This window comes from Onychomys torridus, chromosome 20 (genome assembly GCF_903995425.1).
Source record: "Onychomys torridus chromosome 20, mOncTor1.1, whole genome shotgun sequence".
Lineage (NCBI taxonomy): Eukaryota > Metazoa > Chordata > Mammalia > Rodentia > Cricetidae > Onychomys > Onychomys torridus.
Window position 1 is genome coordinate 366,282 of NC_050462.1, and position 141,485 is coordinate 507,766.

Genomic DNA, 141,485 nt, shown 5'->3' on the forward strand with positions numbered 1-141,485 from the left:
CAGGACGTACTGCTTACAAAAGACATTATGTACGCATGATAGACACTTTCCTTTGCGGGAACAGCGTGAATTGTCTAGAATCAGAAAGGCTCTTACTCTAAGGCCCATCCAAGTGCTGAAGGCAGAGCCATTGCAACGTGTCAGCTCCGGGTCCATTTCTACAAGCGCTGATGCAATCCCAAGCCTGTGGTCTGGGCCAGCGCCCGGTTCTTACTCTACAGTTTAACAGCATTCCAGCGTGGCTGCTCCTGCAGCGCTGGGGGATGCTAGAAATCTGCTGCCACTGGGTGGGAAGCGCCAGGCAGTCCCTGCTTGCAGCGATGAGATGAGCTTGCCTGGTTCACAGTCACATCTGATAGACCTTGCAAGGCCAGTGCCTAGTGCTCACTCTAATTCACCGTCCGGATCCTATACCGCTCACGTCGAGGACGGGAACCTCTCGGTTGAAATGCAAAACAGAAGGAAACAGACGCTGGCTCCGGCTCCGGTCCCTTTACCCCTTGTCAGCCCCCCCCCGCCCCCCCGCCCCGGTCATCCCAGCCAGACCTGACACGTTCAATAACCTCGACTGCAACTCATTCCCTGCAGGAGACAAAGGCTCACTTGACATTTCTCATCTCGGAGACCGCAACAGCTTTCTCTGAAGTCGCCCAGTCTGAAAAATGCTGCGGTCCCTTCTAGCAAGGTCTGGTCGTCACTGCACCCCAGCCTTGCCGTCCCAGCAAGACCAGGACATGGATGCTCGCTTCGGATTGGACTTACCTGGCCGGTGGAGAAGTGCCGAAGCGCCTGGCAGCCCGACCACAGCATGATGGCGAGGAGCGTGCGATTGCCACGGGCTCGGAAGGCAGGCGCGAGGAGTGGGCACCAGGGCTGCAGAGTGCTCAATCCAAGCTTTGCTCACGACCCCGCCCCTCTGCTGGCAGGTCCCTCCCCTGGGCTGGCAGAGCTCCTGTCCCCGCCCCCCACCCCCGCACACGTGACCCGGACTGGCCTTGGGAACCAAGTGGTGTCCAACCCCAGGGGCATCTCTTGGAAGCTACCTGGATTCCGCCTCAGCTCCAAGGATAGCCTAAGCGTTCACTAGAGCTGGGGACCTTCCACCAGTTAGTTACTCAGACCCCTCGGAGTCAGGAAGAGAGATGAGAAGTGCCTTATAATGGTCCATCGAACACCCTGCCAGGGTTACTTTTCTTTATCAGCGTGGCACAAGGTAGAATGGCCTGGGAAAGGGATTGCCTAGATAGAATATTTCTTGGGCTAATTGACTGTGAGTGGCACCATTTCATGGGCTGGTGCAGTAAGTGTGCCCGCATTTATTCTCTCTCTCTCTCTCTCTCTCTCTCTCTCTCTCTCTCTCTCTCTTTCCCACACCCCCCCCCCCGCCTCATGTTCTTGCTTGTCCATGGCTTCTGGACTCCTTAGTTGAATAAGTCCTTAAGTAACAGTCTAAGAAAGCGACCTGTATGTCTGTATGCTTGTACAGGCTGAGCTGCGAAGAAGGTAAGGCTCTGGGCACCCTTGCTTCCGAAATAGCCTGATACCTCGATCATCAGAGGATGAGAGCATCGGTGAGACACTGCCCACTGGGCTTGTCGCACAGATCTGGTCTCCAGTAGATAATTCATACTTGTATTTGTTGCTTGCCTCTCTGAAAAAAACTCTTAACACATGCTGTAATTCAAACCTTGTCCCAAAATGACTTCTTAGCCCAGAGTTCGGGGCTGGCGTGCACTCTTGTTTCTTGATGTTCTTCTCTACATGTGATGGTTTTTCCCCAACTGTTTATTATGAGCTCATTAATTGAGCAGAGGAACCACTTTCTCTGCCATTTCCATACATATGCCTTGCTCTTTGGTGGACTCCACAGTCCATAATACCTTTAAACAACCAACCTGATTTACTTAGTCATGCCTGGACAACAAACAGCACTGGATGCTATAGAAGCTAGAAAAGCCAGATCTGAGAGAGATTCGGCCTTCTTCCCCTGCCTCTAATTTCATAAACACATTCTTTTTAACCCCAAGTTGTAACAAACAATGAAATGTGTTCATTCTCAAAAAAGTCTCTGAGAGGGTTGGCAGTGGCTCTGGTATTTTCTTTGTAATAATGTGAAACAAATGTTACTGAATTCTAGCCTAAATCCATTTCACTTCTGAGCACTCGGAGTTCATGCACATTGTTTAGGGAGCTTCTTTCCTTTTTAAAATTTGCCTCATTTTTAATTATGTGCAATGTGTTGTTTGTATGTGGATATCTGCAGGTGAGTGCTGACGCCCTCAGAGGGGAGTTAGAGGAGGTCACAAGTCACTTGAAGCAGGTGGTGGAAACTGAACTCTGGTCCTGTAAAAGAACAGTATGAGCTCTTAACTGTTGGGCTTTCTCTCCAGCCCCCATCCAGGGCATTGTCTATAATCCTACCAGTATCTCCAGACTAAATTTTTTGTTCCAGTTTTACTGATATGTATATCAGTAACTATGTATATCAGCTTGGAGAAATTGTATGGCCTGAGATGAATCTTCCTGGTAGGAATTGGTCACATGGATGTCCAGCCCAGATCACTTAAGAGTCTGCCTTCGGTATCTAAGGAATAAAATGGGTAAGTATTTTCTAAGCTGAAATATCTTTTTGTTTTGACATTCTCATGTGTTGTGGAATAGAATATTTGTTTAGCTATATAAAGATGTGTTGCATTTGTTTGTGTTGCAGAATAATTGTTTAACTATTTAAAGAAGTGTTGCATTTGTTGATGCTGCATTTGTTTAACTATGTAAAGATGTGTTGCTGTTTCACCTTGCCTGCCTAAGGCACCTGATTGGTCTAATAAAAAGCTGAACAGACAATAGCCAGGCAGAGGAGGGTGAGCAGAGAGAAAAGGGGAGCCAGCTAGTCAGACATGGAGGAAGCAGGAAAGCAAGATGGACAATACATAGATGAGGTAAACAGGCCTCAGGGCAGCACATAGTAGAAATGGGTTAATTTAAGTTTAAAAGAAACAAACCTAAGTAAGCTAAAGCCGAGCATTCATAATTAATAATAAGTCTCCATGTCATGATTTGGGGGCTGGCGGTCCAAGAAAGCTTGCCACACTCAATGCTTCGAAAATAAAAAGTAAATTTTAGTTCAAGTAGTAGAATGCTATCATTAAGAATGTGTAAAGATTGATACAATGCAATTATAGGAAAGATGCATTGAAAGTTTATAAACATTTAAACATTTCTCAAGATAATGTTCATAGCACTGTAATACAGAAGAGAAGTAAAGATCATAAAACGTAATCTGTCCCCACAGATTGTTTTATAATCTAGAGAAACTGACTTTCCCAGGCAATCAAAATCATTTAACAAATGATGTCTTGAAAGGAAGGAAATTGAGGAGGTGAGATGGGTTTAGGACAACAGGACCTCTGAGTTTCAACTTGAAACTCTAGCATGAAAAGTGATGGATGTGTCTGGGACTGAAGAGACAAAGAGATCTGAGGAGCCTGTAGCTGTGACATGTCCTTGGACTGATGGCAGAGTCCAGGGGAGTCACTCTGTCTCTAGTGAAATATGGAAAGTGTAAATAACCACACCTGGTATCTACTGATGGTAGCTCTGGTTGGTTGTAGGTCTCAACACCATTGAGAAGCAGGTAGGAAGGCTGTGAGATCCAGAAGTAGTGAGTGTCTACTTCAGTGTCAGCACATGTGAGCTCACAACTGTGCCTGTGTTCACAAGGTCTGCACAAGACCAAGCCAGCCCAAATCCCAGCATGGACATGGGAGTGAAGCCCCAGCTCTAGCTGAGAAGCTACTGGCAATTAGCTGCTGAGGAGGAAGAGTAAGTTCTCATCAGGCATGTAGCTCCTCAAAGGCTACCCATGCCGCAGTAAGGTGGTCCTATACCTATGTGCATACAGACCCACTAAGTGGATTCAGTGGGCTTTTGGGGGGGGGAGAGAAAGAGGGAAGAAGGGATAACACATGAAGTTGGTGGGAAAAGTGGCTGGAGTAGAAGGTAAATTGGAGGGGAGGGAATGGGGATGGATTTGATAGAAACACATGATATTCATGTATGAAATCCTCAAACAATGAAAAATAAAATGGACCAAGAATATATTTTTACCCTAATTCACAGAAACAGAATATTAAAATGATTATACTCTCTCATTTTTACCATTATTTATTCTTTTATTATTCACACTATCACTTATAATATCACTTCTATCGTGCAATTACTTTATTTCAATGTTTTGTTCTAAAAAATATTTATGTTAGGTGACTCTTAAATTTTCATGGATGGGGGCATGGTTTTTTGGTGAGACAGGGTTTCTCTGTGTAGCCTTAGCTGTTCTTGGCTGTCCTGGCCTTGAACTCACAGAGATCTGCCTGCCTCTGCCTCCTGAGTACCACCTGGCTCATGGGATCTTTTAAAATTCCAATTTGTCTTTGAAATAGAGGAGGCAGTATGAATTAAACACATCAGCTGAGGAATAGCAGGAAAAAAAGGTCTAAATGAAAGACACTCTTAGATATCAGACTCTGATCTCTAAGTCTGATATCTGGTCCCAGACACGAAGTCCCAGCACACCTGTGGTCTCAAACTGCCTGAACTCCAGGCTGTCCCATGTGCTAGCAGCGGGGATTTCCAAACCAAAAGACAAAAGTCAGTGGACAAAACTTCTCAATTCTCTCCTACTCATCTCTCTTAAGATGTCACCCCCTTGCATCCCTCTGCCCTCTATCTCTTTTCTTTTCCTCATTAATTCCACTCCTACATTTGTTGTTTTTCTCAGCTTAGCACAGGTAAATATTTTTTTAACTTTATTTTTATTTCATTTTATTTGGTCTGTGTGTGTGTGTGTGTGTGTGTGTGTGTGTGTGTGTGTGTGTGTAGGGCTGTGCCTGTCCATGCATACACCTAGAGACCAGAGAAGGACATCAGCTGTCCTGTATGCCAGGCCAGAGAAGGATGCCAGGTGACCTGCTTTATCATTCTCCTGAAACAGGTTCTTACATTGAACCTGGAGCTAGATCGGTGGCTGCCCAGCCCCAGCCATCCACCTGTCTACACCCTGTCTCTAGCACTGAGGTTACAGGTAGACAGCTTTTTACATGGCTACTGGGGATTCGAACTTGGGGTCTCAGGCCTGCACAGCAAATTCTTTACCCAGCCTAGACAAGTCTGGTTTTTGGCAGCTGATGAGATAATGTATACCTGTGATCCTAGTACTCCAGAGGCAGAGGCAGGAGGATGGCTGAAAATCTGAGGACAGCCAGCTGCAGCTTCACACCAAGGTGAGTGTGTGGGGGTCAGAGGTCAACCTGCAAGTGTTGGCTTTCCTTTCACCATGTGGGCTAGAAGGCTCCACCTCAGGTTGTCAGTCATGGTAGACATTTTTACTCACTGAGGCATCTTGAAGGTCCAATTACAAACTTTCTGAAGTGTAGAAAGTATTTACTCCCACAACAACTAGGGAGTTTAGAATAAAGTTCCAGGTGTCTCCACACTGTCCTCTCATGTGGTGGCTTCTTTTGACTGGGTGGCTTTTGGCCACTTTGCCTGTGTGGGAACACTGCTGTTTGTCTCTCTGTTTTTATAAATTACTATACCAAATACTCATTTTATTGTACATAAGAATGATGTAATCCTTAAATCTTGTTTTTTAAAATAATTAACTTATCTTTATTTTATGTGCATTGGTGCTTTGCCTGCACGTATGTCTGTGAAGTTGTTGGATCCCCTGGAACTGAAGTCACAGATAGTTGTGAGCTGTTGCCATGTGGGTGCTGGGAATTGAACCTGGGTCCTGTGGAAGATCAGCCAATGCCCTTAACCACTGAGTAATCTCTCTAGCCCCATGAATATCAATTTTATTAACTACTTTTTAACTTGTACTGTTATTACTGCTTAAAATTCCTCAGTAGAGAGTATGGGGGTTGAAGAAATAGCTCAGGCAGTTAAGAGCACTTGCTGCTCTTCCAGAGGACCCAGGTTCTATTTCCAGAACCCACAAGGTGGCTCACAACCATCTGTAACTCTAGTTTCAGGGGATCCAATGCCTTCTTCTGGCTTCTGTGGGCACCGGGCACACATGTGTTACACATAGATAGACACAGGTAAAAACCAACCAACAAACAAAAACGTGTAAGCATTAAATAACAAAATATTTAAAAAAGAAATAATGTCATGATTAAAAAAAAAAAACAGCACTAGAGAGCACCATCTAAGTACCTGTAAGATGGAGGACTGAAGTCTAATAAGCAAGTTTAATGATTAAAAATCAAAAGCTTGAAGCTGGGCATGGGTGCACTCCTATAATCCCAACCCTAAAGAGATAGAAATGGAGGGATCGAGAACTTCAGGCCAGTCTGGACTCCACAGTGAGTTCTGTCTTAAAAAACCGAGGTGAGACACTCTCCTAGCATTACCAGGCCCTGGGTTTGGCCCTGAAGGCAGAGAGAGAGAATGAAGCTTATGTTAATCAGATCATTCTATTGATTATTAATTATTAATACAACATGGAATTTACTCCCTATAAATAATAATTGGTTGTACTTGCTTTCTAAAAAATTTTGTTTTTTAAATTTTTGTGTGTGAGTGTGTGCGTGCGCGCGAGCACCTGTGTGTTCAGGTGCCTGTGGAGGCCAGAAGAGGGCATTGCATTTCTTGAGCTGGAGTTAGGCTTTTGTGAGCTGCTGGACATAGTGTTGGGAATCGAACCCTGGTCCTCTGGAAGAGCAACAGGCATTCTTAACCACAGGGTCATCTCTCTAGTCCTATAAATGTCCCTTTGCTATGATGTGTCGTCACAAAGTTCACAGAGAGACTTTGGCTGGCAAGGGGGCAGAGGTAGTAAGTACTTGAAAAGAGGCAGGGGTGAGTGGGGAGCAGTGAGATCCTGGAGTGAGTTGGGAGTCCTGCAATTGGATTGGCTTTGGATATGGCAGGATTTTAGAGAGCAAGGTTACTTTGTGTGCTTGGCCCTCCCTGCAGAAGAAAGGCTCCCTTCCTGTTCATTGGCCGTGTAGGGACATAGCTAAGAGAGTCCTCACAGATGTCAGTGCCATGCTGTTTGGATTCCCCAGACACTAGAGCTATGAGTCCAAATAACTCTATATGTCCCTCAGAGTCAAGTGTTCTGTTTACAGTGGCTCAGAATAGACCCAGGGACACTGTAAGGGTCAAAGTCATTCCACTTTGCCTGTTATTGATCTCACTGTATATATACATTTCTATAAAGGTCTCTTGGGACGAACTCACAGTGATCACCAGTGACCTAAAATGCATACCCCCATTTTCCTCTTCACTTTGACTAGCAGAGAAGCTATTGACCAGGTGTTTCTGTTGGCTCTTGATACCCTTGGTACAATGGCTCTCCCACAGTGTGGCCCACAGTGGCTGGAGACGGCACATTAGAGTATATCTACTGGCAGATTGCCAGCAGTAGGAAGTGTCACTGTGGCTTCAGCTGCTGCGTCCTGAACTTCTATCCAGGCACAGGAGTCTATGCCTCTCATGAACACTCCAGCCACAGAGTAGAAGAAAGACGAAGGTCTGCCATTCCTGGCACATGCCCATGGAGCTAAATATATTTCTTAAAAAATATATTACAAAGAACTCTGATGCCTTACTACTACTACTACTACTACTACTACTACTACTACTACTATTATTTAAATTTTAAAAGCAAGACTGTCTGTGCTTTTTGAATAAAGAATGGTTTTTGATCATTCCTGGCAGGCTCCAGGGCAATTCTAGGGAAGAGATGTCTCTGAGCACATTTTAAGCTAATCACTCCAACAGAGCTTTCAGTGAAGCTGGGGGCAGTATGCAGAGGGGAGAGATAGGGAGAGACTGCAGCCAGCCAGTCATAGGTCATGCTACATAGGTGATGGAAAGCCCTGAATCTTTTTCTGTCATTTACTGTTGAATATTATAAAATAATGAAATGGATAAAGACAGAAAAACAAGTCATTAATAATCCCACAACCCAAGGGTAACAACAATTTTGTCAAGCCAAATTAAAACCAAAATGAGAGATTTTTTTTCAAGAGTACTACTTTTGGGAATAGCCACACAGGAAAGTCATAGTAAACCCCAGCCATGTTCAAAGAGGCTGGGCAAAAGGAAGGTCTTAAAGGTAAAAATAAGGAAAGTTACATCAATTTTGTGAAACCATTTTTCTTTTTCTTTTTCTTTCTTTCTTTCTTTCTTTCTTTCTTTCTTTCTTTCTTTCTTTCTTTTCCAAGACAGGGTTTCTCTGTATAGTTTTGGTGCCTGCCTTGGATCTCGCTCTGTAGACCAGAGCCTATGAATTCATAGAGATCTGCTTGGCTCTGCCTCCTGGGTGCTGGGATTAAAGGTGTAAGCTACCACCTGGCCGAAACAATTTTTCTTGGCCACAGAGATTATCAGCTCATGACTGGACAGTCATCCATCAGGTTCTTCAGAAATTCTTTTCCTAGAAGGTTGCATAGCCCTCTCTTCAAACCTTGGAATATGGTTATTATTAGATAACCATGGGAATTGAACCCTTCCTTCATGACCTCCTGTCTTTATTCATTTTGCTTTTTGTAGGATTGTCACAAGACCTCATTTTAACATTTTATTTCTCTATGTACAACTCAGGGCATGCTTGGGGACATCAGTGGACAAACCTTCAGAAGTCAAGTCCCTCCTTTCAGCATATGGGTCCCAGAGGTTGGACTTGGGTTGTCAGGCTTGGTGGCAAGCACTTTCACCTGCTGGGCCATCTTACCTTCATGAGACTCCATTTTGATCCTGACACCTTTTGCATTTCGTTCACATTTAACAATAAGATTGGTAGAAACTGATTTAGAGCAAGAAGATGAGAAAGAGAAGGCATTGTCACAGCACCTAGCCTGGCCTAGGTGGGTCGTACAGCTATTTACTAAGTAAGCCACGGAGCTCACACAGGGTGGGAGGCAGGTTTCAGAGTGAAATACCCAGAATTCAGTTGTGGATTCAACGATGTTGATCAGATGTTCATGTAAAGTTTCTGTGGAAATGTCTAGCTGACATAGCATGAAATTATATTTACATTTAAACACCATATCAAACTTTGGTGATAAATGTTTTCTTAGACTCTTGGCTTTCCCCCAGACATTTCTGCCAAGACTTTTGCTTTTTACAGATCATCATGCTCTGGGTTATCCATTTTTCAACTTTCCTCCAGATTTTTATTTTTTTTTAATGAAGCCAGGCATGGTATTTTTTGAAAACCATCCTGCCGTAATAATTACTAACTCCAATACTGGCCCGTAGTCACCGTGAGATACTTGGCTGTGAAGACCAAGTGACTCAGTGGTGTAACCACTGTCACAGCTTCCCCCTGCTGTATACATCCTCTTCTTGTGGTAACATCACTGTTTCCATCTCCTCCACTCCCGGGCCAAGTGATTCCTGTAGAGTTGCTTCTTCCTGTGTCTATTGCATTCTTTCCGTTTCCAAGACTGGCTGAAGAGTGTGCTCAAGTACCAAGAAAGGCTCATCGCTACCGGCAAGACTTGATTCTGGGACTTTTATTCGAGCTATCAGTTAAGTGTGCTCTTTTTTTCTCCTCGGCTGGACTTAGCCTTGTGGTAATGTGAGCCTGAAGCTGCCAACAGCTACCATATGGAACGTAAAGAATGCTGACAGAACCATGCAAGCCACAGAAAAAGACCCCACATTCCAACACCCTCTTGTGTGTGACAGCTGTCACTGCAGCAAATTCTTGAGATCAGCATCTCACAAAGTGAAGATCTTCATTTTTGCCTCAGATCTTTGGAAGTTTCACTTCACGGCCCAGGAGCAACAGGGCCACTCAACTATAATAACGAGATCTTGTCTCAAAAATAAAACCATGTCCAAACCTCAACATCTCAGTATATGCTTTTTAATTTCTATATTGATTTTTGGTACTTTATAATGCAAATAACTTTAAAAACTCTACTTGCAAGAGATTCAGCTAATAGACACAAGAAAAAATTTAAGAACCACTTTGTATTTATCAGCACCTGCTCTTTCCCAAGTAAACCATTGTCTTGTTTAATGAGATTTGAATTCTTCCTATGTATTTGCAAACACATGAGCATATATGCATGTTTGCAGAGATTGTAGCCCTAAGTTTTTACATTTTTACTTTTTTGATGGATATTTAGACTGTTTCGTATCAGCACATACTAAAAACCGAGCTGATATATAGCTTTTTGTGTAAACTTTAGGATAAATGTAGAACTCAGGGTAACACAATTCCCACCCCACCTTCTGAAAGACAAGGGAAGAACAGTAGGTGTAAAGCAAGCCCCCAGTGAGGTTGTTTGGTAGCGTTCCTAAAGTCACTACTCTTTTACACACAGAGGTCTTTCCTCAAAAAACAAAGCAAAAGCAAAAACAATTGGGACAGGCCGTGCATGGGGCCGGGGGAACCGCGAGGTTTAGTGAGACAGGCTTCTTGTCCACTGGTCAGGGCAGCGTCCTAGTGAAGGACCCTGTCTTTGCGTTGGGCCCCACCCCCTTATTTCCACTCTTTCCACGTCAGACTGATAGAGTAACTCCCTTGGGTACTAAAAACAGCCCGGACGCAGCAAGGAGAAACTGAATGTAGCTTGAGAACAGACGCAAAGGGCAGCAAGGCCGGAGAAAGGATGCAGGATGCCAACAGCTACCGTCACTATGGAGGCCGCGCCCGGCGAAGGCGAAGGACTCGCTTTCCCAGCGGCGCCCGCGGTCCGCAGGGCCGAGAGTCCACTGGCTCCGGCGCGCGGGGGCGGGGCCGAGGCCGGAAGTCACGTGGCGCGACAGCGGCTAGGGTGAGGCCCGCGTCGCGGCGGTGGCTGCTCGGTACCGTGTCTGTGGGAGGCGCCGCGGCAATGGCCGTGGACACTCTGTCGCCGGACTGGGAGTTCGACCGTGTGGACGACGGCTCGCAGAGTAAGGCTGCGGTCGGGCGAGGCGGGCCGGGTGGCACGGCCCGGGGAGGACGGCGCGGCGCGGGGCTGCGCAGCCGCCCACCCGGGACCGTCCCGCGGGCTGGAACGGGCGCGCGGTGCTGCGTGACTGCCGGGGACGCGGCCGGCCACGCGCTCGTGCCCGGCGTCCCTCCCGGCAGCGGGGACCGGCCAGCGGGGACCGGTCCCTGGGGCCCGCTGCGAGAGGCCAGCCTCCCGGGTTGCCCATCCCATCCCAGGGCTTGCGCCAGAGGCTCTGAACCTTCAGTTCTGGAAGAGTCTGGGTTCCCGTTTCGGCTTCCTGTTTTTCTTTGCTTCTCAAACCAACTTTTGAAGTTGGGTTCACGTTCTTAGAACCATAGAAGAGCGAAAAACAGCTCTACGTGGCATTAAAACCAAAAACATCAATCAACGCGGGAATATCATCTTATCCCTTCTAGGCCTTGTATTGATTTTTTATGTGTTTTAAAAACCTGTAATTGTCATTGCAGCCGAAAAGTTTTTTTAAGTTTATTTTATTTTATTTTTTTAACCAGATCTGCTTTGCAGTTGTTTAATAAAATCGAGTCGTCCGATTTTATTTTTAAAATCAGAAGTCCAATTCTAAAAGCCTCACAGTTTCTTTCATCAAAATGTACAAGCCATTCTAGTTAAACTCTTGAGGTTGATTTTTTTTTTTTTATCTTCTGTGTGACAGAAGAGAAATTAGGGCAAGTTGTTTGAGAATTTTTTTAGATTCATATCTTTTCCTAGAGTAGGAATGCCATTAAAAAAAAACTACAGCCGAGTCGTGAACTATTTTAGAGATTATAACATATACAGATTTGTATGTACTTAGGTTTTATTTGCCTCTACATCCAGTTGGGCTACATCAGGGTGCTATGCAGACTTTTGAGTAAGCATTTCTTAAGGTATTAGGTCTTACCCAGAATGAAGAAAAATCTAGGTGGAAGGATAATAACCATTTTTCTTTTTTTGTATTTTTGGTTTTAAAGTGAACTGCATCTTGTCAGGTGGTTTTTTTTTTTGGGGGGGGGTTGTTTTTTGGGTTTTGTTTTGTTTTGTTTTTGCATCTGACCAAGGTTGGAATATTGGGTTTGAAAGTGTTTCAGCTTGCAGTAGAATGAATGATCAGTTCATTTATCATAATAATATGTGAGCATTTTATTAGACTCCAGAGGGTTGGGGAAAACAGGACGGGGAAAGAGCGTGGTGAGGACACAATATAAACACACGTGTGTGAAAATGCCATTAAGAAAAATAACGAAAAAGTGCAGGTTGTTGGGAGAAAAGTCTGGTTTACACTTTAACTTGTTCACTGCTATTCGATACCTTATCAGCAAGGTTTTCGGTTGTTTTTTACCTTGCTCTAACCAGGTGATCTATGAGCATGTTTTTCTAGTTCAGTCTTTTAAGAATCCATTTGCTGGTCAAATGATACTTTGGTCATTTAGTGTAATAGAGTAAGACATTAACATGGGGTTGTTAGCAGTAGGTAATAGATTTCTCTGTGCCTGGCTTTCATTAGTTTTTGGACTGTGAATCATATCTAGACTAATTGTTTTCCAAAATTAACTAAAGGAGTGTTATCATGAGACAGAAGTCTTAATGAACTGAATTAATGCCCCTGATTCAGAGCCTCAGCTTCAGATTAAAGGTCAGGTGTCTGTATTCCATATAGTGTGAGTCAGAAATAATATATTTCATAACAGATCCACACTTCAAATTTGAAGGCAAAAATTTTTTTTAGAAGACAAAGACTGAATAAAGTTATATATATCAGTAAAAGAAACTGAATTGGAGTTGAATTTTTTTGAGTAAGTAACATTCTTAAGTATAAGATGGAATGTTTATTAATTTTGGTGAATACGCTTCTGAAAAATCCAACTTATTCCAGTGGCTCTAAGCCTAAAGTCACCTACTAATGTATATAAATTCTGTGAATCCCAGCTGTCTTTTTAATTTTTATATTTTTTTCTTATTTTACATGTCTGTGCAGTACCTGCAGAGGCCAGAAATTGGTACTGGATCCCCTGGATCCAGAGTTACAGAACTGCCACATGGGTGCTGGGGACTGAACCTCAGTGTTCTAGAAGAGCAGCCAGAGATCTTAATGGATAAGCCATCTCTCCAGCCCTGCCTTAGCCAGTATGTTTTCTCTGGCCTTTGCATCTTGATTATAATAGCTAAATAATTGAACAAGTCTAAAGCATTTTTGTAAGCTGGGAATTACAGAAATAATATAATGTAGCAGGTCGAAAACCTCCATGTAAAAAAGGATTTGGATGTATTCTTAAACATTTTAATATGTATAGCTTTAGCCGACCTTTTAAAATTTGCTCTGTAACAACACAGAGTTTTGTACCTGCTTCCCATCAGGCAGTTGATAATCCTTTGCAACAGAGGTGTGTGTGACTAAAAAAATAGTATAGCTTCTGGACCCTTAGTTGTCTGAGGCATGACTCAGGCTGGTTACCCAGGTCCTAGGGTAAGGGGCTGCAGGTTTTCAAGTACTTTCACCTATTTGGAGAAAATTCAAAGTGGAATGACTCTTTTAACTTTGGAACTTTATTTCCAAGAAGTGAGGCACTACAAAGTAATAATTAACAGTGTTTTGCTGCAGTTTTTGAGATTTCTTGAAGCTAGTATTCTGCCATTCATTCTTTGTAATTGTAACATTCTGTTTCAAAATTTAGAAATTCATGCCGAAGTCCAACTTAAGAATTACGGGAAATTCCTTGAGGAGTATACATCTCAATTGAGAAGAATTGAGGACGCACTGGATGATTTGATTGGAGATGTTTGGGATTTCAATCTTGATCCTATAGCATTAAAGGTCTGAATTTATTTCATCAAAGTATCATAACACAAGGTCCAGTTGTTTGACCTAGCCTTGTTTTTTTATCTTCAAGAAAATGTAAAGAGCTAGATGGATACATTGGATTTGGTTTTTTTATTGTAGTTATTTTATATGTAGTCAAATATTCTGAATTTTAAAGATTTCTCATTGAATTTTGCTGAACAGAGAGCTCATCCACCTTATATTCTAAAGAAAGCATGAAACATTTCTGTCATTTCTCAGTACCCTTGAATGAAATTGGGGATCTTAATGTGGGAATGCTTTTTTAAAAATTATTTATTTATTATATGTGCATTGGTGTTTTGTATGCATGTATGTATGTGTGAGGATGCCTGATCAGACAGTTGTGAGCTGCCATGTGGTTGCTGGGAATTGAACCAGGTCCTTAGGAAGAGCAGCCAGTGCTTTTAAATGCTGAGCCATCTCTCCAGTCCTGGGGATGCTTTGTTAATGTATATAAATAAGATACTATTCTACTTTAAGGCAGTGGTCTGTCACCACTTAAGTGATAGATAACATGTGCTGAGCACTCCTTTGCCAACCACCCTCCTATATCATATATTAGCTTTTCTTTTGTGAGTTATAACTCATAGATAATACAACTCATCTGTTTTTGTGTGTTTTGGGACATGGTTTCACTATGTAGCCCTAGCTGGCCAGAGATTCACTGTGTGACCCAGTTAGCCTCAAACTCAGAATTACAGGCATGAGACTTGACTGTAGTTCATTTAAATTTTACGATTAGTGGTTTTAAAAAAGTATATTTGCAGATTTCTTTGTCCATTACCATCATCAGTTTTAGAACATTTTCACCATCTAAAAAGGAGATCTTAACTTAAGTCCCCCTCCACAACACACGCACACTCATCCACACGCATCCACTAGTCACAGGCCAAAAGACTGCATGTCTCTCTGGATTTGTCTTTTTTTTTGGAGCTGAGGACTGAACCCAGGGCCTTGTGCTTGCTAGGCAAGCGCTCTACCACTGAGCTAAATCCCCAACCCCACTGGATTTGTCTTTATTAGATGTTTCATATGAATGAGATCATGCAGTGTGTGAGCATTTGTACTTGCCATTTCACTTAACCATGTTTTGAAAGCTTGTCTGTGGTATAGCCAGTGTTAATACATATTTTTTAAGTTGATAAGTGATATGTTCCATTGTATGGAACCCTTATACTACATAGCTATTTATTCTTTAGTGGATAGACATTTAGGCTTTCTACTTTTGGCTGTTGGAAATAATGCTACTTATCTATCTTAAGTTTATATGTAGATATGTTTTCATGTCGTGCACACATATATTCTAGAAGTAGAATTACTGAGTTGTAATGGTAACTATACTTAATTTTCTGAGGATTTTATTTTACATATATTTGTGTGTGTTTGTGTGCATGAGCTGTGCCATAGTGTGTGTGGAGAGAGAGTACACCTTGAAGGATTAGGTTCTTTTCTTTCATATGGGTTCTGATAATCGAACTCAGATCACCTGGCTTGGTAGCAAGTGCCTTTATCTGTTGAGCCGTTTTGCTGACCCCTTTCTCGTCTTTTTCATGATGTAGCCACACTATTTTACATCCCTATCAGTAATATCAGTGTTTGAATTTGTTTGTATTATCTATCTTTTAAAATCACAGCTGTCCTAGTTGAATACGAAATGATACTTCATGGTTTTATGACAGGATGAATTGTCTCAGCTTTTAACTTCTATCAGTAGAAACTTTCCAACCTCCTTCTATGTTATCTTCTTGTGCAGCCCTTTCCCTCCCCACTTACCCTGGGACCTTTCTTTAGCCCTTTCATTGAGAAATTATTTGTTTCCTGCTCTGTGAGAGTCAGATCCCAGTAAGAGCTCTAGAAATAGAAATTATAAACTAAACGAGAGAAGTTATTTTTAATTTATGTATAGACTTTATTGTTTGTATGTAACTAAAAGAAAGGTCCAGTTTTCACTGAATAGAAAATTCATTTTAGATAACAATCAGAAAAGTTTTATGAGCCAGGTGGGCATGAAGCTGCATTAGATGATGAAAGTGCCTACTCTGTATTTTGTTTCTGAGCTTCTTCAGTGTTCTGTTCATTTGTTTTTAAACTTATTCATTTTTATTTTGTTGGTGTTTTGCCTGCATGTGTGTGTGAGGATACCAGATCCCATGGAACTGGAGTTACAGTTGTTAGCTGCCATGTGGGTACTGGGAGTTGAACCCGGGTCCTCTGGAAGAGCAGTCAGTGCTCTTAACCATTGAGCCATCTCTCCAGCCCCAGTGTTCTGTTTTTTATTTTTTATTAAGTGTATGCTTGCATAACACGTTCCAGAAGGCTAGAGCTCACTATTAGTGTTTTCTTACTGACTCCCACAATCAGCCACCCTCTGTCCTAGAGCACAGCTGGAACTAGTAGAGTACATTGTGTTGTGTGAGGCTGTTTCCCCCTAGTGTGTTGCACTTTGCTTCCTTTGTTGAGATTATCAGAAACATAATACTTGAGTTGTTGATGCTAATGCTGAAATGTAGGCTCTAACACAGGCTTAACTGTAATCCATTTAATCTCATTTTATATATTTACATTTGCAGTGATTTTTTTTTTTTCTTTCTCCAATTTAGTAATGTTCTTTTCCTTTGTTTCTGTAGCTTCTGCCATATGAACAATCCTCCCTTTTGGAACTCATAAAGACTGAAAACAAGGTATGTCATCATAAACCTAAAGTGCATCAAAAGTGCTCTCATTCGTTACAATTTACTTTTTTCTGTTTTATTTATGAAACCAGGTCTTAAACAAAGTCATCACTGTTTATGCTGCACTTTGTTGTGAGATCAAGAAATTAAAATATGAGGTAATTGTTTATATTCTTTAAAATCACTTAAAAGCATATTTGGGTTTATATCTGTGCAGTGTACAGTAAATACTGACCCACTTAAAATAACAGCAGTCCTGATAGTAAGGAGTACTTAATAACCCTAGCATTCATTGAGCACTTACTTACATTGTAATGCTTAGCATGGCAGCAGCAGGTAAGGAACAGGTGGAGAAGTTGGGGCTTACAGTGGGATCACTAATAGGAACAGTTTTAACCTAGGTTTGCACGCCTCCTGAGTAGCACACCTGTTGTGTGTGCTGGCTATCCAGAGGTTTCTAGCACACACACACACTCACTCTCCCGGTTTTTGGGCTTTCGAGAAAGGGTTTTTGTGTAGCCCTAGTTGTCCTGGAACTCACTCTGTAGACCAGGCTGGCCTCACACTCACAGAGATCGCCTGCCACTGCCTCCTGAGTGCTGGGATCACAGGCGTGTGCCACCACTGCCTAGCTTTTTTTTTTTTTTTTTTTTTTTTTTTTAAGTTTAAACTTTTTATATGGATTTGGAGCTACTGAACTTAGATAGACATTAGTGAACTTCATCATTTTCCTCTCCCCTTTTTTATAGTCTGTGACTGCTGACTGAGCTTGTGGGAAGATGTGTGATAATGAGGGTGGTCAGAAGACGAGGTAAAGGTTGAAAGGATCAGGCTTAGCTTTTAGTGACAGTAGTTATCCTCGTTACTTCAAAGAGAAGCTGAATTCATTGGAAAGCAGTTTTTGAAATTTATATGTAAGTGATGTAGTATCATGTCATTAGAGAATTAAGAGAGCATAGGATTTAAAAGCAACCTTTTAAATTATTTTAATTTTCTTTAAAACAGGCTGAAACTAAGTTTTACAATGGTCTTTTGTTCTATGGTGAAGGAGGTAAGTTAAAATTTTAGAATTGCATTTATTGCTACCTTTTATGAAGCTAAAGTGAGCAAAAAGCTAACAGACCATTCTTGAACTAACATGGTTATAGAACATGTAGAAAAACAAGCATTCAAATTTTTTAAATATTTATTTATTTTGTGTTGTGTGGGTTCCAGGAACCAAAGTTCGGTCCTCTGGAAGAGCAGCAAGTGCTCTTAACTGCTGAGCCAGCTCTCCAGCCCCTGGCATTCAATTCTTTCGTTGCTTCACTGGTTTGGTTAAACAAGTGAAAAATGGAGTCATGGCAGCAAATTCTCTAGGGTTGGTGTTTGTTATTTCATCAGTGAGAAAGTCCTGTGACTGGACCAGTTTCGGGGTTCACTTGGTGGTGAGGCATGGCTGTTTGAAGGTGTATATAGTTTATGACCATGTCGATTTCCCCTTCAGTGTAAAAGTCCAGTGTTTTTGGTCCTGTGCACTATTGAAAGAACTGTTTTGTCTCTGTGGCTGAATTTAAATAAACACTTGAACTAAAACTCACGCTACTCTTTAAAGCTGCAGACTCCAGCATGGTGGAAGGGGACTGCCAGATTCAGATGGGGAGATTCGTTTCCTTCTTACAGGTAACTATTTTTCCTTTCTCGTGAGCCATTGATTCATTTATTTGAGACAGGGTCTTTCTAGGTATCCTTGGCTGTTCTAGAGCTCACTATGTAGACTAGGCTGCCTCAAACTTATAAGAGATTCATCTGCCTCTGCCTCTTTACATTCTGAGATTCAAGGTGTGCATCACTATGTCTGGCTGTGTCTTCTCGTTATAATTTTGCATAAAAATTACACATGATTGGAAAGTTCTGAAAGATTCAATGCTGAGGACTTGTACTCAGAGTGAAACATTTACTTAGCATGGATTATAGTGTAGGAGATCCTAACTCTTGAATGGTTGCTAAAGGATTTTAGGGGACTTAAAGAGATGTGAACAGTTGTTGAAAATTGTTTTAATTGATTGTCTTTGTGGAATTTGTATGATTTCATTTATGGACAACTTAACTTTTTAAGTATAAAAATGTGTTTGGGGGACTGAAGAGATGCTTAGCCATGAAGAGCACTGGCTGCTCCTACCACAGGACTGGGGTTTGATTCCCAACACACGCCCACGTGGTGGCTCACAGCTGTTTATAACTCCATTTTTGAGGGACCCAGTTCTCTCTTCTGGCTTGGGCACCAGGCATTCTTGGTACACAGACATACATGTAGACAAGACCATACACATAAAAAGTAAGAAAAAAATTTTTTTTTGTGCTGGAGAGCTCATTTTGTTTCATTGGTTAAGATCATGTACTGTTTTTCCAGAGGACCCCAGTTCAATTCCTTATACTGATATCAGGGTCTTAAAACTACACGTAATTTCATCTCTAGGGATCCGATGCCTCTGGCCTCCATGTGCATACCTACACACCGGCATACACATACATACTTGAAAAAGAAACAATATTTTTAAAATATTTTTATTATAAACTCTTATACACACACACACATACACACACCAGGAGAACTAATGCAGAGGCTTGCTCCCACAGGAGCCTTGTTGCGTTTCATGCTAGCCATATTGGTTGTCCGAGAACACTCTGGTGTCTGTAAAACAGCTGAGTGAGCTAAAGATGCTTCTAAAGTATCTGAAGGAAGTGATAAATGGGTGTATTTGGATTTGCTTTTTTATACCACCTGACAATCTTTTAATTGATTTGTTCTACTTCTGTCTTAGGCAATCTTTCTATGTCTGCACTTATTTCTGCCTTTTTGCTGTGTCTGTGTTTTTTATTTTCCTGCTATCATTTAACCTTCAGAAATTTAACGAACCAATGTAAAATGAGCAGTTTGAAGTTAAAACCTGATATTTAACACATTGATAATGCCAGTATCATAGCACTCTAAGCACTGGGAAGGCTGAGTTAAGATACTGAGTTGAAGAGTAGTCTGGCCTATGTAGCAAAAACCTGTTTTTAAAAAAATTACACATTATTTTTACTTTCAAAGATTTCAGATTGTGTGTAGGTGTCTCACTAGTAACTGTGTAAAAAGTTCACTGTCCAGAGTTCATCTGATGTATTTGGTGAGCCGTGTGTGTGTGTGTGTGTGTGTGTGTGTGTGTGTGTGTGTGTATGTATGTATGTGTATATACATACACATGCATATGTGTGTTTTCTGTGCATGCATGTGTGAAACTGCTCTTGGTGCTAGGGGAGACTAGCACATAAAAGCCACGAAAACTCTTGCTCAAGGCTTACAGTTTAGAACAGATGGAGATTTCATAAGGTTTTAAGTATTTCAGGTGTGAGGTTAAAAGTTGAGAGCTCCGGTAAACAAATTTTCAGGTCTGGGCCCAGTAGATCTGAATTAATGATTATTGGCAAACGTCTTTGGGGTAAGTGCTATTGCACTTGATGTGTGCCAAGCTACCTTTGTGTGATTAAAGATAACAAATGAAGCAGTTTAGTGACTAGTGTAGATTGCTATCTTGGTTACCTTACAGGAAAGGGGTGAGTTGTCCCTTTGGTTTAGGAGCTGCATGAGTGACTCAAGCACTAGGCTTAGATGGGGGTCGTGAAAAGTAGGGTCCAGAGGTGTTCAGGAGATGAGAGTAGTGCTGAGTGCTTGAGAGTTTCTAGGTCTGCTGCTGGGCAGCTGGAGAGCTGACTGGGAACTGGTGGTTGTGTTAGAACATTCAGCCCTGTAATGTGCACTCACCTTGTCATTTCAGGAGCTGTCCTGTTTTGTGACCAGGTGCTATGAAGTGGTGATGAACGTCATCCATCAGTTGGCTGCTCTGTATATCAGCAACAAGTAATGCACTTTAGAGTTGTTTCGGCTTTCATAAAATAGCAGGAAAGACTTTTTGGAAAATAATTATTTGAAATAGCTTTTTATTTATTTACTCAGTATGTACACTTAGGATGTCTAGATACTGCTGGATGTGTATTCCTTTTTTTAAATGTGTGTATTTATATGCTAAGGAAATGCAGTTTTCACTGAGTTCATGAACCTGATTTCTGTCTGTGAGAATGTTGGCCCAAGAATTCTAAAGAAGTTTCATGATAGAAAAAAACTGATAGAAAAAAGTTCACAAGTAGTGGGGTTTTTTTCCTGCATACGTTTAGTGGTCATGTGACTTTTCTTAAACTATACAGTCTTGGTGATAGAGCCAGTGTAGGCAGTCTACACTGAAAAAGAACTTAAAATTCTTACGATCTTGCAGGTGAGATGCCCCCGAAATTAAGAAAACTGACCAAATTTTCATAGTGCCCTTGCTGTTCTTATCACCAGAAATTATATGTAACATTTGATCAGTTCTTTGTACTAATTTCTCTTCATCTACTGTACACTGCTGAGGAATATGAGTCACACTTTAATGAGAGCCAAGACCCAAAGGTGGCGTTCCCAAGATCTCATGGCAGCTTTGGTACTGTTCTTTGTGGTCACCAGTCCATTGTTCCTACTGTGCCATCTGTGTCACAGTCTATAAGTGTGTGGGGTACACGTTCCACTTCACTCGGATGTGCTTCTGATCAGCTGGTGTTTGTGTATTCTGGCTTTTTACCAAAGTGATCATATGTGAGGAGTAAGTGAGTGGTCGCCCCACATCCCCACACTCAGTGCAAATCAGTGGTCACCCTACACCCCCACACTCCACACAGCCTGCAAATGAGTGGTCATCCCACACTCTGGGTGGATTCCTAAGGACTCTCTTCCTTAGTCCTGCTATAGAAAGATAATATTTAAAGATTTTTTTTAGTTCAATTTTAAATGTGCATTCTGTATTCTGGAATACTTTATATGTAGTTTGATATATAAGTACTACATGTATTGAGGAAGTTGTAGGAAGTAAGTGTAGTCTAACCCTAGAAGCCTGATGCATTGCTTCTCAGCTGTACTAAGAATTTAATGAGTCTGACTTGTTCTTAAGGTCTTTTCCCAGATACCAGTGTTGACGGAGTAAAAAGACGATAGTTGGTAACTGAGAAATTGTAATGATTCATCAAGTTTGTTTCCTCTTACTTTTATGCCAAGGCACATCCTTTAGGTTTAAAAAACTCAGATCTCTGGCCAGTTGTCAGGGCTTGACTCATGAATGGAGCACAGCAGGGGTAGCCCAGACATGGATGGTATTGCCTGCTGCTTTAAGATAAATACATATTGCAATTCAGAGTTTCTACTCCTGTACTGACTCTGGAATTTAGAATGAACTGTGACCATAAAGGATTTTTTTTTTTTTTTTTTTTTGGTAACTTGGATATTATTTTATTATAGGATAGGACCCAAAATTATAGAGACAACTGGAGTTCATTTTCAGGTAAAAGTTAATTTTTTTATTTGACTTTGGAATTTGTATGATTAGGAAGTATCCCCTTTTCTGTTTTTTATTCTCTTCTGTCTGTGTAGTTGACGAGGCAGCTCTTACTATGAACTGGCACTTGTTTTTCCCAGTAGTGTTCCCCTGCAGATTTTCTGTTGTCAGTAAACAAATCTACAGTGTTGCAGTTAAGGAAGAAATATGTAGTAATATATACTCTGTTGGCTAGTACCATTTGAAGCTCAGATCTGTAGTTAGTAAACCCAACGATGCCTCCTTTCACTAATTTAATAATGAACCCAAATGTGTTGTGCTTTAAACGTTCACATGAGACTTCTAACTAGTGACTAAATGATAATCATTAAAGGTTTTTTGACAGACTATGTATGAGCACTTGGGAGAACTGCTAACAGTTCTGCTTACCCTGGATGAAATTATTGATAATCATGTGACACTGAAAGACCACTGGACCATGTACAAAAGGTACGCCAACTACTATTTTCAGTAGTCTGTATGGCTTGTGTGTGTTCTGGTAAAACTAAACAATGCAGATTAGCCATATTCTTAGCAAGACCTAGGGATCTGTGTTGAAAAGGAATTCGTGTCCAACATTTCTTTTTATTTGTGTGTATATGCTTGTGTCTGCCTGTCTTCATGTATGTCTGCACAAGGGTGTATGCTAGAGAGACCAGAAGAGGAAGTTGGATTCCCTGGAGCCAGAGTCACAGGCTGTTGTGAGCCACCTGATGTGAGTGCTGGGAACTGGACTCGGGTTCCCTGTGCAAGAGCAGCTCAACTCCTAATCACTGAAATAATTCTCCAGGCCTGTCATGTCCAGTAATTTCTTGAAGACAGTCAGCCCCGTTTTTAGATGAGTTTTTATAAGTGTGATATAAGTGAGCATTCTCAACATGTTATAGAATGGTTACATTTTTTCCCCATTGGGTTCTGTTCAAGTGGAAATTTTTGCCTTGCATTTCATTTCATCTTATTACATACCCTGGAACATTCTTTTAAATTCTTATTCAATTTACAAATAGTCACTAAATGCTTCGTTTATACACAGCAATAGGCAACCGAATATAAGGTAATATAAAAAAAAAAGCATAAAAATTTTATTGGCATTGCTCCATTCACATTTTCCAGTGTGGAGTGACAAGTAAGAATAATAAATACAAATTTTAGTTTCTTGAAATATGTTTAGCTTTTAAGAATTTATTAGATAGATGTAAGATCTTTCTTTAAATCTCCTACAAGGTTACTGAAATCTGTCCATCACAACCCTTCAAAATTTGGGATTCAGGAAGAAAAATTAAAGCCACTTGAAAAGTTCTTGCTGAAGCTGGAAGGGCAGTTACTTGATGGAATGATATTCCAGGTAAGTGGAGGTTGGTACAGCTCAGAATCAGTGGGACACTTTTGTAGAACACTTTTGAATTTCTTTTCTTTAGAAAGTGCTCTGGCTTATAAAAAAAAAATTCATTATTACTATATTAAAGTATAACTCAGTATCTAATAGCAAACAAAATGAAAAGTTACTTATAAAAAGGATTTTTAAATTAAACTATGCAAAAATATAAAACTGAGTCAGACATGGTGATGCACCCTTGTGATCCAAGCACACAGGAAGTTGTCTAAGACTCCAAGGCCAGCCTGGGTTACAGAATGAAGTCTAGGTCACCTTGAGTTACAGAATGAGACCCCATATCGAAAATAAAGACAAAAATATAAGACATTGTCATTTGCATTAAATACTATGTTTGTTACTAACTTCTCGATTTAGATTGAAGATTAAAAAGTCTTCTTTGCCATGTGGGTACTTCTTTGCCATGCTCAGGGTCCTAGATGTAATCCCCAGGCAAGGAACAAAGCAAAACAACACAACACCTTAGTCAGTTGCTCTACACTCAGTGAATATGCACAGATAACACCTTCTAAATTGAAATGAACTAACATCACTTAGAAACATGATACTTCTTACTTCCTCGATGTATTGACAACACAGAAGCAGTACCTTAGCAGTACTGATGGGTGGCATCCTGCTAGAAATGATACTGTGTTCTCTTGTCTGCTTCAGAGTTAGGCTTAGTTTTTCATTAGCACAGTTTGAACAGACTGGCTCCAAATGAGTTTATTAATCTCTTAGATGTAAAATGTTATTTTTGCTCCCTTCCCCCCCACATTTCTACTTACAGAGTATGCTAGGAGCTGGGCATTGTGGCTCGTGCCCATTATCTCCTAGCACTTGGGAAATTCAAGCAGGATTATCATAAATTTGAGGACAGCTTGAGCTACAAAGTGAGACCCTGCCCAAAAGGGGAGGGGGGAAGAAATGCTAAGAAAGTAATTATAATAAATAGATGGATGGATGGATGGATGGATGGATACTCCTAAAGGGTACTCTTTTAAAAAAAGATGTTGCAGCTGGAGAGATCCTAGAACCCATATGGTAGCTCACAACCATCAGTAACTCCAGCTGCAGGGTATTATTTGACACTCTCTTCTGCCCTCTGTAGGCGGTTCATGTATGTAGTACAGAGACATACATGTAGGCGTAACACTTGTACATATACTATTTTGAAAATGCTTTTAGCTGATGTGGTGGAACACACTGTTAATCCCAGCCTTTGGGAAGAAGAGCCAGGCAGATCCTTGGTGATATTTTATTTGTATGTTAATAAATAAAGTTTGCCTGGAGATCAGAGGACATAGACAAAGGTCAGGCAGTGGTAGCACACGCTTTTAATCTGATCACATGGCAAGCAGAGTCTCTGTGTGTTCAAGGACACATTGGGGAACAACCAAGCATGTTGACACATGCCTTTAATACCAGTACCAACCATAGAGACCTGGAGGTCTGTACAGATAGGCAGTGACAAGGAAGTGAGGTAGCTGAGCTAAGAGGCAGGGAGAAGGCAAAACAGCAAGGCATTAAAAGCCTGAGTAGACAGGAAGTAGCTCTCTCTTGGGAAGCTATGGCGACATGGTGAGCTAAGGTTAGCTGGTGACTCTATTTCCCTGATCTCTATGGCTTTCACCTCAACTGTTTAGAAATTCATCTACACAGATCTTTGAGTTTGAGGCCAACCTGGTCTACATAACAGGTTCTAGGACAGCCAGGGCTACATAGATCCTTTCTCCCTCCCACCTTCCACAAAAAAAGGGAAAGAAAAAAAATACTTTCTAGTACATGAGCAGTGATTTCTTCCATTTCTCTCTGAGCTTCACTTGGATCTCTTCAGTTGGGGTTTGAGTGCTGTTTGATGTTGCTCACTGTCAGCACATACACACACCCCATTACAGTGTTTACGTATTAAAGAGCATGAGACCTGGTTTTGTAGTTAAAATGAGTACAAAAGCAGTTCCCCTTACCTAGGTGTTTGGTAGTTTGTTACTGAGAGTCTGAATTTCTCTTCAAATGTTTCCTGTTTAGGCTTGTATTGAACAGCAGTTTGATTCTCTCAATGGAGGAATATCTGTGTCGAAAAATAGCACTTTTGCGGAAGAATTTGTACATAGCATTCGCTCAATTTTTGCAAATGTGGAAGCCAAACTTGGTAACATAAATTTCGTGTTTGAGTTGTTTATCAAGTTTGTATTTCCTTAAACGTATGATTCAACTAGTTTGTTGTATTTTTTATGTTGTTCCTTTATAAGGTGAACCTTCTGAAATTGACCAGAGAGACAAGTATGTTGGAATTTGTGGACTCTTTGTACTGCACTTTCATATTTTTCGAACTGTTGATAAAAAGTTTTATAAATCTTTATTGGACATTTGTAAGAAGGTAAGAACTTGAAACTTTTTATTTTCAATTTGTGATGTAAATTTTGATAAAGCTAGGTATCTAAAAAGAAGAAGACATTAATTTAAAAAGAACAAGTTACCTTTTATGAAATGTAACTGTTTGAAAAAAAAACAAAAAAACAGTAGAGCTGGGGAGGAGGCATCATGGCCCCATGGGTTAGTGTTTGCAGTACACTGTAAGGATTGGAGTTCAGGTTCCCAGAACTCACTGAATGTCATGTAAGCATGGCAGCCCACCTTCAGTCCAGCACTGGGAAGGCAGAGATGATGTCTTCTGAGCTAGGGATACAAACTAGCATGTAGAATTCGGGATGAATGAGGTGAACAGTGGAGGGAGACTCCTAGTGTAGACCATGGGCTTCAGTACACACACACACACACACACACACACACACACACACACACACACACGAAAAGGTGTACATGCATACCACACATACATGCAAAAATAAAAGCACTGATAGTGTTGTTTTAGAGTGCAAACATTCTTCAAATGAGCAATATGGTAAATGAAAATAACTGCATTTCATATGAATGTGTGTGTGTGTGTGTGTGTGTGTGTGTGTGCGCGCGCGCGCATTAACTTTCTGTTTGCTTTATTTTTGAGACAAGGTCTTGCTGTGTAGCACAGGTTGGCCTTCTGCCTCAGCCTCCTGAGTGCTGGCATTGCAGAAGTGCACCTTACTGTACACACGCCCTAGTCATATTGACATCCTGTTAGTACTTTTGAGATGACTCTGCCTTGGTCTTCCTTTTGTTTTCTCCTCTTGCCCTCTTTCTTGCCAGCAAAGTAGAAACATTTTACATTGTTTCTCTTCATTTGTGCTATTTCAATGATATGACTTGTCTTCAGAATTGAAACTTAGTTTGTGTGTAGTACTATCAAATAATAACAGACCATGAGGCCTTAGATGTCTTTAAGGTGTTTTTCTTCTAGTATTTTATTAATATGCTCTGGCAATAAAGTCATGAAGGGATGAATTTCATTTTGCTTTTTATATATTATTAATTACTGTAAAATCTGTATATGTGTTAATATTTAGTCAGAATAAAGTTATGCTTACTACCAACTATAGGAATTCTTTCATTCTTTCTACAATAAGACACTTGGGGAAAAGATACTTGACACTTAATATATTAAGATTTTGGTAGTTAAATTAACTACCAAAAGTAACAAAGTGTCTTGAACTTATTCGCAGTGTATTATAACACTACTAAGCACATTATTGTTGGACCTGCATTCTATGATTTTCTCTTTTCCCTTCATTTCAGGTGCCAGCCATTACTTTAACTGCCAATATTATTTGGTTTCCTGATAATTTTCTGATTCATAAAATGCCAGCAGCTGCCAAACTTCTAGACAGAAAAAGTCTTCAAGCCATTAAAATACACAGGGATATCTTCCTGCAGCAGAAAGCTCAGTCACTTACCAAGTAAGTTTTATAAAACAACTGTGAAGGACGTGTTTAGATACTTTGTATTAAAAGTATTTGTCACAAGATGAAGTGTGCATACTAAGAGACCACGTTGTACAGTCTCCAGATGAGTCTTGGTTTTTATACCTATTTATAATTTATTTAGAGTGTCTAGGTGTATATGTGTAAAAGACAGGACAGTTTGCAGGAGTTGCCTCTTCTCCCCTGTTGGTGGTGAGTGCTTGGATCCTGACTCTGGTTCTTAGGCTGGTGTGGCAAATGCCGTCAGTGAGCCGGCTCTCCAGCCCACAGGTTGACTTTCTAAGAACTTTGAATTTCCCTTTTCTTTTTAAAACTATTTGTTGTGTGTTTTCTCCGCCTGCTTGGATCCCTGTGTCAAGCTTAGAGTGTCAGGTTTGGTGGAGATGCCTTTACCTGTTGAGCCATCTCCCAGGCTAGAACTATTTTTAATTTATGCTTTATGAAAGTTAATGTGTACAGATAATCAAAAGTCCCAAAAGCTAAAATTTAAAAGTAATTTTCTCTAGCTCAAGTCTTTCCTGTAACTCAGTCCTGCTTCTAGAAAGAACTTTTTTTTTCTTTTGAGATTTACCTTTTTATTTACCTAATAATACCAGGTATTGAACCCAGGACCTCGTGCAAGTGTATCCCCATGCTGTATCGTCAGTCCTTTTATTTGTGTGTTTTTAATCTTTTACTGTGTACCTTTCTATAATGCATAAAACAGAAAATTATACAATGAGTGCCAATGTTTACCATCACTTAGCTTTAGTAATGAACTGTTATTCTAATTTGAGTACATTGCTAACATGTTAACCTGGATATAGTTTAATTGGAATGCTCTGGGACTCTTTCATTGGCCTTGGTTGGTCATGCATCTTATTACCGTCAACAGAAGTGGGTGATTGGTATAGGGCAGTGGTGGTGCACGCCTTTAATCCCAGCAGGAGGCAGAGGCAGGTGGAGTTCAAGGCCAGCCTGGTCTACAGAGTGAGTTCCAGGACAGCCCGGGTTACACAGAGAAACCCTGTCTTGAAACTCCCCAGCCCCACAAAAGAAAGAAAGTAATAGGTGATTTGGTAAAATTGGGCCTCTGCTGCACAAGGGAGAGGAAGACAGATGCCCAGCATTCCAGAGAGCCCTTAAGTTGTGTGAGGACTCTGTGTCCTGTGCTTAATCATAGGTCAGTGGATGAAGACAGCTGATTTATGCAGGTCTACTCAGGGCAGGTACCAGCAGTGCTGTGCCCTGAAACAGAATTGGGGAGACAATGTTTCCATTTAAAGACATGGATTTAAGCAGAAAGGCAGATACCAGGTTTTAATAGCAGTATGTTAAATAAAAAAAATGGTTGGAATTTTAATTCATAGAAGTGTGCCATTATTTTAGATTGATGGAGTTGTTTAAAATCCTAGTCCACACTTGGATGGTATTAACAAGTAATGCTCAGGTTACAGACTTAGCTCCACCAAGGAGTTGGTGCTTCCAGAATTTCCTTGAATTTCCCTTTTTCCCTTCAAGACAAGATCTTGCTGTCTGGCTTGGTATTTTCTGTGCAGCCCAGGCTGGCTTACAGTCTGGTACTCCTTTTGTCTCAGCCTCCTGGGCATTAGGGCTATAGGTGTGTGCCATTGTGCCCAGTGGCACTGACTTCTTTTTAGATTATAGCTAGTTAGCTAGTGTTTGGAGGGTGTGTGTGTGTGTGTGTGTCTCTGTCTGTCTGACTGTCTGTCTCTGTGTCTGATTGTCTCTGTCGTGTGTGTGTGTGTGTGTGTGTGTGTGTGTTGCTAGAGATGGAACTCAGGAGGTTTTAAAGTTTGAAGAGGGCTACAAGCTATAATATCTTGTAAGTGTAGAGCTGGATTGATGGTATTAGAGGGACTGGGAAACATGTCTTCTCTTTTTAAGCTATAAAGAGTCTTCAACCTTTTTAGAAATCTGAGGCAAAATGTGGTGTGTCTCTGAATGTGAAGAGGCCTTCAGCATCAGGATGGAGTGGATTTGAACCCTGGCTCCAGAAGGCTGAAGGGTACTCTGAAGGGAAGACAACAGATATAACTGTCACAGTTGCCAGCATTGTAGACCCTTGCACGCCATGGCAGGCATTACACAAAAGACTGAGAACACTGTGTCATGGAGCCCTGCTCCACCTTCATAGGTAGGAAGTAGTAAACTTAGTTTAAGGTGTGTTTACTGTAAGCCAGGAGTTTTCAGAAACTTGGCCTGTCTCATCCATATGGAATAATAAATAAGAAAACCCTGTGAAGTAGATGCTCCTGGTATTGCCATTTCATGAGAACCTGGAATACTGAGATTAGATTTGTTGACATTTTAATAGCAGATGGCAGAGCCACATAGTCCACCTCTTAAGTCTGAAGTGTCACATGCTTCTCTTGGGCTGTTCACCCCAACTCTTGTAGATGAGGGGAGTTGGGCTTAGAGAAGTGAACTTGGTGAGCTCGCACATCAGTGCTCTCTGTGTGGCTGTGTGGACAGTGTGGATGGCTGGGAGCCCAGCAGGCTGTGGAAAGGAAGTTTTTGTAGGTGGAGATTGAATATTTTCTTTTCCAAGACCCCTTACCTGGCAAAATTTTACCCTTCAGCTTTTTTATTTGATTAGTTCTTTCTTTTTTTAAGATAGTCTTTTTACCTAGCCCTGACTATTCTAGAATTCACCATGTAGAACAGGCTGGCCTTGAACTCACATACATCCACTTGCCTCTTGTCTCTCTAGTGCTAGGATTAAAGGAGTGTACCACTACTCCAGCTACCCCTAAGCTTTTTTGTTTCAACATATTTCTGTAAAATCAGTGTAAGAACTTCATGATCTAGAAGGATGGCCAATTTTTAGTTTTCCTTGCAGTTGTGCCAAAGAAGGCATAATGACGTGAAACGTGGGGGTGGGCTGGTCCTGTCACTTAAGAGAAATCTGCAATGTGACCGCTGTCTGAAGACAGTTCAAGGGAGCTGGGGAACCATTCTCTGCTTCCTGCTGTCAGTGCCCCTGATACCCCAGTCCAGAGTAAAAAACTAAAAACATTTTTACTATTTGTGGATCCATTTTGATACTGGGAAATAACTGCCTTTGACGGCTAGAGCAATGAGCCTTTGTGACCCCTTCAAGTTGATGTGTAGATATTGATACTACTTTTTACTGGGTAGGGGATTATTTTTTCTTTACTATTTCCCCATTTATACTTGAAAATGGAGCTAACAAATTGGTAAGACGCTTGCCCATTTATATTCTGTCAATTTAGTTTTCAAAATTTGAAGCAGCCAGGTATGGTGGTATATACCTTTAATTCCAGGACTGCAAATTTGAAGCCAATGTGGGCCACATAAAAAGTTCAAAGCCACCTTGGGCTGCACAGCCAGACCCTTCCCAAACAAAACTACCCCCATGCCCTCCCTCAACAACAAAATAAGCTAAAACTGGAAACAGTTTCAATTTTTTTATCCTGCAGAGACAGTGATGAGCTGCCATCTGGCTGTAAGACAGAATTGATAGAAACCTCTGCTTCATCCACAGTGTCTGACCTAAGGCTGACTGAGTACTTTATATATTACCGTGGTCAGAATTGTTGTTTCTTCTGTCTCAGTTTCCATGTGACATGCCTGCCAGACATTGGACAGTGAGTCCTGTCCTTTCCTGTTTCCTTACCGCCCTCCTCCTTCCTCTCCTCCCTCCCTCCTGTCCTGTCTTGCTACCTTTTGTTTGCTGCTGGGATTTATCCTAAGCAGTAGACAGGATCAGTGTTTGTTCTTGAGCCTTGTGATGGGAAAGGGGCCCAGATTGGGGCATAATCTTGACTCCACTGTTTACGAGTTGTCTGATGTGGGCATGCTACTTCGTGTGGCAGTTTCATCTTCTATAAAATCAAGAGCAGAGTCCCAACAGTTAGGTTTTAGGGAAAGAAGGGGAGAGACGCACAGGGTGGGCAGGAACAGAGAGGTAGGGCCACTGAATTGAAAGGTTCTTCAGGCAGGAGAATTATTAACATGCAGCCAGTACTGCAGGGGCCTGAAGTGTAAGAGGCTACAGTCCTATCAGACAGAGCACGGGATGTCTACTTTTAAAGGTTTCCCAGGAAGAGGAGGTATTGAATGGTGAGGAAGCACTTAGTTAACATGTGATCTGTACTGTGTGACTGCCACAGACAGGGGAGTGAGTGGAGCGCCTGTAACGTGGGTACATGACAAGGTACACACTTTATCTGGACGGGGTGGGGTGGGGTGAGGGGGAGTGGGGGGGGGGTCAAATGATAGTGGTAAGAATGCTTTCAGCCCCCAGTGACAGGCATGGGGCTTGGTGTATTTGTACCTTGCTTGAAGTCCTCTGCTGAGGGCCTGAGTGTAATGTGAGGTTTGAATGAACTAATTTGTGTCAAGCTTAGAACAGTGATTGGCATAGTGTGAGCATTCACATTAGCTTTTAAATTCAGATTCTGGCTACTTCTACTGTTTTTAATTTAAAAATGATTTAAAATAAAAAATTATATGTGTCTGACTGTGTGTGCCATATATGTGTATGTTCCCACTGACACCAGAAGAGGGTATCTGATCCCCTGGGGCTGGAGTTGTGAACTCCAGTTGTGAGCTGCCATGTGGGTGCTGAAAACTGAACTCGGGTCCTTTGCAAGAGTAGGAAGTGCTCTTAACTGCTGATCATCCCTCCAGCCCCTGCATCCACTGTTCTTACTCTCATTGAAGATGTCTCCCTTATTGCTACAGTTGTTCATAGGTGTTACCTCACCATGGCTTATTGTCACCATGTCGGCCAAAGTGATAGTGATCCTCTGCAAACCAGCTAGAGTCAGTGGCCATTCATGTCCAGTGGCGTCCCTTGAGGACTTGAAGTTCACACTTTCCACAAGGCCATCCCCAGACTTTTCCCCACTCTCTCACCCCCGCCCCACCTCCACTACCTCGACCTGCCCTACTCTTCTGCTCTCACCCTGTCTCAGCTGTCCTGGGTGTTATTACGTAAACAAGCTGGAGAGCTGGAGAGCTTTCCCAGAGTCTTGGGACGTTTGCACTTGTTACTCACATTCCTTAAATTCTCTTCTCTGACATGCTTGCACATCTCACTTACCAATCTGGTTCAGATCATGGCTCAAAACCACCCAGACTACGGGTCTACAGTGATCATCCTATTTAAAATTATACAACTACTCCAGGCTCTGGTCCATCTCCCACCCCCCAAAAAGTATGTATTACCAGACCTTTTAAAATGGCTTTGCCTTTAGTTATTGATGTGTTATACAACTCTCCTTTCTAGAGTATAAGCAGGAGTTTTGATCTGTTGTAGTCTCAGTGCTGGAAGGAGCGCCTGGCTTGAATGGGCAGGCACTCAGTAAATGTCTGTAGGTTTAGAAACTTACATATGCTTATAGGATTTCTTTTGAAGCCCAGGAACATACCATTCCTGCTGGAAGGAATGCTTTTACCTTTGTCAGGATGAAGAAATGGAAATTATTCTTGTTTGTGTTCTGAGTAACATCAATGTTTTCCTTCGCTAGAGATGTGCAGTCTTACTACGTCTTTGTGAGCTCATGGATGATGAAAATGGAGTCTATGTTATCTAAAGAGCAAAGGATGGATAAATTTGCTGAAGACCTCACCAGTAGATGTAATGTTTTTATACAGGTAGTTGCATTTTCTTACTTAGAATATTTTGGGTACAATTTCTTTGTGAATTTAATTTACAGAGGTTACACTTGGACACAGCTGTGAAAGGGAGGGATATGTTCTTATATTTCAATTAAATTGAGGGGCTGGAGAGATGGCTCAGTAGGTTAAGAGCACTGGCTGCTCTTGTAGAGGACCCAGATTCCCAGTCCCCCACATGGAGACTTACAACCACCTATATCTCCAGTGGTAGGGGATCTAATTCCTCTGCCCCTTAGGCAGCTGCATTTATGTTTGTTTAATCCACGCATACACACAGAGAGAGAAATAAAAATTTAAAAAAAAAAAAAAAAACATTTTAAGAACCACAAAAATTGATTTGCTTGAATTTGATCTTGACTACTTAGATATTTTTCATATATCCATTCAAAGCTTTCTATTTCCTTTTAAGAAGGACTTTTTAACTGTATCCTATAAGTTTTGTACTTTATCATTTTGGTTCAAAATATCTCAACATTTTTATTGTAACTAATTTTTGAATTTTAAGTTTTTTAAATTTGTGTATTACCAATGTGTGTGCATGTGGAAGTAGAGTGCTTCCTGTGAGAGTCGTTCTTCCCTTCGATCATGTGGGTCCTGAAGCTCAGACTCCAGCCATCAGGCCTGGTGGCAACTGCCCTTTAACTGCTCAGCCATTTTGACAGCACTCCTTTAAGCTGGGCAGTGGTGGTGCACTCAGGAGGCAGAGGCAGGCGGATCTCTTGTGAGTTTAACTAGCCTGGTCTACAGAGCAAGTTCCAGGACAGCCAGGGCTACATAGAGAAACCCTGTCTTGAAAAACAGCAACAATAAAAGATACTTCTTTCTTTCCAGATACATGAGGATTTTTTTTTTATCTTTAAATATTATTATTATTTTAATTAATTTAATTTCTTTTGGTTTTTCGAGACAGGGTTTCTCTGTGTAGTTTTGGTGCCTGTCCTGGATCTCGCTCTGTAGACCAGGCTGGCCTCGATCTCATAGTGATCTGCCTGGCTCTGCCTCACAAGTGCTGGGATTAACCGCATGCTCCACCACCGCCCAGCTATCTTTAATATTTTTAATTGCCTGTATTATTCTTGTGTGTGTGCGCATGTGTGCACATACACTAAAGGTGCCTCAGTACCAAGTAGAAATGAGGATAACTTGTGGAAGTTGGTTCTCCTCTACCACGTGGGTCCCAGGGATTGAACTCAGGTTGTCAGGCTTGGCAGCAAGAACCCTTCCCTGCTGAGCCATCTCGCCAGGCCTGCCTTCTTCATCTTTCTATTGTGGACTATAGCAGTTAAGGTGATTTCACTGTTGATAAATATCCCATATGCAGTGTAGAGTGGACTGTGTGCATTTGTCAGTTGGGACAGGACAAGGTTTTATTAATGGTTTGGTCTGTATTCCCTAGTTACTGAGAGTTTGGTGAGAATGTCCCACTATTTTGTGGGTTTGTCTACAAATAATATCTATAGTTCTACCAGGTTTTGTTTTCTCTTTTGTTAAGTGTATACTGTTTAGAATTGTCCCAGTGATGGGACTTTTTTTGTTTTTCATTAAGAATGTCTACTTGGGAACTGGGAATGTATTTCAGAGCTGGAGTGTGTGCTGAGCATATGGAAAACTTGGGGTTTACTTCTTGGAGCACCTTCCATACTAGGAAGCGGCTGTCCATGTTGATCTCTAGTTGATCTCTTTTGTGATGATATTAACACAGTTGCACAGTGTTTCTTTAGCTAATGTCTACATAGTGTGCCTTTACTGATCCTTATATGCAGCCTTTCCAGCTTCTTCAATGGAGTGTGTTATCTCCTGTAAGCAGTGTATATTTTCCCTCCATCTAGTTTTGCTTGAGAGAGAGTGTGTGTGTGTGTGTATACGTGTGTGTATACGTGTGTCCATGTGTGGGTTTGCTTGCTTCTGTGGGCGTGTGGAGGACAGAACTTGATATTAGATGTGTTCCTCACTTACTCTTCACCTTATTCTTTGATACAGTCTTTCACTGAACCTGGAGCTCACTGTTGGCAGCTGGACCAGCTGACTAGCAAGACCGCTGGGAGATGCCTGACTTTGGGCTAGATTGATAGACAAGTGCCACCTTGCCTGGCTTTTCTCATGGTGCTGGGATCTGAACTTGGGTCGTTGTGCTTGTCTAGTGAGCACTTTGCTCTGAGAGCCGTTTCCTTAGCCCCCACCTTTGTCTTTTCATTGAGCCATGAACCAGTGTCTGCCCTTGTTCCCTGTGTTTCCTGTTTTTAACAGAGGCCTCTGAGGCAGAGGCTCTGGAGAAGGAGCTCCAGGTATCAGGCTCACTGCTTTCTGTCTCTCTTCCCAGCTCTTGACCACTCGCTCCCTAGGGTCTTGCTAGCTAGCTCTTTGACGCCTTCCACAGAGTTTTGATGCATGTCACCTGGCTTTCTTAATGGTTCTTAATAGGAAAGTCATTCTAATATGTCATCATTCTGTCATTAACAGTAAAGATGAATGGGTTGACAGTGGCACTGGGAATATCACACTTCAAGGCTCCCACTGAAGGGGAGGGTTTCTCTTTCCTGCCTTAGATGCTTGTTGTTTCTTGTTCTTCTTTTAACTTTCCCCAGTGTGCACTAAAGTGATAGTCCTCTAGCTGACAAAGTAAGACATATGTATGCCCTAGCCTCAGTCTCATGCCACTTTCTCAGGACACTGTCCTCCATACATTTATTCCTTCTCTAAGCTGAGCACATCTCTTCAGCATGAAGCTGTGTGGTTTAGGAAAGCTTACTTTTGTCTCTGTGTGTGGAGCACCACTCTGGTAGTCAGCCATACTTATTCCTGGGATAGTGCTTTCTCACCTGTGGATAGGCAGAAGGCTGGCAGGCACTTAGCCAAATAAAATAAAAGACAGAAAGAGAGAATCCAAATCAATAAATTACACATGAGGCAGGATGGAGATTAGAAGAGACACTGAGGAAATTCAGAGAATCATAAGACATACTTTAAAAATCTGTATTTCACCAAATGGGAAAACCTAAAAGAAATGAGTGAATTTTGTGTTTGTTTTCTACAACCTACCAAAGTTCAGTCAAGATGAAATAAGGCATCTAAAAAGACTTTATAACCTCTAATGAAGTAGAAGCAGTCATTAAAAGTCTCCCAACCAAAAAAATCCCAAGACCAGACGGATTCAGCACAGAGTTCTACCAATCCTTCAAAGAAGTATCAACACCAGTACTCCTCAACTTATTCATAAAGTAAATCCCAGGAACTATGACTCTGATACATACAGAGGCCCAACAAGAAAAGAAAGTTGTATGCTAATATCCCTTATGAACATAGTTTCAAAAATTCTCAATAAAAAACTGAATCCAACAATACATCAAAAAGATTATCCATAATGATCAAGTAGGCCTCATCCTAGGGCTGCATAGATGGTTCAGTATGCATAAATCAATAAATGTAATCCACCATTGAACAGACTGAAAGACAAAAACCATATGATCATCTCATTAGATGTAGAAAAGGCCTTGACACTATTCAACACCTCTTCATGATAAGTCTGGAGAGACTAGGGCTAAAGGGTCATACCTCAACACAATAAAGGCAATGTGCAGCAAGCCCACAGCCAACACCAACCTAAATGGAGAGAAACTCAAAGCATTTACACTAAAACCAGGAATAAGGTAAGGATTTCTCTCCACATCTTTCAGTAGACTACTTGAAGTCTGAGCTAGAGCAGTAAAACAGCTGAAGGAGGCCAAGGGAATATAGATAACACAGGAGGAGTCAAAGTTAAGACCCTACAAACTCTACCTACAGCTGATAAACACTTTCAGCAAAGTAGCAGGATACGAAGTTGACCCACAGAAATCAGTACTCTTCCTATTTACAAATGATAAATATACTGAAAAATAAGAAAAACAGTACCTTTTACAGTAGCCTCAAAAAATATGTGTCTTGGGATAACTTTAACCAAACAAGTGAAAGATTTGTATAATAAAAACTTTAAGATACTGAGGAAAAGAAATTAAAGACCTGAGAAGATGGAAAGGCTACCCATGCTTACAGATCAGTAGGATTAACATTGTGAAAATGGCCGTTTCCTTAGATTCAGTGCAGTTCCCATCAAAATTCCAATGCAGTTCTTCACAGAATTTGAAAAGCAATCTTCACCTTCATATGGAAACACAAACAACTCGGGACAGTTAAAACAGTCCTGAGTAATAAAAACTGCCAGAGGTATCGCCATCCCAGATTTCAAGTCATATTACAGAGCTGTGATAATAAAAGTGGCATGGTATTGTCATAAAAACAGATTCATTGATCAGTGGAAACAAATTAAGACCCAGACATAATCACACTTGTGGCATCTCATTTTTGAACAAGAAGCCAGAAATTCATACTGGAAAGAACAGAGTATCTTCAGCAAATGGTGCTGGTCACAGGCTAGCTGTATGTAGAAGGAGGAGAATGGATTCATAGCAGTCATACTGCACAAAACTCAGCTACAGATGCATCAAGGACCTCAACATAAGACCAGCTATGCTTTGATATTTTATCTTACCCCATTCAGAATGTCCAAGATAATAAAACAAATGATAGCAAGGATGCTATCCTTTGTACTGCAAGGATGCTAGGTGGGAGTGCGAACTTGTACAGCCACTATGAAAATCACTGGTTCCTCAGAAAGCTGGGAATTAGTCTACCTCTAGATCCAGCTTATCCCACTGTTGGGAATAAGGACTTACTGCAGAGATGCTTGCTCTTTTATGTTCATTGCTGCATTATTCTTAATAGCCATAGATTGGAAATACCCTAGATGACCCTCAACAAAAATGGAAATGAAAATGTGCACATTTATACAATGGAATATTACTCAGCTGTTAAGAAAAATGAAATTTGTAGATAAATGATTGGTGCTAGGAAAAAAATTATCTGAGTTAACCCAGACTCCCAAAAGACAAATTGTGTATATTTTCTCTTATATTTGGATAGCTTTTAAACGTCCAGTATGTGTTCTACAATCTGAATAATCACAGAGGTCAGGTACAGGGGGTGGGGTAGTGGTGGGGGGTGGGAGAGGACCTCCCAAGGAAGAGGAAGTAGAATGTAGTGTTGTGGATTGGTAAAGAGGAAACTAGACTAGGAGAATTAACTTAGAGACTGGTGCCACGCATAAGACCTGTACAGTCCCCCTCAGAGGGAGCCCCTGCACTGAGATGGGAAAGTGGACACAGGATCCCACCCTAGCCAAGAAGCTGTTTGCTCTTGATACCTGCTGGCAAAAGGAAAGTCAGTTTGTCACCCACACTCCAGAGCAGGCCCCAGGCCAGTAGTTGGCCAACACAAAACAGACTCTGTGGTTGTGGTTGTTTGTTTTGTTTTTGCTGTGTGTGTGTGTCTAGGATATTTAGCTGCTTTTTTTTTTTTTTTTTTATTTGAAGGAGAGAGAACATAAAGTTGAGTGGAGAGGATCTGGGGAGAACTAGGGGAGTGTAGTGATATTTGTGGGAAAACATGATCAAAATATGGTATGAAATTTTGTTTTAATTTAAAAAGAAACTGAAGAAAAAAATTAATATGGGCTTTTAAAAACTTTGGAGGTTTAAATTAAAAATATATGATGGGCTGGAAAAAACGGCTCAGCAGTTAAAAGAGCTTGTTACTTTTCCAGAGGACCTGAGATATGAGATTCCACCAACCACATTGGCCACTCACAACCACCTGTGACTCCAGTTTTGGCAGGTCCACTGACCTCATCTGGCCTCGGTGGACACCTACACATAAATTTAAATATATATTTACTCATGTTTCTCTGAAACATTTAAAAAACACTTTAAAGCCTCAGGAGACTTACGTGCTCCATCATGAACAGAATGGAGGAGAGAATGTGATCTTGTTCTTGGGCTGGATGGAGAGAAGGCTGATTAGCAGACAGGTACAGACTGGGGATTGGTGTAGGCCAGTAGTTTCAACCTTCCCAGTGCTGCAGCCCTTTAACACTCATGTTCCTCATGTTGTGAGAACACCAGACATAACATTTTCATTGCTACTTCATAACTGCAATTTTACTGCTGTTACATATTGTAATGTAAATGTCTGATGTGCCACCGCTGTGTGACCCACAGGTTGAGAACCAGTGGTCCACGCAGAGAGGAAGGTGGGTGGTGGCTTGGTGCTCAGAAATTCCTTTGTGTGTCTGCATGAAGGAAGCAAGTCCCCTGAGTTTTCAGTTTCTGGCTCCTTAGTCCTTGGCTCCCTACTGAGTGTCAGCAGATGGATCTATTCTCTCCCCAGAAGTTAAGATGAGGGTGAGTTGTTAGCTATGTCCCTGACATGTGGACACCATTCTACTATTTAAGTGAAGACTTAAAAGCTGGTATTCACTGCATCAACAGAATTCAGGGGACTATTAAGGACTGCTTTGAAACTCAGTGTGGTATTTTATCTAAAGAGTATTTCTAACTCTTTAAGAAATTGACTTTAAAAGGGACTTTGAGTGGCTGGAGAGATGACTTAGAGGTTAAGAGCACTAGCTGCTCTCCCAGAGGACTCAGGTTTAATTCCAGCAGCTGCCTAGAACACTACTTCCAAGAACTCCAGCACCCACTCTAGCCTCTGCAGCCACTGTGTACATGCATTGCACAGACATACACAATCCCATATACATAAAATAATCAGAGAGACTTAAGAAATACTGGTTATTGGTACGCATACATACGTAAAGAACAAAGTCTGGATGAAATCTGTGTGCTTGCACTCAGTGTTTCTTTTCTTTTGTAGGGCTTCTTATATGCTTATAGTATTAGCACCATTATTAAAACCACAATGAATCTCTACATGTCCATGCAGAAGCCTATGACCAAAACCTCAGTGAAGGCTTTATGCAGGCTCATTGAACTTCTCAAGGTAAGTCCAATGTTTATTTTGCCACCATGACTGGGACAGTAGAATGCTCTAGGGAGGTTTTACTTCCTGATTACGTCAGAACACAAACAGGAGAAAGTGAACTTAAAATTGAAAGAAATCTCTGAGAAACGACCATATGAGTGACTAATCAGGCCCTTCTTTATACAGGGTGTGTGTTGATAGCCTCAGAACTCAGCTAGCTTACCTTAAATGTGCTCAGATTGGTACTCCCTAGCTCGCAGCCTAGTTTGTCATGAAGCCCTGGGTGTCCATGTGACTTCCTGAGTGCGCTCCCGGAAGTGAAAACTGGGTATGGACCTGTGTTTACATCAGTGTGGTGCTGAAAAGAGTTGAGGACTGTCTGTTTAAAAACTTGTTTGGCAAGAATAAATAAATTAAATAAATAAATAAAATTTGTTTGGCAGCTAATCTCAACAGATAGAAGGGAGAGTTAGCTTCAGGGTTATTAATAAGTCTTATTCATGGAAGTGTTAAAAGGCAAGTTGCATGAGTTGAAAAGTATTTGTGCTAAAATACCCATTATTTAAAAGTGTTCCTATGAAATGAGGTCAGTTTACATGGCACTATTAATTGTAGTCTAGAGCAAGCACTGTGATCTTGTTAGTAAGCAGGTACTAACAGATGTGATTAGATGACTTCAGAGTTGGTGCACTTAATGGAGTGTAAGATGTTTCTTAACATAAATCCTTGTAGGCAGAAGAGCCCAGATAAGAAATTAAGATTCAGTTTTCTTGGTAAGTTTCTAGTAATCAAAAAAAAGGGGGAGGGGGGAGATTTACTTAGGATTCTTTTTTTCTTTCTTTTTAAAAGCTGTGTTACCAAATATCTTTGTTTTTCTCCGAGACAGGGGTCTCACTATATATCAGTGTCTTAGGGTCACTGTTGCTGTGATGAAACACTATGGCCAAAAGCAACTGGAGAGGAGAGGGTTTGTTTCACTCACAGTTCCATGTTACAGTTCATCAAAAGTGATGAGGGCAGGAACCTGGAGGCAGGAGCTGATGCATGGTTTACTTACTCATCCTGATTTCTTATGGAACCCAGGACCACCAGCCCAGGATGACACCACCCACAATGGCTGGGTCCTCCCCACCAGTCACTAATTAAGAAAATGCCTACAGCTGGATCTTAGGGAGCCCTTTTCTCAGTTGAGGTTCCCTCCTTTCAGATGACTCTTGGCTTGAATTAAGGTGACATAAAATTAGCCAGCACATTCAGGTTACCTTTCAACTCATGGCAATTCTCCTGCCTCACCCTTCTGAAGGCAGAGATTTTAGGCCTGTCCCACCATACCTGGCATTAAGTCAGTTAGTGGGCACAAGTTGTTTTGACAATTTTTATTTTAACTTACTGTGTTTCTGTTTGGGAAAAAAAGAAAAACAACCCATACTTGCTTTTATTTTGGTTTTCTAATAATTATGTAAAAAAAAAAAAATCTTTGATTCATGTGGAATCTCAAGTGTTTATAGAAAAGGATCCTCATTTCATCTAGTAGATATCTCTCCCAAGCATGCATTATCTTTTTATTTTCTTTATGATTTTTGACAAATGCAGGTGCTTAATTTTATTGCAGTTGAATTTTCCAACATTATTCCCGTGGGGCGGGGCGGGGGGGGGGTATGTAGACGCACCTGTGGGTGGAGGCCTGCAGTCAACATCAGATGTTGGTTCTTTAAAGCTGTGTACTTTTTTTGGAGACAGGGTACTGGGGCTTACAGAGGAAGGAGGCTAGCAAGCTCTAGGGATCCTCCTGTCTGCTTTCTAAGCACTGGGGTTACAAGCTTGTCCCCATGCTTGGGCGGTTTTTACCTAGATGTGAGAAATCAGACTTTGAGGTGAACAAGCCCTTAAGACTGAACCACCTCTGTGCCCCAGGGGTGGGTGTTTGTGTTGTTGACGCTGCTGTGTGATATCTGCCCCACCCACCCCAGTCGCACTCACACATTCCTTCCTTTGCCTGGGGGCACAAAGGTGTTCTCTAATGATTTTGCAAAGTTCCTTTTGTCTCTTTCAGGCAATAGAGCACATGTTCTACAGGAGAAGCATGGTTGTGGCTGATTCAGTGTCACATATAACCCAGCACCTTCAGCATCAAGCTCTGAACTCTATTTCTGTGGCCAAGGTATGCAGATCACTATGTACTGTATACTCAGCGTAATTAAGCTATCTGTTTTTGTGTTTTGTCTGCATTTCCTGCATTCGCCTCTTTGTTCTGTGCCTGCAGGTGTGTTATTTCTATAGTGTTTTACCCATTGCATTTTGTTATCTTTATAGTTACCACAATTGTACCAGAGAATAGTTGTAGTCTCTGAGAAATGACCATGAGTGACTAATACAGGCATTTCTTTATACAGGGTGTGTGTTGATAGCCTCAGAACTCAGCTAGCTCACCTTAAATGTGCTCAGATTGGTACTCCCTGATGTAATCGATGCATTAGCTGACACTCAGAGAAAACCATCTAGCTCAGAGCCTAGTTTGTCATGAAGGTGTCCATGTAACTTCCTGAGTGCGCTCCTGAAAGTGAAAACTGGCTGTGGGCCTGCATTTACATCAGTGTGATGCAGGAAGAGTTGAGGACTGTCTGTTTAAAAACTTCATTGGCAGCTAATCTTGTGATCAGGAAGGGAAAGGTTTTGATCCCTCGTCTTTGGAAATTCTTTCTTGTTAGAGTGATGTGAATGTGTATAAGCCCACTGGGTTTGCTGTCCTGACAGTGCGGAGAGAGACAGTTACAGAACTAAGTTCAGAACATGGTTTCTTGTGCTCTCCTGAGCTGTGCCGGAGAGAACAGAATAGAGAATTTCTTTTCTTTTGGGACTTAACAGTGTTAGAATTGAAACTCATAATTTTTTGTTTGATCTTTAAGAAAAGAGTAATTTCAGACAAAAAATATAGTGAGCAGCGTCTTGATGTGCTGTCTGCGCTTGTCTTGGCTGAAAACGCCCTGAATGGACCAAGCACGAAGCAACGGCGACTTGTTGTTTCTTTGGCTTTAAGCGTTGGCACACAAATGGTAAGCTTATTGCTCTTGTTCATGCAGTAAACATGAGGTCCGCAGTTCACAGTTCACTTATTAGCCTAAGAAATTTGGCCTTATTGTGATCACACTTCCGTGTCTTCCCTTCTTGCTGATAGAAAACCTTTAAAGATGAAGAGCTCTTTCCTCTTCAAGTAGTCATGAAAAAGCTGGATCTCATCAGTGAACTTAGAGAGCGGTAAGTAGGACTGGGTGTGGGATGCCAGTCAGAAGCCATTCTCCCTCCTCATCCTCAACGCCCCCCACTGCCAGCCTTGTGAGATCACAGGGATGCCGCCACATTTGGCTCTTTCTCTCTTTGGCACAGCAAGAATAAGAATGAGATCCACAGCGAGTGTTAGTTCCTCCCCGTAACCTCTGTGGCTTCTCCATTGTCCTGACTTAGCTTTGCTTTCACAGGAAGCATGAATCCTCTGGAAGAATTCACACGAGACAAAACAGGGAACCTCAGAGTATTTGGCAGGTTCTAGTGTCCATTGGTATTACTTTATTGGTGCCACTACTGAACTTTCAAATTTGGTGCTTTCTAATAAAGCTTTATTCTTTTCGAGCCATTTGAAGACCATGACACACCATGTTGTGTAGTTTTATTTGGATATGAACGTTGATTTACTCTCTCCGAGGCTGATCATTGGGCTGGACTGACTTGGAGAAGGCTTGTTTTTGCAGGTGCTCATGACTGTTTTCATTAAGTGAGTGTAGATTTCCTGAAGGGACAGTGAGTGCTACACTTTTGACAGGGTTGAGCTGTTGTGTTACAGCACAATTTTCATTTAGTGTTCATAATTTTCTTTGCTGTTCTAAGAAGCTGATATTTTTGTAGTTAGTGGTATTTGATTTTCAGTCTTTGAGAGAAGTATGGCCCTTTACTGTGAGATACTTGGGGTAAATTTCTTTTCCTGTGAGGCTCTAAATAGTAATTTGGTAGCAAAGACAGTCTGTAGGCTCTATGTGACGGGTTTATTTGGTCATAGTGGCTTTAAAGGAAAAAAAAAGTACTCTGTAGTCCTCCTGGCTGGCCCAGGCTGCCTCCATTTCACAGAGGTCCTCCTCCCAAGAGCTGGGGCTTAATAGAGTTGAGTGCACAGTATTTGGAGAGCTGAAAAACAAAACAGTGAGGAATACCAAGGTCTTCCCTTTTAAAATTGTTTTTCGTTTTGGAGACAGGTAAGTTATACATGTAATGCAAGTATTATTTCAGGTAACACTGAAAATAAATTTATTTTAAACATCTATATAGTAGCCTGGCTTTTTCAACAGTCTTAAAACTAAAGCATGTACAGAATTTTGATAATGTAGGGTATTAAAATGTTTTATTGTCTTTGCTCAATTTGAAAAATACTTAGTCTTATGAGTTTGTGTAGTAATGTCGGGTGAAGTGATGCAGAGAATGTAAAGTGTGGAAGACAGACCTCTTCCCCTTAGAGTACATAAAGTCATTCTTTGTGTTGTTGAGGGATACTTGAATTTTGGTACCACTAATTACTTATTACCTTATATTGTAGAGTCCAAACACAGTGTGACTGTTGTTTTTTATACTGGCATCGAGCTGTCTTCCCAATTTATTTAGATGATGTATATGAAAATGCTGTTGATGCAGCTAGATTACATGTAAGTAAATAGTAATCTAAAAGAATAAACATCATTTCTAGTCACCTTTTACATTTCAAATAGGTCACCATCATAAAATTGACCTGTAATGATATTTTGAACAGTGTTATTATGTGCATATCCAATCAAGGTTTATATAGTCCATGATTAAATTATGTATCAGTACTAGTGAAGTTACTTTTACTGTGCTTAATTCCTCTCTATATACTTTAGCCATTCTGGGCTCACTTGATTTAGCGTGCCTCAGTAGTCTTGATGTTACTTGTTGGCAGGCTGTGTGTTACTCAGTTACTTAGGGAAGGGTCCTAGCCCGTAAGTGTTTGAGTGCACAGATAGTCAAAGACTGGTGAATGTCATCTTTTCTTCTTTGTGTGAGTGCTTACATTGTGTGTTTCAGGTTTTTAGGAAAATAAAGCAGTCATAGAGTAATATTTTTTTCCTTCAAGTCAGAGTTTTTGTCTTTGTGTGTAATTAGCCTTTACAGTCTTATTTAGAATTCTGGTTGTTGTTTTTTTTTAAACTCGGGTGTGTTTTAATTTTCTTGCTAGTACATGTTCAGTGCTTTACAAGACTGTGTACCTGCCATGATGTGTTCAAGGCATCTGGAGTCCTATGAGCTCCTTCTGGATTGCTATGACAAAGAAATCATGGAAATTTTAAATGAGGTAAGAGGTGTAAGATTGAAAGCTTACGAGCAATGCTTTGGAGATAGTGTGAAGCCTTCTTCACTGAATCAGAAGTTATTTAAACAAACCTGGGTGTTAATGAAGCACACTTGTAATTCCAGCACTGATTGAGGCAGGAGGATTATGAATTCCAGGCCGTGGCCCTTGTCTCAAGAAAGCCCAAACCAATTATTTATAAATTATAAATAATTTTTGTTTGGAAGATAAGATTAAAAATAAGCCGGGTGGTGGTGGCACACGCCTTTAATCCCAGCACTGGGGAGGCAGAGCCAGGCAGATCTCTGTGAGTTTGAGGCCAGCCTGGGCTAAAAGTGAGATCCAGGAAAGACGCAAAACTACACAGAACAAAAAAACCCTGTCTCGAAAAACCCAAAAAAAAAAAAAATTAAAAAATAAGCAAACCTCCCAATATCATATTCAGTGTGATGGAATTAGGAAAATTTTTTATGCTCTTACTTTTTTTGATTGTCCTCCTGGGTTATCAAACCTTGCAAGTGATCATAAATATTAATTAAAAATAAAATAAATAACTGGTGACATTTGGAACTCTGATAGACAAGAAAGATGATTGATTTAATTACATAATAGTGAATTTTGTGTGTGTGTGTGTGTTTTAATGTGTGTGTAGTTTGTATGTATTATTTCTCTGTGCACCTATGCTGTGGTGCAAGTGTCCCCACAGAGATCAACCTGAGGTGTTTGTCCTTGTTTTGAAATAGGACAGGCATTGCACAGACCAGGCTAACTGGCTCTAGAGTTGTGGGGAATTCTCTTGTTTACCATCTCATACTGAGATCTGGCTAGGATTACTGCATCTGACTTTAGGTTAGCATTGTTCTTGGGATTTGAACTCAGGTTCTCACACTTGATTATAAGTGCTTTTAATCTGCTGATTCATTTCCAAAGTCCTCATGATTTAAGAAATTTTTTAGATTTATTTTTTGTATACTTTTGTTGCCTAAAAGTATGTATGTGCACAATTTGTGTGCAGCTCCTGTAATTTTTAATGATAATTATAAGAAAATCTATTTTTCTTTATTGCATATTGCAAGATCCTTCACTGCTATTTTCCATAAATTTATTCTTTATATTACATATTCATGTTCCTTATAGTGAAGCCATTGGCTGTTTTTCATGAGAATTAAATTTAATTTTATGAATTAATTAAATTCATGAGAATGAAATCTTAGCTGCCCCCTGACTTAAAAAAAATTACTAGTTTAAAATAGAGTAACTTGCTTTTCAAACAAAAATACAACTTTGCCATCGAGGGTTTATCATCCTAAATCAAGACATTGGTTGGTCAGTGTCTCATCAGCAATCTATGAAGGTCAAGGCATGAACAAGTAGGACATTGAGTGGGAATGTCACCTTGAACAGTGCGCCATTCCTTTTGAGTAGCATTTGCTGGACAAGCTGTGCAAGGAAATCGAGAAAGACCTGCGGCTTTCTGTGCATACTCACCTGAAGCTGGACGACCGGAACCCCTTCCGAGTTGGCAGGAAAGACTTGGCTCTGTTTTTCTCTCTGAACCCGATTCGGTTCTTCAGTCGTTTCATTGACATTCGTGGTGAGTGCCTCCGTGTCCTTCTGACCTAAGTGGCAGGTGACCCTAAGGGTCTCTTATTTCCCAGCAGTGTTTCACTCTTACTGTGTAGCTCAGGGTACCCTAGGAACCTGGCTGTAGCCCAGGTAGACCTGAGACTCTCAGGTCTCCTGCTGTGGCCTCTGAGTAGTGAGGTTACAGGCATATCCCACCACACATAGTCCCTGCTGTTTTGTTGTTTGTTTTTTAAATTCTTTGAAGATAAGGTTTCACTCTGTAGCGGAGGCTAATTTTGCTCCTCCTGCCTCAGCCCTCTGAGTGTTGAGCCTAGCACCTTATTTTAAAGGAACAAATTTGACTGTAAAATTATGTGGTGTTCTTTTCCTTTCTAACTTCATTTCTCTTTTATTGTTCATGAATCAAACATGGCAATTTGTGGGTTTTGTTATATTTTGTTTTGTAGCTTATGTAACTCACTATCTAGACAAGACCTTCTACAATCTCACAACAGTAGCTCTTCATGATTGGGCCACGTACAGTGAAATGAGAAATTTGGCTACTCAGCGCTATGGGTTGGTTATGACAGAGGCACATCTTCCCAGCCAGACTCTGGAACAGGTATGTGTACAGTGTTTCTGATGTCGTCAGATGTATGGCAGTATTGATTCATAAAATCTGTTTTGTTCATTTTTTAACCCTAATCTATCTATCTATCTCTCTCTCTCTCTCTCTCTCTCTCTCTCTCTCTCTCTCTCTCACACACACACACACACACACACACACACACACACACACACATTTTCTTTTTTAGACTTACTTATTTTATGGGTATGAGTGTTTTGTCTGTATGTGTGTATCTGCACTATGTGAGTGCCTAGCAGCCACAGAGGTCAGAAGAGAGTGTCAGATTTCCTGGAACTGGAGTTCTTGTGGGATGGTACTGAGCCACCGTTTGGGTTCTGGGAACACAACCAGGTTCTCCATAAGAAAAGTGTTCTTAGCCACTGAGATAGCTCTGCATCCCTTAATGTAGTTCTTAAAGAAAAGTTTTGATAAATAAGCCTCATATTTGATAAGGATAAATATTAGATGCTACTTAATGAGCTTTACAAAAGAATTAATCATTGTCTCCAGGATATACTCAGTTCTGCCAAGCATGTGAAATAAATACAAACATAGATACACACACAGGCTTTCTAGGAATGTACTAAGATAGTGAGATGACTTCTTCAAAATTCTAAAAAGTGTAGACAAATCTGGATTTTAAATGGGTGTAGTATATTAAATTTAAGAAATTAGGAAAAACAGCTGTCTACATAGTTATATGCAAGTTGTAAAGGAGCATTTGTTTTGCTAATTCAATTAGCTGATTTATAATATATCATTATTTCATAAATGTAGCAATTCAGGCTGTCAGTTATTTTGTGTGCAGTTCTTTTTAAAATAGCCATGTTAATATTTATCTAAAAAACATTCTGTTCCAAAACTTGAGGATCATAGGTTTTCTCTTTTTTTTTTTTTTTTTTTTTTGGTTTTTCGAGACAGGGTTTCTTTGTGTAGCTTTGTGCCTTTCCTGGAACTCACTCTGTAGCCCAGGCTGGCCTCAAACTCACAGAGATCTGCCTGGCTCTGCCTCCAGAATGCTGGGATTAAAGGCGTGCGCCACCACTGCCCGGCATAGGTTTTCTTTAACCTGATGTATTTATGGATTATTTCCAGGATCATTTTGTGCATCCTTTCATTTATTTCGGCATCTAGTATATGTTGAGAGAGTGTTGGATAAGGAACCATGTTTAAGGGTTTAGTTGATATGCTTATAGCCTAGGGGGAGATAAAAAGTATTTGAAGAAACTTTTGGGGTAGAACATAATAAAAGTACAATATTTAAGTGTACAATGGTGATACTTTGAGCACTAGTTAGAAAAGCTATAGAATAATGTATAGTATACCACTGAGTATTAGGGAAGCATGTGGAGAAAAGAAAGGAGGACTCAGTAGTGTTAAAGGGTTTGGTGTCTGGAGAGAGAATTTGGCATCGAGAGCACTTGCTTTTCTTGCAGTGGACCTGGGTTGGTTCCCAGCACCTACATGCTTACAGTGGCATGGGATCCAGCACCCTCTTCTCACCTTTGCAGGCACCAGGCCACAAGTCATGCACAGACATAAATGTAGGCTAAACACCCATACACATTTGAAAAATACACATGCCTTTGATCCCAGCTCTTGGGAAGCAGAAGCAGGCAGATCCATTGAGTTTGAGGCTAGCCTGGTCTGCAGAGCAAGTTCGGGGACAGCCAAGGCTACACAGAAAAACCCTGTCTTGAAAAACAAAACAAACGAACGAACACACACACATATATACATATATGGATATGGTGCTCTGGAGGCTGAAGAGATGGTTCAGCAGTTGAGAGCATATACTGCTCTTGCAGAAGACCTGAGTTCAGTCTCTAGCACCCACACCAGAAGGCTCACAACTGCCTGTAAGTCCAGCTCCAGGTGACCTGATACCCTTGTATGCATACCCCACATACTTTCATATAATTAAGAAGATAAAACCAAACCTAAAAGGGATCTGGTATACTCAGAAGAAGCATAAACTTTAGGAATTAGATGTTAATTCCAGGGATTTGTCTATTCTAGATGTTTGACCTTAGAAAACTCTGTTAGCTTCGTTTTCTTTACTTCTGATGTTTAGAAGAATAATACCTAATGTTTTTGAGAATTACATATGAAGAATAGTTCTTGTGTAATTTCTGAAAAGTAGTATGCATTTTTAATAATGTTTTTATGTTGTTTAAGTAACTTTTGGAGTCTAGTCATTAGTTTACTTTGTAAAAAATGAAGAGAAGCTGAAGGGTAGTCAGCTCTTGGTCTTGTGAAGCAGGTTTGTTTCTATACACAGAAGAGGAATAAAAAATATAGAGCAGCCAGACTCTCAAGAGTGTATAAGTGACTCTTAGAACTTTGGTGGTATCTTTTATGTAGTGTATAAAAGTAGTGCGAATGTTGGGCAGCCGTGTGATCAGTAAGTGTTGTGTTGGTACATGTGTGACTAACCATGTTCCACTAACAGTCGTGGGTTTCTGTGTGGATTGTGTTGTAGGGACTTGATGTTCTGGAGATTATGAGAAACATTCACATATTTGTCTCTCGATACCTCTATAATCTCAATAACCAGGTGAGTGGAATTTTAAAAAGATTTTATTGATTGTTTTGTGTTTTTTTTTTCTTTATTATGTACACAGAAGAGGGTGCCAGATCTCATTACAGATGGTCATGAGCCACCATGTGGGTGCTGGAAATTGAACTCAGAACCTCTGGAAGAGCAGTTGGTGCTCTTAACCTCTGAGCCATCTCTCCAGCCCGTTTTTTGTTTTTAAGGCAAGATTTCATTCTGTACTCCTAACTGACCTAGAATTTAAATTTAGCCTAGGCTGGCTTTGGGCTAATGCCTCCAGAGTGTTGGGATTACAATGATACAAGACCTTGCTCAACTCAGATCAAGTTTAAAACAAGGATGGCTTTATAATGGAATGGCCGAAAGATTAGGAATTGACTTTTCAAAGGTGAAAGTTGATAAAATGTGAAAAACAGAGAATAATTGTGTAGAGATTGTTTTTCTCCTTGAGATAGGGTCTTAGAATGTAACTCTGGCTAGCCTAGAACTCGCTGAATAGACCAAGCTGGCCTTAGCCACACAGAGATTTGCATGCTGGGTGCTGGCATTAAAGGATGCATCACCACTGCTGCAGTAGTTGAGGTACCTGGTTATTCTTCGCTGCAGTGTGGTGGTGTCATCTTCTGGAGTGGCTTTTCAATGAAATTATCCTTAATGAAAAGATTTTAAACTTTTCCTTGGGTTACTGACCAGTCTTTGCAATGGGGTGTATTCTTATTGTTCATGAATTTGTTTGCATTGCAGATTTTTATTGAACGGACAAGCAATAATAAACATTTGAATACTATTAATATTCGACATATTGCTAATTCAATTCGAACACATGGGACAGGGATCATGAATACAACAGTAAGCATCTTTTTGTGGGTTTGGTGGGTAATAGACTCTTGTCAAATTTAGTAATTTGGAAGATTATTTTTTTATAGAGTATTTTGGTAAGCACACACTGCTTTTTATATCATACCTGAATTTCCTTTTTTTTTTTTTTTTTTTTCCTCGTGGTATAAATAAAAGTATCTGTTGCTACCATTGTGTTGAATGAGGTGGGTGCTATGATGGAAAAGGCTTTGTAAGGTCTCTTAGCCCTCTGGACCATATTGTTAGAAGTGGAAGTCAGCACACTGTATGTGTGTGTTGGTTCTCTTATGCTCTTTGAAAGTTACTTTGGAAATGAGTCACTGGGACCAGTTCATTTACTGTCATTAGTGATGTTTTTGAGGGGGAGGGATGCCTCATTATTTAATAGCCATATGCATAAGCAATTTGCTAAAAATAATTTTAATTTAATTTGAAATGGGCAGCTACTTGTAGAGCTCAATAAGCTTGTAAACTATTTTTCCTCTCATAAGGTGTGGTTAATTTTTCCAGGAGAGGAGAAAAATGTGAGTGCTTAAAGAGACCATTAAACTATTTGGAGTAAGGGAAGAAGTATGAGGAGAAGACTGGGAAGCCAAATGGGGGTCATTGTGGTGCACTCCGAGGAAGGTTGTAGTTTCTGAGGTGATGTGTATGATAAGGTTAGAGCTTCCTCCAGTGGTTAGCAGTGTGAATAGTCAGCATTTTAAATAGAAGGAATCCTCAGATCTGTGGAGAAAGCTTTCTTCCATCAGAGCAAATGCTTGTGTAACAAATGTTGGTAGTAGATTTTATGTTTATCAGGCATTGTGTGCTAGGCATGGAAGTGAAAAGGCAGGCATTCTCTGCCTTGGTGATAAAGAGTATTGGCATTCATGTAGGTTACCTGGGAGGGAGATGGGAATCAGAGTGGCAAGTTACCCACTAATATGGTGGGAAGGAGAGAAAAAGAAAAATAGAAAAGACCAAGATCTTTATGCCTTAAATGTTGGTGTCATGAATAAGCACCCACTTGTGTAACTAGGTAAGTGTGAACACTAAATTTACCGTTAGTAATCTATGATGAGAGTAATGGTATAGGGATCAGTGTAGGGCTTCCATTGCAGTACAGAACTGATTTTATGAACCACAAAATACTTGAATCTCAGCTCACATCTCACTTTATGATTTGATAGTACATGTTTAAGTTGTCTGCCACTCTGCTGGAATATAAGCTTGATGAGCACGAAGACCTCTAGCAGTTGGAGAAAGACTTCCAGAGCCATATAGATAGAGTGGCTGATACCTTCCCCAGCATCCCATCTCTTACATACATGTCCTTCCAGCCTTGCAGATTAGTAATAAGGCATCTTACTGATGGAGGAACGGGGGAACAGGTGATTGAGATTTAGATGGCTTAAATACTGGGGTTGAATTGTTTCCCATTGTAGGTCTTAGGATTATCATGAGAACATTTTCCTTTTTCCCCCTGCTTTTCTTTCCTCTTTTGGTAAAAGTGTATAAGAGAAATGTGTAGAAATTTCTATAAATTTGGGCAGTTACAAACTATTAAAGTATTTCAGCTCAGTATTAGTTGAACTTTATAAATAAATAGTACTTTTAGATCAATTACTCTGTAACATTTATTTGAAATTTTATATTAACTTCATTTTTTAATTTTAATTTTATAGGTTAATTTTACCTACCAGTTTTTGAAAAAGAAGTTCTATATATTTAGCCAGTTTATGTATGATGAACATATCAAATCCAGATTGATTAAAGATATTCGGTTTTTCAGGGAGATCAAGGACCAAAATGATCACAAGGTATGCTGCGCCTTCTTAGGTCCCTGGATTCGACTGCTGTGTAAATGACAGATGCTTATACTAGGGAGGCTTTGTTGCTTAGACCTCTGTGGGTGGTCTGTCCATGTCACCTGTGTCCGCCCTTCTCTCCTGCTTCCCTGTGGTTCCTTATGTTCTCTAGAATATTAGTGATCATTGTAGGCCAGCTTATTTTATTTTACAGTAATACACATACAAAACCATGCTCCTTTTGGAGCATTTAAACAATGTCAAGTACATCTGCATCCCCCCTTCTCTTCCCAGTTCTGTTTCTGGAGGCAGTTGTTGTTAGTGTAGTGAGTGCAGTGCCATTCCTGGCTCTCCACAGTAAACATCTGTAGCTCCCCTCATTTTGTAGAGAGTGCTTTTTAGGGCAGAAACAGAGCAGTCTTGTCATTGTTTGTATCATGCTCTTGATGTCTGCAGATAGTCCTGCTTCATTGTTTTTAAGAGATAATAATTAGGAAACTTATTTATCCCCAACTCATGCTATTTTGGTTATCTCACCCTCTGTTCTTAAAAACAGAGCTCTAGATAGCATATCTCAAATCTGTTTCTGAAGGAAAGTATCCTTGAAGAAAAATTTCTAGAATAATGAATGTAGAGGATGAATGCTCTACATTTCTAACACTACAGAGATACTGCACAGTTGATTCTCCACCACTAGTTTTTGGGAATGCTGGTTTTGGGGGCTGGGGATGTAACTTCTTGGAAATGGACTAGTCTGCCATGCCCCGTACCATGAGGAAAAGAAATACACCTGGAATAACCAAAAACAACAGAACCTGCGCTCATAAACAGAACTGTTTTCCCTTTGCCCTCTGTGTGAGTTTTCCCTTGTGAGGTTAAAAAGCTGTTGACCTGCAGGAAGCTGGTAGGACAGAGGCCATAACTGAAGGTAGAGAGCCTACATGCTTAGATGTGTGATGGAGCTGCTTTGCTGGTGTAGATCTGTTGGAGTTTCACAAGCGTTCCTCTAGCTGCTTGTATACTAGTTCCTCAGTGTAGTCCATCGTAGTGAGGAATTACTGTGACAGTACAGTCATCAGCAGAGACGTGTACTAGATGGAAGCTGCAGGTACATGCTGCTATAGAGAGCTGGTGTCATTGCTAGTCAGAACTTGAAAAAGGCCTCCCCCACTGGGCAGTGGTGCTCTCACACACCTTTAATTCCAGCACTGGGGAGGCAGAGGCAGGTGAGTCTCTGTGAGTTCGAGGCCAGCCTGGTCTACAGAGCGAGATCCAGGAAAGGCACAGAACTACACAGAGAAACCCTGTCCTGAAAAAACAAAACAACAACAAAAAAGCCTCTTCACCCCCTCCCACCCCCACCCCAAATTGATGAAGGCAACTAAAAAAAAATTTTTGTTTTGGTTTTTTGAGACAGGGTCTCATGTGAGGCTGATTCATACTTGCTACATAGCCGGGGAGGGTCTTGAACTCTTGATCTTCCTGTTTTTGCTTCCCAAATGCTGCCATCATAGGTTGGTTCTGCTGAGCTTAGCATTTAAAGCAGCTAGTGTATTTATTTGGAAGGAATGTGTTTATAAATTCTTTGACAACAAGCCTATAGAAACTTGGCTTGGCTTCTTTTTTCAGTCTAATAGAGTAGTTAGGTGTTAGGAGGCTAGTGATGGTGGTGGGGAAATAAGTGGAGAGTCACCACTTTTTCTCTTTAGCTGATACTAAGCTAGCAACAAAAGCATTGACCTTGAACACCAGGAGGGCTTCTTGTTAGATTTGTCATTAAATTGACCTGAACATCAGGAGGGCTTGTTGTTGTTACACAGATTTGTCATTAGACATGAGTGATTTATTTTTGGTAAAGAATAATGACATACAAAATTAGAAAGAACAGTGATATTGACATGAACAGTTTAGTAAGAATTTTATGTTTTAAAGGCCTAAAAATTCCTTAAATTTATCTCTTTAGTATCCTTTTGATAGAGCAGAAAAGTTCAATCGTGGCATAAGAAAACTTGGAATCACACCAGAAGGACAAAGCTACCTTGACCAGTTTAGGCAGCTCATCAGCCAGATTGGTAAGTCACTTAAAAGTCTTGAGAAATATAGTACAAATACCAGACTCACATGTACCGTGTATACGAGACAGCACATGCATTGCTGTGTGAAGGCTTCTGCTTGACTTCATCCCACTTACTAAACTGTTGTGTAGAAACTACTGATAAATAGTAATTAAACATTCACTTAATAAATGCACCCCCAGAGTTCCATTCATATTTAAAAATCAACTGGTAAGTAAAAGTTAGTAGTTTAATAGGTTTTGTGTAAATTTATTTATAGATTATATATTTAATGATGTTATTTTTCAGTACTGTGTCATTTCATATTTTTGTAGGATTTGTTGTGTTTTAGAAGCGGACTTGACTTCTCAGATACAGTACATAATTTTTAAAGGGAAGAACTGCATTTAAATCCAAAGATTAGCAGGCTCTCGATCTTCTCTGAGCTAATCACATGTGTTGTCTCTGTTAATGTCATCACAGCAAGCCTGTGAAATAGGCTGAAAGAGAAACTGAGAAATAAAGTGGTGTTGACACTCAGCCATCAGGCCAGCGTGTGAAAAATCTTTGCAGTTGATACCTGTCTGCTGAAATAGATACTACTGGTATTTATTGAGCATGCTCTCAGGGCTATAGCTCTGTATGAAACTATCCACAGTATGTAAAGTATTACTCCATTCACTCATCCTGGAGGATTTATTCATGACAAACAAATGCTTTCGATAGTGATGTGACAATAAATGCAGTCTCTGCCTTTTAGAGTCTAACAGATGTGGAGGTTGACATATAGTAGTTTATAGAGTTGTATCTAGGCCACAGCTAACAAATAGAATCTCAGTAGCCTGACTATGGCTTTTGCTTTTAATTCTGTGCTCAGCTTGCCTCTTATATTAGTTGAAACAGTCAAACTAAGTATTTAATTCTTAAAAGATGTGTGTTATGAGGCCAGAGAAATGGCTTAGAGGTTCAGATGTTCTTTCAGAGGACCCAGGTTCAATTCCCAGCACCCGCATGGTAGCTCACAACTATCTGTATGTAACTCCAGTTCCAGGAGATCTGACACCCTCACACCAGTGCACATAAATAAAGTATATATTTAAAATAAAAAAAAAAAAAAACTTCTAGAGACATAACACACTCTAAATAAAATACATAATTTTAAAAAAAATGCATGTTACTTTTTTTTTTTGCATGTTATATCTTTTTTAAAAAGCCTGGACAATTGGAACAGGCTTAATGTAGCTCATGATCCTTACTGTGTAGCATTAATATCCAGAACTGTAATGCTTATGAAATATTAACTGTTACCTTCTTTTGGCCTGTGTTTTTATTCCAAATAATTTTGTTTCTAGTATATATCAAATTCCTCTTGTGATGCAGGATATGTTTGCTCTAGGGATAGGATAGCGAAGAGGAGTCCATGCTAGAGAGACAGATGTGGGAGGTACCAAGTAAAGATTTCCTGACACCACTTCAGAACGAGGACATGAGTGTGTGGGGGAAATTATTCTGTAATTTTAAAATGTTTGATCATTTTAATGAAGCTAGCAATTAATGATTTTAATTTGTCAATTGAATTACATTTATCTTAAAATATTAATGTTTGTATCAAAATCTAACTTAAATGCATAATTCTGCAAGTTTTCCTTTTTATAGAACAGAAACTAAAATTAAAATATAGTACAATATTTTGGTATTTAGGAGTGGAGACTCCTCGGTTGACTACTTTATGTAACATGTTCTGATTGTTAGAATTGCTGATATAAAGATGTGCTTTTTCTGTGTGTGATTTTTGAAGGTAATGCTATGGGCTATATCCGAATGATCAGATCTGGTGGTCTCCATTGCAGCAGCAATGCCATTAGGTATGGATTCCAACATGATTGCTGCCTTGTTTGTGAAGTTTGTCTTTCTTTTATGATACTGCAGCAAAGGTATCTGTCTTTATTAATACATTTTCAGGCTGTGGACCTCTTGTTACTGCCCTGCCCTCTGCCCCCTCATGTGTACTCACTAAACCTAAAACATTAATCCTAATACCTAAGGAATTTTTTCCTCTTATATTTGAAGATTATATTAGAGGACTAGAGAAATGGTACAACGTTTACTTTTCCAGAGTACTTGGGTTCATTCCCAGTATCCATATGGCTGCAAACAACTGGCTATAATTCCAGATCCAGGGGATCCAAGACCCTCTTTTCAGCCTCCACAGGCTTAGTGCAGACACACAGGCAGGCAAATACTCATACATATGAAATAGAAATAAATAAATAAATCTTTTTTAAAAGAAAAGAGTTTCTTTAAAAAAAAAAAAAAAAGACTACATCGGGCAGCAGTGGTGCACACCTTTAATCCCAGCACTCAGGAGGGATCTCTGTGAGTTCGAGGCCAGCCTGGTCTACAGAGTGAGATCCAGGACAGGCACCAAAACTACACAGAGAAACCCTGTCTCGAAAAACCAAAAAAAAAAAAAGACTATATATTTGAAAATAATTTCCTAAAGTACAGTGAATTGATTTTTATCAGCATAACTAGTGAATGTAAAGGTTGCATGATTTTGAATATTAAAATGTTATCACATAAAATTTGATTTGGAACTAAAGTGATATTAACAATGCAAACTTTTTCCTAAATATATCCTTAACTTTTGCCGTTCCATAGTACTTTTCATGTATATGTTGGTTGCATGTAATTTACCTGCCCCCATGTATTCCTTCTCAAACTCTCACATAGATTCGTGCCGGATCTTGAAGACATTGTGAGTTTTGAAGAGCTAGTAAAAGAAGAAGGACTTGCAGAAGAAACACTCAGAGCAGCCAGGTAAGCTGGAGAGTGGCCAAGGCTGGGAAGTTAAGATGTGCTTACAGCAGACAAAACCAGATAGCAGTAAAAAAATTGATATGACAGTGTTTGTAGTCTCAACTTAGGAAATGGGCTGTTTTTAAAGACTACAGTATTCTAAGATCTTTCCAACTTGAACAAACAGTGATCTTCTGGAACATGCTGTCCATTTACAGTCACATACTCCTGTCTAGAATTGACTGTAGGTGAGACCTAAAACTTCATTTGTAAAACCAACCAGTGCTGAAGACATGGCTCAGTGGTTAAGAGCATTTGCTGCTATTATAGAGTACTTCAGTTCCCAGCTGCAACATGGAGGCCCTAGAGTGATGGCTAAAAAGTTAGAGAAAGAGTTGAGTATACAGATGGTCCCTGAACTAAGTAAAGTAATTTTAACTTTAATCTTTACGATGGTATAAAAATGATAAGCATTCATTTGAAACCATATTTCTTGTTTTTTATTTTGGATCTTTTTCTAGGTAAGCACTGTGCACTGTGATTGTTGTGATGCCGGGCTGGGGCAACAGTGTGGTCTGTGGCTAAGCTGTGCCATTGAGTAGCTTAGGGGTGTTGAATGCAGTTCTACTTCATTTTGCACATACCGTGTGGCCAGTTTATTAGGATGTGATATGTCACAGGATGAAGAGCGTCTCTATTTGCATCCTGTACATCTTGGAGAACCTTGCACTGGTGGAGGTTGGGAACAGTAGTGGTTCTACTCAATCCCCTCTCATAGCAGCTGCAGGTTCTCAAGTTTATAAGAGAAGGTCAGCTCCTAAAAGAGGACCAGATGGAGGGTGAACAGATGCTAGAACCATCAGATTACAGTGAGCATTGGTTCTCAAGAAATAGAGACCCAGCCAGCAAGGTCAATTAATGGATAAAATGCTTGCTGCCAAGCTTGATGACCTGAGTTGAAGCCTCAGAACCCACATAGTGAACAAAGGAAACCAGCTTCTGCAAGTTGTTCTCTTATCTTTACATGCTCATACACTTACTTGCATGCACACATGCATGCACACCTATACACACACTCTTACACTAATGTTTAAAAAAAATGGGTGAGAGATGGCTCAGCAAGTCAGAGCACTTGCCACTTAGCCTAACAACCTGTTTCACCCTCTGAACCCATATGGTGAAAAGTAACTGACTCCTACAGGTTGTTTTCTAACTTGGACACATGTGCCTGGCACATGCACAGTCATACACTTATATATGCATGAACACAATAAATAAATGCAAAAAAAGAAAAAGGAAAAGAAATACAAACTACTCTTTAAGCCCTCGGATGCTGTATTCTATTTTAGGGACTAAGTTCACTAAGTAATACTGATTAGTTTCTGCTCATTCTGAAGTCCAAGGAAATTTTATGCTGTTTCCTAATTTGGAGTGGCATTACTTAACCTGAGAAACCTGGATTCCTAAAAGGTCACACCTTTGAAAAAATGAACCAAGGAATGTTTTGTTTTGTTTTATAGGCATTTGGACTCAGTCCTCAGTGATCATACCAGAAATTCTGCTGAAGGTACAGAATATTTCAAAATGCTTGTAGATGTTTTTGCTCCAGAATTTCGAAGGCCAAAGAATATACATCTCCGAAACTTCTATATCATTGTCCCTCCTCTAGTGAGTATTTGAAAAACTAGAAGTGAGTTTTTAACAGGTGTTAGTACAGTTCAGTTTCCATAAAGCATGAAGTATATTCATACCCCTGGCTGTCAATGGGATTGTGATGTCAGGGATGGTGACCGAGAGCTTGGACTTGCGGCTAATGGTTCATAGATAGGTGACATGTTCTTCCTAATGGAAGAGAAGCCTGGTGTCATCAGTCACTTGAGTGTGCATCCTGCATGTGTGCCCTAGGATCTTTACACAGGATTTAACTGCTGCCTGTAGATGAATGTATTAGAATGTCAGATTTGTTCCAAACTATCTTTTTGGGATAACTTCTCTTTTCAGTTGTGAATACTAACACCTACAATAAATTTGTAGTCCTTTCTCCTAAATTATTTGTTTTCTTTGCTAATTCCATAATTGCTGTCCAAATAACTCAAGTTATCACAAGTTATAGTTAAACAATTATTGCAGTGAGAAATGAGTTTAGAAAGGTATATATTAATAATAAATCTGTTCTTAGAAGGTTTCTGTACCAAATTTTTTTTTTTTCAAACTTTTTAGTAGACATCTTTAAAACCTGAACACACACAGGCACATGATAGCTTTGCTTACATCTGATTTGGATCAGGAGTAGTTTTCCATAATTTGGGGTGTGGCTCACTCCATGGAGTGCTTGTCTATCATGAGTCCCTAGGATCTACCCCAGCCCTGCGTCTTCTGGATGTGGCGGTCCATTCTTGTAGTTTCTCCTTTGGGGAGATAATAGGAATGGGAGGGTCCAGAGTTCAAAGCTACCCCTGGCCAGCCTGAACTATATTCTATGGAGTTTCACAACAAACAACAACAGAGGTGTTGGAGCCATGGGTCAGTGGCTACGGGCACTGACTGCTTTTTCATAGGATCAGCTTTGAGTCCCAGAACTGCCACAGTGGCTCAGAATAGTCTGTAGCCACAGTCCCAGGGGATCTGACACCCTCTGACTTCCATGGGTGCTGCATGCATATGGTGTATATGTATGTATATATATATATATTTATCCAGACAATCATGTATACACATAAAAACAAAGAGAAATTTTTAAATGCTCAAAACAAAAACCCCCTTTTCCTGAATCACTAGTCACATAGTTTATGAACATCACCACCTGTTATTGTTATCCACCACTGAAGACCTTTCTCTTCACAAATTTTTTGTTTTAGAAATCTATTGTTTACTGCGTTTTATAACTCTTAATGTGGTAGAGATGCTCATACCCATCTGCAGAGTGCCAAGGTTAAAGATGTGTGGTATTTAGTAATACTGTACTAACTTGAAGTCTCCCCATGTTTCTTTATTCTGGAGAACATTATATTCAGGCCATGGCAGGCAGCCATGGAACCATTGGCAAATTATAGGAAGAGTCTGGATTTTTAAAAAATTCAGTTATATACTAAGTGTAGCACAAAGACATAGCGTGCTGTTTTTTTGGGCTTTATAATCTGCATCCAGAGGGAGAAGATAAATATAAGTGAGCTGCCAAGAAAAAAAAAAAAGAAAAAAGAGTGATAAAGATTTCACAAATTTATGGTGATTATCAGATATTTTATGGTTAGTAAGAGCCACTACTAAATAAGTAGTATTTTAGGATGAACTGTGAAAACAGAAGGAAAGATTGCTTTTTTATTTATTTATTTGTTCGTTTATTTTTTTTTTATTTTTTATTTTTTGGTTTTTTTGAGACAGGGTTTCTCTGTATAGCTTTGGTGCCTGTCCTAGATCTTGCTCTGTAGACCAGTCTGGCCTCAAACTCACAGAGATCCGACTGCCTCTTCCTCCGAGTGCTGGTATTAAAGGCGTGTGCCACCACTGCCCAGCTTGGGATTGCTTTTTTAAAAGTGCTTGTGTTTTGAGGTAAAGTGAAACCATTTTCTTCTCCCCTTGTTTCCTTGTGTTTGACTTTGGGTCTGAATCTTCCAAGAGTCAATGTTCTCTCTCAGTTGTGCACAGTAACTCCCAGTGAGCACTGTGCCAGGATAAAGGTCAGTGGAGGGAATTCCCATAGTTAGAGGACTTGGCAGAAAAGCCCTCGAGACACTTAAGGATTTGTGTGCTCATCAAGAGGCAAAGAGGAGCTGAGAAGAAATTCTTTTTGTAGTTCTTGAAATATCTGTTACAGCAAATTCAGCAGATTTTATTAACTCAATTGTTCTTCTGTATCTTACCTCTTTTTAGACTCTCAACTTTGTAGAACATTCTATAAGCTGCAAAGAGAAACTGAATAAAAAAAATAAAACAGGAGCTGCATTTACTGATGATGGTTTTGCCATGGGTAAGCTTAATAGAACAATTTTCCCATTTTAGTTTACCTTAAAGTGGCTCTCAGAAGAATTTGCTTGAAAATAAACTTATATTCCCCTTTGTGCTTTTAAATGAAGCCCTCTCAGCCTCTATGTTGTCATTTAATACCATTAGACCACAAGTAAGTTTGTCTAGGTTGCCCTCTATTTGGGCTTGCCTTGTTGTGGTTTTATTTTTACATCTTACATTGGTTTCACTGGTGCCTGTAAGTTCCTCATTTCTCTTCTGTCTGTTCATCTTTGGAAGTTTGTTTCATGAACATGTACAGGTCTGGTTTCCTGATGATGTCCATGATTGTATTATTTTATTTTTTTTTTTCTTTAATACTGTTCACCTTTTGTCCCCACCTTAAACCAAGGAACCTAGAAGAGATTCAGTTAACTTTATTGTTTCTGCTGTGAAATGTGATTTTTGAAAGTGTTGATTCAAATGGCTAGCTTAGTGCTTGGAGTTGTAGGTCCTGGAGAAAGGAACTGAACTCACTAAAATGTAAATTTTGGTTTTGCTAATGACTGCAGGTGTGGCTTATACTTTAAAGCTTTTGGATCAGTACCAGGAGTTTGATTCACTTCATTGGTTCCAGTCTGTTAGAGAAAAATACATAAAGGAGATAAGAACAGTTGCTAAGCAACAGAATGTGCAGTCAACTAGCCAAGATGAGAAGTTGCTACAAACCATGAACCTCACTCAGAAGCGACTGGAGGTCTATCTACAGGTAGTGGCCCTCGGATCCAGATCCCTCTGACTAACTTGTGATGTGCATTACACTTGATATCTGAAGCCATATGAGATAATAGCAGTAAAAAAAAGAATACATGTTAGAATTGATATTTGGAAACCATTTGGTCATTAAAGAAAATAGATTGGGCTGGGCAACATGGCTCAGTGGATAACATGCTTGAGGGCTGGAGTTCAGATTCTTCTGAACCCTGGAAAAGCTGGGAAGGCATAGTTCCTGTAATCCTAGCACTTAGACAGCAGATTCAGGAAGTACCTTCCAGCAAGCTGGCTAGCTAGTCTACCCAGAATCAGTGGGCACAGGTGTGAGTGACAGACCATGCCTTAATAAATGAAGTGAAGAGTGATTGAGGAGGACACCCAACTTAACGTTGAACACACATGTTCACACACGCAGATACCACACACACAAACACAGATACCCAACCTTACATGTGCAGGACATACTGTACACACATGCACAAGAATGTCCACAGTACTTAGAGCTCCTTTTAGAGACATTAAAATATTACTTTGTTGTTTTGCTCTATAAGTATTTACTTTTTTATTTCAAATTCTCATGTAGGAATTTGAACTGCTTTATTTCTCACTGAGCAGTGCAAGAATTTTCTTCAGAGCAGACAAGACTGCAGCTGAAGAAAACCAGGAAAAAAAAGAGAAGGAAGGTTAGTGAGTGACAATTGTGTGAAGACCAGTGAGTCTTGACAGTAGAATCTTCTGGAAAATAATGAAGACCTAGAAATTCATGTTTTACTAACACCCGATGGGAATCAATGTGATGTGGAAGGAAGGTTTGTTTATTCCTAAGTCTGTGTTCTAGGTCATTTCACAGAAACAAACTGAACAAGCAGCTTCCTTTTCCTTACGGCTCAAGCCTGTATGGGGGGAAGGAGGAAGGAGGGTGATGAACTGCGGCTGGAAACAGCTGTGCTGCATGGATGACCAAAGTGACAGTGGGGTTAAGGCGGTGTGAGGCCCCTGGGATGTGTGGTCTGCATGATTAAAGAACATCCACTCTGCACAGTGAGGTCCATGCAGCAGACAATGCTGTGCCTGGGAGTTGTTTCCATCTGAGCCCCTATGGAACACCTTGTACCTGTTCTAGTCTGTGGCTAATGGAGGCTTACAGACTTCATTCAGTGTGCAGAGCCTTGTGCCCATCTAGTCTGTGGCTAATGGAGGCTTACAGACTTCAATCAATGTGCAGAACCTTGTTCAGACTTGACATGGAAAAATAATTGTCTATTCTGAGGAATACATGGTTCATTTTTTTTGTTGTTGAAATTATGAAACTTAACACAGGTACAGGAGCTAGGTAACATTTAGAATTTTATGGGGTTTTTTTCTTATTTGTCATGTTAATTTTCATAAATTGAAATGTAAAATATTATAAGGTGATTTTTAATTTTTTTTATTTTTTGCAGTGAGTTGAGGCTGTTTATTTGGGTAGACATATGTGAACAAGTTTATTCTTGTCAGTATTGCATATGTTAAATGTATCAGTGCTAGGTATTAGAAACATATCCAGGTATTTTTAAAATCTGAACTAACAAGCATGTGCTGAAAATGACTCCAGATGCTTAGTCTCTATAAAGTGACAACTTGTCCACACTGTTGTTTGGGTTCATGTTTAAGATAACATGAGCGCGCGAATGCGTCTGAACGAACATGCGCTGGGATCCTCTGTGAAGACACAGTCATTGCTTTGATTTTGCTGAGGCACTTCCTAGTGTAGCTGACAGAGCAGGCGCCAAGTGCGACATGTCTGTGCTCTACGGCCTGGAGCATGAAGCACCCTCAGCCAGCCTGGCCTTGAGGCTCAGGCTGGGGAGATCCTGGCTGTGTCTTCTTGTTCAGCACTGTCTGGTCAGGTTACTCACAGGCCTGCTCAGTCTTCTTTTCTCATTATGACTGTCTTGAACTGCAGTTGGCTCAGTGATGAGAGCTGTTTATCAAGTGACTGTCATCTGCTGACAGACAGTATGTGCTAATGTACATTTTGTACAAAGTGCCAATAATTTGTTGGTACAAATAATAAAAGACTGCAGTGGTAGCACACACCTTTAATCTCAGCACATGAGAGGCAGAGGCCAGCCTGGTCTTTGAATTTGAGGCCAGCCTGGTCTACAGAGAGTTCTAGGATAGCCAGAAATACACAGAGAAACACTGTCTCAAAAAAAAAAACAAAAACAAAAAAAAAAACAATAAAAATAAAATAAATAAACTAGGAGCTAGGGCAATGGCTCGTGCCTGTTAATCTTAGTATTTGGGAGGCTGAGGCAGAAAGATTCCCTGAGTTCAAGGCTACCATGGGCTACATAAACTCTAGACCAGTCTGGCCTGCAAAGTCTCAAAAAATAAAATAAGGGGCTAGGGAGATTGTTCAGTAGAGAAAACTCATAAAGAACCCGAGTCGAATCTCCAGCATGCATGTAAAAGCCAGGCATGGTGGCGTGTGTCTGCAAACCCAGCTCACCCATGGGGCCAGCCAGGTCTAGCCAAGCAGAAAGCTCTGGGTTGTGTTTTAGAGACCCTGTTTCAAAGAATGAGGAGCTAAAGAGATGACTACAGTTAAAAGCACTGGGTCTCTTCCAGATGACGTGGGTTTGGGTTCACTTACCAACACCCACATGCCAGTTCACAACCATCTGTAATTTCTGTTCCAGGAGATCGACACCCTCTTAAGGACTCCTTGGGCACCACACATACATGTAGGCAAAATACCCATACACAAAAGAAAAAAATTTAAATAAAAAAATTTTTTTAAATGAAGAAAATGATAGAGGTAGATACCCAGTGTCCATTGCATGTGTACACATACATCCATACTGTACACACAAACTAAGTAAAATAAATACTTTTCACTGGTGGCAAGTTACTCATCTGGACTGTTTTGACACATATATTCTAGCTGTGCTTCCTCAGTAATGGCAGTATGTCACAGTGGTGGGTTCTTGTCTGGCTTAGCTGGACAGAAGGAAGATTTCTTAACGTTTAAACAAACTAATGTAACTTGTGATGTTAGAAAAATACTTCATGGGTGCAACTCTATAAATTGACATTTAGTAATACAGCTTTTTTTCAAATTGTATTTATTTCTTTTTAAAAATTGATGAATATTTCCATTGATATTTTCACTCTTGCTTTCAGAAGAGACTAAAACAAGCAATGGAAATGTACCTGAGGGCACTGTGTCTGCAGATCCTGTTGTGAAATGATGGTATGAATCATCAGAATTGTCATGATACTTTGCCAGTGATGTGGATGATACAGACTGCTTGATAAATGTCATTTCCTAGGTCACATCATGGAAAATTCTGTGTGGCAGTGCTCTGGAGTCAAGCCCATTTTATTATAAAGCTCTAGTTTTCAAGGGCTGAGAAGCAGATATTAAAGTTGAATCTTAGCCTGGAGTGTAGGCTGAAGATGCTCCTGCAAAACTCTGACATTAAGCTATGGAAGGGAAAGTCCAGATTCCCAAACCATCGCTTCCTATCTCCTGTACTCTGTGTGTGTGTGATTTGTGTATGTCTTTGATCTATGTTGATCTTAAGTCATAGGAAAGCCAGTCCATATACTATCCACAGGCAGTAAATACTCGACTTAAAAAGAGTTGAGCCTGAAATTTATGAAGCATCTCCATCAAAGACTGTGTGAGGATGCGTTCATTGATGCTAGAGGTGAGTGTGCATAGTGTGACCGTCTGTGTACAGTGTGGCTCCCTGGTGATCCTGCCTGTGTTGTTCAGTTCCGTGTGACTCACATGAGCTTCTGATGTCTTTGATGAGATATTTTATAATAGTTTACATTGCTTTGGGAACATTTATCCTCCAACAGTTGCTTTAAATTTAAGGTTTACTTAATCTTCAAAGAAAACTCAGATTAAGCCATAGACTCCCACATGAAGCTTCACTATGTTTGAAGGCACTCTGTGATACTGGGGGACAAAAAGAATGAATTATCCTACATCCAAACTCAGGTTTCTTCATTACATTCAATTGAAAGTTTGGTGGCAGTTTAGACAGATTTTTACTTTAAATCCAGTATAATCTAAGACGTGATTAAATAATAGCTGCACTATGGCGGGCTTGTAGTAATCTACCACTGTGAGGGTGATTAAATAATAGCTGCACTATGGCGGCTTGTAGTAACTTACCACTGTGAGGGTGATACTAGTAAGTCACTTTCTGATTCTAAAGAGTGAAAGATGGTGAGTAAATTCAGTTCCCAACAAGATACTAGCTTTATTTTTATAAAGGTATGCTAGTTGATAGTTAAGTAATCATGGCCTTTTGAACATATAATAAAATGATGCCTTTGGGATGAAAAGGTTTAAAACTTTAAATGTAATACAGACATTTTCTAGAAATGCTTGTTTTTCTATTGCATTTGCCTGCTTAACCATTTCTTTGGCTACATCTTGCAAATAATCCTAACAGAATTCTGACATTGCTCCTTGGTTCCAGCTTTTGGAGTGGAGATACAGGGCCCTGCCTCAACTCACTGGTTAGGCTTAGGAACTTGCGCAGCCCAAGCAAAATACTATGACTGTTAAGTCAGAGGAAACAGAATAGATTGGAAATGTTTTTTATTATGTAAACAAGGCTTAGAGAATTATGAACAAAGGATGGATTAAAGGCATATAATGTTTGTAATTGATACTAACTGTAGAGATGGCCCTAAAGCATGCTGCATAATTAATAATTTATATTTTCATTATTATAAATGTTTATATTAATGATACTGGATTTGGTTATATCAGATTAGTCATCATTTTATAGGACCAGTATGTTCTTTCGTTTTTAAAAAAATGTTCATTATTCCTACACATAGAATTCACATACTGACTCCCTGGACACTTAAAATTGGGAAGAAAGTGACAGGTAATTGCTTTACCTTTAGTTAGAAGTAATGTCACTATAGTCTGGATAAACTATAAGAAGTTCCTGTATTTGAAATAAAATCTCTGAAGAGAGAAGTATTTAAATGGTATTAACCTGCAGAGTTACAGGGCTTCAGTGTATTCACGCTTGAGTTAATGTATACATTGGATGATGGTTTTCCTTGCTATTTTTTTAGAAATACTGTAATTTAAATATTAACATGAGTGTTTTGTTGTAAATTCACAGAAAACTTAATGATGTTCCAATTCTCAGGAATTAAGAACTAACCATAACATTGTCAGTTCTAATTAGATTTTGTAAAAGACAGTAAGTTTGTTATCTCACTTGAGTGTGGAGGGGTTTCTCCTTTTCCCCCGGCTCTAATAGAGTACATGATGTATAATAAAACATTAATAAGTACAGTTTCAAAGTTGTCCTTTTCTTGGATGTTTACGGCCAGAAATGGATGTCCTCAGCAGTGTGTGTTCTTAATGTGGTTTTGGTGGTGTGTGGAGCTGAAGACTGACAGACTAGCTGTCTGCTGAGTGGTACTCCATCCTGGGACCTTTCTGACATTCTTTTACCAAAAATGCACTCAGTCAGTCTGTGTGTGTGTGTGTGTGTGTGTGTGTGTGTGTGTGTGTGTGTGTGTCTGTCTGTCTGTCTGTCTCTCTCTCTCTCTCTCTCTCTCTCTCTCTCTCTCTCTTTTTAAAATAATCGCCGTATGCACATAAGCAAAAACTGCCCAAGTATGGGATTGGGTTCCAATAAGGGATTTTCCTTTCCTTCATCAATTCTTGATCATTCACAGGTTGATTCTCTCAGCTAAGAAGAACCAACATGAAGTTACTTTCTTTCCTAGTCCTGGAAAGGGATTCCAAGTTTCTGTGACACGTTAGAATAACTTACCTGTTTACAAACAGGAATTGTTCTGAAATCATAATAAACAGTTTTCAATTTTCCCTTAGAGAAAGTCTTGCTGACCCTACACTTGGAGTGTCTTTGCTTTGGCCTGCCATGTGCAAGGGTTACAGGTATGTGCCATGTTACATTACAGGTTACAGCTGCAGCTTATGTGGGGACATGAGCTGGAGAAACAGCTAACAGCTGCCTATTTTTTTTTTTCTTTTTTTTTTCTTTTTTTTTTATGTAGCATTACACTGATAAGGTGGGGATGCCATGGCCTTCATGCTGGGATGCTGGGGTGAAAAAACACTAGATTTGTTCAGCTTTAGTTCGGCATAATTCTTTTTCCAGCTTCATGTGACAGACATTATTTTAAGTGAAGGGACATAGAAATCTTTTAGAAATTAAGCAGAATCACGAGGCCATGTAGATGACCACGGCAAAGTTAGAGTTCAGCTCGTACAGAGTAAACACATATATGTAGTCATTACATAAAAAAGTTTAGCCGGAGCCAGGTGGTGGTGGTGGCGGCGGCGGTGGCGGCGGTGCACACTCAGGAGGCAGAGCCAGGTGGATCTTTGTGAGTTCAAGGCCAGCCTGGTCTACAGAGCGGGATCCAGGAAAGACACAAAGCTACACAGAGAAACCCTGTCGGGGTGGGGGTGGGGGTTAGCTGGTAAATAGATTGCCTCCTTCCAGTGGTATGGCTCTTTACCACTTGGCCTATTGGATATCCTGTTCCCATCTGTGAAGGTACACTCAACAATGTTGTTGATACATACCTGATACCATAATTTTGGAGCATGATTAAGAAGTATACAGCTAGCACAGTGGAGACCCTGGCAGCAAAAGTAGCTACCACAGTTAATCTTTTCATTCTATTGGGCATGACAAATAGTTATATACATTTTGATTAGCTTTGAAAGCTATAAATTTACAAACTCAAGTTCCATTTGCTCTCGGGATACCATCTTACAAGGACTCCAATTTGCAGTAAGGCTCATTAAGGAAGGGAATGGCTCCGTTGCCTTAAGCCTACCAGCTATGGGTGGGTTTACTTACGTTGGTCATTTCTGTGTCCAACACACAGATCGCAAGCCCAGTGCCACTTAGAGATCTTTGGCAACAGTTAACAGTTAACTCTGCAGCTCTCACAGGATTGAGCCTGTATGATAATGGGTATTCAGAGACGGGTAATGCCTGGGGGCACTCACCAACCTAAGACAGAGCACCTGTGTGACCTGGACAGGTGTCTCCATGACGGGTAAGGTGACCTGCTGACGTCCCACACAACCTAAGTCAGAAGCTCATTTTTTAGTAAGGGGGGGGGGGGAGTGATGGGACCTATAGGGTCCTGGCTCCCATTTTTGGGTAACTGTTGCATTGCTTGCTGATCTTGACTTTGATATCATCCCTACTCTAATTCCCTGCAAGATTCCACCTCCTGAATGCTTAAGGGAAGCTCCTTGTCTGTGTATCCAGCATATAATGGGCGTTAACAGCAAGACTGTAAAACATCAGAAATGGGGTGGGGGATTTAGTTCAGTGGTAGAGTCCTGGCCTAGCAAGCGCAAGACTCGGGGCTCAATCCTCAGCTCAAAAAAAAAAAAAAAAACAAGCGAACTTCTGCCCTCCAGGGTTCTCCCATTGTGCTGTAAGCCTGTATTTAAGACCTCCCTCCTTCAATAAACATCATTCATCATTCAAAAGAAAAAGGAGTAGAAGAAGAAAGAAGTCAAGATCTTGATGGGGAAACCCACAGAGACAGCTGACCAGTACTAATTGGAGCTCACTGACTCTGGACTGACAGCTCAGGAATCTGCATGGGACCGAACTAGGCCCGCTGAATGTGGGTGACAGTTGTGTGGCTTGATCTGTTTGTGGGGTCCCTGGCAGCAGGACCAGGACCCCAGATGCATGAAATGACTTTTTGGAGCCCGTTCCCTGTGGTGGGATACCTTGCTCAGCCTTGATACAATGGGGAGGGGCTTGGTATGCCAGACTTTGTTGACTACCATGGGAGGCCTAACCCACTCTGAGGAGTGGATGGGGTAGAGTGGGAGGGAGGTGAGGAGGCGGGAGAAGGGGAGGGAGGGGAAATTGGGGTTGGTATGTAAAATGAAGAAAAATTTTAGTAAACATTTAAAATAAAGTATAAGTACTTTTACAGATCTGTGTGTAGTAAGACTTTTTTTTTTTAAATAATGCCCCCATTAAGGTGAAGGGAATTAAAACATCCATAAGCATGACCTATATAAAAAGTTTTTAAAGTACTTAACTTTTGGATTTGCACAAAAGGTTATGACATGTAGTGGTACTTGCTGTGCCCATGACTGAGAGGTGGCTCAGTAGTTAAGTGCACTGACTGATGTTTCAGGGGACCCGAGTTCAATTCCCAGGCTGTCCAATGTCTGATCATGCCAGGATTTATATATATTAAAAAACAAAAAACAAAAACAAAAACCGGCGGTGGTGGAACACTCCTTTAATCCCAGCACTCAGGAGGCAGAGCCAGGTGGATCTCTGTGAGTTCGAGGCCAGCCTGGTCTACCAAGTGAGTTCCAGGAAAGGTGCAAAGCTACACAGAGAAACACTGTCTCGAAAAACCTTTAAAAAAAGGACCCATGTGACCCCTCTGCTTTTCCTTTTAAGAGGTCACGTACAACAGCAGGAAGCACCACCTCCTTTGGGCCCAAAGTCATGAGCGGAGCAGATACAATGAAACATAAAAAAAAGAAAAAAAACCACTCATCCTTGGTATTGGTATTACCTTCAAAATTAATGCATTGAGAACATTTAGAGATTGCCTTGTGTCTGAGGTTATGTACATATCACATGGTAAGTGGTTAGAAGCACAGATTCTGGAGCCATATGGATTCCAATCTGAACTTGCCTAGAAGCCAGGTTACTTAACCTGTCCTGTGCTCCACATCCTCCATCAGAAGTTGGAACAATAGTAGTATTTAGGTCAAAGTTTCTGAAGACTTTTTTTTTTTTTTTAATATAAAGCACTGTATACATTAAGAAACAGTACTTGAGAGCCAGGCATGGCTGTATATACCATATTCTAGCATTTGGGAGAGAGCCAGGGGCATCTTGAGTTTGTGGTCAGCCTGGGCTAGGTGGTGAGACTGTCTCTAAAAAGGAAGAAATGACTTACTGAATGTAGTTCCTGTGTATAAAGTGCTGTTAATACTAGCTAGTGTAACGTTTAGGTTGTTACCTGTATTTCCTTAGGTAGAAACACATTTTATATATGTGTGTTACTAATCCCCAGTAAGTGGCTCAGCTAGTTGTAGACAATGTACTACTGCTCCCATTATCATTAATGTGTATGTGGGGGGCGGGGATTAAACCATACATGAACACTATATATATGGTTTATTAAAAACTGTTTATGGAACGCACAAAAGGTAACCTGAAAAAGCCAGTCTGAAGATGAAGGCTAACCCCACACTTATCAAAAAGTCCTTCCCACATTTCAGTTGGGCACATAATCTTTCTTTTAATGTGCTTTTAGTGCATTAGTGTGTTTTCGTAAGTTGAGACAAAGGACCAAGTCACTCATTGCTTCTGCCTTTGAAAATTTAAAAATATGTAATGCATATAATAGACTATCTAAGCACTTGGAAAGCCACCAGATAGGGTGAGACCTTAGACATCCTCACTGCTGCTCCAGCTCCACTGGGGTCTGGTGGTAATGTCCCTGCTTTTCACAGCCTGTGCTTTGCCAAGTAATACAGGTCAGTTAATAGAAATGAACCTGTTGTGGATCGTATGACTTTGATTCAGTGTCCTGAAGTTCTCTTATGTTGATTCATCACTGTAGCTGATTAAGTTTCCTTTCTCTCATATCTGGTTACATGCACGCCAGTGTTTAATTCTTCTGTTGTTGGTAAGTGGGTTTCTGTATCTGGAATAGTGCAACTGTCTTCGTACACATCCTGGGCATGTACTGAAACTGCCAGGACACGTGTGTTTTGGATTGCACTATGGAACATGAGACTGACACCCATGCCATTCATGGATTGCTTTATTCCTGCCATCTGCTCTGCATATGTGGCTTTCACTTCTGGGTTATTTGAGGCAGCATAGTTGTTTCCAAGCCCTTGTAACCTATGAAATGCTTTCATGACTTTCTGTGTCCTAACAAATTTTTTTATATATTTAGGCCCTTGGTCTTGTGTTTGCTTCTTTGCTCAGTTGATGTTTTTATTCTGACCATGGTATCTTTGGGTGTGGTTAGTTTCAGTTAGTTTTTTGTTTGCCTCAGGGATTGCATGGCTTGTTTTAACCAGTCTGTGTAGTGTGTTAGTGGATGTTTGCTGTATGTGGTACTAGGAATTGAACCCAGGGACTTGTTCATGGCAGGCAAGTGCTATTCCTCTGAGCCACAGCCCTATTCTAGAGCTTTAATTTTCATCTTGTCACTAAGCTTCATCTCATTGATCCTCTCTGAAAACTTGTAAGCAAGAAAAGTTTGGATGACTGTCATTCACAGACAGTTGTTATGGAAACTTGTAACATACTTGTGAGCTCATTTTAGGTTACAGACTCTCAGGTTAATTTAGGCAGCTTGCTGAACCTGATGCACAGGTCAAAGGGTGGTCCTTCTAACAGAGCTTGTGTGATATCCTAGTTTTCGGTGGTTAAAGGTTTGTTGTTTCTTTTTGGTGTATATGCATCTGTAAGTGTTCATATGTGTGCACATCTGCATTCCAGAGGATGACATCTGGAGTCTTCCATAGTTGCTCTCCACTTTATTTGAGACAGGCTCTCTAACTAAAACGGACCTTCCTGATTTATTGGAATTTGAGTGGTGTAACATTGGATGGCCAGCAAGCCTGTAAGGTCTTTTTGCTTGGACAGCAAGCGCTTTACCTGCAGAGCAAGCCTTGTATGTTTTCTGAGACAGGATTTTGTTGTTTAGTTCAGGCTGCTTTGAAGTCCATACATGGCCCAGGCTGGCCTTGAACTCATCTTCCTTTAGCCCCAAGTGTCAAAAATGTAGCTGTGCCACTGTTACTAACATCCTGATGACACCTGTAACCCCAGCATTTAGTCAGAAGCAGGACTGCAGGGCCAGCCTGGGCCACTTAGCCAGACTTTAGCTTTCTTCTGTGGATGGTCTGTAAACTAACGACAGTAAGCAAAGAAAGAGATGAAACAGTAATTTTTATTGCTAAATTATTGCAATGATAGGTTGAAGTTGGTTACAATTAAGTATGTTGCATGATTTCAAGATCTTTATCTCTATTTCATAATTAGCAGGATTGGAAATTGGTCTGGGACTCCAGGAACCAAAAACATCAGGGTAGAAATAAGATCTTCACACCGAGCCCCAAAAACATCAGGGTAGAAACAAGATCTTCACACCGAGCCCCACTGCCAGCTGAGCTTCAAGTTGAATTCTAAAATTAACCAATCCCTTTGAGAAAGGTTCTGGCTCAGAAGAAAGAGGAACTAGTAGAGCCCTTGCTTACAGTGAGTAGCCACATCTAAGAGGCCCTGAAGCTTATGAATGAAAGCTGGTTGAGAAAGGTCCTGTTGTGAAGTCTTCGCTAGTGTTTGAGACCAAACTGCATAGTAATGCCATGAGGTCCAGGTAGGAGACCAGTGGGTTATAAATACATTTTCAGAATGACAGGCACTTAAAAACTATGTAAAATATAAAAATAGACCATATTAATAAGAACTATTTAGTATTTAACAAATTGTAAATCCAGGCTTTTGCCATTTTTAAAAAAGGATCATAGAAACTGAAGTGCCATCCAGATAAAGTGAACAATGCGTTTTTACAGTTCTCATTCTGGGTACCGACAGTACAGTCTGAAGCGAAGACTTACCACAAAGCACCTAACATAGCATTTGTAGATGGGTAGGCGTGCGGGCACCCATTTCTCACTGTTCCCTCCCAAGTTGTGTGTCAAGGCATCCAAGGGCACATTCACATGGGACTGCCAGCACTCTGAAAGCAGATCAGTATGCCTGCACGTCAGAGAAGTTGAAACCCTTAAGGAGGTGGCTCTCCTTCCCAAGCGCTCTGCCCCCAGCTGTCCAAGTGAGTTACGCTTCAGATTCTGCGCCTCTGCTGTCACTTAGACTTCCACCAGCGCCATCTGCGTGATCATTTAACAGTACATACTTTCCGTCATTGGTTAGTGGTAGAGACAGCATTAATTGAGCCAGTGCTTCTGGATCCTGAAGTTAAGAGAGTTTGGGGGGGGGGGGGGGGAGAAAGCTTAAGATGCACTTAAACCCCTGTGGCTTGGCCTTCAGTGTTCTGTGCTACAGCCCCATTCCTCCTAGTCTCTCTGGGCTGTCACCACAAGAAACTCAAGGGATTACTTCTGGAGTCTATGCTGCCTCTCCTCTTGTGATGATTAATGTACCCAATTTATAACCGTCTTCCTCCAGAGTCGACAGGCAGCCCCTTCATAAAAGTTGTTTTCCACATTTTTAAGCCTGGGTATGTGTGTCTGTCTGTCTTTCATTATGCATCAGGAGTTGGCAAAAGCTGTAGAGGAGCCCACTGTGCACCCTGTCCTCACTCTGCTTATGGATGCTTTGGTACAACAGTGGAATTGAGTAATCAGAGTGCAGCAGCCAGATCCAGTGTGTGCACTTCTGACCCAGATCATTACATTCTAATCTGCAGCACTTCCTGCCCTCTTGGGCAAGCTGAAGCTTACAAATCACTTCAAGAGCTTTGTGATCAATGAAAGATTGTAAGCTGTTGAATAACAGTGAGGTCTCTGTTCATTTCTAAGTTCCTAGTTGGTGGCTGTCAGTGCTGCTGACCTGAAGCTAGGTGGTAGTGCAGGGGATGAGTACTTTTAAGTCTGAATTGAGTACTGAATCTTAATTTGAAAGAACTCTAGCCAGTTTGAATGCAAGCAAGGAAATTGGTAAAGCTGAAGCTGCAGCAGAGCTACTCCATTAGGAGGGAAGATGTGTTACCAGAGGGAGTCACCTGATTGCACAGAGCTCGTTAGGAAGCTTGAGAGAAATCCAAAGTTGAGCACAACATGAGTATCAGTTTTCTTTCTTTGAGTCTTACTGTCTCTACAAATGTCTTTTGAGTAGTTACTAAAACAGTGCTAAAATGTTTCTTACCTTTTGAACCTCAATAATTTCTTTCCCCAAATTAATAGCATAACATATCTGTAGAAGACAAGAGAAAGAGTGTTTGGTCAAGGTAGAAGGAGGTGACGTCATAGAGACAGTGGTCTGAGGAGCAGTGAGGCTGCTGCTGCCTGTGGGAGCTTTGGTCAGTGGCATTGCTAGGTAAGTGAAAGACCCAGGTTACTCTACTATCTACAGTTCTTAGCAGGCTATTTCCGCCTGGATGTTCATATTACCCAGTGGTAAACAGTGAAAGGACTGGTTTTGATAAATTCTAAATACCAGGTGAGTTCAGGGTTTTTCATACAAAAGAACAGTTTTGGTGTTCTTTCCTTGATTTCTTCTGAGACAATTTTCTCTTGTAATTTTTGCTTTTATTTAAAACAGTGGTTCTCAACATGTGGGTCCTGACCCCTTAGGGTGGTCAAACACTTTCACAGGCGTCATCTAAGACCACTGGGAAGCACAGATATTTACATTGTGAATCATAACAGTAGCAAAATTAGTTATGAAGTAGCAGCAAAAATAATTTTATAGTTGGGGGTCCCCACAGTATGAGGAACTGTATTACAAGGTCATAGCATTAGGAAGGTTGAGGACCACTGCTTGAAAAGAACAAAGATGCCTTGTAGCATTCCATGCTACTAAATAATTACCTATAGCTATAAGGGTCATTGTCTCTAGATGGAGCCTTCCTACCAGGTATTACTGTCCGAATATCTGGATGGAGGCATGAATAATTCAGATGGATAGTGAAAACCCAACCCATTAAAAATAGCCAATATTATTGAGGTGTGTGTGGGAGGGAAGAGATGGACAGACACAGACAAAACACCTTTTCGCCTTCTGAGTTGCTTTCAAAAATGTATGTGCTCAGGGACTCTTCTCCTGTGGACTCCGGTACTCGGATGACAAAACCAACCAGCCTTTTGTTTTCTTGATGAGCAGCAAATTGTGTGACACTGGTAAGTTCAAACTTGAAGGAGGTGGGGATAGGACAGGGGACAGAATGAATAATCATCACACAACTAGAATCAAAACCAGCACAACTATTTTCTATGGAAGAGTTGAAGAAGGCTGCATTACAGGGGACAGGATGGTCATGGAACTTGGCAAATGATCACATGCTGGGTAGGGTCTCCAGCCAACAGGAGAACTGAGGTATAAACGTTAAGGTGTAGCAGGTACTTACACAGGCTCTCGACACTTGAGTCTGAGGATCTATCAACCTGAAATTGTAAGACTCATTATTACATACATGTTGGTCACACTCAGAAGTTTATAGGTCATCATGAAATCACACAAATGTCCCATATGTGGAAAGCAAGGCCTGCTTCAGGGGAAGATGACAGTCCTGTGTGAGCCTGTGCTGTGGTTTCTGCCTTTGTTGAACCGGTACCTGGTGTGGAAAAGTCCACAGCAAATGGAACAGTAAGTCGCCAGCATTCAGCACTGTGGTTTCTGTATCTGATGCATAACACGGGCGGACCATGGCCTGTGTGGTCTGGATATAGACACACTGACTAGCAACTTCACCTGCCCTGAAGTGACGAAGCACTTTGCTGCATCTCATTCAGAGAAGGAATGGTGAGAGGACAGGAGGGTTGGGGACTTTGTGTGACTAAAGGCCATTAAGGGGTCTGGGCATGATGCAGCGGCTAAGAGCACTTGCTCTGGGAGAACCCCCAGCACTGATGTTAAAAGCCAGGTGTGGCCGGGCGGTGGTGGTGCATACCTTTAATCCCAGCACTCGGGAGGCACAGGCAGGTGGATCTCTGTGAGTTCGAGGCCAGCCTGGTCTATAAAGCGAGTTCCAGGAAAGGTGCAAAGGTACACAGAGAAACCCTGTCTCGAAAAACGAAGAAGAAAAAAAAAAAGCCAGGTGTGGTTGCATGAACATGTAACCCCAGCCTTTAGCGGGGCTGGAGATCCTGGGAGTCTGCTGAAGGTGGAGAGCAATAGGAGCAGATATCTGATGTCTGTCTGTAGCTTCCACATGTGCCCAAGGGGGGCACATAACAGGCTAAAAATAATGACTACATCTTGAATGCCTCTTCTGTTTTTAAATCTTTGAGTTTTGTCCAATGATAATACCGCTGTATCTTGGCACTGCACTAGAGAATTTGCTACTATTGTAAACAGATACAGTTCTACTTCTGGTGTTAAAATTAATTGACAACATATGGTGTCATACTTATTGAGAGACTGATACAAATATTACAGGTGAAAGCAAAATACAGTTTGTAAAAATGTCTAGAATAAGCAAATATGCAGAGATCATTTTAAGCATGTGTCAACTTCTATAGAATTGTTAAGTAGGGTTTTATTTGTAAATATTTATTCTTGGGAATAAGGTCCTTAACCCAGAGGGGGGAGGCGCAAATTTGAATAAATGAAGTGGGCTGGCAAGACAGATGGCTCAGTGATTACTTCCTGATGACTTGGGCTTGATCCCTGGAACTGACTTAACAACATTGTCTTCTGACCTCTACACGTGCCTGTGGCATGTACCCACATGCAGGTGCTGAAGGACAAGCTAAGTCCTGGCACGGCTGGCACGCCTTAGTACTTCCCCTGTGCTACTTCAGAGCAGCAGAAGAGGTTTAAGAGATCACCACACCAGGAGTGATCCTAGACATGCCAGCTAAAGAAGTGCTACCCTGTAACTCAACCAACCACCCAGGAAGACTAACAACAGGTGAAACTGACTTAGTTCAGTCTCTGCTACCAGTTAGACATGTAATGAACTTAAAGACAGGGTTACAGAGGCTCCCCACTGGCACGGGGAACAAGTCTGCTCCAGCTAAGTAGGCAGCCTGTGTTAACATGGCTGCAGACGGCACACACACACAGTTTCTTTTGGTAATTGGGTTGTTTCTATTTTAGACAGGTTGATATTCTCCGTTGTAAATTTCTAAGAACAATGTTCTCAGGTGACACCAAATGACTGAACAGCAATGGGATCATTGGGGACAGTCCAGGTTGGACATCCCTAATCGGAAAACTCTTAAACTGGAAATGTGTGGACATGATAGATACCACAGTGAAAATTCCACACCATGAAACCTTGTTTCTTGTGCAACATTATGAAAAATATTGTGTATAGTAACACAACCTGTAGGCTATGTGTATAAGGTACAAACTTTATGTGTAAATTTGGACCTCATCCCCAAGACATCTCATTATATAGATGTAAAAATCTAAAAAAAAAGTCAAACACTTCTGGTTCCAGCATTTCAGGTAAGGAATACTCAGTCTATATTCACTAATAACAGGAATCTTTTACTTTTGTTTGTTTTTGTTTTTTCAAGACAGGGTTTTTCTGTGTAACAATCCTGTCTGGAACTCACTCTGTAGACCAGGCTTGCCTCTACCTCAGGAGTGCTGGGATTAAAGGCATGCACCACCACCGCCTGGCTAATAACAGGAATCTTAAGACAGGGTTCTCGCTGGCTTCGATCCTCCTGCTCCAATCTCCCTCATGCTGGGGTCACAACCATGCATTGTTACATCCAACCAGTTCTTGCTAAAAATGCATCTTTTATTCTGAATATCAAAATGTGGAATGGATGTAAGTAGAAACATTAGCACTACATTCCAGATGGGTAAAGATTTCCTACACAGGCAATCAGGTGATGCTAAGGGTCTGAAGTGGGCTGAAGGTACCTCAGGGTTTGACTGGTGACCATCAGATGGGATTCCGTGGTGCGGAAGATGTTGTGAATAGCCCGAGCTGCCAGCACTTGTCTCATTGCCTCATAAATCACTTCAGCAGTGTGGTCTGTCTTAACTGCCATTGATCCCAGAAACCGAACGATGAACATCTGCTGCAGAAGAGAGTCTGCAAGAGAGCACGCTCCACTCAGGGTCACATGAATGTGTGATGTACAACCCACAGCATGAGCCTGGGAACAGCTGGAGACTTGAGTCTTACTCACTTTTCTGTTTGTTTGTTTGTTTGTTTGTTTGTTTGTCTGTCTGAGACAGGGTTTCTCTGTGTAGCCTTGGCTGTCTCTGAACTCACTCTGTAAACCAGGCTGGCTGAGATCCACCTGCCTCTGCCTCCCTAGTGCTGGGATTAAAGGTGTGTGTCACCATGCTCAGGTCTGGAGTTTGGAGTTAGTTTTATATATGTAGTTCTATTTATTTGAAGCAGTATCATGCTATGTAGACTAGGTTGGTCTTGAACTCACTGATTCCTGTCTCAGGCTCTCCAGTTCTAGGACTATTAGGCATGCCCTATCTCATCCAGCTGAGTCTGAAATACTGTGGGGATGACTGTGCAAAGCCAGTCAGGTACACAGAGCTATCTAGAGCCAATTTTAACAGCACAAAGTTGTTAATACAACAACAAAAACTTACCCCCATTCTTTAAGGGCTATTTTTATTTTACATGTATGAGGTTCTGCTTGCATGTACTTATGTGCACATGTGGATGCCTATGAAAGCCAGAGATGATTTCAGATCCCTCAACTGGAGTTACAGGCAGTCATAAGCAGGCTATATAGGTGCTGGGAACCAAACCCAACTTGGGGTCCTCTGCAAGCACACTAAATGCTCTTAACTGCTAAGTCCTCTCTCCAGCCTTATGTGTACATGCATGTGCACCTGTACATGCGTGGTGCATGTAGAGTCCAGAGAGGGCATGAGCTGCCATGTGGGTATCGGGAATTGAACCCAGCCAGCCCTAGGTCCTCTGGAAGAGTAGTGAGTGATCCCTGAGCCAGCTCTCCAGCTATCTCGTCTCCTACAAATTCTTAATTATTAAACGTGAGGGGAGTCGTTGGAAAGAGTTCCATCCTAGTGACAGTCCAAGATTGCAAATCTGCCTAACTGAATTAGGCCTTGCACTCAGTAATCCTGTCTCAGCCTCCCTAACGATGAGATTACAGATGTTTGCTAACACCTCAGCTACTAAGATTACATTTTAATTATGACCATTGTTTCTTCTTTGAAAATCTGCTTTTATTTAGTTGTGATAGTTCTCTGGACAGGAACTTCCAAAGGGACATGATATGGGCTAAATCTAAAACAGCCATAAATACCTTCCCCTTTGTCCAAGTTTTCTTGGAATAAGCGGAGGGTCAAATCTGAATTCCTATCTGCATCTTAGCTCTAGCACATGACTTCTCACCTTCAGGGGCCAATGAGTAAGAACACAAGCCTGGGCACTTACCTTCTGCTTCAGGGAATGACTCGTCCTCTGTCTCACCAAAAGGGTTGGTGCGCCTAGGGGAACAGCCAGAGGTCAGCGGTCCTGACAGTGGCGGCTAACGAGCTCAGCACTTGAACTCTTAGGTCAGAGGCTAGCTGTCCCAGGAGTAAAGACGGACAAACCGACTTTCACTTTCTCAGACAGCTACCTCAGGTCATACCTGCTGCCTCTGTTCTGCTCAAGGAACTCTGTTGCAGGAAGTACAATATCAAACTGAATTGGTGTCCCAGGTGCAATGAGCTCCTCTGTTTCAGGAACGCTGCCTATTGTTCTGGGCACAATCTTGTCATTTTCTGTTTTGGAATTTTTCATGGTTTGACTAAAATATAAAAAAGAAGAGAAAAAATGGAACAAACTTGTCATTTGTCTAATGCTGATGTGACTTTTACATGTTGCAATACAAGGGAGCCTTAAGCAGTCTCTGTCCATTCTACAAATAATCCTTCCTCACCTTCACATCCTTGGCTAGAACCCTTCTCCTCCTCACTACCCACAGTCCCTATGTTGCTCCTTTAGAGACTGGGTTGTTGTTGGAGTGAGGCTACAGGCAGCTCATATTACACACCGACACACAGTAAGTACTGAAAACATGTTAGCTGAGAGAACAAATCTGGACCTGACATTTCATTGCAACCTGGCTGTAATTTCCTGAAAAGCCCCCTTTCCACTCACCTAATACTCCCTCCACTTGAGAGACAGCAAACATACCATGTGTTCCTTGTTTCTGTATAGCACAGTTCCAACTCTCCCATGACCAGCTCAAATAACACCACTGTGATAATGTCTCAGTAAGTTACAGCGTTTGCTACCCTGGGTCCTCCTGAGTACTGCAATGTGGCCAGAGACAGCAGCAACAGGAGCAGTGCACTCCTTGCATGGTGGATAGCCTGTCCTACACTCCTGTTTCTCTTTTCTTGAGGTGAAAATGCTGTCATTTAACTTTACCCTTTCAAACTCCTTCCGAAGGTGCAGTGCGAACTCCTCTGAAGGGCATGGAATGTCACTGCCTTTCTACTCCTTACATGCTCGGGACCATAACCCTCAAGGATCTTTTCACATCAACGTTTTCTGGTTTCTCAAATGTCAATAATTGAGTACTGTATGGAAACTGCAATGGATGTGACTTCTATCCAGTGAGATGTGGGTAGAGACAAATGCACCAGCTTGGAGACAATCCTGTTACCCACCGACCCCTCTCTCCTATCCAGTTTATCCTACAGATAATACAGAATAATTTTTGTAAACCTGGTTCTGACTGTAGCCTCTTTTCTTAATCCCTTCAGCCCTGTCCCACTGCCTATAATTCCTGAGCAGGGATTACTAAGGCTTTTACAATGACTCAAATCCATCTGGTGGCCTTACCTGCCTACCATTCTTTCTCATGTACCCAGTGCCAAGTGCATGAATCCCAGGAAGCTACACAATTAAAGAGTTTTCTAAGCACTTCTTTTAGGCCATTAAGTATTTATGGAACATCTGGTGGAGTTCTTTCTACCATGTCACTAATCGACACAAATAGGGTCTTGATTTTTTATTATGCCTCTTGATACCATTAACACAACAAATAAGACAGCCCTCTACTACCTAATTAACCACTTGAAAACGCCCACTGAGACAAAAATGTAGGAGTCCTAGAATACATCTTTAAGCAGTGTTCAAAGGAAAAGCTGTATGCACACTCAGTTAATGAAAGACCAACCAACACCAGATGTGACAGAGACTGAGGATGTTTGCTGGGACTCTGAGGCCAGTTCAGGTGATATCAATTGACTACCCCAGCCCACACTGCAACAAAACAGCACACAGACCACCTAACGCTCAATGCTAATAAATGACTGATAGATTTATTGGAAGAATTATGGAAATATAGTAATGTAAGTGCAAACTCAGTAGATGCACACTATACATGTGCAGAAAAGGCTCAGCCAGTAACATGGTCACACAGTTGACTAGGGTTACGGTGCCGAGATGCCAACAGAAGGTTCCTGTCTGCCTTGGACTACTAAGGTCTGGCCCAGTGGGCCTGGACAGGGATACTGAACTCAGGTTTGAATACTGGCTCCACCCCTCATCTGTGCTGTGGGTGTGGGCACATTAGAACTTTTTCTGGCCACAACTATTGCTTCTGTTGCACAGGGTACAATGGAATCTTTGGAGTTGTGAGGACTAGAAACAAATTTCAAATTCCTAACACAGTTTGGCTCCACAGAAGGTAGTTTTTCCTTGTTCTTTAGTTACCTGGAGCAAGAGCTTTCTTGTTTTTTCCCAAAGCTTGTAATTGGAGTCACTGCCTGAAGAGCCGTCTGGTTCAACTTGATGGCTACTGCCTACATGTAAGCCACAGGACACAGGCTCAGTCCAGGAAGGGACGCCTACCTTCCAGGAGGAGTGCAGGCAGGTACTAATTACCTCTGGGTTGTCCGTCAGGTAGATCTGCCTGGAGATGTTGTTTATTGCACATATCCACTGTGGAGGACATTAGAAAGAACACTGACTCCCAGTTACTCATCACAGGAGGGCAGGGGTGAGACAGACAAAGCTTTACCTCTTCATATTCCTTTCTGCTCTCTGCTTGGAGAATTATCCCCCTGAAACAAACAAGATGCATCAATGCCTCCTAGGTCTCAGGGGCTAAAGAAGTGTTCATTAGACCAACTTGGCACCAGGAAAGCAGCTTGTTGGGATGGAAGTAAAGTGGGGCTGCATGCCTGGCCTTTCCACCAGGGTACTACATCTTCTCTAGGTCTCTTGCTCCTCTATACAGGAGAAGGCTGGACTTGGATCATCTAACCTATAACTACAGTGAAGACTGTCTGGATTCTCTTCTTAGATAATCCAAGGCACCAGGACGTTACTCGCCCCTTCTCCAATAGAGGAAGGACCTAGTATGTATCTAAGCACTGAAAGTCCATACACTGAAGGCATTCCACCTTTATGATGAACTTAGCTCTTTCAGGGACTCTCTGTGGCAGAGGGAACACAGATACCACCTCTGTATCTGGGAAGACTCAGGTCCAGGGGTGTTCAGAAACTACATAGAACCACTAGAATCTGGGCATCTTAGTTCTGAGCCACTGGCCACTGTCAGCAAAAGAACAGTCTCCAACTGCTCTACTAACTTGGGGAAGGCATATCTCACAGGCTCCCACTATACCCATCTCCAGCCTCTAGGCAGGCAAAGCCTGAGGTAATTTCCTAGGATTTAGAACTCTAAACACAAACTGAAACCACTGCTCTACACAAGAGGGGAACCACTGGGATGGGACCTACTGTGATAACTACAGGCTACATTTTCAGATATGACCTGTGGGCCCATAAGGTCCCAAGGTGAGGATAGTGTCGTTAAGTGACACTTCTGTAGAGATATACTGCTCTCACTATGGAGAATGTACTATTCACACTTCTGTAGAGAATGTACTATTCACACTTCTGTAGAGAATGTACTGCTCACAGTTCTGTACAGAATGTACTGTTCACACTTCCAGATCCGGATGTAAAATGGACTTCTTGAACAGTTTCCTGCCTGCTCTCCTTTGCCTTGTCCCAAAACAGGAGTTCCAGCCTTCTCTCAGATCTCTGTTGGCAAGCACCTGCTACATCTGTTTTATACACATCATCTCTCCTCCCAATAAGCTGCTGGGTCCTCACCGGGGTTCCTGAATAAGGTGAGGTGGGTCCCAGTAGTCACTGCATTTGTTTACAGAGGCAGAAAAACATCCTTGGAAAGAATGAGACCTGCAATGTGGCCTCTCTCAGCCAGAACTGTTACATGGGAACTAGAGCTAGCAGCCTTCAGTAAGGAGAGTTCCTACACTGTCCTCCCAAATAAGACATAAGGCATACGGTTTGCCACTGGGCGTGGAGATCTGAAAGCAGTATCGTCGGTCTTCACAATCCACAGCCATCACAGAGCAGTTGTCCAGGTCCTGAATCAAGCCTCCAGCCACGGCTCCCCTGGGCTGGCACATGAGGTTCCCGCCTTGGGTGAAGAAGTACAGCCTCTCCCAGGTGGTAGTGACCAGTCCCGTCTTGCTGTGGGAATTGTGCGTGGAGGTTCATTAGCACTAGGACATGGGAACAGTCTCCATACCATGCTGCCTGTTCTTAGGAACTGGCACATTTTAGAAATGTCATTGCATTGAAGGAAAACTTGGAAACTCACTCTATGAATAGTGGCAGAAATACAGTTTACCTTGAGTCACTGGGAAGACGGCTCTGTCCCTGTGAGGGATGACAGAACCAAAGCCAGCTATGCAGCACATGCGCCTACTGCTGGCTTCCAAACCCACCAGCCCTAACTAGAATCTGTCCATCAGTTAGGAACTGAATGAACCCTGTATCATTTCTCTAGGATGCAGAACTGAACTCTTCTGAGTCTACCAGCCATCAGGGTCTCACATTGCCTCTCCCAATCCTGGGGGCTCATAACTGGAGGACATTCTCATTTGGTGGGCTGCACACAAGAGGAAAATGCAGCTTCCTGGCAAAAGTGTCCTAACTTTGTGGAGGTTTTCTCTTTTTGCCCTACAGAACTAATAAGGACATTTAGCTTAGTCTCATACTGACAGGGCTGGGAGAGGCTTCACCTGCAGAAAAGAGCCTCAGATAAGCCTCATGGCAGAGACACTTTTACTATTTACTAAATAGCAACCATGCACAAGGCACTGTGTGTCTTGCTCCAATAATGATTGATTTTTTTAAATGGCAACTGCTAACACTGGAGGACTCCCCACAAACTAGAGCCTTACTCAACAGCAGTGAAGTAGGAGTCATCCACCTCCCAGCCAGGAATCAGCCACCAATACCAATGAACTCTACACTGATGGCCACAGCCTTTGAGGGTCTTAGAAGCAATGAATCCTTTTGTATCTTTTATTCCAAATGGATATTTAAAGACATGACCGTGATGGGTGTGATTCAATCTGGGGAGATCGAACAGCGCGGGTCTCTGCAGCACTGCTCTCCATCTACACTGCTCTGACCCTTCAGCTGGCAGGGGCTGAGGGCTGCACTCTCAACAGCCTGGAGTGACATTTAAATGACCATGAAACCTAAACAAGGGTGGCCTGCAGCTCCTGGAGTCCAGAGCACTGACTCCAGGCTCTTGGGGCTCAGTTTTCAGCTTTGTCTCAGTGCAGGCCTGGAACTTGGGCCCCAAAAGCTTCCCAAGTCAGGCTTATTGCCCACTACCACCCACAGGCCACTAGCCACATGAGAAACAGCCTCTGAGCCACTTCCCAGGGAGAGCTGAGTTCAGCAAAAGCTGCAAGCCATTCTCACTTTCTGAGATTGAGGTAGCCAGTCTTCTGGATGAGGTTCCTGTTGATCTGTGATGTGGCCACATCCATGTCCGGAGTGTAAACAGATTCATCGACTGAAAGCAACTCTTGCTGGGACACTCGCATCTTGTCTGCCTCAGTTTCCAGTTCCACCTGAATGCTTAAGACAGAAGGCTGCAGGTCAGCCACTCTCCACAGGCCAGCTCACCACTCCTAAGGCACAAGACAGCAGGGCCTGCTTCACCCACTGACGGATGTTTCCTGCATTACAGACAGAGACCCCTAAGTGAAAGAATGGAACAACACTGTCTAGCTCAGAGTTTGAGAAGACTATGAGAGACAGGAATGGCCAGGAAATACCAAGAATAAGCCAGGGCTTGTCCTATGACCATCAAACTGCCCTGAGGTGACACAGGCTCACTGGTCAAGGGCCAGTGACCAGGTTCTGGTGTGACAGTCCTGGCTTCGCATGCTGTATGCTGACATGCAGAAAACTTGGACCTAAAGAGGAGCTATTCTTTTGGCCTCACCAGACTCTCACCTACTGTTGACAGATGTGGGTTATAAAGTCTAGGACAGAAATTCCAGACAGCCCACATACCTGAGAATGCAAATGAGAACTAAGGAGTCCCACTTCATATGAAGTTACATAGGAGGACAGAACCATGGCCAGTGGGAAACTAGGCAGACGTGCAGCAAAGTCACCCTGACCAGTCTCAAGGTCAGTGCCTCAGCATTTTCTCTTCACTCAGCTTGACCCTTTCACCCAGCTGTTGCTGAGTGTTTGCCTTTTCTGACATTTGAATTCTCCACTGAGATGGTGCAGCCTGCTACTCACTGCCAAGGTGGAGAAGGGCATGTGTGCGTGCGTGCGTGCGTGCAAGCGAGACAGAGTGAGAGAGAGAAAGAGAGAGAGACTGAGACTATGTGTGTGTATTAAGAGAGGTTCTACAATGTGGACCACACTGACCTCAACTCACAGAGAGTTGCCTACCTCTGCTTCCCAAGTGCTGGGATTGAAAGTGTGCCACCACACCCAGGCAAGGTGAAGAATAAGGAGTAAGAGGAAAACCACAGCACAGGGTTCCAAAGAAGGCAGTCAGTGGACAGACCCCACTCAGGCTCTCCAGCTTGTGTGGCTAAGTGTTGTGGGATAATCTTTTTGTTCACTGTGAAGTGTCACTCTGATGACCTAGCCAATGGCGAGGCAGGATTTCCAGGCACAGAGGATGCTGGGAAGAAGAGTGTAGATGGAAGGAGACCGGAGGAAGCAGGAAAGCAGGGTGGACAGCACACACACGAGGTAAACGAGCCTCCGGACAACACATAGATTAATAGAAATGGTTTCATTTAAGTTATAAAGAGCTAGCTAGAAACAAGCCTAAGCTATCAGACAGAGCTTTCATAATTAACAAGTTCCTATGTCATGATTTGTAAGCTGGTAGACCAAAGAAAAATCCGATTGCAGGTAAGAGTAGCCTCTTGAAAGAGGACTGTTTCCTCAGAGATGTGCTCCTGTGCACCAGGGTGTCATCTGGCACAAAATTCAGAGAGGTTTTAGTAGCTGCTTTGCTCTCTCCAGCCTCATATACACAGTCTCAGAATCTGAAACCAATCAGAAGCTCCGAAGACCCCAAAAAACACAGGAGCAAAGTAACTGCTTCCAACTGCTTCTCTCCAAAGCTGACATCTCCCTGCATCACCATGGAATTAAGAACTAAACCCCCTAGCTCTTCAGAGTGGCTGGACCTTACCTGGGTTCTGAGAACATGTGAGCACTTAGAGTACCCGTGTCCCCCCACAGGAATGCAAAGATTTAGTACCAGCACCAGATGCTGCCTGAGACCTCATGTGGGTGGGCTGCGCCTGCATGAAATGGGGCAGCAGAAGACCCTCATGCCTGGAGAATAATGGTGGCGATTACTCATTGGCGTGTAATTCACATGCTAAGAAAATTAGCTTTCTGCCAGCAATAAGTGATGTACACCTTTAATCTCAGCACGCAAAAGGCAGAGGCGGGCAAATCTCTGAGAGTTTGAAGCCAGCCTGGTCTATATAGGGAGTTCTAGGTCATCGAGAGCTACAAAACAAAACAAAACTAATAAAAAAACTTCAGCCCTGAGAGACGAGAGAGACCGGACCCTTTTACAGAGTGACAGGTTCTATGCTGTCCTGTAACGTCCCAGAAACAGAACAAATTATAAGGAAGAAAGTGGAGTGGGATTTCACAACCTGCTTCTTAGCATCACTGTAAGTCTGACCTGTCTCCACCCTCCACCCCTCAACCCCCAACCCCCGACCCCCCCCCCCCGACCCCCGCTGCTTGTCACTGGGTGAGCACTGTGCTGGCTTTCCCAAAGAGCACAACTTCCTGTCCCAGCCATGGAGCCCAGTGCTCAGTAATGGCTCTTGAGGGTTCACTCTTGATGTTCAGAGCCTTTGATGGACTTCTGCCTGAATAAACTCCTGCTGGGCCCTCTTAAGGTACTTGACATGTAACAACTTCAAGAAAATGTTCTCATTTTCCCACAGGAAGTAAGATTACATAGTCACTGTTTTCACTTTGTGTTCCCTCTTTGGGGGCAGGTGAGAGGTTCTGAAACAGGGCATCATCTGCCCCAGGCTGGCCTTGAACTCTGGCTTTCCTGCCTCCTCTTCCTCCCATTTTCTAATTCTTCAACTATAACATGCCCCGCCCCCAACACACACAGCAGTCTTGATAGGTATCAGAGAGTGACTCATGCATGCACAGGGTGAAGCCAGCCTGCATGTGTGGCCCATGAGCCACCTCAGAGCTCTCCTCACAGAGGCTGCAGAAGAGGGAAGTGGTCGGAGCTGAGGTGGCCCTCCCAACAGGAAGACCATCTGAAGAAAGCGATGGGTTTTTGAAATGTGTACCCCATGGCTGAATGACAGCTCAATGAAGTAAATACAAAGGCTTGGCATCAGCCAGGCATTGGTGGCCCACGCCTTTAATCCCAGCACTCAGGAGGCAGAGGCAGAGGTAGGTGGATCTCTGTGAGTAGACCAGCCTGGTCTACAAAGCGAGTTCCAGGAAAGGCGCAAAGCTACACAGAGAAACCTTGTCTCGAAAAACCAAAACCAAAACCAAAAAAAAAAAAAAAAAGGCTTGGCATCTTGCTTGTCTACTATGACCTAGTATGACCCTAGAATTTCCTGCAAAGTTGGAACAGTTCTGGTTGCTGCTCCCATTAGAGGGAAAGCTAATCTATAGTTCTCTCACAGGCTCACAGCATGTGACATCTAAACATCAGCAAAGGCAATTCCGACACTGTAAGCACCTGGACTCCATGGAAGTACCAGAGTCTTCATGTTGGGAGCGTCTCTCCTGCTAGGTGAAGACTGTCTCAGGGTTACAGGGTGATGGGGCTCTGTTGACCCTCCAAAGGCAGAAGCCTTCCCCCACTTGCCAGTGAGGCTGATTCAGTGGGAAGACAGGACCCCAGGCCTAGCATCAGAGCAGTATTACCTCTGAACCATGTCTGTAACGGATGATAAGAAACCGTCCATACTTTTGGAGAACATCTCCGCTCCTCTCTTGAAAAAGTTAATCTGAAAGATACAAAGGCAGTATCCTGAACATCAACTAGGAAGGTAATAATTCCCTAATGATGAAATTGTGTAGGAACAAATGATGTGGCTGCCAGCCCCTTTCTGTGGCACAGCTGGGGACCTGGGCCAGATGGACAGACGACTTAAGCTCTGACAAAAGGAAATTGGGCTAAACCTCCAAGCACAACCTTCAAGGGGATCTGGCGTCAAGCCGCTGCTCAAAAGGGTGAGGCATACCTGCTGCCCTCTGGGATGGGCATTTCTCTGCCCACAGAGAGCAGCACCTGCAGGACTGGCCACAGTCAAGGTGGAAAGAAGCTGCAGCTGCGGGCTTTGGAGCTGCGGGAAGGATTTCTGGCCTCCCGCAACTCCAGGGTGACCCTCACTTTCCAGAAGGAGGTCTGGGTGACTGGCACACGGGAAGGGCCAGGCATGGGAAAGAGAATGCTTCTGGGCATTACATGTTTGCAGGGGCCCAGCCTGAAAAGCTCAATCTGCTTCACTAGTGGACTTTCCAACATCTGGACCTCAAGTATGAATGCTGCACTTCATGTGCCTAATAACAGGGACTTCACGGCTGTGAACCAAGGTTATAAAGACACACGCAGCATGGGCATTCTTTTCCTGGGCCATCTTGGCTCAGCTGGAGCAGGGCATGGCCCAGGCAGTGGCCACAGAAACTGAAGTCTCTCCCTGAAGAGGGCAGTTGGTGTTATCAGCAGGGTTTCAATACCATTCCCTCCAGTCTGAGAACACCCTGAGGAAACGTGTTCACCAATGTCCTTAGGTCATCAGAGGGTAAGTACAGCCTATGAGCAGGATTATCGCCATGTCAAATACACACATGGGATGTTCTGGGCCGCTGATCTGATTCAAATCAACACTGTAAACCCATTTCAGTCCTGGAAATGTCAAATAAGCAAACAATGCTCACCAGCTAATCATCTTCTCAGTCAGCCTTCTGCAGTGACTGAGCAGCTGGGGTCTCCTGTCCTTCCTTGTCCTCTGGAGCACTGCTTTAACCCCTCTGCTTGCTCTCCAGTTACTCTGAGCTCTCTGGGGTACCCAACCCCAAGCACAGATGAGCAGAGGGGATCTAAATCCCTGCCCCCTCCTTACCTTGTCAATACCACACGAGAGGTCACTGATTGTGCTCCAAGATCGTACAGGGCTGTCGAGATGGCTCAGCGCACTAACCACTAAGCTTGATCCACAGGAGCAATTACAGAAGGAGAAAACTGACTCCTGCAGTTGTCCTATTACTTCCACATGCAGGCCATGACATGTGCACACCCACACATGCATGTACACACATGAACACACACATACACACTACACTGGATTTTGGAACACCTATACAAATGATAAAACTCAGTACTGAAGCCTGTTTTCTGAGAACCAGAGAAGCCACAACAGAGGCAACACGCCTTCCCAACGGCGAGTGCTGACCTCTGAGCAGTCTCCACCAAATGGGCCTACAGACAGCTGGATGCAGTGCTCACAGATAGTGAGCTAACGTGGGCGGTGCCCCATAAACACTGATAGAAAGGGCTGAGACAAGAGCACACGCTTCTGAGTCACCCAACAGCTTGTTGTCAGGAGGGCTCAGCTGAGAGAGGAACTCCAGCTCTGTGACGATCGAAAAGTTCTGCAGAGAAGGGCCTACCAGTCCTGTGTCTTGAATGAGGAGTTTTCAGAAGAAAACTGGAATGTTCCTAGTCCTCTAACCAATGCTCCTGCCTCCCAGCAAACGGTGGCACGGCTCTGCTCTGCTAGGCCCCGGGGCTGTGTATGAAGCATCTACCATTCCCCTCCTCTCCTGTGGCCAATTTACAATCATTTAAAAAGCCTGGCTAGGAGAGGGCATGCAATGCTTGGCTGTGAAAAGCACAGCACCTCCGGGCCACATCTTTGGGTCCTCTGAGACTGTGCACAGACTGCCCAGACTGGAGCTTTTCGTCTGAGATGGTAAATACAACCACCCCTGTCCATGCTCCTGGGCCTGGAGTGAGCAGGGATTACTGCCCGGAGGCAAGGACAGCCATCTGGGCAGGGCACACAGGAAGTGAGCACAGAGAGCAAGAGCCCGGCATCCAACAACTCTGCCGTCTATGGGGCCAAAGTGCAATAGCTCCAGGAAAAGGGGGGACAGTCAGCACAGTGCCATTGTGAGAAAGCTGCAGCCCCCAGCAGTGTTTACCTTTGGGTTACCCATCTTTATTCAGACGGCAGATGCTAGACTACAGGTATAAGCTGACTTCTCTGAACTCCCCACCACCATGAAGCAGCTGTATTAGGAAGACAGACAGTTGTGGTTGGCTGCTTAAAGATGTCCAGACCCCCCCTTTGCTGAGTGACGCTGATGATGTATTTCTTTTGAAGTATATGTAATTTTAAAATGCATACAAAGTCAGAGATTCTCATGTATGTTTTAAATTGGTAAATGGTCTTAGAAACCATGTCACATCATTTTCAGTTCACAGACTATAAATGACCTAAGATTCTGGGTGCATTTCTCCTGTCCAACAAAAGGGTTGATAGTCACAGAGGGGAAAGCAGGTAAAGCTCATGCTGGCCTCGCCACTGGTCTGTGCCACAGCAGTTGAGTTCACATCCTTAAACTGCAGCATCTCTGAAGACTCCATAGCTCACTAACTAGGAGGAAGGCAGCTGATTAACTCCTCCATGGAAGACTTCAGAAAGCATCAGCACAATTTCCCTATGCCCCAGGAGGGGGCATACCATCTGAGAATGACCCAGCCAGGGGGAACCTGACCATGCAGAGAAGGAACATGCACATCCAAGCCAGCCACCCAATGTGGGTGGAGTGACCCTGCAGTACTACAGGTTGTAAAAGCAACAGGCACACACTGGGCTCAAAAACCAGCCATGTGCGTCGAAAACCCAGACTGGCTTTCTTGGGTAGAGACAGGCGACAGGCTCATCGTCCCTGAGGGAGGCTTAGGATCGGGCCACAGCTTCCTGAACATATGGTCTCACAGGTCAAGCCCAGCTAGAGGCTCTCAGCTAGAGCTGAGCTCCAGGAACTTTCCCAGGACACTGTGCACCATCTCTGTGACAATGCTTCCATTTTTCCTGACCACTGCTTCGGGTTTCCTCTCACGGGGAAAGGGGCTCCTACCTGTCCATGGGCAAAGCCTATCAGGGGTTCCATCATGGCCATCCGCTTGCGGTACTGCAGTGCGTTGAGCGCGCAGTAGTACTGCAGGGATGACAGGTGCTGTTTCCGGCGGGCAGATGCCACCTCTTTCCCAACTTCAGCCTTCACCTGGGCAAAGCGGAAGGAAAACTCCACGTTGCCCATGGGTCTACGAATTCTGGAGAGCACAAGAACTCAGACACATTTGGTTGTTCAGGGCAAACACTTTCATGACGAGCATAAAGGCATAGGGGATAAGGTTCCACCGTGGCTTAACAAGAAATGCCAATGGGGGGCTGGAGAGATGGCTCAGAGGTTAAGAGCACTGGCTGCTCTTCCAGAGGTCCTGAGTTCAATTCCCAGCACCCACATGGTGGCTCACAACCATCTGTAATGAGATCTGGCGCCCTCTTCTGGCCTGCAGGCATACTTGCAGACAGAACACTGTATACATAATAAATAATTTTAAAAACAAAAACAAAACAAAACAAACAAACAAAAAAAAACCCAAATACTTAAAGGAAAAAAAAAAAGAAATGCCAATGAAAACTCTGAAGTGATGGCGCCACAGTCTCCAAGACCGTGTGAGGCAAAGCCCTGCTAGTGGCAGTGCCCAATGCTGCCACTTGGGAAAACGGTACAGCAGCAGGTACCAAAAGCCACACACAGTTCGGTTCCTGCAAAAGTCTGTAGTCCTAGGAAGTAATGCAGCTCCAGGAAATCATGGAACAAAAGAAAGAATTGCATGCATGAAGATTCAGTCGCCTGTGGTGGCAGAGCAGGAGTCAGCGCCATGCAGAAGCCAACCAGCACATGATTAACACTGATGGTGAAGAGATCCAAACACGAGGTGCAGAAAAACTTGTGGGTCCAGATACAGGAACCAGGAAGAGCTCCATCACACAGCACCAATGCTAAATACAAGTCTACAGAAGTCACAAAAGGAGCTGAGGTCGATGAGATGACTCTGAGGAACACTCACCCTTTCGTTCTCCTTTTTCTTAGGGAGCCTGCTGTATTTTGCCATTGAAAGGTCATGCTCTGAAAATAAAAGGTATGCAAGCATCCAAGGGTCAAAAGGCAAGAACACTGGTTGTCTAACCTCATGCACACCCCAAGCCGAGGCACCCAAAACGGAAAGATGCCTACCATTGCTGGCAAGTCCAAAGAGATCCTTCAGAGTGCTCACTTCTGAACAGGGGAAACAAAAACATGTTAGAGCAAAGAGGACGGAACCACGTGGAGCCCGCTCTGCCTTCCCCAGAGGATCAGGGCACGTGCTCTGCCCCAGTCTTCAGCTCCCACAGGCTCTGGTGGTGGCAGTGACACCTCACACCCAGGGACATATAAAGGACATGGATTCCTGAGGACGGGTGACAGGGCACGGTCAGGTAGCTGTCCTGGATATCTGGCCTACGAGCTGAAGCCATCAAGTGTCTGAGAACATCGTCCTTACCACAGGGGAGTACCCTGTGGTCCAGGTTCCTGCTGGCACCACTGTAGAAATCTGATTTAGTAGTCTCTGGTGGACACGGGGCTTATGTTAATGAAAAGTGGCACAAACTGGTATACTGCACAGCCACCAGCCAACACCAACAACTATGACCCCACAGCATGGCACTGCACCCATCCCCCAAGACGGCCTAACAATCCCCACAATGACAAAAAAGGAACCTTCCTAACAGTCCACGCCTCTCTGTCAAACAAAAGAACACTGTAAGCTCTAGGCTACCTCTCAGTTGTGTGGAGGGCTCAGTCTCCCTTTCCGGGTTGCGCTCCCTTGTGCATTTCCCTTTCTCCACTCTCGCTTCCTCTTAGAGCAGAGCTGTCTTTGAACACCTGTTGGGATCTCATGCTCTCCTTAGTGTGCTTTCGCTGGGGACAATGGGATAAAAGGTGGCAAAGGCATCTGTGGGGATGCTGGTCTGACAAAGCGAGGTGAAGGCAGGAGGAGCCCAGGATCAAGGCCAGTTTGAGCTACAAACGCATCTGTAACTCCAGTTCTAAGGCATCAGATGCCTTCTTCTGACCTCTGTAGACACCAGACGCATTCGTGTATATGCATTCATCCAGGCAAAACATCCATACATATAAAATAAAAATCAATTTAAAATTCAAAATATACGCTAAGGAACTGTCTAAGCAGTCAGGGACCAGACTCACATTCGGCTGGGGCTAAATACTTCAAGTTCATGTCTTTGTGCCATGAGAAAAGAATGATTTGATTTGGTTTTCATAGATGAGAAACTTCTGTTTTTACTAATTAAACAGTTTTATTCTCCTCTAGGCAACTGTAACTCAGATGCTAGCTCACGGAGTTTGGTAAGGAGGGTGGGTCACAGTCACAGGGCTGTGGCATGCTCGGTCTAGGCTGTCCGACACACTGAGTCAGACCTGCAGCATAGCAGACACATTACTTCTTTTTTCTTTTAGGTTTTTGAGGCAAGGTCTCACGTAGCCTATGCAGGCCTCATACTTGGTCTGTAGGCAAAGATGACTGTGAACGCCTGATCCTTCCGATTGTATCTCTCAAGCACTGGGACGCACACCGTCAAACCAGTCTATGTCTTCGGTTTTTGGTTTTTCCAGACAGGGTTTCTCTGTGTAGCTTTGCACCTTTCCTGGAACACACTTGGTAGCCCAGGCAGGCCTCGAACTCACAGAGATCCGCCTGCCTCTGCCTCCTGAGTGCTGGGATTAAAGGCGTGCAACGCCACCGCCTGGCCATATTTTTTAATTATGAAGCGTTAGAGCTGTCGAAACTGCAATGGGTGGAGCTTACAGCAAGCAGCTCAACCACTGTCTCTACCCGGAGACACAGGCCAGCAGGCAGAAAATCAATGTTCAGTATTTGCCCTCACAGTCACTATAGCTTTTCCACTCAGGAAACACTGTAAGATTACATATATTTTAAATTAAGGTTTTTTTGTTTTTTAATGAGTATGGGTATTTTGCTTGCATGTATGTCTGTGTACCACAAACATGCCTGATGCCCACAGAGGCCAGAAAAGAGTGTTACATCTCCTGCAACTGGAGTTACAGACAGTTGTGACCACCATTTGGGTGCTGGGAACCAAACCTGGGTCCTTTGCAAACGCAGCCCGTGCTCTCCACTAAGGCATCTCTCCAGCCTCAAGATTTTATATATATATATTTAATTAAGGTTATAAATTGAGGTTGTATGTTTTTTAGTCAGCCTTCTCAACTACAGTTCTTGTTTGCTTTTCTTTTTCCTAATATGGAATGTTCACAGATTTTCATTTCTCTGTGCAGGGACCATGCAATCTTCTCTCTATGTTTCTAATAATTGTACATAATTCTCTACTCACTAAGTAATAAATGAAATAACTACACCAGCATTAGGACATTCTGATTCAGCTTCCTATTACCGAGTTTTTAAATAATCCTTTTTAAAGATTCACTTGGACTACTTTTGATTTCAAATACATCTAAAATTACTGTAAGGTTCTTTTTCCGTTTAGGAACTGAAATTCATCTAAAAGGCTACCCAAGTGTGGGTACCAGTCAGATTTGCTCGCTCCACAGAGCTTCCTGGGAGCATGCTCACAGCTGTACCCTAAGGGCCCCTGTGTGCCCAATCAGCACCTTCCAGAGAAGGCCTGAAAGGGGTGCCTCTTCCCTCCAAGCTTCCACATCACGGTCCAAAGCATCCACGGTCCCAAGAACAGTTGCCTCTGCTCATAACACATGCCCTGGCATCACTGTCCACTCAGCAGACATGTATAGTTCACGCAAACGCCGCCACCGCACCAGAAGCTTCCCTGAGCCCCTAGGCCCAGGAAGTCCACAGGCTCTGTGGGGCTTTCTCCAGTCCTTGGCCATACTCTGTGGCATTACAATGATCTGCCGCCACATCTGTTTTATTTGCCTGTAGCCTCCCTTGGGTGAGCCAGGAATGTGCAGAGCCAAGAAAAGTTTGCTGAATGAAATTCCTTAATAAAGCATTCTTGGTGGCGCACGCCTTTAATGAGCTCTCTGTGAGTTCGAGGCCAGCCTGGTCTACAAAGCGAGTTAGTTCCAGGACAGCCAAGGCTACACAAAGAAACCTTACCTCAAAAAAAGCAAAAACAAAACAAACAAACAAAAAAAAAGCATTCTGGACCACCACTTGTTGAAAGACCTGGACACAGAATCACTGTTAACAACTCAGAAGGCAGCTGCACAGAGCCTGCTACTTTACCTGTGAGATCCTTTTCTCGGAACTGTATAACAGGTAGAACCACAGTGTCTGCCAGCTGCTTGGCCAGCTCTGCGTGGAGACCATTGAGCTGAAAGCAAAAGGACTAAAGTGAGAAAATGGTGTGCATTACTGCTGACATGGTTTCACTCCTGCAGGGGGCACCAGACACTTCTGTGTGCCTCAGTGGCTCGGCTGGATGTCCTCAGGACACTCTCTTAAAACACGAACGAGGTAGGCCTAGAGGGCTCTCACTGCGGCACCAGTGACGCTTGCTAAAGGTGTCTTCAGCTCACAGTCCTCTCTGCTTTCTGTACAAACCCTAGCTCTGTGTTCTCAGACAGGGCCACACCCTGCTAGACACACAGTGCACTGGCTGGCACCGAATGCAGTTGCCAGCAGGACTCTGTGCCTTGCCACCTCACAGGCCTGTCAGCAACCTCACTCACAAGGGCTGTAGCCACACCAGAAAAACCAGCCTGCTGGGAACTGACTTGGGTTGGCTTAACCCCACACCCAGCAGAGGCCAGGAGAGCCGTGGAGGAGACAGAGGACGATGCCATCGGTGCTAGCATCTGTGTGCCAACTCTCCAGCCTGTATACCTGGTTTTTCACTCATCCTGTGAATTAGGGCCATTTACAATCCCCACTTTACCCACAGGCAAATAACTCCCTAATCTAGATCACAAATTAATGGCACAGCTGGGATGTAACCATGCTAGGAACGCAATCAATCTCTCTCCACACACAGCACACAGTGTGCTCTGTATGTCACAGTGCTGCCCAAACCACACATCCTGGACTAGGCACCAGTGATGGATGACCAGTGGAAGGGATGTCCCCAGTGTGGGTGACTGGGGGCGAGCAGCTCGAGATCACTTCTGTGGTCAGCCGTCAGAAGGCTGCCTTCAACAGTGACGGTAGTCAGGAAGGCCACTGCCCTGTGCGTGCACGTCTACAGGGTTGCCCTCTGGGTCATGGGTTAAAGATCTAAGGTCAACCCTCTGCCAGCTAAGGGAACACCAGCTGAAGTGTGGCGACTTTCTTCTGATAGGAAAACAAGACAATGGCCGTATCAGTCAGTTCCACTGGGGTTGGAGGGCTGAGATTTTTCCTAGAATGACCGCAGTAAGAAATGGAATGTTTTTCATCAACAGCTGATGAACATCAACAAGCAGGGTCTGCCTCCCACCCTGTGCTTCCAGATGCTCTGACAGGAAGTGCTGACGCACACTGTGAAGGAGGGAACTCAGAGGACACTTCTGGATGACTCACAAGAAGGACCTCATCCCAGGACATCTATGAAATGGGCCACATAGGTCTCTGCTGTCTGCTCAGTTGTTCTCCAGGGTCGGCTGGCTCAGCTTTAAAGACTCTGGTACAGGCAGGGAAACTATCTCAGAAGCTATTCTCTTCTCATACCTATACCTGCTTGGCAGCAGCCTAGTCTAGACATCAGGAAGCTGTGTGAACTCTGACCCTGCAGACCAGTCACTGCATCTGGCTGGTCATTGTGTCCTTTATATCTCCTAATATAACCGTGACTATTGTGAGTCCCCGAACCGTGACCCATTCTTACAAATGACTGACCCCAATGTACAGCCAGTTAGTCAGAAGGTTCACAGCCTGGCCTTACAACTGGCACCTGAAGTCAGGGCAGGTGTGTAGGACTGGGCCCTTCACTGTGGGACCCAAGGCTTCCTGCACGTGCTGTTAAGTACAGCAGGGAAAACAGTCTGGTGGTCCTCTGCCCACTGTTCAGTGGGACACGATAAAAATCTCAGAACCGTACGGCCTGTTTACTTCTCCAGTGCCTTCCACAAAGCCCCGGGGCAGGCGGCCTGGCACTGTGGTGAACGGCAGTGTGGTGACTGAGTAGAATGCAACTGGTCCAGAACCGCAGGCCCAGTGCCTGGCCAGGGCATGTGCTGTCCCGCTTAGGCCCCCATTTACTCTGACAAGCACTCTGCAGACTCTGAAAGCTGGAGCTTCTACATTCCAGGGCCGCAGAAGTCCCCCGGTAGCAATCGCACTGGAGCTCTGAGGGTGTCTTTAAAAACCAGTGCTGAAAAGGGTAAGCAGGCTACAACCCACAGCTCCAGAGAAGCTAGGTAACAAGGAGGACCCTAAGAGGGATGCATGGATCACCCTGGGAAGGGGAAATGGATGAGATCTCCATGAGTAAACTGGGGGCTGGGTGGGGGGCAATGGAGGGTAGGGAGTGGGGGATGAGAACATGAGGGAACAGGATGGTCGATCTGGGGAGGGACGGAGCGGGATAGCAATGAAAGAGATATCTTGATAGAGAGAGACATTATGGACTAAGGGAGAAACCTGGTGCTAGGGAAGGAAGTTCCTAAGAACCCACAAGGATGACATCAGATTAAACTACTAGCAATAGTGAGAGGTTGCCTGAACTGGCCTACACTGGTAATCAGATTGGTGAATACCCTAACTGTCATCATAGAGCCTTCATACAGTAACTGATGGAAGCAGATGCAGAGACCCACAGCCAAGCACCAGGCTGAGCTCCAGGAGTCCAGTCGAAGAGAAGGAGGAGGGATTATATGAGCAAGGGGCATCAAGATCATGATGGGGAAATCTACAGAGACAACCAAACCAAACTAGTGGGAACTCATGAACTTTAGACCACCAGCTGTGGAGTCTCCTCGGGACTGGACTAGGCCCTCTGCATAAGTGAGACAGTCATTTAGCTTGGTCTGTCTGAGAGGCCCCTAGGAGTGGCATCAGGATCCATCCCTGGTGCATGAGCGGGCTTTTTGGAGCCCACTACCTATGATGGGACACTTTGCACATCCTTGATGCAGCGGGGAGGGCTTGGTCCTGCCTCAACTGAATCCTCTTTTGGAGGAGGGGATGGGGATCAGGAGGAAGGCTGGGGGCAGGGGGAGCAGGAGGATCTGGAGGGGAAGGGAAACTGTGGTTGGTATAAAAAAATGAAAAAAAAATTATTAAAAAAATGTATATAAAAACAACAACAAAACCAGTGCTGAAATCAAACCCATGGCCTGTCACATGCTAGGCAGGTATTACAGCACAGAGCCACATCCCCAGCCCACTTACAGTTTTTACAAGTAAAATTTATGTAATTTCCTTTAACAATTGTTTCCATAAATACAATATAGTTACAAGAAAAGGTGTACGAAATCTTTTGTAATGGGTTGAACTGGGCCTCCATCAAAGGACACATCCATCTGGAACACAGGCATGGGAGCACATGGAAACAGGGTCTCTGCAAATGTAATCTGGGATCTTAAACGAAAGTACCCTGATTTTCCAGGTGGCCCGAGTTCAGTGACATCGTCTTTATAAGAAAAGACACAGAAGAGAAGCACAGATGACAGGAAGACCACACGAAGTTACAGGCAGACCTGAGGGAGGCTGCCATGAGCCAAGGCATGGCAGAAGCCCCAGCAGCTGCCCAGAGAGAAGACTTCCACCTAGACCCTACAGGAGTGTGGTCTTGCAGAGAACTTGAGCTCGTCTTCTGTCTTCCGAGACTTCAAGAGAATGAATTCCTATTATCTGAAGCTGTCTAGCTGTGGAAACATGTCAAGGCAGCCCTAGAAACCAGAACACTGAGTGCTCAAAAGTCCCTGTGGTATATTTTCTCTCCAAAAAGCAAACACAGTGCTAATTCCACTTCTATTATGAACTGCACCTCAGAAACCTGAGGAGGTATTCTCAAATGCAGAGGAGCCAGAATAGGACGAAAGAAAGTTCATAGAGAAAAACTTTCCATGCCTCACCTCATCCATCACTTTGGAAAAATAGTGTAGTGTAGAAATGACTTCTTCATCACCTTTGCCTAGAGCAAAATTCTAGGACAAGAGAATGAGAAAATCCAGGTGTTAAATGATGCAGGAATTTACTCCAGAAGCTCACCCACAAACCCCACACTGGCACCCACTCCCTTTCTTCTCCCAGGGCACACCCTGTCAGGCTCCCTGAGAGGTATACCAACCCTCCCTGGCCACGCCTTTCTGTCTGGACACGATGGTTTCTAGTGTTCTGTCCCAATGGCTGACACTGAGTGGCTCGGCTTTCCTGGAGACCAGGGACACTCATGGGTAGTTGATTGGCTCTAGGCTTCTCACAGAGGCTTTGGGATGACCCCAGTTACATTTTATCAGTGAGGAAGGATAGAAGGAAAAAAGAAAGGAAGAGAAAAGGGAAGGCTGCAGGAGGGCACAGGGACCTTTGGAGGGTGCCTTTCAAAGGGACCGCCTGGGTCCTGAGCACATACTGCGTAGGGCAGCACCATCAAGTTACCTGTCTTTCATATGCCAGGAGCTGCTTCGAAAGCTGCTGAGTGGCCAGGCACATTTCGTTCTGTAGGGGGAAGAGAAAAGCGAGTGTGTCAGTTTTACAGGCCACCTCAGAGGAGCCTTGACAGGAATGTGTGAGCCTGGGAAGTGACCGTTCTTCTTTCTAGACAGTCTCACTATGTAGCCCAGGCTGTCCTGGAACTCACGAGCCTCCTCCCTCAGGTTTGGACCACCACACTTGGCAAAATTTGTCTGGCAATATTTAGAGGTCAACTAAGGCATATCAAAAGCCTAAAGCTTGCTTTAGAACAAACTGCTCCTTCTGGTCATTCAGTCAGTAAACAAGGAGTGAGCAGACACTATCCCAGTCATGGATGTGTGAGGGAGGGGGCCATCAGAACAGGGCCCACATGCAAGATAAGGACTGCAAAGGAAAGGCCCTGGGTGACCAGGAGGTGCCAACACCAGGATCTCACTGGATTCTACGGCAAGCTGCCTACCAAAGCAGGAAGCCAGGGAGCTGGCCAGGCGCAGCAGCTTCCCAGAGGAGGACCCGGCACTGGGGAACAGCTCTCAAGAGCTGCCTGTGGATGGTACCTGCAGGCTGCAGAGCTCGGAGGCAGCAGAGGCAGGTTGCCACGTGCAGACTCAGAGCCCAGCCCTGGGACCTGACACCAGTGACAGCTGTGACAGAAGCAGGGTCATCCCCATGTTCTAGAAGACGGAGAAAGCACTGCCTGGGGAACTCAACTGCCCTGCAAGGCTCTTGTGCTGGTTCAGTGCCCACCCTGTCCCCAGCCTGTCACCTTCCTGCCTCTGGCTCAGCAATGCAGCAGACCTAGGACATAAGTCTCCTGCTTCTAAAGCTGTGTTCAAGCTGCTCTTCAGTTGAGGATTATTCCCAAGATGGTGCCAGAGCACAGTGAGTCCCAAGGTGACTTTTGTGGCCTTGGCCTCCACTCATTCTTTCTCTGGGGCTGCTGTTTTTTCAAGGACAAGTCCTATACTCAAGGGGACTTTTTTTTTTTTTTAAAACTTTGCATGGGTGTCCTCTGCCTGACCAATCAGAAACAAAACCCATATTCTGGGACCTTCTCAACAAAACAGGCTACAGTTCCCTGGCGACCTCCATCTGCCCTATGGAGTAGGTAAGACTATAAAGCACCACAGCTTTCTCCTTCTTTCCCAGAATATCGTCCCACATAGTCCCACGCTTCTGCTGCCTTAGCCTGCCCTGTGTACTGCTCCTTTGGGACTGATGAGTGGCGGTCACAGAGTCAAGGAAGCAAGTGAACACACACACAGGGCTCCATCATTTGTTTAGATGGGGCAGGCAATGGTTCTTGGCACAGAGCGGCCATTCAACAAGTTTGATGAATCAATGTATGAAAAGGTTAAAAGACTCATCTAAACTCCAAATTTAAAACAATACCTGCAATCAAATTGTGAGCAAAAATTCCTAACTATATAGGGTCACATTACAAATGGCAAAAAACCACAAAGGCCAGATGAAGACGTGGCTGATCCTCCATCTACAACAGTGATGTTATGAAGAGAAGGTCTCCTCCAGGGGTTACACAAAAGTTCCTTGCTTTGAGTAAGATGGGCATGTGTCAGGCTGGCATCTGGCGGAGGCAGTCCCCTGTGGGTGGGATTTGCATACTCAAGAATCATAAAATAGCAGCTAATACTGACAGAGTGCTTAGTTCACACCAGAAACTATACTGTATGTGCTACCTTGTTAATCTCAGGGTCCCTGTTGCAGCTTGAATATCTATTTGTATCGATGTGTAAGAGTGTGTGTGTGTGTGTGTGTGTGTGTGTGTGTGTGTGTGTGTTTGCGTGCGCGTGTAGATGTCTGCTGATGCTCATGGAGGCTGGAAGAGGGCATCAGATCCCTCTTCCAGATCTGGGTTTCAGGTGGTTTGGAACACCAATGTGGATACTGAGAACCCAACTTGGGTCTTTCTTAACTGCTGAGTACCTCCGCAGCCCCTCACTTTACAGATGAGGCAGAGACTGAGCACAGAGGCTGAGCGGCCTGCCAGTGTCACGCCCTTGGCACGGCAGGGACAGGAGTGCAGGCCTGGCTAGTTCTCCACTCCACTGCTTCTCACAGCCTCTTTCTCGGGCATCTCACTGAGGCTGAGGCTGGCCTCCAACTGCTGTTAAGTTAAGGATGACCAACTCCTAGCTGCTCTGGTTTCAGCGCCCACAACCCCCACACTTTCTTCACTCCACAGTAGTGCTCCCCGACACTGAGTTCTCAAGAAGCAGTCAACAAACATGGTAATAACCCTCAGACACTCCACCAAGCAAGGCCTGCGTTCTCAATGCTTCTGTCATGTGCTCTGACACGTGCTTGGGATATAACTAAAACCCTGCTAGGGAGCTGCTGTGAGACTGAGGCCGTTCTGAGCTGAAGGACACACTCAAGTGCCAAGGACACAACTCCGCAGGGCCTTGGGGAGGTAGGACACAGCACACAGAGCACAGGAGCTACCGCCATAGTGACTGGGGACAAGCGCCCACTGCTAGGCCTGGCCTCACAAAGCTTCAGTCTGTTTCCTCCCACAGGAGCTCACTGGGGAGCAGGCACTCACAAAAGGCGGTCTGCAGGCCCTGCCAGAACTGAGCACAGCAGGCGGCGCCTCAGCCCAGCCTCACCCATCCCTAGGCCCGACTGAAGCGCTCACCAGGGGGGCCGACAAAACCTGTGAAACTGGGGCTTGGGCCAATCTTCAGCCAATATGCAAGTGGCAGGTCTGAAGAGGGCCTCTTGTTAGGAACACAAAGACACACTTTGCTGGGACCTAGACAGCAAGAGAGGTGGCCCTGCATTTAGGTTCTGATGGGAGTTCTAAGAGTAAACATGCTGTGTGTGTGTGTGTGTGTGTGTGTGTGTGTGTGTGTGTGTGTGTGACCTCAACTGTTAGGCTAGGCTCTACCTCTCAGCTACATACTTGACCTGTGTCATTCTTTTCGTGGTCCTGCACAACTCTTAGGCCACTGTCTACGTCACAGGAACTCTTAAAAGACAAGCTGGGGCTAGGGGTGTAACTCAGTGGCAGAGTGCAGCATAAGAAGAAAAAAAAACAAGCTGACAAAGGGTTTGCAGACGGCTCCTCCTACATTAAAGAACCTCTAGTCTGTTGCCACAGCAGAGACCCGGGGTGGGGAGGAGCCCGATGGGCATCTGAGCTTCTGGCAAGGAAATGCCTATGTCACCAGGCCAGAGAGGCTCACTGGCCACAAGGCCACCTGAAACCACCAATAGCCTCCGTGGGCAGCACCCCCATGGCAGCTAGGAATGGTTAAGCTGAGACTGAGGAAACTCACCTGGGGTCACCATGGAGAGCCATGTGCTTAGAGGTCTGTTCCTAATGGCACTGATGTGGCCTGAAGTCAAGAATCTGAGAAGGGCATTCACCCTAGCAGTCAAGACCCACAGTAGAAGCCTAAGATGGACTACGAGAGAAGAAGGTGAGCTGACAGGCTGGCAGGTAGCTGACTGTCTGGGAAACAGGCAGTGGGGTGCGCAGATGAGTTGTGGAAGCAGAGTCCCCTGTGGCTGGAGAGGAACAAAGCATGGGTGGAGGGAAAGCAGACAGAGTCAGGAGCTGATGTGAGAACTAACTGAAACACACCAGAGGTGAGCCAGAGTGCCCCAAAAGAACTGCACCTATTCTTGAGGCAAACATCAGGAAATGGAAAGGAAGCCAGAGAAAACAGAAGTGCCAGGCCTGTACCTAAGAGGATGAGGCTCACCACCATAAAGGCCTCCGAGGCTGCAAAATGAAGCACTGTGAACCCCACATGCAGACCGGGCAGGGGTTAGCTCTGTGAGGCTGTTTCCTGAGACCACTCAGCTCTGGTCCACACACCTGAAGCTACAAACTGCTTCTCCACCTCAAGCAGGGAAATAAACCTCAATTTGACTGTCAGGACTGTGAAATGTATTAATTAAAATAATCTGGATTAAAAATTAATGAAAGGAAGACAGTCACTCTGGGTTCAAACACTGGGGCCCACCTCCAATGACTACAAAGTTACCAGGTTCAGAAACCAGACTTGTTCTGTCTGGATGAGAACAGCCTCTGAGAGAAAGCCCAAGCTGCTGCTGCCATTGGTGGAGAGCAGTGTGTCCAGAACACTGCATGGAGCCCAAGAGAGACTTCCAGCTTTTCCAATTCTGCCACGTGACAGCTGTGTGACCCCAGGCAATCCACACAACTTCTCGGACTTAGATTCTTCCCCAGCTGTTATAATAACCTTATTTTTCTTAGTTAGGACAGCTACATGAGACAGTGAACAGGAGGTGCCTGACCTGGTGTGAGACACTTCCACTTCCGTGTGTCTAACTAACAGAAGAGCCCTCTCTTCTGTCTATCTCTTTGTCTGTGGGGTCAGATAAAGGACAATGTGGGTTCAGGGGATTAAACTCAGGGCTCAGACTTGGCGGCAAGCATCTTTCCCTGCTGGGCCATCTCTCTTGCCCAAGAACTATGCGTAGAATTTAAATCATTTCACTCCCCTTCTCTCTCATCTTCGCTTCAGCTTGAGATTACACCATTTCCTTGTCCAAAACAGGCTTTTAGGGTGCAGTTTCCAGATCTGTTTGGGGTGCACTATTTCTATGCCCCTCAAGTTTGGCGAAGAACAGCACAACTTTGTTTCAGGCTGGCCAGGGCTTCATGGTTAAGACCCCATCTCAAGCAAACAATAAAAAAGCAAAAACCCAAACAAAAGAGAAGAAGAGCTGCAGAGATAGGACTGGATTAACCTGCCTGCTGAGGGGAAGAAACAAGCTTTAACGTGGTTGTCATTTGAAGAGAAATTCATCAGGGGTGGAGTTAAGAGCACTCACTGCTCTTGAGGAGGACTAGAGTTTGATTCCCAGCACCCACCAGGTGACTCTCAATCTCTTATAACTCTAGCTCCAGGGACCCAACACCCTCTTCTGGTTTCCAGGGGTACCAACACATATATATGTACGTACGTACACACACACACACACACACACACACACACACAAATAAACATTTTTGAAAACTTTATCTAATTTATTAAAACACTGCCACACACCAAAGGCACCAACCAGAGGCTTGTCTTCTGTTAGAGGAGAGAAGGTGGGCACTAAGAACCATCAATTTTACTAACCCGCCAGCAGCCTTCCTAACCACAGCCAGAGCCACCACTCACCTGGCCCCCATCTGTATGACGGCTGAGAGGATGATCTAAACAGCTCTCTCCTAAGCCTGAGTCAGTCCAATGTTTAAAAAAATGAAACAAAACAAAAACAACTCTAAACCTACTTAGGAAGGAAGCAATTAATTATCAGACACACGGACTTAAAGCAAGCACCATATTAAATGTATTGAATGCAAAATCTGTGCCAACGTAACTGCACACACATCTTTATGTTCTTGTTTAGACACCTCAGGCATCTGAACTTATCTGTCCTGTATTCTGAAAAGCAGCAGAGAGCCCTAAACAACCAGCTTTTGCTCCGTTAGTAGTAAAGGGTGCTCGCCTTCCTCGGCAGTGAACAGCCATCATGAGGGCTCACTCAACTCCTAGCATGGGCTCTTCAGCCAGCTAAGAGACAAAATGGGGCCACGCAGACCCTTGCCCTGAGATGTCAATCCCCTTGCTAACTTACAGGCTCATTCCAAAGGTTAAGCCACATGAAATCTAAACATCCCCTCAAACCAGCCATAGTAAGGGGGTCTGCTCTCAGAACTCTCTCTACTTTTCTCTTTGAAAAATTTAATTGTCACGTTATCGGTCTTTGTGTGAATATAGCAACAGTAGTTAAACATTACTATGCATTGCATATACATACATGTGATTTTATTTACCCAGAGTCTGTAACTGAATTAGATAATTTGTATCCTAACCTTCAAAGAAGGCATTCTCTTCTACTGGGCATATAAGAAATAATTTAATAAAACAGCAACAACAACAAAAACTACCTAATCATGTAATCATCAAACTAATGTATTAAGACCTGAATATAAACCTCTACAAATACTCATCTACAAGACTGCACCTTTCAATATTCTATCAAATGCCTTTGTTTTTGCCAGCTAGAAGCCATATCTAATTATAGGACAGAAGGCTAAGGTATAAACATGTACATTTAGCACATAACTTATATTCTATGATGTAATTAATGTTAGTAAAGATAAAGAGGATATTTCGTATAAATCCAATATATGACAGCCATTTCTTTATGTTAGATTCCAGTCTTTCTTTGAGTCCTGAAGTCATACTGAATGTCAACAGTAACTTCAGAGTCCTTCTTTTGTGTTCCCAAAGATCCCTTGGCCTTTCTCTAAGTTAGTCTGTGTGTACATAATGGATGGAAAGTGTTCCTACCCAGAGAGCACCTGTTCCACTCCCAGTCAAAACCTACAGCTTTCTATTCCGAGACAGCAACCTTAATTTCACTTTCTCTACTTTTCCTGTTCTTCCTCCTTCTAAACTAAGCCCAAAGGATGCTCACTAGAGAAGAATCCAAAGTGTACCAAGCAGCCTAATTAAAAATACCTGTGTCTCACCAGCCATATGAAATTACTTTTAAAATATAATGGTGAAAAACTGTATCTCACTAAAAAAAAAAAAAAAAAAAAAAAAAAAAAAAATCAATATATTTAAGTGTAAAACATTTAAGGAACAACATGAAATAAAACCAAGAAAGCCAGAGGCAGGCGAATGGCCAGAATGAAAACAGAAAAGTATTACTAGCTTAAAATATACACATATCAAAGCAAGCAAAACACATCTTAGCCCTTCCAATAAACCTGAAAAACCACTGCCCGCCTGTGCCAATCTGGATGCTGTTGGTGGCCAGCTGTCCCTAGGGCATTTCCGCAGCTCTGCAGCTGAAGCCAGAAGGGAGGGGGTGCTGGCCAGTGGACAGACCACATGATGGTCATGTGCTCTGAGTTAGGAGCAGGCCCCAGCTTTTCAGTATGCAAGACCTACTTAATTCTGGCACAATGTAGTTTTCTGGCTCAGAAGAAAAGAATGCGTTAAGGAAGTGTTTTGACTCTTCAGCAAACGGTTGTGACAATGTGGAAGGCAGAGCAGGGATGCCTGTGAGTGGAAGACACAGAGCCACTGAAGTCATGTGCCTGAAGGCATCAAACAGGAGCAGGGCCATCCAACGGCAGTATTCAAGATTACTAAACAGCAAGCAAGAAGGTCAGAGATAAGACGGTCAAATTTTTTCCTATTGTATAAAATTTGGAATACTCAGAGAAAAATACAAAAGCATTTAATATAAGTGATCAAGTAAAAACTTAGAAAAGTCCTCATGTTCCCAAGTTCTGAAAGGCTCATCAAAGCAAACGAGACTATCACAAACAAGTACACAGCCTCCTGAACATTAAACTAGTCTCACCGTCTGAGACGAGGGTTCAGTAGCAGAACACTTGCCTAGCATGCCTCGAGGCCCAGGTTCAATTATTAGCACCGCAATAAACCCTTCCTCCCTCCCTCCCTCCCTCTCTCTCTTTCTTTCTTTCTTAGGCAGGGTCTCACTGTGTAGCCCTGGCTGGCCTCAAACTCAGAGGCTCACATAAAGGTGTGTACCAGCAAAAACACTTCCTATCACTAAGTTCTTCTTACCTGACGCTAGTTCCTGAGTCTCCGTCTCTAGCCCTGAACTCTGGCCCTGAACTTTCAACAAGGTTCTTCTTGTACTCCAGTGCCCCATGGACCTCAGAGCTTCTGTTCCAAGAGAGATCTGTGAGCTGGGTGTGGTGGCATGTGTCTATAATCCTAGCACCTGGGTATCAGAGGCAGGAGGATCATGGGTTGAAGGTTATCATCAGCTACACACTGAGTTCCAGACCAGCCTAGGTCTCAGAAACTCAAAAAGAGGCCAGGTGGTGGTGGTGCATGCCTTTAATCCCAGGACTCTGGAAGTGGAGGCAGACATGGGTGAGTTTGAGGCCAGCCTGGTCTACAGAGTGAGTTCCAGGACAGCCAGGACTATACCAAGAAAGATCCATGTGCCTGTGCCTCTTCCTGTGTTCTCTCTTCTGTGGTTACAGTCAAGGTCTAGACACTATCTCTCCCTCCCTTCCCCACTTCACTATGTCTGCTTTAGAACTGACACACAGGAACTGTACACATTCATAGGGAACAGTGTGACACTTCAGTACAGTGTACATTGTGTAATTACCACATAAAGAAATCACAACCACCACAATCACCCTCCTTTAGGGTCTCAAATAACCACAGAGGTTAGTTACCACTTGGGGCATTACTGGGAAGTGGCAGAACCTTTGAGAAGTGGGGTCTAGTGGAAGGAGGTTAGGCCCTTGGAGTGTGCCCTGAAGGGGACAATGGAACCCAGCCCTTCCTCTCGTCCACTTCTTGGCCACCATCAGGTATGTGGCTTTCTCCACCATGCTCTCCCACATCACCATCATAGACTTCTTCACCACAGGCCCAAAGCCACAAAACCAAGTGATCATGTACTGAAACTGCAAGATTGAGCCAAATAACCCAGGTCACCTTGTAAACTGATTTTCTTGGGCATTTTGTCATGGTAACAGAAAGCCAACTTATACCCCACCCAGGCCTTCACACATTCCATAGTAATTGTCTATCTCCTGACCCAATGTAAGCTCTCTAAAGGCAAAGACTAGGGCTTTTTCTCATGGTGCATTATGACTAATAACTATGTACAACCATATTTTTAAATTATACTTTATTATTTTCTTTTGTGTACACATGTATATTTACATATGGATATACGTGCCACAGCAAATGTGTGGAGGTCAAAGAACAATCTGTAGGAGGTGTTCCCTTTTCTACCCCGTCAGTTCTGGGGCTGGAACTCAGGCTGCCATGCTTGGTACAGGTACCATGGCCCTCTGAGCCATCTTGCCGGCCCTGCTCTGCCGGATGATTACAAGCTATACACTGCTGTCTGTGGTATTTTTATCATTCATATCATGGATGAGAATAAAGAATGTAAGTACATTCAGACTTAAGGATCAATGAAAACTTTCTACTGATATTCCAATGTGTACATTCTCTATTTATGTGACACACAGTCACATCTTCCTTAGAAAGTGACATATGTGGCAGTTCTTATTTGTAAAGAGATTTGCTTTTGCTACTCAGCAGTTTGTTTTGCATGGGTTTGCAAGTCAAGATATTTGTTCCTCAAAACAAAGAGGCACCCCATCTCCAGAGGAGAACCCTTGAAAAGCCATTTCTTCCCTCCCATATCAACATCCAAGACTGCCCAATGATGAGAAAAACAAACAGCATCCAGACACTGAGCCCACTCATTCACAATGGGAAGAGGAGACTACAATGTTTCCCTTTGGGGTTGGATTCAAAAGAAAACCAAAAGCAATTCTGTGGGTTCTCTCCTGGTGCCAGTCACAGGAAGATCAAACTCTGTCTCAAACATGGGAAACAAGACCATCCTTGGTTTTCTGAGGTGAAGAAAAGTAAGAAAAACAATTCTGATATGTGTATGTTCATGTTTGGGGGTACATATACATGCACGTGAATTTCCTGTGTCCTCTCTTGGAAGCCATCCACCTTCCTGAGACAGTCTCTCCCTTGGGGCTCACATAAGCCAGCCAATGTACCCTAGGGATCTGCCTATCTGTATCTCCAGCTTGGGAAGATACTCGCATAATACCATGCCCAGTTTTGTTATGTGAGTTCTGGGGTTTCAACTCAGGTCCTCACTAACCATCTTCTCAACCTCTGACCAATTTTTTTTTTCTTTTTTTTTTCCCTTTGGTTTTTTGAGATAGGGTGTCTCTGTACAAAGCTACATACAGCTTTGCACCTTTCCTAGAACTTGCTTTGGAGACCAGGCTGGCCTCGAACTCAGAGATCCTCCTGGCTCTGCCTCCCGAGGACTGGGATTAAAGGCACGTGCCACCACCACCCGGCTGGTTTTATTTCAAAATTTTAAGTGAAGTGTTTTTCAGACTCAAACTTTTCATCCTCCAAGAGAAGGGGTGAGCGGCATACCTGTGCTCCATAGACACGCTGCATGGCCTGTAGCAGCTGGTTGGTGTAGTCTGTGAGGGTGCCAGCATCTTCTTCAAATACACTCAGCAAGGAGCGAGTCTGCAGGCAGAGACAAAAGGGTCAGTCAGCCTTTACACTCAGCACAGGAACTATCTGGGCCCGGAAGAGCAAGTGTCCATCTGGTGAACTCTAATCTCATCCTTTCCACCACAGAGCAGGAACAGGCAGATAACATCTGCTCAGGACCAGAGAAGAAGGCCCATTTCTACAGGCTGGGCTTGTAGCCCAGTGTAGAACAGCCAGCTGCCAGCACCTGAGGCCCTGCTCTCACTCCTAGTACCACGGGAGAAACCACTCAGGACAATTATCCATGCTGACCTCAGTGCCTACCTATGCACGCACCATCCACTCAGTAATCAGCGTCAGATAGGGCAGCCTCTCCCTCCAGTCCACGCAGGGAACACCAGACCCACAGCACTGTGCACCAGGTATGGTCACCCAGCACACTCAGCCTCCACCAGCTGCTTGCATGTCTGCAGACAGGGTGCCCCGGAGACTGTCACTGTTTCTTCTTAAGATTCCACACAGTCAAATTCTGTGGTGGTAGGGAGGGTAGGATGGGGGAGGGGGAGAACTTTTAAGCTCCCGGCCAGGAAACTCCAATGTCCTGGCCCAGTGGTAGAAGCTCTTGGCATAAAACTCAAATGGTTCTGCTGGCCCCTTCCCTCAGGAAGAATCAGTTCTCAGGGCAGCTGACCAATGGCAGAAACTGGAGGATAGTTCTTGCCAGTTTCATACCTAGAGCTCAGCACACCCTGAGCACTATTTGGTCAAGGCTTCACATAACAGAGACCTATTCACATATGTGAATTTGCAACAATGGTAAAAATGAGACAAAAAGGGCACAGGAAGCCTTTAATGAGGTCATACACATAGTGCTTTGCAAACCATTAATGCTCAATGTTTTCTTACAAATGAATTTCAATTCCTTCTTCTTAAAACCCATCTAAGCTTAAATAAGGTTAGAATTGGTCTATGTGGCCACTATATCTGCCACCCCTGGGGCCTCCCTGCTGCTAGGCCACCACCTAGTGGGACCAGAGCTCCCTGGGTACAGACACTCCCAGAGACTAGCGTAAGGATCTGAGCATTGGGATCTTCACTTCTCCCCACTAGGCCTACCCTTGACTTTGCTCCACAAACTGGGAGGTTCACAGCAGAGTGCTTATCCTCTTTGCCCTGGGTCTTCCTGGCCAGAAGTAGGGGCTTGAATACTTAGCTAACGAAAGAACTGCGAGCGATGAACCATGAACCAGAAGACAGCTTTGTACACAGTTCTCCGTGAGGACAAATGCTCACACAGCACGGACATCTCCTGCCACAAGAGTTCCTCAAACTTCCTAAAATTCAAACCCAGAGCAGGAAATGTGCTGATCCCAGAGTGTAAACAAAGACTACATCAAATGACATACTGCTAAATAGAATGTGCACACAAGTATGATGTTTGATTATTAAAACGGTGGTCTGCATTTAGCATCCATGGCATTTGCCTCCCTGCTCTCAGCCAGCATGAACCATCCAGAGGACTGAGAGTTAGGGGCCGAGCCTGCTGGGGGTCTTGAGGGAGTTGTGATGTGGGGGATGACATTTATTATGGAGACAATTCTCTCTGGTGCTCATAGCTGGTACTCAATGCTTTAAATTTAAAAGGTGGTTTCATCTTAACACTCCAGCAATGTGCTTATCTAAGAGTGGCATCCCACCAGTCTATAAAGATCCAAATACCTTCCTTACAATAAATGGCATGTCAGGGAACAACAAGAAGTGATACAACTGGACTGCAGACATTTTAATTCTTAGAAATGTTACTTGTTCATTTAGCTGAATCCTAATTCCTTCTCTTAACACTCTAAGGCATAAGATAAAGATGAGAGATGGTTAAGAAGAGAAGGCTTACACAACCGTCTTCCACAGAGACCGCAGGAAGAACTCTAGTGGAGCTCCTCCTGTCAGACACTGATAGACATGGAACACTTGATACTTTATCTAACGTAACAACTTCATAGTCAGATACCGTGGTTACATTAAATTCACTTACAGGGCAGTTATGGAGTGTGCTCTACCTCTGATCTGGCCTCCTCTCTGCTGCTTATAAGCTACGGTCCACACTGAGGGAAGCCAGGGCAGGCGCTCCAGCAGAAACCATAGAGGAACATTTACTGCTCACTTTTGGGCTCATTTTACACAGCTTCCTTATACAGCCCAGGGTGCCCATCCCCACCAATGTGCTGGATCCACCTACATCAATGAATAGTCAAGACACCCAAGACCAACCCCATAAAGACAATTAGCTGACTCTAGCTGTGTCACACTGACAATTAGAGGTAAGTAGGATGACCTCCAGAGCTGGGAAGCGGACAGGTTGAGATATAAATTAGTCCACTGCAGGCCCATGCTGTCAGCAGCATCAAGTTTCTCACAGTGGGTGTGCTCTGTGGGGCCAGCCCAAGACACTGGCCACTGGAGCTGGGCTCTCTTTGACCATCCCTCTTCCTTTCCTTGTTTTGTTTTTCCAGACAAGGTTTCTCTGTGTAGCCCTGGCTGTCTTGGAACTCACTCTGTAGACCAGGCTGGCCTTGAACTCAGAGACCTGTCTGCCTCTGCCTCTGAAGTGCTGGGATTAAAGGACCACCATGGCCCTGCGAGATCATCCCTCTTTCTATCAATCGCCTACAGTTAACTGTCAGACAAGTGCATCATGGTATCTTGCCTTGTTTTAATCATCTGGGCACTGGATTTAACTAGATAGTGATCATGCCTGGTAAAGAATGCCCAGCTACTGAAGGACTGCTTTCCTACACACAGTCATCAGCATCCACTGTGCTCAGTGTGTGGGTGGAGAGCGGAATGCCCTGACACACAGAATGGACAGAGGCAGGAAAGGCATGCCAGAGTCTTGCTAAAAGACTAGTGTGTACTGAGTGCAGACACACTGGTGTGTACTAGTGCAGACACACTGGTGTGTACTGAGTGCAGTCACACTAGTGTGTACTGAGTGCAGTCACACTAGTGAGTACTGAGTGCAGACACACTGGTGTGTACTGAGTACAGACACACTGGTGTGTACTAGTGCAGTCACACTGGTGTGTACTGAGTACAGACACACTGGTGTGTACTAGTGCAGACACATGTGTGTACTGAGTGCAGTCACACTGGTGTGTACTGAGTACAGACACACCGGTGTGTACTAGTGCAGTCACACTGGTGTGTACTGAGTGCAGTCACACTGGTGTGTACTGAGTGCAGTCACACTGGTGTGTACTGAGTGCAGTAACACTGGTGTGTACTGAGTACAGACACACTGGTGTGTACTAGTGCAGTCACACTGGTGTGTACTGAGTACAGACACACTGGTGTGTACTAGTGCAGACACACTGGTGTGTACTGAGTACAGACACACTGGTGTGTACTGAGTACAGACACACCGGTTGTACTAGTGTAGTCACACTGGTGTGTACTGAGTGCAGTCACACTGGTGTGTACTGAGTGCAGTCACACTGGTGTGTACTGAGTACAGACACACCGGTGTGTACTAGTGCAGTCACACTGGTGTGTACTGAGTGCAGTCACACTGGTGTGTACTGAGTACAGACACACTGGTGTATACTGAGTGCAGTCACACTGGTGTGTACTAGTGCAGACACACCGGTGTGTACTAGTGCAGTCACACTGGTGTGTACTGAGTGCAGTCACACTGGTGTGTACTGAGTGCAGTCACACTGGTGTGTACTGAGTACAGACACACCGGTGTGTACTAGTGCAGTCACACTGGTGTGTACTGAGTGCAGTCACACTGGTGTGTACTGAGTACAGACACACTGGTGTATACTGAGTGCAGTCACACTGGTGTGTACTAGTGCAGACACACCGGTGTGTACTAGTGCAGTCACACTGGTGTGTACTGAGTGCAGTCACACTGGTGTGTACTGAGTGCAGACACACTGGTGTGTACTGAGTGCAGACACACTGGTGTATACTGAGTGCAGACAGTAACATCAATCCATTAGGGAGTCACTGAGGTACACTGGCACAGGCACACTTGACATAGGCTACTCACTCTTCAGAACAGCTCAACTCAGGAGCTACTTCCATTCTCATTTCATGCACATGCACACAAAAGCTCAGCGGCAGAATCAAAGTCCCAGGTAACTGGCAGGCTCAGGGTTTGACTCCATCCTTCCCTACTAGCCTACATTCTAGGGAATATCTGCTGCCAGACAAATAAGAGCAAGCACTCTGTGGGCCTGGCCTCAGCTCCACAGCATTCCTTTACCTCAGAGTAAACATCCAGGTGTTACCCAATCAAACAGTCCTGACATTCTCAATAGCACACAATTGTGTAAGTGTCCAATTTCAATAGCACTCATACTTTATTTCTTTCAAATGTAAGTTAAACAAAGATTTTATCCCTCTAATTTGGTTTAGGGAGAGAAACATCTTAACAGAATCAAGTCTACTGGATGGAAAAATGTGTTATACACAGAGCTACGGAACAAACTCCACAATGAAGCCATACAAAACCAGGCATGTTTGGAGGCATCTCACTGAGATAAAGAAAGGCCTGATTGCTGGGGAGGACTGTTCCCAGCTAGGCCACTGCATGACCTCAGAACCACATCTTTCATCTCTCTGTTTCCGTTATGCCAACTGCCAAAGAAACAAAGCACAAAACACATCACCAAAGAGTGAAGCAGTACTTCATCCCCACCTCACTGGGAAATCATACTGCACACAGGATGAGCGAGGGTGCCTCTGAAGAAGGATGCAGGATGCACTGCTGGGGCTCAGGGCTGTGTCTCTGTCCCTATCTATTACAGCAGGACTCACACTGTCCTGGAACAGACCGTGAGCCAGTCAAGGACAGGTATGCCTATCAAGTTGACGGTCATGTTTCCAGCAGCTAACAGGGCTGGCCAGCAGGGCAGAGGCTCACAAACAGTGATGGAGACACATCTCTCCACCCTCTAAAATACTCACGTACCAGAGATCAGCAGAAAGAACACAGACACTAAGACTATTCTGCAATATAATGTGTAACCCTGCACACTCAAGAAGAAATGAATAGTTGTGTCTAAGGCTCGTCAACTTCTATTCAGCACTTCTTGGGACAATCAAGTAAGTCCTGTGTAACCAGGCTACTCAAGCAATCCTCATAACTCTCCCACCTCCAACAAGAAGAAAAAAACAGCTCATGGGTTCTCAGTATCTTTTGTTCTCCTTGGGAATCAATATTTGGGCCCCTAGGAAAGCCAGGTGCTAGGTAACAGGCTAACTTAAACAGCACCCCAAGGCTGAGGAAGTAGCTCAGCACAGAGCACTTGCCTGCTTGCACTGTAAGGCCTGGCTTCACTCCCCTACACCACAAAAACAAACCCCTTGATTCCTGCTGCCTGCTTTTCTTTAGGGTACACAGTTGATTTCTCTGCCCCTTTTCCACCTTACTAAATGACCTGTCTCAAAAGACTGTTGGACAGACCGGGTGTAGGAATGGAAAGCATTTAGAACATGGCTGGCACATACCATGTACGATCCAGGCATGTTCAACCCATAACTCAAGAGAGATATGAATGCAATTCAATGCAAAATCACAGCATTCTTACAACATTCAGATTTCTGTAATTTTTTTGTAACTTGAGTACATGGTTCTCCAGTGTAAATTTTGGAGATGATAATGTAGCCCAGAGAAGTCAAAAGGATGGACCATCCTGAACTCTAGGCATTTGCTTCTTGTTTAATTCTTTCACATAAAATGAAAGAAATGGTTTCAGTTCTACCCAGTTTCATAGCTCTGGGTCTCCTGGGAGTAAAGCTGCAATCCTGCACCTGCTACAGAGAAAACAGAGACAGCCAAGCTCTGAGAACTATGAAAGACTCCTAAAGCTAGCTTCTACCCCACACAGCAGCCACACTGAGAACCCTGATGAGAGAGAACCAGTCTCAACAGCAATGACAAATTTCCTACACGTGGCTCAAAGCGTAAAGGCACTTGTTACCAAGTCTAACAATCTGCAATCAATCCTTGGAACCCACACTGTGGAAGGAGAGAACTGACTTCCACAAACTGTACTCTGACCTCAACATACACATGGCCACATCCACACACCTACATCAAGGGTGAGGAAATGTCACAGAAGAGTGGGGGTGAGAAGAATGGGGTGAAGTGTTATGAAATGCTTCGTCTAGACACAACTTGGCCCTTCCACTCATGAACTCACAGCAATGTGGTCATCTACACAAGATAATGCCAGCCAACATCCCAGCACTGAATGGAGGCACTCAGAGGCCCCACCCTCAGCTGAGAAGCTACTGGCTGTTGATGGCTTCTGGGAGGGAGAGTCAGTTTTCTTTGGGGGTGTGGCTGCTGGGAGGTCACCCTGATTGGGCCCCACACCCAAACATATAAGGTAAGAATTAATTAGATTTTGTGTGCTATTAAGCAGGGAGGGGGGAGGGGAGGACAGAAAAATGGGTAAGGGAACATGCTGAGGGGTGTCTGGAGAAAGGGGATATGATAAAGATACACTATGCAGCCAGGCAATAGTGGCGCACGCCTTTAATCCCAGCACTCGGGAGGCAGAACCAGGAGGATCTCTGTGAGTTCGAGGCCAGCCTGGTCTACAGAGTGAGTTCCAGGAAAGGCGCAAAGCTACACAGAGAAACCCTGTCTCAAAAAAACAAAAAACAAAACAAAACAAAACAAAAGATACACTATGCAATATATGAAATTATTAAGAAATAAAAAATATTTAAAAATATTCCTTACAAGAAAGATAACAAAACAAAGGACAGAATTAAATAAAGGCTTTGTAACTTTGCAGGGAAGCCAACTATCTAATAAACCTTTACTAAAGAAATAAATGTTTAAAAAAATTAAAAAGGAATGCCAGATAGGAATGATAATGCCTCTAAACATTGGGGTTTTTCCCCCCACACACAGCTCAAAGTTGTAAATCACATAGATAGGATATAATTTTAAACTTTCCACCACCTTCAAGACCATCCACTCCATTCCCCTAGTTTTCTGTAGAATTTCTGCAGATGAGAAAACTGAGCTAACTAGTACAGCCAGAACTGCAACCCAGGTCTCCAGACTCATGTCGGTGTCTTTACACTTCTCCCAAAGCTGAGCACACCCTTCAGGCCACTCAGCAACAGTGCACACTCACTTGGGTGAGACCCTAAAACTCTACAGCATGCTATTTCTGTGAGGAGAGCCTGGCTCAGCCGTCATGACTGGTTAGGAAAGCAGTCTATCTTTGACCTTCCGTGTTCATAACCATGACGATTAACACAGACTTCCATCCACTTATGTTCAGAGCCCAGCAGCAGGTGAGGATGGCTGAAAGGCCTTCCACCACATGCTGTGGTCCAAACCAAACACTGACACCCATACCTGTACAAAGAGGCCTTCAAAAGTTAGCACAATAGGTGCCAATCTATTAAAAAAAATTAAATCAATTTAAAAAATAGGCTGGGCATGACAGCACTCAAGGCTAGTTCAAGGCTAGCCTGGTCTACACAGCAAGTTTCAGTCCAGCTATGGATGGCTACTTAGTAAGACCTTGTATCAAAACCAAACAATGGGAATTGTAACAATCACAGCTTGCTTACACATCCTTACTAGCCTATACGAGGACAATCACAAATAAACGAAGACTGGACACAGGTACACTCAGCCCCTTTGACTTACACTACAAGGGAGCGGTGCAGAAATGTAGGTAAATCCGTCAAAGTTCCATCTGGGAGGCACAATTCACTTAGGAGGGGGAAAAAAAGGAACACAAAAGGAAAAGAGAAACTGAGAGAACAGCTTAATTCTTTCTAACTTTTCAGGGACAGAGACACTAAGGGATAAAGGGACTTATTTAAATAAGCTAGGGATACTATACCAGAAAAGCTATGAGAGGGTAGGAGGTTAAGAGAACAGTAGATCCCTAGAGAAAGGCACGCTGAATTCTGAAGCAACGTCCCTGCACTCATGTGCTCTATCTGCTTGCCAGTTTTCACTCTCCAGCTCAAACAACTTGATTCACATCTCCAAGATGCTAATAAAGCCCCCGCCCCCAGCTCCACCCCGTGGCACAAATGGGACAAATGCTGTCATTTTCTCTTCACCAGTGGAAAAAGTGCCAAAGGGAAGCCTGGGTCGGCTGGGCGATGGATCCAGGTTTTCTCTGATTCCCATCCCGGCCCCTGCATTCATTCGTTCTCACCGAATCGGTAGTACCAGCACTACCTGTGTGCACAGTGCTGACGTCGTCTTCTGCTCGACACTGCTTAAAAACTTACTTGTCCTAACCTCACTGTGAGGCGGACAGCGGTTACCCCGACCTCCCGGGCAGTACCTGGGGGCTGTCCTGCAGCGCCTCCTCCAGCAGGAGTTTGTCCACGGCTGGCATGGCGCGGCGGCGAGGGAGCGAGGGACGCGAGGCTGGGGATGCTGGGCGCCCGGGGGATGCTCGGCAGCTCTCTGGGGATGCTGGGCGCTCCGGGGACGCTCGGCGGCGCTCCACAGATGATCGGCAGTTCTCCTCGGACGCCCCGCGCTCCGGGACTGGTGGTTTCGCTCCCAGCCCGCGCCTGCCCAGTGGCCGCGGCCCGCCTCTCAGCCCATCACCCTGCCGCCAGGATCAACAGGAAGTGTGGCGAACGCAAGCGACGCCGAAAACGTAGCGGGAGTGAGCCGGGAAAACGGAAGTGTAGCGACCACGCTTCCGCCTGACCCAGCGCTTGGGACCCTCCGGGCTAAGGCGGTGGGGCTGGGTAGTTCCGGCTCCAGGCCGCCATCCCCTGTACCCTTGGCGGAACTCCGGGTGGGAAGATAAGCTTTTATCTGCTTGCGGTTGCGCAGTGTTTCTTCTGAGTGGGAGGAGATAAGAGTGAACAGATTTTGCGCCTGTTTTCTGGCCTCTTTTCTTTTTCTGAGACAGGCTTTTCTGCACCCCAGGCTGTCTTCTTACTCACTATGTAGCTGAGGATGATCCTGAATTTCTGGTCCTCCTGCCTCCCCCTCCCAAGAGTGATGAGATAGCTAACAGGCATGCCCACCAAACCTGATTTATGTGCAGTGCTGGGGATCGAATCCAGGGCTTCGTTCGTGCTAGGCAAACCTCTAACAAAGTAGCCACATTCCCAGCCTTGGTGTCTTCTTACTTTATTTTTTAATTTGGGGGCTGAGGTGGGAGTTGGGTAGAGCTGGAGTGCGACTCAGCAGTTATTGCAGAAGACCTGAGCTTGATTCACAGCCTCAGACTGGCGGCTCACAAGTGGCTGTAACTCCAGCTCTCTTTGGTCTCCTGGGCACTGCTCTCACGTGTACATATTTCCTGTAGAAGGATGCGCGCGCACACACAATTTAAAACAAAAAAAGCTATTATATTTATATTTAGTGTGTGTGGTTTAGAAGACAATTTGTGGGAGAGTTTTCTCCTTCCAACCATATTGGTGCTGGACATTAAACTCAGGTGTCAGGCTTGAAGGTAAGTGCTTTTAACCACTGAGCCATTTCGCCAACCTCTGGCCTCTTTTTTTCAATACCAGGACAGCCCTACACTTCTCACACTGATTTTACTAGATAAATCAACCACCTAAACAGCTCAGAGCACAGACATTATGTGGGTGTGCAAGTGTATCATCTATGATATTTAGATCACTGCTGTCTGATTTGGGCCATATAATTAAGTTTCATCCTCTTGGTTCATTATGGTTTGTCTTTTTGGAGGATTTCATAATGTAATTTTCAGGATTGGAAGGGATAGATAATTTAGTTCTGTGATGTCATTTAAAAGAACACCAGAGATGAAATAAATGATTTAGTTAGGACCATACAATACAGACTGGAGGAAGAAGAAAGAACATGGAGAAGATCAAAAGGGGAATTTGACATATATTGAAAACAAGAGTTTCAGCTGAAAGTCAATATTATTTGTCCAGTGAGATGTCACCAAAATCAACAGAAGGGTATAATACTGTACAAACTCCACATCTTGTGGTGCCCACCTGAACAGTTAGTATTGACTGAGATCGGTAAGATCAGGGGTCACCAGTCAGGGGCTATTTAGACTAGGTTAGCCCTGGCTATCTGTGAGGAGCCATCTTAAATTACTTTAAGTGGGAAGGTGTACCCTAAAAGTGCAAGGCACCGTTCCCTGGGCCTGAGTCCTGGACTACATAAAAGAGACATGAGAGAGAGAGAGAGAGAGAGAGACATGAGCACCAGCATTCCCTTACTTCTGCTTCCTGCCTGCAGGTCCAGTGCGGCCAGCCCAGCCTGAAGGTGTGGTGCAGCCGACTCCTGTGGGTTCCTGCCTCCAGAAATTCCCTGCCCTGAAAACTGAGCCAAAATAAACTCGTTCTCCCTTAAGTTGCCCTTGTCAAGTTATTCTAGAGATACCACCAGATTCAGCAGGCAATCTGTGTTTGCAAACACCACTGAAAACAAACTCTGACGTCATTCCGTTAGTTCTGGCCTGAGCTATTTATGTCTTCCGTGCAGAGTCCCCTCCCTGCCCCCGCCCCGCTGTATTCCTTATTTTCTTCGGATGAGATCATGCCCACGTGTTCCTTTTCCCTCCAAATACTGTTCAATTAAATTTCCCTCATACAATCTTCCAAACTGTCCTGACCAAAACCTGCCTTCTTCAAGGTCAAAGACTCAATTCTCCTCTTTCACTGACTGTAAAGAATAACACAGGATATGATTAGCCCAGAGGAAAGAACGTATACCCTTTTACTAGAAAACAGAAATTAAAGGAGTCAGTGCCCCACAAAACCCTTCAAAGGGCTCAGACATCTAATGGGGGGAGGGTAAACCGTATTTTTTTTTTTTATATATCATCTTCTAATTAGTTTACCTTTATTTGAACAGCAATATTCAAAACTGGTTAAATCACATTCTTACACAACTTTAGTCCTTTTCTGCATGTTCTTGCTACATTATCGGCTAAATGGTCTTAGTGGGATTTCTTGGCACTAAGTACCATTTATGACACTTTTTCTGAGGGAAAATGTGTCTCCAAATCAAAACAACTAGTTACAAAACAAATTAAAGTTTAAATTCACTTCATTAATTATTCTTACAATCATTCTTTCCCATAATATTCACTACTGAGCATTAAATACTCTCTCCCTTGCTTTGCTGTCTTGATTATGTAAGAGGAATTTTATGTAAACATAAAAAGTGTCAAGTCCTTCATTAAAGTGTATGTGCTCGTGTGACACTGTGGTCATGTGACACAGTTGTGAGGTGGGTTTCAGTCATCTTCCAGCTGCATCTGGTATCCCTGAACATGATCGAGGGTCTTAAGAGCAGAGAGTGGTGTGGCCCTGTGCAGCAAGGGCTAATTGTCTGGAACAGTCTCCTTTCTTTGCTGAAGGTCAGAATGGAGTGGGCTCAGGGAGACACAAAAAGGTTCCCAGGAGAGCAGAGAGCAACTGGGACTTCGAAAGTGTAAGAGAAAATTAGAAACTAGGAAATCACCAGTTAGGAAGATGCCTCCCCTCCATGGGGTGGGCCAAAGGTGGGGGTCGGTTCACTGAGACTCTTTCCTGTTTGCAGTGTGTTTCTCAGGCTTCTCTTCTGGCAAGTTCAAGTCTGGCCTGCAAATCCACCCCTTCCCTCTCCCCGCTCCTCCCTTGTGAAGAGCGTCCCCCAAGCAAAATCAATCTTCCCTTCCGTCCTCCGGTATGCTTCTACAATACTTGGCTGGAGAATTCTACAGCACCCTTTCTGCTCCAGTCCCCACTTTACAGGCAGAGTGAGCAAGAACTTCACTTCGTATCATTTCCTTCTAGAAATTCAGTGTTTCAGACATCACCTAACACCTGAGCAGATGCTTGATAATTGTGTATTGAAAATAGGACGCATGTCACCGTAACTTCCACATGGTTAGTGTTCCAGTCTTCCGGTGATTCCATTGGTCTCTTTCCCCTTGTTGCCACACTGCTGCTCTTTCACTTCCCTCTGTCCTGACTCTCTAGAAGCTGAAGGCCTAAGAGGACACCGGGGTCTCTGCCAGATAGAGCTTATATTAGAAAAGGGAAAAAGATAGTAAATATAAATTGATAAGGCGGTGATAACACTTAGTGAAGGAATAGAGGAGCATGGGGAGTGGAGTGAACAGCAAGGGTTTATCAGGTGGCCAGCACCGGAGAATAGAATTAAATAAAGCAAGTGGACAAACCAAGCCTTAGGGAAGAGCATGTGCAAAGGCCCTGGAGCATGCTTAGCAGCAGCTGGGGGAAAGACCAGTGCCTGGAGTAGAGGAGGCAGGGAGGAGGGGAAGTGGGAGAGACCTAAGCACTGGGTCACAGAGCACCTGAGTCCAAGCAGTGAGGACTTTGGATGTTGTCCGGTGTGTGTGCTAGGGAAAGTATGAAGGCTGAGTGACAAGGGTTGATTTACATTATTTTTTTTTAACAAACCATTAACAAATACATTTATAATTTCTATTTTAAGGTATGTAGGGGTTCTAAAGAAGCTATGGAAATTGTCAAAGTAAGAGATGAGGCCTAGGTCAAGGTCTGGGGCAGTGGAGGGACTAAGGAGGGGTCACTGAAATCTGTGTGGACCTGACGATGCTTCCAGACCAGAAGAGTGTGAGCAACAGAAGCTGGTCCATAGGTGCTGTGGGTGACCATGGTAACAATGACTGGGAAGAGCGGGTTGGTGGTGACATTGATGTTCTGTATGGACCAGTGCACCTGAGAAGTCTTTTAGATGACCGGTGTTGGGATGTTGTCTGGATGCTTCAATTATACTCCTCTGTAGTTTGGAAGAGAAACTGGGAGTTTATCATCATGTAGATGGTGTTTAAAACATGAAGGTAGATGACATTTCTTCGTGGTTAAATGCAGACAGACAAGAAAAGGGAGAGGCTGGAGGATTGAACTCCAAGCAAAAGCCAGACCTGCTGAGGTAGGAGGAACATCAAGAAATGAGCATGCTCCTTCTAGAGGCCGTAGAATTGGGAAACAGAAAGGCAACCTCCCTCCTAAAGGAATCCGAAAAGAATTGATCCACTGTGTCAAGAGTAGCTAGGCAGTCAGCCGGAAGTGGCTGCCAAGTGGTCTGCAAACTTGCCAATAGGAAGGTCGCAGTAAACCTGGGAAGAACACTTCTACTTGAAAGCAGGATGGTTGCGATCAAACAGGGAGGGAAGATAGATGGTTCCAGAGATTTCCCAGCAAAAGTGAGTGGTGGAAGGGGATACAACTGCACACATAAAAAGCCAAGAGGAAGGTAGTCTTGTTGCCTTGAGCGGGGAGATGTTGGAGACTGAGGAGGTTGATGTTTGTGAGCCTCACGCCCGTTGCTCTGTGTGCCATGACAGTGACAGTCCCAACCACAGGCTGGTTCCACGGGCCCCTCTAAGTGTCCTGTATTAACGGGGACTTCTGTGGCTACCCATGGCAAACTCCAATTAACTTACAGTGGAAAGGCAGGAGAGGAGCTGCATTTCTCAGGCTGTTTGCTTGCCGACAGAATGAGCTATAGTGTGGGGGACACTGGAGGAGGAAGCAACAATTAGGAATCCAAAGCAGACAAAGGGACTGAGAGCCGATCACAGCAGGGGGATGGCCTTGGACAGAGGCAGGGACAGTGTGTGCCCAGAGAGATAACCATGTGACAGTCGTTTGGTAGATTAAATAAGAATGAAACTCTTTGCTGGTAATTTTTATTTTCCCAGTAAGATACGAATCAAGGCCATGAGCTCAAAGCAGTGCTGGTGAAATGTGTGTGGGGTGTTAGGGGAGTGGAGAGGGTGGGAAATGGTATTTTAGGACAAGGGTATGTGAAGTATAAGAATGTCCCAGGGCTGGAGAGATGGCTCAGTGGTTAAGAACTACAAACCTGCCGGGCAGTGGTGGTGCACATCTTTAATCCCAGCACTCAGGAGGCAGAGCCAGGTGGATCTCTGTGAGTTCGAGGCCAGCCTGGGCTATCAAGTGAGTTCCAGGAAAGGCACAAAGCTCCACAGGGAAACCCTGTCTCGAAAAACAAACAAACAAACAAACAAACAAACAAACAAACAACTACAAACCTTAAGTATGATTGTTTTAGCAGCACTATTCATGGCTGTCATTTGAGACATCATGACATGCCTAGACAACAAACCACGATGTGACAGTAACAGGAGTATTCCCTCCCTACTCTGTGCCTGAACCTTGACAGCATGCCAAATGAAAGAAGCAATACACAAAAGGCCAGATATTAGATGAAGCCAACTATATGAAGTGCCTGGTACAGGCTAATACTCAGAAACAGAAAATAGAGGTGGCACAGGTTGGCCAAGGCAGGTGGATGGCAAGTTCAAGACCTGCCTGAGCTGCAGAATGAGTTTGAGGCCAGCCTAGCTGACCGAGACCCTGTCACAAAGAGCAAAAAGAGGCTGGAGATTTCGCTCAATAGGAGGGGTTTGCCAACACACATAAGATCCTAGGTTCAATCGACAGAGAGAGAGAGAGAGAGAGAGAGAGAGAGAGAGAGAGAGAGATGGAGAGAGAGAATGCTTCATGTTAGCAGCTGGAGGGAAGAGGGAATGAGGAGTGACTGGAACAGGTACGGGAGTGAAATTATCTAGGATTAGACACTGGTGATGGAGGTGTAGCTTTGGGAAGCCACCAAAAACCCACAGGTGCATGCTTTACAATGCTGGATTTTTACTATCTGATGTCAAATTATACGACAGAGCCACAGTAACAGCATGGCACTGGCAGAACAATTGGCATGTGGAATAAAAAAGTAGGCCCAGAAGTTAACCTAGCCACCAAATTTTTAGCACAATATACACTGGAAAAAAAAGGACAGCCTTTTCAATAATTGGTGCTAGGAAAATGAGACATGTGGATGCAGAAAAATGAACCTACATACCCCTCACCCTACATAAAACTTAACTCAGAACAGATCCAAGACCTTCACATGAGACCCGAAAACACTTGACAATATGGGCAGAGGCAAGAACATTCTGGAAAGGACTCTCATAGCTCAGGAAGTGATCTCAGGAGTTGACAAATAGGATAAATTATAAAACTTCTGTACGGCAAAGGAAACAATCACCAATGTGAGGAGATAGGGCACAGAATAGGAGCAAATCTTTGCCCACTACATATCAAATAGGGGGTTAAATAACTAGAACTTCAAAAGTTAAACACCAAAAGTGACCAAATTAATCTGATAAGTCAATGGACTGATAGACAGTTCTCAAAAGAAGAAGAAACACAACAGCAAATAAGTGAGTGTCTTAATCAGTGTTCTCTTGCTGTGAAGAGACACCAAGTTCACAGCAGCTCTTGTAAAAGAAATTATTGGTTGGGGATTTAGCTCAGTGGTAGAGTACTTGCCTAGGAAGCACAGGCCCTGGGTTCGGTCCTCAGCTGAAAAAAAAAAAAAAAAAGGTATTTAACTGGGGCTGCCTTACGGTTTCAGAGGTTTAGTCTATTATCATCAGGGTAGGGAGCATGGTGGCTCACAGGCAGACATGGTGCTGGAAAAGTAGCTGAGAGTTCTACATCTGGATCTTCAGGCAGCAGGAAAAGACAGACTCTGGGCTTGGGATGGACTTTTTAAAGCCTCAAAGCCCATCGCCAGTGACATACTTCCTCCACCAATGGCGCACTTCCTAATCTTCTCAAATGGTGCCACTCTCTGGTGACCAAGAGTCAAATCTGTAAGCCTGTGGAGGCTGTTCTCACTCAAACCACCATAGTGTGCAGCATCCTTAGTCATCAAAGAAATGTAAATTAAAAATGCTTTGAGAATCTCTCTCGCTCTAGTCAGAATGACTACCATCAAGAAAAAAGAAAGAAAGGAAAGGAGGAAGGAAGGAAGGAAGGAAGAGAGAAAGAAAGAGACAACCAACAACGGTAAGGACATGGAAGATGGAGCTGTTATTCACTGCTGGGGTTGTGTAAACCTGTACAGCCATTGTGGAACTCGATGCTCAGGTTCCTTAAGACAGACAATAGACTAGCATATGACCCAGCCTCTACCATTCCTGAATACACCCAACGACTGTAAGTCAGTATTACCGTAGAGACACTTGCACAACTGTGTTTATTGCTGCACTCTTCACAGCAGTCAGGAAACGAAACCAGCCTCGGTGTCCATAAATAGATGAATGGATAAAGAAAACATGGTGTGCACACACAGTGGAGTCTTACTCAGTCATACAGAGAAATGAAGGCAGGGTGTATAGGAAAGTAGATGGAGATGGATAGCACTGTGCTAAGCAAAATAAACTACTCAGAACAACAAATACTGTGTGTTTTCTCCTCATATGCTGAACCTAGGTTTATATTTATAAGTGTGCATATGTGGACTATGAGAGGGGAGGAACAGATCTTAATGGGAGTGAGGAGGTAGAAGATAGTGGAATACATGTGATATGAAAGCTGAAATTCTTTGTGGGGAGGAAGGAGACCAGCAAGGAGCAGGAGGAAGCAGGAAGGATGGGGAAGGGCAGTGAGGGAAGCAGATGAATCAGAACAAAGTTTAATGACACGTGTCCAAAAATGCCATAATGATGCCCATTACTTCCTATGCAAACTTAAAATATTAAACAATTAAATAGCCAATTACTACTCGATAAAATCATAATAAATTAACATGAAAGAATCAAGGGTTCTATTATTGGAAAGAAAAGGAGAGAATAACAACATGGGTATAATGGTCCCTGCTGTGGTCAGAACAGTTTCTCTTTAGAGTGTTATCTGAGTTAGGCCAACACCTTTGTCCTGTCCACTGTACCCACAGTGACATCTTGTGTGTATCACACTTGTTTCTGTTCTATAGATTTGTTTGTCCGCTCAGTTCCAGGAAATGGAAACAAGTAACTAGAGGAAACATCCCCCAACATGGAAACCAGTGCCCCGCAGAGGATCCAGAAGAGGAAGAAGCATTTACAAGAACCAGAAACAGGTGGAAGAAATAGCACCGTGTGATGGGAATGGAGGCAGGAGGTAAGGCTCTCTGTGCAGTCTGCAGAGCCAGACTTTCACGACAGCAGCTGTGGCTGGAGAGCAAACAGGGCATCTGATGCTGGTGCTGCAACAGGTGGAGAAATTCCCAGGGAAACATGGCTACTAAGGAGGGTCAGGAGGTCAACCATCACCTGCCCACTGGAATCTGACCTTTGACCATGGGTGGGGACTGCTGATTCATCAGGCTGGCAGGAGGAGTCACAGGCATCCAAGATGCTAAAATCAAAGAACTTTTAAAGAACACTCAGAGAATAATCAAGTTGCTCCCAGAATGCCATACCCATGCCACTGATGGTTGTTGCTACAGTAGGAATAACTGACAGGTCGCAAGAGCGTGAAGACTATCTTTGATCTTAAGTCTGAATCTCTCAACAAAACCTGGACACAACCTTACAATCCCAACTTTCCCAATGAGCCCTGTGATTATGTGGTAGTGTTGCGATGATGTTTGATGGTTGCTGGCATGTCCTGCAGGGTTTTCCATGTGGAGAGGGAGGGAGTGGTTTTGATAGAATGCCTCCTGGCCAGATGGGCATCCCGTGCCTCCCCCTGGAAGAGGTTATGATGATAGGGCCCTCATGGACGATGTTCTTCCCTTCCTTCTCTTCCTGGTCAAGGTGGTCATGGGTAGAAGAGCTGAGACTCTTGCTCTCCTAGTTTGTCACTCCCTACAGGAGGAGACCTGGAAGCCTGTGGCAGAAGAGGAAGGCCTGCAGACTGCTGTGATGGCATGGCTGATTTCTGTGCTGATGAAACTTGGGACTGCAATAGACACATGGGAGCCCGTGGTGGTCTGAATGAAAATGGCCCCCATAGGCCTATAGGGAGTGGCACTATTAGGAGGTGTGGCCTTGTTAAAGGAAGTATGTCACTAGGGGTGGGCTTTGAGGTTTGATCTCAAGCCAGACCCAGAGGTTCACACTCTCTCTTCCTGCTGCCTGCCAATCTGGATGTAGAACTCTCAACTACCTCTCCATGACCATGTCTGCCTGCACATCACCATGCTTCCCGCCATGGCAATAATGGACTAAGCCTCTGAACTGCAAGCCAGCCTCAATGAAGTGCTTTCCTTTACAAGAGTTGCCATGGCCACAGTGTCTCTTCACAGAAATAAAACTTTGACTAAGACAGAGCCCATTAGAATGGGATGGTTTATGAACCACAGGGAAGCGCGCCACACGGGATTACTCCTATGCAAGGAGTCATGGCTCATACCGTGATCTTGGTGGACTTGCTATGAGTACACAAATAACTACTCCCAAATATTTGGCTGAATTTAAAATTGGCAAAGTGTAGTTAGCAGATTAGACAAATCCATTAAGAGTCAGGAGCTTCAACAGAAATGGATGAACCTTTAGAAGGATCCGAAGATTCTCCCATTCCCATGACAGGGTCGCAGAACAAAGCTATGTCACGAATGCCAGAGTGAGAAAGTGCAGGAATTGAAGATGTTGAAGGACTCTAATGCAAGATATTTTCTCTTTCTTATAGTCTGAAGCAGCATTTTGCAAAGTTTTGTAAGACCTGAAGGAATCTCGCAGCTTTTCTGTAGAAATCTGCTCCTGGTTAAAAAGCTCCACTGGCAGTCTGCGTGTGAGGCGGCTGACATCTCGGCTGTTCACCGGAGGGGGCGCTCTAGCCCCTCACAAACAGGACTGAAGAAAAAGGGTGTGTCGGGGGAAACAACAAACATTGAAGGTTTGAGAATAAACAACTACATTTGCGTTAATGAGATGGAAGAAAAAGAAGAGAAATAACATTGATTAAATATCACGGAAGCATGCCTGAGAGCAGGTCAGAGGTGCTGTTCTGGAGGTCTGAGGCCCCGCAGTCCTTTTTTTTTTTCTTTTTCCTTAATCACCTCCTTGGGACTCGTACTGGGAGTCAGATCTTGGCATTCCTTCTGAACTCCCCAAACAAGAAAAGAGAAGTAATGTTCCAGTCTTAAGGTCACTGATTTTGAATTCCTGCAGAACTAGTCACCAGACCCTTTGCTCCTAGTGACATTCAAAGTGCAGCAAGCTGGAGCATGGAAAATACTCCTGAGAAGTCAGGGCCATGCCTGAGAATGTTTTGTCACCAAGCAAGAACCTCAGTCACGGCAGCATGGCTGTCCCTAGGTGCCAGTGTATTGATCACAGAACAGAGTTAATGCTGGTGAGTTTAAGAAAGCAGAGTGGTTAGGGACTTGAGTGTTGACCACTGGAGCTGCAGATGGCTGGTACTGGGACTCTGGGCATGTTCTGCACCTTTCTGAACCTCACCGCTATTCTTTTTCCGAGACAGAGTTTCTCTGTGTAGCTTTGCGCCTTTCCTGGAACTCGCTTTGTAGACCAGGCTGGCTTCGAACTCCGAGATCCACCTTCGTCTGCCTCCCGAGTGCTGGGATTACAGGCGTGCGCCACCACCGCCTGGCTCCTCACAGCTATTTATGACAATGCCTGCCATATACTGTGTCCGTAGGTGGCTGACTTTCGTCTGTGTTAACCAGGTCTCTTCCACTTGCAAACGACAGAAACCCAGCTCCATCGAGAAAAGGTCAGAGGGTGACTGTATGAGGAAGGGCACAAAATAAAACGAGGAAGAAGACACTCAGAGTCCTTAGGGTTCCTCTCATCTCACATTCAAACCCTTCGTTCAGGCCTGCATCTCAGAGCTTCCAGGCTCACCTCCTAAGAAAGAGAGGAAGACTGAAAAATCCAAACTGGGTTGGGTGGGCTGCAACTGTAGTTCCAGCTCCTCAAGCTAGCCAGTTCCTCAAGGAACTAAAACTTTGTAAATTCCCAGGGAAAAGCTCGGCCTGTTTTCGGCCACAGCTGCCCTCTAGTGGACACCAGCGGCAGCCGTGAATGTGCGCATGTGCGCACTGCCAGGTCCCACACCGGGCCACCTAGGTCGGAACCACATGCCCAGAAGCGCAGCTGGCAAGAGAAGAAGGGAGATGCAGAGAGGAACACCGCATCCCAAATATGATGTGCCAAGTGCCGTATCTCTCAGCCCAGTCCTCCTCCAAAATCTTCCTCCCGATCCGGCACGGCCTTGGGAGCAGCTAAAGCCAGGCTATGTTCCCCTCCCTTGCTCGTTTCTCACACGCTCTAGTGCCCATGCACGATCTCCTGCACATCTCTGATCCTCTGTCCCCACACTGTCCTGTGTCTGTACTGTCCACCGTAATAGCGCTCCCCACCCGCTGTACCTCCTCTGTACCCTTCTGCTCACTTTGCCTTTTACAGAGTTGTTACCTAAAACGATAGACTTGCCTCTTCTTTTCTCGAGTTCTTTTTCTCTCTTTAATTTTTATTACGTTTATTTACGATGGGTGGGGGGCGTGCATGTGTATCAACGCATGCGTGCAGAGGACAACTCAAGTGGCTTGGTTCTCCCCTTCCACCCTGTGGTCCCTGGGAGTGAAATCAGGCCAGCAGGCTTGACAGCTGTTGGTTAAATTTTTTTTGTCAACTTAACACAAGCTTGGATTATCTCAGGAGAATCTCAAATGTGAAAGTGTCTCCATCAGATTGACCTGCAGGCAAGTCTGCAGGGCTTTTTCTTGATTTTTGATTGACGTAAGAGGGCCCAGCCCACTGTGGACAATGCCATGCCTGGGCAGGAGGTCCTGGGTTGTATAAGAAAGCAAACTGAGCAAGGCGTGGGGAGCAAGCCAGGAAGCAGTGTTCCTCCATGGCCTCTGCTTCAGTGCCTGCCTCCAGGTTCCTGCCTTGAATTCTTGCCTTGACTTCTCTTTGTGATGGATTGTAAGATGAAACAAGCCCTCTCCTCCCCGAGCTGCTTTTGGTGGTGGCATTCATCACAGCAACAGAAAGAAAGCAGACCACAGTGTTCTGTTAGGATGTGCTATGTCTCAGTGCTGCGAGTCCCGGGGTTTGTGGGTGGTTCCTATTTTATTTTATTTTTTACTTATTCTTCCACAATTTCATATGTATACACACACACACACACACACACACACACACACACACACACACATATATATCTGCTTTGATCACTCTCTAGTAGTTTGAATATAATTGGTCCCCATAATCTCATAGGGAGTGGCACTATTAGGAGGTGTGGTTTTGTTGGAGTAAGGGGTGACCTTGTTGGAGGAAGTGTGCCACTGTGGGGGTGGGCTTTGAGGTTTTCTATGCTAAGGATACCTCCCAGTGACCCAGACAACTTCCTGTTCCCTGCAAGCCAAGATATAGCCAGCAACACATCCCCCTGCATGCTGCCATGTCCCACCATGATGATAGTGGACTGAACCTCTGAACTGTAAGCCAGCCCCAATTAAATGTTCTCTGTATAAGAGTTGCTGTGGTCATGGCGTCTCTTCACAGAACCCTAACTAAGACACTCTCATTGTTCCCACTATCTTGTCTTGTGCATTTCACTCCTGCTGAGTCCCTTCCCTCCTTCCCTCCCTCCCTCCATCCTTCCTTCCTTCCTCTGTCCTCCTTCCCTCCCTCCCTCCTTTCTTCATTCCCTCCCTCTCTTTTCTTTTCCCTCTTTCTCTGTCTCTCCCCTCCCTCCTCTCCTTGGACTGGGAACTAAACTCAAGCCTTTTGCATACCCAACAAGCTGCTCCACCACAGAGCCACACCCCCAGCTGAGAAGATAATTTTTGTGGTTCACCATCAAAGGCAGCTACATCATCTGTGGCCCTGTGTCTTCCCTTAACCTGACTGCTCATGAATTTGAGGTTTGTGTCCTCACTACATTTCCTAGATCTGCTTATCTCATCATGGCCTCAGTAGAACACAGTTGGCAACAGAAACACAGAATTACAGGTGACAGAGGCCTGTTTTCCACCATTCCCTCGCTTTTCGCTACCTCTTCCCCACCTCGCTTTCCATCCTTACCAAGTGTGTTTCAGTAGAGATGTCTATAGCTAAGACTTCCTTACCAGGAGTTCCCTCTCACAGTAAGCTCTTCCCCAATGCTCTCCCAGCTGGGATACCATTTTTCAAGCTTAGTTGACACTGAAAGACATATTTGGGAAGGTCGGAGAGAAAGTCACTGTGGACATGATGTGTGATCTAGAGGTTAAAGCTGTGGAAATGTGTTAGGTGAAAATGCACCTTTTTATACACTTTTGTTATATCTTTTTTTTGTTTGTTTTTTGTTTTGTTTTGTTTTTTTTTCGAGACAGGATTTCTCTGTGTAGCTTTGCGCCTTTCCTGGGAACTCATTTGGTAGCCTAGGCTGGCCTCAAACTCACAGAGATCCGCCTGGCTCTGCCTCCCGAGTGCTGGGATTAAAGGGGTGCACCACCACCGCTCGTGTTATATCTTTTTCTTTTCCTTTTAGACTGGGTCTCATATATCCTAGGCTGGCCTTGAACTCACTATGTAGCTGAGGATGACCTTGAACTTCTGATCTCTCCATCTCTTTGGTCCTTGATGAAATGCTTTGAAGTTATGACTTTGTTACACCATTGAAGAATTGGCTCCTAGTTACACAGCTGTGGGGTCACTGTGCTCACCTGAAAGGTCTTTGAAGGTTCAAATGAGGCTAATTGGATTGTCAGTCTATGCCTGAACACTGCTCCATAGCAGTGTTTCCTGTCAGATACAGCAGTTGCCATGCTTGTGATGGAGTAAGGGCAACAGCTGTCGACAGCGATGGCTGCTATAAGCAAAGTTCTAGCATGCCTTACTTTATACATTACATTATATGCTAGGAATGTCGTCCAGTGCTTGACTCACGTGCATGAAGCCTGTATTAGTTATGTTCTGTTGCTGTGATAGAACACCATGACCAAATCAACTGACAGAAGGAAGTGCGTATTTAAGCTTAGGAGTCCAGAGAAAGAAGAGCCCATAAATACGGAGAAGTTGCCTTTTCAGTGTTTCCAGCGGAAAATCAGTCTCACAAGTGATGGAGAAAGCATGGCAGCCCAGGGCCAGAGGATGAGAGATCACATGCCCAACTGCAACAGAGATGTCTGGAAGCAGGTGGGGCAAAACTCTAAACTCCCAAAGAGCTTGTCCCAGGGACATACTTCTTCCAGCAAGGCTACACCTCCACAGACAGTGATACCAAGTGGGTACCAAGTGTTCAACTGTGTGAGCCTATGGGGGACATTTCTCATGTAAAGCACCACAAGGTCTAATGTTCAATCTCATCACTACCAAAAACTCCTCACCTGTTCTTAGTGAGGTTATCATCTATGTAAGGCATGTGCCATTGTTATCATTGCACGTTTCAGGAATCAGAGGCCTGTAGCCTGTAGTCAGTGTTTTGTTTTATTTTTATTCTTTGGTCTTTGGGAGCCTGCCATCCAGCTCCCAGATAAATACACAGAAACTTATTCTTTCTTATGAATGGCCAGCCTTAGCTTGGCTTATTTCTAGCCAGCTTTTAATTTAAATTATCCTGTCTACCTCTAGGCTTTTACCTTTCTTTATTCTGTATATATATATTTTTTAATTTATTTTTTACTTCTACTCCATTACTGGTTGTGTACTTGGCTGGCCCCTGATGTGCTCCTCTCTTCTTTCTCTTACTTCTTCCTTCTTGTTCTTCTCCTATTCTCTCTGCCTGACAGCCCTGCCCATCCTTTCTCCTGCCTCACTATTGGCCATTCAGCTCTTTATTAGACCATCAAAGTAACACAGCCTCACAGAGTTAAACAAATGTAATGTAAGAGAATGCAACACATCTTTGCATCATTAGACAAATGTTTCACAGCACAAAGAAATGTAACACACCTTAAAATAACATTCCACTCCCAGCACTCGGGAGGCAGAGGCAGGTGGATCTCTGTGAGTTTGAGGCCAGCCCGGTCTACAGAGCTAGTCCAGGACAGGCTCCAAAGAGAAACCCTGTCTCGAAAAATAAAAAACAAACAAAAAAAGAAAAACAAAAACAAAAACAAAACCATTCCACAACAGAGGTCCACATATCTAGTTTGGAGGCAGAATTGAGATTTGGACCAGATTTTCTGACACTCATGCATATGCCTTACCCATCATTGTCTCTGTGCTCCAGAAATGTGTCCCTCTACCAGAACCCTGCTTCCTAACTCTATGTCTGGCAGAAAGGCACCCTCATTGCTGCTGCGCCAGGGAACAATAAGTCCTGGGGCCTTGAGAGATGCTCCACCATTGAGAGCATTCACTTCTCTTGCAAAGGACCCAAGTTCAGATCTTAGTACCCACATGGCAGCTCCCAACTATCTCTAAATCTAGTTCTAGGAGTCTGATGACTTCTTCTGACCACCACAGGCACCAGACACAAACATGCACATATATACATGTAAACAAAGCACATGGGTGTCATAAATGTTTTAAAGGTGCATCAAGTAGAAGGACTCTTCCTGTAAAGACTCTTTTGATGTAGCTTTTTCTCCTTAGTTTTTTTTCAGTTAGTTTGTGGAGAACTTTATACAGTGTGTTTTGATCACATTAACTCTTCTCAGATCCACCCATCTTCTCTTCCCACCTAACTTCATGCCCCCACCCCTTCAATCAAGACCAATTGTGCTGCCCATATATTCTTGCTTTCCACTGGAGTGTGGTCTGATGTAGCACATTTAAGGAAAATAAAATGATCAATATTTCCAAGATATCCTATCACCAAATCCAAATCACTAGTCTGTCATTCAAAGATTTTTTTTTTTTTTTTTTTTTTTTTGAGGAGGGTCAGAAAATCTTGAGCCCAAAGTACCTTGATCTTCTCCACCTGGCAAGCAGAGCAGATAAATGGAACTAGTTCTGTCCTTTGTGCACCAAGGCCATCTTTATGAGCATGTACAGAGGCTCTCCAACATGCGTGGCACTGTCCCTGGATCTCTGTCAGCTGCCAAGGAGGTTTTGTCTCTTTTATTGACTGGTACAAGTTGTTTTTCTTCTTTCTGTTTTAGATAATATCAACCACCTCCTCATGCTTTCGACCCATCACCTTGTGGGTGGGCCTGTCCTGGCCCCTAAGTGGGATGCTTCTCACCCAGCATCCATTCAGCTCCCTGCACACCTACACACAACTCGTGTCAGCATGCAGAGCACAAATCTGTCTACTGCTGGACTGCCCCGGGCTGTGCCGCACACTGTTCTAGCAGCACGTTTTGAATGAATGAGTCCTTATACCGTAGGATAAAGGGACATCATTACATTTCAGCATGATCAGGGTGCTGTCGCTGAGTCCAGAGTACAATGCATAGATCATCCACCCACCCCCCTTCACATGCCTCTCTTGTTAAATATGAACACTGAGTATTTGACTCTCCACTCTTCAAGTCTGCCACTATCCGTATGGTTTTTATGTGCCTGTGTCATTAGGTGTGACTCCAATACCAAGGATGAAGTCATGCGTGGCTCAGCCTACACTGGGAAACTCCTCTCCACCCAGTGCTCTTCTCATCCACCCTGCTCCCCAACTGAAATCGCTGAGGGCTGCATTCCTCTGTCTCTGTCTCTCTGGAGAGAGGCCAGCAGGCACTCCTCACCCACCGGCTCCTTACACCCCAGGTGTGCTCATGTTCTCTGCCGATCAGATTCCTAAGGGACCCGGTGTCTGCTGCATTGGCACTCAGTGGATGGCTGGCAGCAAGGGTCTCTACCTTTGCCCCTCCCTTCAGGGGAGGGCCGTTGACAGTGGTCGTAAGGCTTGCAGGAAAGTGGGCCCTGCTGGCTGCTCTGATCACTCACAATCCGTGTACACAGCCTCTCCAACAGGAAGATGACAAAGACTAAAATCAATATGGGGCCTGGGGAAAATGCAAGTGGAGCTCAGCATCTGACATTTCCAGGAAGAGGGAGCACAGGGTTAGGTATTAGGGATACACTTGATTTTCTAACTTAGAGCTTCTCGGTAAGACTCACGTAAACCTTTGAGGGATTTTTTTTTTAGTTCTGAAATATTATAAATGAAATATTAGAAAGCACTCTCCTTAGGAAGCAGAAAATCCTCTGTACTCTAAAGATTAGGCTCAGTTGTAATGGAAGCCTCAGCTACACTCCACAGAGCCATAGCTTAGCAACACAGAGAATTTTCTTTAAAATTTTTATTTTTTGTCCTTTGATAGTTTCATACATGTATTTATTAGTTAAGATTACTATTGCTGTGATGAAACACCATGACCAAAGCAACTTGCAAAGATAGGGTTTATTTGGTTTATTCTTCCAAATGACTTTTCATCATCAAAGAAAGTCAGGACAGTAACTCAACAGGGCAGGAACCTGGAGCAGGAGCTGATGCAGAGGCCATGGAGGGTGCTGCTTACTGGCTTGCTCCTCCTGGCTTGCTCAGACTGCTTTCTTATAGAACCCAGGACCACCTGCCCAGGGATGACACCAGCCACAATGGGCTAGGCCCTCTCTCATCAATTACTAATTAAGAAAATGCTCTACAGGCCTGCCTATAATCTGATCTTATCTCTTGTATAATATTAGAGGGACCAGCCTTAATATTTATTATACATCCCAGGGGCTCAGGGGAGAAACTACAAATGACAGGACTGTTTTTGGGAAAATAGAATCTCAGCGCACTGAGCTCTTTAGTCCATTCACTTTAATTCCCCTTCAGTCTCTCTAGCTTTACAGTTACATACCCAAATAATCACAATCCTCCCCTCCAGCCAGGTCCCCAGGCCTGAATTCCTGCAAGGTCATAAAAGCAGGTGAGAGTTTCCTCAGGCAGTGAGTGTCAGGCTTTCTTTTACGACCTGAAAACGGAGTAGTTAAAGGGAGGCGGTCAGCTGAGAGCTAACATCAGTATCTCAAAAAGAGAATTTATGTGCTCAATCTGCATTCCTAGGAGTGGTCAGGTAAGAAGTGAGGGGGTCTATAAAGTTAGTAAGGCTGTTATAAAGGAGGGTCCAAGCTAAATTGTGTAAAGCTATTACTTAACGCCCACCTGACCTAGGCGGTGTCTCCTTGTGGAATTTACCTTAAGTCAGGATGTGGACTGTGATTTCTGTTAGTCCTTGAAAGTGGCTAAGAGAGATATCTGATTCCAGAGAAAGCCTTTCCTGAGGCTGTTCTCCAAATACCTGGAATGTGTATGTCCAGAGAGTGATCAGTCCACACTGTTTTCTTAGGGAAAAATCAATTGGGAAAACTATGAAGGCACACATGATTTTCATAGCAGAAGACAGCTGATCTATAACAAGCCAAGTAACACCAACAGCCAAAAGAATTTGGCTTTCTCCAGAGGAATTCCCTGATCCCTTCAGGTAGTGGCTTTGCCATAACCAGCTGAGTTCTTATGATATTTTCCTGCGGCCTGTAGCACTTATCAAAGCATTCTCTTAATTGAGGTTCCTCTCTGATGACTGTACCTTGTGTCAAACTGATACAAGACCTATCTGGCACTCTGTGTGTGTGTGTGTGTGTGTGTGTGTGTGTGTGTGTGTGTGTCCGTGTCCGTGTCCGTGTATATATGTGTGTGTGTGTCCGTGTATATATGTATGTATGTGTGTGTCCATGTATATATGTGTGTGTGTCTGTGTATATATGTCTGTGTGTGTGTCCGTGTATATATGTATGTGTCCATGTATATGTGTGTGTGTGTGTGTGTGTGTGTGTGTGTGTGTGTGTGTGTGTGATTTTGGTTCTTCCTTTTCACCCCCATTACCCTGTCCCATCCTGCTCTACTCCTCTTGCTGAAACCATCTTCTCAAGCAGACCCCTACTGTTTTCCTGTTGTTTTTGACAACACGGGAATTCGTCTCATAGAATTCCAGAATTGCAAATGATAATGTGGTGACTTCTTCCCACAAGTCCTCAGGGATTTAGATTTTATTTTAATGTACAACCATCTGCCTCCTTTGTATTCACTCCATGGCCCAAAGGGGCTGATGAGCTCTGTCCATCAACTCTACATTCCAAGTAGCCACAGTGGAAAGGGGTAAAGAAGAAAGAGTAAGTGGACCCGGTACCTCTTTAAGGAGGGTGTCTGGAGCTGTCACACGAGACAGTATACCCCATTGGCCAGAAGTGAGTCATGTGACCATGATTAACTGCAAAGGATTGGAAGAATTTGATCTTTATTCTGCACTGTGATGTTCCCAGTCCCAAGCCAAGAGTAATATTACAACAGAGGATAACAATGAATCTGAACATTGTGACAATCAGGAAACTGAAGTGGGGTCCCTAAAACCTCACTGGGCCTGTGTTACCATAAATAACAGGACCAGTAGCATGCTTGGCCAACAAATCTTGGCTCTAGGGCAATGTAAAGGTTACATTGATTGTCAAATCCACATAACTGGACAGGACCTACAGTCACACAGGAAACGAACCTGTGGACATGTCCACCGGGGAGTGCCAATATTAGGGTAACTGGGGTAGTTAGACCTCCCTAGCTATGAATGGCTTCATCCTGTGTCCTGATATCCTAAACTTAATACAAAGGAGAAAGTCAGCAGAGCATCAGCTTGGGTCTCTCTCAGCTTCCAGAATGTGGATACGATGTGGCCAGTTGCCTCCAGGACCACCATGATGGACTGCACTGACCCTGAACTGGAAACTCCCTTCCATAGTCACCTGTCGGGTGTTTCGTGACAGCGATGAGGAAGTCAACTAGAGCAGACCACAGAGATAAATAAAACATGAGAATTACAGCTGCTGTGCCGTGCTAATGTACTTAGGAGACATTGCTGGGTGTACAGGAAGAAATAACTAGGCCTTCTAGAGCATCACAGAATTAATCTGAAGAGGGAGGAGGAGAAGGGGAGGAGGAGGAGGAGAAGGGGAGGAGGAGGAGGAGGAGGAGGGGAGGAGGAGGAGGAGGAGGGGAAGGGGAGGAGGGGGAGGAGAAGGGGAGGAGGAGGAGAAGGGGAGGAGGAGGAGGAGGGGAGGAGGAAGAGGAGGAGGAGGGGAGGAGGAGGAGGAGGGGAAGGGGAAGGGGAGGAGGAGGAGGAGAAGGGGAGAAGGAGGAGGGGGAGGAGAAGGGGAGTAGGAGGAGGAGGAGAAGGGGAGAAGGAGGAGGAGGAGGAGAAGGGGAGAAGGAGGAGGGGGAGGAGAAGGGGAGTAGGAGGAGGAGGAGAAGGGGAGAAGGAGGAGGAGGAAGAGAAGGGGAGTAGGAGGAGGAGGAGAAGGGGAGAAGGAGGAGGAGGAGAAGGGGAGTAGGAGGGGGAGGAGAAGGGGAGGAGGAGGAGGAGGAGAAGGGGAGAAGGAGGAGGAGGAGAAGGGGAGGAGGAGGAGGAGGAGAAGGGGAGGAGGAGGAGGAGGAGAAGGGGAGAAGGAGGAGGAGGAGGAGAAGGGGAGGAGGAGGAGGAGGAGGAGGGGAGGAGGAGGATAACAACATGGAGAACAACTTTAGTTTGTAGAGACCTTGGAAGATAAAGATGACTGCTGTGGAATTCATTGTGCCAATAACCTTGGGGTATCCGGCCTGATAGAGGTATGTTTTTTTCTGGGTACGTGACTGCTTAAAACTGAGGAGGGGGTGTGTGCTCTCTCTCTCTCTCTGGGGGTATTTGGAGACCAGACGTCTGGGTCTATTCACCCCTGGACAGAACAGAGCACGGTGACAGCTGCTTACTTTGTTCTGTACCTGTGAGTGTATTTCTCCCCGTTGTATATCTTAATAAATCTTTGATACCCTTTAAAAGACTCTCACAGACTCACTTAACAGAGGACTTTCTCAGGAATGACCAGGAACGAGTCCATTGTCAACTGCCGGGCACATTCCCAGCAGTGGTCAAGAGAGTCTTGGTTTACCTAACTGGACTCATGTGTGTAATTAGGGAGCCATACAGAGGAAAGTCTTTTACTGGTTCTGACTTCTATGCAACCAAAAAATAAGGAGGGAGCTGGAGAGATGGCTCATCGGACCTGAGCATGTACACGACAGCTCACAATCATCTGTGACTTTAGTGCCAGGTGTTCTGACTCCCTCTTCTGGCCTCTGAGGACACCAGGCACTCATGTGGTATATAGACATATATGTAGGCAAAACGTCCATACACATTATCACCATCATCATCATCATCATGAAACACCTGAGTGGATGGCAATATCAGGCACAGACAGCCAAGTCGCAAACCTTAATGATAGGTGCTATCAGAACAGATCCAAAGCAATGTGGAGATGCTGCTTTCCAAAGAACAGGATAACCCCACTTTACCAAGATCTAAGGAAGGGTAAGTTAATCACTCCATGCCTCAGGTGTCTGCCAGGACTCACCTCAGAAGCCAGTGACAGGATGACATAATTGTCTGGTGGCTGCATGGGGAGATGCTAACTATGACATTCTATTCCCCAACCAGATATCTGTGCTCATTATAAATATTTCCTTAATAGTTCTGTAATACAGCATGTTCTGAATTTAAAAGCTTGCTTATAGAAGGTGAAGGCTCTTGATGTGATACTGGGCAGTGCACATTTTAAATGTCAGAAATTTGGACAAAATATATAACCCTCCCAGGCCTTATCTCTAACTGTGAACCTTGTGAGGAATTGGGAGCCAAGTGATTCATTATTCTTTCATTTAACAAATATTTGTGGAGCACGTAACAGAATCTTTGTGATGGCCGTAAGCACTGGACACAAGAAAGACTTCAGCTTCTCTGCATGGGGCTGTTTATTATGCACAGGATGTCCCCATGCAGGCACTGTGGTGTTCCCAGGGCCCAGGGCTCTGTGAAGCTGCTGACAGCTGAGTGGCCTCACTATACACTGATGGGCACACAGAACTGGGGCTGGCTGACAATGTTGTGTCCCATTCACAGTCTCTTTGGGTCCTAAGAGCAAGCCCAGACAAAATATTTCCTTAGCTCGGGGCTAAGGGGCTAAGACCTGGGGCTGCTGGTCTAGACCACTTAGCAGAGGCTGTTCTTGTCTTCTGTCCCCTGGACACTATCATTTGCTCTTCATGTTCCTGGCACCATCA

The 141,485-nt window shown here is 43.7% G+C and overlaps 3 protein-coding genes across 9 annotated transcripts in view; 1 reads left to right on the forward strand and 2 right to left on the reverse strand.

Annotated features, from left to right (window-relative positions):
• Positions 1-908, reverse strand: part of Aldh1l2 (aldehyde dehydrogenase 1 family member L2) — a 45,291-nt gene extending 44,383 nt beyond the window's left edge. For both annotated transcript variants that reach the window (XM_036169722.1, XM_036169721.1), the window contains exon 1: positions 763-908. In XM_036169722.1, coding sequence (XP_036025615.1) covers positions 763-810 — 48 coding nt within the window. In that variant the 5' untranslated portion in view covers positions 811-908. The remainder of the gene's footprint in view (positions 1-762) is intronic.
• A 9,866-nt stretch (positions 909-10,774) lies between these two features.
• Positions 10,775-67,272, forward strand: Washc4 (WASH complex subunit 4). 3 transcript variants are annotated; one of them, XM_036169739.1, is made up of 34 exons: positions 10,775-10,920; positions 13,634-13,773; positions 16,428-16,481; positions 16,565-16,630; positions 17,478-17,523; positions 18,067-18,134; positions 20,273-20,355; positions 21,820-21,862; positions 22,242-22,345; positions 23,120-23,240; positions 25,296-25,419; positions 25,520-25,647; positions 26,940-27,100; positions 32,623-32,749; positions 39,521-39,646; positions 41,682-41,789; positions 42,535-42,681; positions 42,804-42,883; positions 44,211-44,316; positions 44,865-44,981; positions 46,404-46,572; positions 47,012-47,166; positions 49,655-49,729; positions 50,474-50,578; positions 52,255-52,389; positions 54,341-54,449; positions 56,230-56,296; positions 57,165-57,251; positions 58,751-58,898; positions 61,101-61,197; positions 61,745-61,941; positions 62,530-62,629; positions 65,115-65,184; positions 65,264-67,272. In XM_036169739.1, exons 1-33 carry the CDS (start codon positions 10,860-10,862, stop codon positions 65,180-65,182), a joined length of 3,522 nt encoding a protein of 1,173 aa, XP_036025632.1. In that variant the 5' UTR covers positions 10,775-10,859; the 3' UTR covers positions 65,183-65,184; positions 65,264-67,272. The 3 variants fall into 3 exon arrangements, with proteins under 3 accessions (XP_036025632.1, XP_036025631.1, XP_036025634.1); XM_036169738.1 differs by having other exon boundaries at positions 65,115-67,272; XM_036169741.1 differs by lacking the exons at positions 10,775-10,920; positions 13,634-13,773; positions 16,428-16,481; ... (2 more) ...; positions 18,067-18,134; positions 20,273-20,355 and having other exon boundaries at positions 22,230-22,345; positions 65,115-67,272.
• Positions 67,273-72,909: 5,637 nt separating this feature from the next.
• Appl2 (adaptor protein, phosphotyrosine interacting with PH domain and leucine zipper 2) lies at positions 72,910-119,322 on the reverse strand. 4 transcript variants are annotated; one of them, XM_036169584.1, is made up of 22 exons: positions 119,015-119,053; positions 118,360-118,425; positions 110,610-110,708; positions 100,597-100,656; positions 100,074-100,145; positions 96,307-96,394; positions 93,255-93,296; positions 93,088-93,146; positions 92,088-92,234; positions 88,863-88,945; positions 85,374-85,532; positions 83,937-84,125; positions 82,639-82,681; positions 82,503-82,559; positions 82,332-82,420; positions 80,254-80,412; positions 80,055-80,107; positions 78,545-78,719; positions 76,071-76,107; positions 75,714-75,854; positions 74,870-74,917; positions 72,910-73,954 (listed from the first exon to the last, which is right to left on the reverse strand). In XM_036169584.1, the coding sequence occupies exons 3-22, from the start codon at positions 110,631-110,633 to the stop codon at positions 73,820-73,822; spliced, it is 1,860 nt and encodes a 619-aa protein (XP_036025477.1). In that variant the 5' UTR covers positions 110,634-110,708; positions 118,360-118,425; positions 119,015-119,053; the 3' UTR covers positions 72,910-73,819. The 4 variants fall into 4 exon arrangements, with proteins under 4 accessions (XP_036025477.1, XP_036025475.1, XP_036025474.1 ...); XM_036169582.1 differs by lacking the exon at positions 118,360-118,425 and having other exon boundaries at positions 72,910-73,721; positions 119,015-119,322; XM_036169581.1 differs by lacking the exon at positions 118,360-118,425 and having other exon boundaries at positions 119,015-119,322.
• Between the last annotated feature and the right edge of the window lie 22,163 nt (positions 119,323-141,485).

Excerpts from the sequence above, each read along its gene's own strand:
- Appl2 (XM_036169581.1), bottom strand. The coding sequence starts at position 119,068 with ATGCCAGCCGTGGACAAACTCCTGCTGGAGGAGGCGCTGCAGGACAGC. Across the intron at positions 88,946-92,087 it reads TAGGCTTTGCCCATGGACAG|ATTAACTTTTTCAAGAGAGG; the intron begins GTAGGAGCCCCT and ends TGTATCTTTCAG. Across the intron at positions 82,682-83,936 it reads TCCACGCCCAGTGGCAAACC|GGGGATAATTCTCCAAGCAG; the intron begins GTATGCCTTATG and ends TGTTTGTTTCAG.
- Washc4 (XM_036169738.1), top strand. The coding sequence starts at position 10,860 with ATGGCCGTGGACACTCTGTCGCCGGACTGGGAGTTCGACCGTGTGGAC. Across the intron at positions 44,317-44,864 it reads TTGATGCAGCTAGATTACAT|TACATGTTCAGTGCTTTACA; the intron begins GTAAGTAAATAG and ends TTTTCTTGCTAG. Across the intron at positions 58,899-61,100 it reads ATATCATTGTCCCTCCTCTA|ACTCTCAACTTTGTAGAACA; the intron begins GTGAGTATTTGA and ends ACCTCTTTTTAG.